The sequence below is a fragment of the Phalacrocorax carbo genome, chromosome 30, assembly GCF_963921805.1.
Source record: "Phalacrocorax carbo chromosome 30, bPhaCar2.1, whole genome shotgun sequence".
NCBI classification, from domain to species: Eukaryota; Metazoa; Chordata; class Aves; order Suliformes; family Phalacrocoracidae; genus Phalacrocorax; species Phalacrocorax carbo.
Window position 1 is genome coordinate 862386 of NC_087542.1, and position 126577 is coordinate 988962.

Below are 126577 nucleotides of genomic sequence, written 5' to 3' on the forward strand. Positions count from 1 at the left end.
TATGAAGTTTGGGCACCCTCCTAAGCTGCTACTTTAAAATTATAGCACTGTAGGCAGACCCAGAGTTGCCTAAAAATGGAAGTTAAAAAAGGAGAAAAACTCAAATTTCAAGCCTGTATTTAAATGCTTCTCTGCAGGCACAGCACTGACCGCACTAGTCACCGTTCTTCACCTCTCTGAGCATTTTACAGCCCAGCAGTATGACGTGCATATAGGATTTATGTCCCTTTGCAGCTGCATTTCAGCTGGAAGCATCTCCCACGCTCCTGATTGCCGCCGACCCAACACTCGCATCTTTGCCTCACAGGCAAGGGTAATTTAACATTCAGTGTTGCAGTTTTAGTGCTGTTTAAAACAACAACATCAATTCTGCAAATATGAAATACTGCCGTTCATCCTCCAAAGCGGGCGTAGGACATTGATCTTCCGCTTCAGAACACAAAATCCGGGTTCGATCCCTCCCTGAGCCGCCCAGTGGCCGGGTCTCGGTGTCAGGCAGGCACGCCGCCTTCTCCGGCTGCTCAGCACAACCTTTGTAAAGACAACATTCCCTCCTAGACAACATGATGGATGATGAAAGTGCTGCAGACTGACCCGGAGCTTCCCCTGCGGGGATGTTCCCAGTGGAGCCGCGGATGGGCAATCGCTCGGCTGAAGTCGCTCCGCTCTGACAAAGTGAAAACACCTTTTCTGCTCCTCTGTGGCGAGCACGCTGACGGTCTTGTGGGAAAAAAATGTTTACTAAAAACAGCAATTACAGTAACGTACAGGGTCCTTATGACTCCGGAGGGCAGCAGGGCCCCTCAGGGGTCCCGGTGAAGCCCCCTCTCCAAATACAAATCAGGGGAAGCTTCTTCTCCGCCCGTGTAACTTATTCCCTCCCCCATAACCCCATGTACCTCCTAAACCCACTGACATTTTTAGGCACCTCTGCAACCGTAATCAGTGCGGAGTCATGGTCAGAAGTCTTGGCATACCGCTATTCCTTGGGGGGGTAACTGTTGTATTTAGACAGAAGAAGACAAAAATCTGTTATTTTAGAAAATTCCAAGAAACTGCTGGTATCAATAAACACAAACATGTAAGTTCTGAGTTCCCAGAACTCTGCTCGCCTCCATCCAGATAACAAAATCTTGTTTCCAGGCAGAGCATTACCGTTCTCTTAGTATTGGTGCATTTATTGATTGAACTGACTGAAGCTTTAAATCAGGGGGGAAACAATAACCACAGTAACGCTCTTGATCGACCTGATCTTGGTATATTTACCCTTTTTTTTTTGTAAAAAAATCATTGGGCAGTGGTTGGACAGAAGCAGCATTAATACCCAGAAACAGAACAGCTTCTTACTGCTTTATTTTTGTGTATACATATGTGTGTGTGTGTATGCATATATATATAGTCCCCTGTTGAATTTCATTAGGTCATTGTGTGAGGTTTAACAAGGCCAAGGGCCGGGTCCTGCCCTTGGGTCACCCCAACCCCAGGCAGCGCCCCAGGCCTGGGGCAGAGGGGCTGGGAAGTGCCCGGCGGAGAAGGCCCTGGGGGGGCTGGCTGACAGCCGGCTGGGCATGAGCCAGCAGTGCCCGGGTGGCCAAGGAGGCCACCAGCCCCCGGGCTTGTGTCAGCACTGGGGTGGCCAGCAGGAGCCGGGCAGGGATGGGGCCCCTGTGCTCGGCCCTGGGGAGGCCCCACCTCGAATGCTGGGCTCAGGTTTGGGCCCCTCGGGACAAGAAGGGCCTTGAGGGGCTGGAGCGTGTCCAGAGAAGGGCAGCGGGGCCGGGGCAGGGTCTGGAGCACAAGTGTGCTGGGGGGCGGCTGGGGGGGCTGGGGGGGTTTAGCCTGGAGAAGAGGGGGCTGAGGGGAGCCCTTCTCGCTCTCTGCAGCTGCCTGAGAGGGGCTGGAGTGAGGGGGGGTCGGTCTTTGCTCCCAAGGAACGAGCGATGGGACGAGAGGAACCGGCCTCGAGCTGCGTCAGGGCAGGTTTAGGTTGGGTGTGAGGGGAAATGTCTCCCCTGCCAGAGCGGTCAGGGAGTGGCACAGGCTGCCCCGAGAGGTGGGGGAGTCGCTGTCCCTGGGGGGGTCAGACACCGCGCAGACGTGGCCCTTGGGGACGTGGTTTTGGGGGGGTGGGGGTGGGGGGGTTGGGTTGGACTTGATGACCCTCAAGGTCTTTTCCAACCTTTATGGTTCTACGATAGCTGTGTGGCCAAGCAGCACTTCTACTCATGCTAATACTTTCCACCATTATTAGCACATCAAGGGATTGGCAGCAAACTACAGGTTATTTGTTAAAATTTCCAGATGTGAGCAATTAAAATAGAGCTCCAACGTTTATATATACAGAAAACCGAGTTCTAGTCTGGTTCCTGACCTCGAGAAAGGCACCAGAGCAGAACTGGGGTGGGGATGATACAGGAGAGACGGAGCAAGGCAGGGAAGAGGGTGACCCTGACAGAGAAAACAGATAAACACCACGAATCCCTGGGTTGTGACTCGGCTCAGAACACTCAACGCCTCCTGTGTTATCCCAGCTCACCCGTATTTATCCTGCAGCTTTAGATAGATTGTAGCACAGCCCTTCTTAGTGGAGAAGTTCTGCGGCATCTAGTGATCTTCCATTTATTCCAACATAACGCCACAGATTCAGGACCTTGATTTAGGCTTGGCTTTACAAGCCAGAAATCCCTACTCAGCTCAGTAAGACAGTGACACACACATACGTGTCATGGCATTGAGAACACACAAACTTTTTTTCAGGCTTTATTTTAAGCAGGTTCTTGGATAAAACTCTGAATTGGATTTGGCCCCAGTGTAACACCCATCAAGACCCCAAAGGTGGCAAAACCCGGCTCCCCCCATCCACACTTGTCCGGTTTTCACAGCGAGGGAACTAATTTTCCCATATTCTGGGGCTGAACACTTATGACCCCATGGCTCCGAGTGCTCTGGCACTGCCGACCGATCAGAGACAGAGCAGGCGCCACAGAAAAAAAAAAAACCCAAAACCCACTGTATTTCTCAGCCTTTTGCTAAAATGATTAATAAACCATCTTTTCTCATTCACAGGCTTGCTATAGGGGGAAAGGGAGCTGGATTAAAAGATGACAAGAAATTAAATTGTCTTGTGAAAGTTCTTGCTGATGCAGCCAAGGGAACGGGGAGAGCTGTCTCCAGCTCCCTGATAAATCGCCCTGTGCATTTCGATTGGAAATAGACTGGGGTATAATTAGCAAGCGAATTCTCTCCTGTCAGCACAAAAACAAGAGAGGTGGGTGAGGGGAAAGAGTCCGTTTTAAAACTAAAGCCAGGACTTCAGATGCCAACTGGCAAGTCATAAACCGAGCCTGAAGCCCACAGAGCATCGGTTCGCAGGGAGATACACCCCCACGGCAGTCTCTGCCTTATCCTGGGCATCTCCACAGCAAGAGCTACAGCTCAAGTAAGCAGTTGTGTTGGGATGGGATTAAATCAGCTGCTAGACCCGTGATCACGGCTTTTGCAACGGGAGGCAGCAGCACACAGAAACGTAGATCCCCCCAGCAAGCAGCTTGCGTGCTCCCCAGCTGTATTTCAGTTAGTCTGGACAAACAGACTTATTTTAAATGCCTCTACCTGTAAGATACGTAAATTATATGTACGTGTGTGAGATACTTGCCCGCTACACCTGCGCGCTGTTTGTGTGGCCTTGCTCTCGCATCTGTGTCCGTCACTTGCTGTCGGCGTCCTGTCCATTGGAGCTTAAGGTTTCACGGATCAGTCGGAGGCTTTTGCTCAGCCCCCAGATTATCAGGAAAAGTTGTAGGAAAATGGGCTCCGCTGCCACGACTAACGTCGCCCAACTCCTAGACCCGCATACCGGCAACAGCACGGGTGGCACAGCCCCTCCATGGAGCGCTGAGAAGTGCCAGTAGGCCGGCGGGAGGCCACGCATCCCCCTTCGCAGGGGAGAAAGGGACGTGAAGCAGCAGCGTCAGGCAGAGAACAGGAAAACACATGGCGAAAGAAAAGCTTGGCTTGCATTGCCTCCCGGCGGAGGAAGGCTACAGCACGCCACACAACAGCCACCCTCACCCCCGCAGCAGCTGCCAAGGTTTTCCTGCCAGTAAGGGGACTCGTGAGCTACTTCAGGGAGAATCATACACTCACCATTTCAAAACACCGCTTGTAGAGGTCTCCGTGGGCTCTGGGGAGCTGCGTCCCGTCACGTGCACAGTCACACTGCTCCCGACTTCTGCTCGTGGTTATCCACGCACGTGTCCTGCAGCTTCAACCTCAAGCTGCTGACGTGTCCCTTGGCTACCGCCGCAGCAGCCTCGGGAGCATCGAGCGCCGTTAGAGCGGGTGAAGACGACTTGCGCAGTCCATGCCTCGGCCCGTACGTGACACCGGTGACACAGGTCACACCATTGACACCCCAAGGACTCCCTGTCCATGTTACGCTGGGATTCTCGGGCACTGGCCTTCGTATTTGTGAAATACCTCCCGGTCTCGCTGTGATCTGCCAGCGTTTCCAAACACTGATGGGTTTTACTTTGATTTGGGCTGTGCATTAAGTTGCTTCTTACGCAATAGTGAAATAAAACTGACCTACACTCGCAGCAGCCCACGCCAGAAAACATCAAGATATGAGGATGCATCTTTGATCTCCCACTTGTTGTCATCAAAAGTGCAATTTCCCCGAAAGCCAAAGAGAAAAATAACAGCAAGCACCGCTTGTGAAGGTCCCCAAGGCACAGGGAGAGCAAGGAAAAGAGAAAAGCAGCAGTGCCGAAAGGATTTCTGTTTCTCTGTCGCTACAGAGCACGGCAGCCAATTAGCCATCGGTATCCCCAGATCCCCCTGCCCTACCAGGCTGCGTTACTCCTACCACGGCAAAAGTGGGTGGTAAGTGCTAAAAACCAGAGGTGGGTATCGCCAAGTCAATCGTTTTGTGAAACATTACTACACCAGAGCAAAATCCGGCCTGCAAGCTCCTCTTCCTGGCTGGTGGCGCCAAGGTCTGGATGAGCCCACGATTATGAAAATTAGGAGGAAGATATCCTCCCGCTGCCTTTGGATGTTCTTCCCGTGTAGGGCTGGGGACATCAAGGGGGTGATGGGGACGCTTTGGGGCATCAGAGACACCTACAGGCAGGTTTAGTATCAGGCGAGGAAAATCTGAGGAATCCTAGGCATGTTTTTTTCCCAGTTTGTACTCTTTGCTTTCAGCGAGCAGAGAAAAACCTAGAGATGAGACAGGTTCTACCATGAAAAGGGGCAACACGAGTCAGCCAAATGCTCCTCTCCAGATGCAAGCCAAGCAGAAGTCAGCCGAACGCTCTGTCACCGTTAGAGGAAACTGAGGCGAGGTTTCTTAGGAAATGGATGTGAACAACTGAAAGACAACTTTATTTTCCCTGCTGGGAAATGCAGGCAAATCAGAGCCCCTCCTTACCTCTTCCCTCTGGTCCTTGCCGTATTCTCCGACAGGCACAGCGTGAGGACAGAACACCCTCAAGACCACACATTACAACAGAAGCATCTCCCAGAAACCCCATCTGAAGCCGGACTCCGGGCCAGAACAGGTTTCAGATGAGACACAGGTTCTTCTCACTTTTGCTCCCAGAAGTTACACTCACACATTGTGTGGGAGCGTGGACTCGTGCAACCCAACCGCTGCTGCTAAACACTGTGCTTTTTTTATAGAAAACTTTTCACAGAAATACTGCAGGAAGTAATTATTACACCATCAGCGTGACCTTTCCTAAATTATCTTGGCCACACGCGTGGGAGATATCAGGCTTCACTTCACAACGGCGTTAATAAATGGGCGTCCCAAGCCAAGAAGAACTCACCCCGTAAAAGCTTTAGGTGCCCACCGTCTCCTCGCTGGCCTTCGGCAGGAGGAGCACAACACAAACGTATCGGCAGGCTCCAAAACTACCTAGAGCCACTACACAGACCAGGGCCCAAGCTGTCACACCCGTCATCCTTGCACATTCAACGTAAAACTCTCAGCCCTGATATTCCAGTATTGTCCAAGAGAGTCAGAAAAGCACAACAGACTCCAAGTAACTTTTGCACTGGTTACGCTTACAGTCTAGCGGGGACTTTGATGTTAATTTTCCACGTCTCTGGAGGTCGGAGAGATGATGAACTGAAGTTTAAAAACAAAGAAAAACCCACCATCACCAGCTTCCCCTTATTAATCTCACTTTCCCCCTTACTCTGTCTTTCCCTTTTTTTTTGGTCACATTGTTTCTTCAATAAAATAAACCTTCGGAGTCCACCAGTCCCTACAGTATCCATCCCCAGTGCTACCCTCCCCAAAAAAACCACACCAAAATCCATATTACTTTTGGCAGCAGCTTGCTTCAGGAATTCCAACCAGTCAGCAAGGCACGACCTCTCATTCCTGGAACCATACGCCCTATCTTTGATCAAGTTGTGTGTTCTCACTTGTCCCACATTTGATCCCTTTAAAATAGCTCCTAGGTATCTCTTCCTTCCTCCCACCCAACACATAATAAGTCTAGAACAAGTCTCACACGCCTCAAAAAAAAAAAAAGGATTAAAACCCCACAAAAACCCACCCTAATTTCAGGGAGATTTCCTCTAAAAAAAACCCCAAACACTTGATGAAACAAGCGATGAACCTTCAAAGGCAGTTTCACACTGTGATTAAAAAAAAGCAGGGGGTCTTCTCAAAGTGAAGAGGGATATTGCCACATTTAAGCTAGAAACACCATAGCTTGTGGATTGTGAAGTAAAAAACGAGTTATCCCATAAAGCTGGCAGCATCCAGCTCTGCGTCCAATGGTAAAATTATACTTACAGTCTTCTAAGCAGCTTTGGGAAATGAACATGTAATCGGATAACACCACACCCTTCGCTGCAGCATCTTGTTTGGGACAAAAAACAGCGAGTGGAAAACACAGTGCAACGTGGTTCCTGCCCCCGAGTAGTTAGACGAGGCTTTGTGTTTCTAAATAAAACTAGAAAGTCAAGTCACATGGGACACTGAGCAGCCTAAAACCTGCTTTTTTTGTGATGCGTGTTCGTCTATGTCCCTCCCGTCCCCATCTTCATTGCTGGGAGGGCTGTTAAAATCCTCCTCCTAGCTCTTCTGCCTCATTGATTCACCATTTCTTTTCAAATCTCACTGAAAACACCACTTGCCAGGCTAGTTTCTATGACTCCTAATTTCCTGCTCTCTCATCTCTTACAGCCAGCTGAAAACAACTAGAAATCCATGGGTCCCAAGTCACTCAGGAAGAGGAACCTTGCGGAAGAATTCCCGGCAACCCACCTCCGTTCCCGACGGGTGCCAGCCAGAGACGAGCCCCATGAAAGGTCTGGGGCTTTTTTTCCCCCCTCCTCCTCACACTAATCAGTTGCTGTTTACCTTTGTGAAATCATGCATCAAGCTGCATTTGTACATTCGGTTACCATTATTCAGCAAAGTCCATTTTTATACAGAAAATATTGACGTCCTCCACGTAGTCAGGATATTCCGCTTGGTACCAACTAGTCAGATCCTTGGTATACCTTCCATCAGCGCTACGTACGGCAGCTCTTCAGTATTTATACTGGTTTGGCAGTTAGGCTAAGTTTAAATAAGCCATTTAAAATCGGGGGGGGGGGGAAAGCCCCTCGGAGCTGACCTTCTCTATTTGGTGATCGTAAAGCATCAAGAGCACATTCTCAGTGACTTCAAGTCTGCCTGTGCTGCGGGTACTTACACGCAAGCGCTTGCCAGAGCGGGATCGCGTTGCTGACACGCAGCTCGCCGAGCAGCCAGCAGAAGGCTGAGGTCAGGCTTGTTACCGGATCCCTCAGGGAAGAACATGTACAGCTTATTAAAGGCCCAATTGGGCATACAAGCCCACTGCAGTTCTTTTAGGAGCCAAGCGGCATCTCACCCGCTCATTCAAAGACTCATTCACGCCCAAACGCAGCCCAGGCAATTCTTTACACACCCCCCAATTAAATCAGACTTGTGCTAATCCCGCACCTAGGCAAAATGAACTTCCCTATTTCCTCCTTCCCCCTTTGTTAAGAACAGAAAAGCTGAGCTTGGCCTGTGTTTCACTGTAAAATTAGCTTTGCATTAAGTAGGACTCGTGCGCTCCCTGCTTTGGGCACTTTCAGGAAAGCAGGAAGAAAAGGCCCAAGTTTGTTCTGCCCCAGCTCCGTCGCTCCCAGGAACAGCTTTCCAGGTGTTCACTATTAGTCTTCCTCCCCCGGCTACTGGTAATTCACCATCTGCTGCCACCGCAGCGTGTACCTGTATCCCGATATTTTCCAGGGAAAGCAAAAGTAATTACAAGTTGTCTTTGGCAGTAAAAACAGAATTACGCCTCCTCTCAGCCCTGCCACCTGGTGTGCTTTACCAGCGTGCGACTTCCCCAAACCAGCCAAGTCACACCTTTGCGAGCGACGGCCCAAGGCTGTAGTCTTACCCCCTGCTCTGGCTGCTGGTGGCCGGCTGAAAAATCACTCCCTCCGGTTCTCTCCACGGTCTTTCAGGAGGTTGTAACCCCCTCCGGACCCGCACGCGCCATCCTGCGAGCCACCCTCACGACCCACCAGGAGGCAGATCAGCAGCAGGGCCGGCGCACAGCAAGTCACAGTGGATGCAAGCCCGACAAGCCAGCACCCCTCCCGGCACCCCAACACGCGACTGGAGCTTCAGTCCAGGGCTGGAGCCCTCCTGACCAGGGCTTCCGAGTGGGGAGAGAGGGGAAAAATTCCAAGTCGTGTCTTTTCTAAAACCCAGGACAAAATATTTATTCAAAAAGTCTCTGGGACACAGAGATGGGAACCGTATTCCAAGACTGGCTTAGTCAGTCCAGGGGACTGTCACCTTAACACTGTCATTCCCTGACCATGTTCTGCGATAAAAAGTCCGTACGCACACATTTGGGTAACGATGGCTCCAGTAAGTTGTCTTCTCTGCAAAGCCAGCTGAGGGTGATCAGTCAGGGAGCTGATCGTCTGGCAGAACAGAGCTGTTCTATTAAAAAAAACACCCACATGAAATTATAAATTTAGACAATATTCCAAAGCCTGCCTCTGTTAGCCTCTCTCTGCTCTCACAGAAGCCCATGGTAAAAAAAAAAAATGACTCTGGATTTTGGACCGTCACAGGCACATTCACACGGTTAGACTTTAACTTTAAAGTGAAGGAAGCCTGGAGAAATATTTATGGCTTCTCGGCCACGAATATTCTTCCGCCAGCAGAGCCTCTGCCCTCCAGCCGTGGCCTCGAGAGCAACGATTGCATGTCAGATGCAGCAAAAACGGGCTTACTCAGAAAACTAGACCCTACGTGCAGAAATAGTAATTAATTATCGCTAATTTCTTATGGTGCTTTGCCGAAAGGCTCCATTTGAACAGACTGTTAACGCGTTATTTGAGCAGTTGAGTATTAGAGGTACAAACTGCACATTAAAGCCTAAGGCAAAACACTGATTGCCTTGGAATCTAACCTAAACCTGTCCCAGAGGGGTTTCAGCGAGTAGAAAGATGGTTTAATGGGAACATGACTCACTCCACATTTATGAATAGGCAATGAACTTGTGAATGCCACATGGTATCACTTAGCAGAACACAAACACAACTGCAGTTAGTTACGGCACCACTCTCCATTTTAGGAAGGAATTAGGTGCTCCTAAGACATCCTCCAAAAGCCCAGAATACTTTGAAATTCAGTAAGAGACACTTAGGAAAAGCAGGAATCTGCTTCTCAGGAAGCAATTCAAACAGATTCCTCTCAGAAGAGGCCTTAAGAGGATGATTTCTGAAGTGGGTGGAACACAACCTGAATAAGACTCTCTGGGGAAACACTAAGCAGCTCTGTTTAGGAAGCAACGCGTAAAAGCTGAAGAGCTTTGGCTCTTTGGAGCACGCTGCCGCTGGAACGACTATTTCTGAAGGCAGTAATACTGAAGTACCAAGAAAATTCTTTGCTCCTTGAGAGATCACGGGAGATTCCTGTTGCACATAGCATACTTCTAGATGCTGCTAAATTAAATCAACTTCGCGTTAGAAACAGCAGTCTTTAATAAGAACGCTACTCAAAGTATGTTCGTCCTAAGTAACGCACCATCCAGCGGTTCCTTAAAAGCAGCTTGTCCTTTATCGACGACAAGTATTCTATAGAAAGATTTATGCTTGAGCACATAAAAGAAGTCTCTGCTGCTTTAGAAGCAGGTGGCTCTCAGCCTCCGCTCCTCTGCTCGGCAAGCGGCCGCTGTTGGGCGCCGCGCTGCTCTCGCCGATCGAGGGCTAAATCGAGGAATCCACAGTGAAGTGCCCATTCTGGGAGGGTGTTCCGCGGTCCGTGGTGTTTAACTTCACCACCGTGGGGGTGTATTTGGAATTCCTGTAACAGACAAAGCAGAGGATCCTCCGGAAGGTGCTACGCATCTCGTTGTCCCTGTAAGAGTAGACAATAGCGTTTATCAACGAGTTGATCTCTGCCAGCAAGAGGACGTATTTCTCCACCGCTAGAACATTGCAGCTCTTGCAGCCCAAGCCGTCGAGGAGGAGCACAACTTGTCCTGGGGTCCAGCAGATGACAAAAGCACCTGGGGAGAGAAGAACCCCTGTTAGAGGGGAGAAAAACCCACCAGGTTCCTGGCCCTGCCCAGTCACTCACCCTAAAGATGCTCAATGGAATCACCGGTGGTTTATCTTGTGGAAAAAGGTTGGAGGGGGGAACTAGTTTCACCGTTTTTGCTTTGGAGGGAGACCAAGGATTCAACCAACCAATACTAAAAATGGAGGCATTGGGGTTTCCCCCCCTTTCCCCACCCCACTCATGCGGAACAAGACTTCCAAGTACTTTCACTTACCTCCCCTCGTCCCCATCGTCACATTTACAGACCAAGTCTCTGTATTCCCCATTTATGTGCCACTCCCTCCGAGAAGGGGAGCAGGCCGTAAAACGAGGGGAGAGCCAGAGTAACACATCATGAATGAAATAACCTCCACTGTCCACACAATTAACGGGAGCTTAATTAACAGCGTGAGCGTAGAAGGGTCCTGGCCAACACTTGGGGCAGCCCCGTGAAGTCTCACACGCCGAGTAGAAAATAGCCAAGCCGTGGGCTGGCCAGCACCGGGGCTGAGCTGGACAGGCTCCACCACTGATTCACTCGGGCTGATACCATGTTCTTGCCACCACCTGCAAAGCTCTTTGGCAAAAGGATAATTGCTGTTTGCCTGACGGAGTGGGAGGTGCCTGCGGCTCCTGAAAGCCCTTTTTACAGTCACGATTTTAAGGCTGATTTAAAGGGAGCCCTCGCCTATCAGTGCTCCTAGAGGTCGTGCATAAGGTTGTACCTTAAAGCACGGGAGCGGCACCCTGCTGTGTGCCTTCTGGGAAAGGGTGGAAGAGAACAAGACTTGCTGGAAACTTTGCAACTACACCCTTTACTGAAAAACATCTGTCAGCAAAGAACAACAGCTAGAGGAGCCGCACCAAAACCAAGAGGCTGAATTTCAAGCTGCCCAAGTAAAACTTGCACCAGTCAAAAGTCAAAGGACCACATGGGAGGGATCTCCTGGGTTTCTGGGAGTGTTCCCTGCTGATTTCAGGCCACTGCATCATGTAAGCCTTTTTATTTAAGTGAATCATGCTCCCAGAAGGTCAGCACAGCAGCCACCCCATCTGGGCCAGGCAGCCTTCCCTGCACTTTCAGACATGACTTTGCCCCCTTTAAATTTAGCAAATATATAAGAGAGGTTCCTGGCTGCCAGGAAGGTCGGTCCAATATTTCTGTCTTGAGTGAGCCTGCAGGAAAGGGACCTCCTTGTTTACTGATGTAATTTTTTTTAGGCCGGGTTTTCAGCATCCACAAGGCAAGCCAGATTCCCTAGAGACCGGCTCCCAGCAGCCAAAGTAAAGCCAGAGGAATATTAAAGATGAGAGGGGGGAAAGACTAAAAGCGGTACCTAAAAAGTCTTGGGCCTTTGCCTGCAAATCCGGATGATTTCCTTGCTCCTTAATGGAAGCTAAAGTGTTCAGAAAGAAGCCTGAACTCAGTAATCTAACACAGCATGGTCACCGACGACTCTGCCCTGTGGTTTGGTCATCCTGACATCCCGTGTCACTCAGCTGGCCTGTGGGGAAAATTTACTACTGGTTTCCAGACGTGCCTTGGACCTATTATTATTGGTTTCCAGGTCAGCTCCTAGACCTGTTCTTCATGCCCAGGACCTGCAGGATTATCAGCCACAGCTACCTTGCCTTGCAGTGAAGTGGCACATAGACAGCTCCTACCGCACCCTCGACTTCCTCGCACACTCACCACTGGCTACACCCTCTGATGCATAAGGCGCAAAATATTCCTCTGTGCAAAGTCCAAGTTTGCAGAAGGTGCGAGAACAAGGGTGGAAAAGGAATTACACCAGGGCTTTCACAGGGAGGGGAAAAAAAACCCCTCTGCAGTCTCAGCTTTCTGTAAACTGAGTCCAAACAGTAAGGTATTTTCCCCCGAGTTGAGCAATTCCCTCCCTGGTTCCCTCCCGTGCAAGGGACCTGTACAGAACTGGCTGCGGCTTCTCTGCGACACTGTCCCGCAGAAGAAGGGGGAAAAAAAGAGGGTTACAAAAGTCCCAAAGACCTGATGAACTCCTGAGCCTCCCTCAACTTCCCACATTAGGTTCCTCCCCGCTCTGCATCCACACAGTCCCAATTCCCTGGGAAACCACAGCAGCTCTTCTGAGCCTCCTCTGACCCAAGATTTTTTCCTCACTCAAGGCAGAAGACAAAAGGCAGGTCTGGCCAAGCCAGGAGGGGCGACACCAAGAGGAACGGGATCTCCCAAAACAAGGCGATGCACCAAGCGTGAACTGTATTTTCCTTCCTAGCCAGTGTCCCCATCCCACCGACCCTCTTCCAGTTGATGTTGTGAAGTCCCTTAAAATTAAGGAGCCCTGCTGACACCACAGGGTGACCCTCTGATGCTGTTTTGGAAGGAAAGGGGGAACAAAACAGCTTTTTCTCTCCACTGCAGACTGTGCAAAATACATGAAGTAAATTATTCTTCAGCCCCGCTGACCCTCTGTGCTGCATCTGATCAGCTCCAAGGCAGTAATGAACTCGCAGCTGCGCACAAGAGATGAAGAGATTGCGAGGCAGGAAAAAAAAAGCAAACAACAGACCTCACAGGAAAGGCAAGAACAGGCTGAAAACTCCAGTTTCAATGCTCACAAGTTGCAACAGGACCCTGCAAGGCAGCATGCCCCGGAGCAGGGACACACCAAGCAGCCTGAGAGCCCCCTCTCCCCGCTCCCCTCCCCTGCAGAGGAGCCCGCTCCGCCAGCGGGAGTTTGCAAGGGAGTAGTCTTTGTTTGCAGCTACAGGGTTTCCCTGACAGAACAAATTCTGCGCTTATCAGGAAAGATTTGCAAGGAAGGGGTTGTGACCAGACGCCCGGAGTGGAGCGGGGCTGCAGAAGGTCTGAGCGCATCCGTTTACCTCACTTTAAAGAAAGGTTGTTAGGCTATTAAACCGCGAGACAAAAGCAGATTAAAGAAACCACGGAGTGTCAGGCGGTTGAAAGCACGACGCACGCACCAGCTCCGCTGTCGGATGCGCAGCACTGGGCATAACGGTGTCTGAATGAAGTTAAACACCCGGGAGAGGCAGAGCCTCAGTGCCAACCACTTCCAGTCACTGGTCTGCACCTATTTGCGCTACAGACTGCAGATGCGGACAGACTGACAGGCAGTTAGCACTCTGCTGGAGATCCCGTGCTCATGGAGAGCAGCTCCAACTAAGAGCGGAGAGTTCAGGGATATATTTACCCGCGCAGATCGACACCTGGTACTGAGCTGCTCAAAAGAGTCTGAACAGAGTTCAGTGCTTTCTTCCAGTGAACAGCAAGGAATTCGGGTGCAATTACATTGTTCTTTCCCCATCACCTTGTAAAGTCTGTCCCAAACCTCTCTCCATCCTTTAATAAAGGATGCACTGAGTGCTGCTTCTTGATTAAGGCCTGATTATCGCTCCTCATTCCATGCTACCCTTCTACAGAGGAAGCAGACTAGAGTTGAGCACATAAAAAAGCCTCTTTGCCCAAAGCACCTGCACTTAGAGCAGCCAGGTATTACCAAGTCACATTAGTAAAGGTCCTTCTTGTCCCTGCTAACCAGAGGAGCAGCCACGTCAGAGGGGAAGAGGTTCAGGAGCTTGCCCTCCCCCCTGCCTGCCAGGTTGCTCCCGTTACAGCTCACACAACTCACGCAGAGTCTTGAAACCGTCAAGTTCCTCAGCAGCCACCCCAAACCATCACCTTTGGAGACCAGGGAAGCAGACACTCACTTCCCAACACTCCCCGCTGGCCCGAGCACGTTCACCTCTCCAGCCCCGCACAACCCACGACGGAGGACCAAAGCATCGCTTCGACTGACTTACTTAGGATAATAGTGACCGTCTTGACAAGGCTGATCATGGTCTCCTTGTAGCGGGGGTGGAAGCTAGTGTGCTTGGACATCCGCGTCATCTTCCTTTTGACATAGATGAAGATGTGCGTGTAGACAACCACCATGATGAGGAAGATGACCAGGTTGGAGATGGCCCAGAAGGTCAGGTAGCTCCTGCTGTAGAGCGGAGCCATGCTGGAGCACTTCTCCAGGTCACAGAGGCAGTGCCAGCCATAGGATGGGATGAGCCCCAGGAGCAAGGCCGTGACCCAAATACAGAAGATTAGGATCATCACACGCTGGTTGGACATTTTGCTGTGTAACTGCATAGTGAAAACAGTCTGGTGCCTTTCGACAGCGATTGCGAGCAGGTTCACCACAGAGGCGGTCAAGCTGGTGTCCAGGAGGCTCTGGCGGATGAACCAGGTCTTCACGGAGAGCTCTGCTGTCCTGGGCCCCGTGTGGAACATGAGAAACATGTACGCGATGCCAGCAAAGAGGTCGGCGGCTGCCAAGTTCCCCAGCAGGTAGTAGATGGGGTAGTGGAAACGCCGGTTGATGATGATAGCGGTGATGACCAGCAGGTTGGTCAGGAGCACAATGACACTCACTGTCAGGCCCAGGGCAACCACCAGGACATCCTTCGTCCTCCAGTGCTTGGTCAGCTCTTTGCGGCTGTTGTTGTAGAAGAACTCCACAGACTCATTGTAAAAACAGGGCTTCATCGCTGCTGTCCTAGAGAGGGATGAGAGCATCTTTAGCTTGTTGTGCCCAGACACACACGCACACAACTGTGGCAAGCTTGTGAGATGCTGAGCGTTTTAATAGCTTTACCACAGACAGAGGTGAGGAGGAGCTTGAAACACACAGAAACAACCACACGAGCAACTGGAAACTGCTTCTGTGTTCATCACAGAGCTACACATCTCGCAGGCTGAGCCCTCATCTGTCCTCAAGGCCATACTGAGGGAGCAGCAGAAACTTGACCGTTCAAGGGAGGAGATAAGGTTTGCCAGATCTGATAAGAGGTTCTCCCTGTCTGGCCCACGCAGCTTCGTGGGGACGACAGACAAAACTATTTGTGTTATCCCAGATGGCCTCCTTCACAAATGTAAAAACAAAGCAGCAGCAAAGGAGGTTTATCGGTCAATCTCTAAACAGCACAGATGAAGGCGATGAGCCTCTGCAGCTGTTGCAGTCCCCAGGACTGCCGCTTCTGGTTCAGCGAGAACAGAGATCTCATCTTTCCTGGGTAGATTTATCGCTTAAAGGCTAATGTAACGCACAGCGCTTGCCAATCCTTCCAAAACAGGTGAGTACTTCCCGAACCTTGCCAAGAGGCAAAGAGCACAGAGAGCTGGGCAGAAACAAACTCCTCGGCCCAGAAAAAGCAAACAGTAGCAAGAAGCCAGCACGCACAACCACGGGGCCGGGTTTCTGGAAGAGCTGGATCCTCTGCAACCCCTGCCGCGCTTCTAGGCTGCACAGCAGCGTGTGGGTCGGCACCCAGAGCACCAACTGGTAAGTCACCTGTGCAGAAAGCAGCTCCCTTCTTCCCTTCCAGCTCTGGAACAAGGCTGCAATTCAGAACTCATTAAATTCAGTGGAAAAAAAACTCGATAGGAAAAAAGACGTTTAAGTCTCAAGAAGGACTTTTCACATTTCTTTGATGGCCTGGGCACTGCTGGGGGCAAGACCAGACAAGTCTGGATGATAACATTAAGTCTTAATTTTGAAAGCTTTTCTGGTAATTAACTTCCTCTCCTGCGGAGAGCCAAGCGTGAAGCAGCAGGTTAAGTTAAAGGATGTTTTACCTTACAGAGTCAGGATTTAAAACCGGTAATTGATGCTTGTGTTACTCGTCCAGGAAAAAAAAAAAAAAAAAAGAACAAGAAACCATACAGCACCATGAACAAACCGAAGGGAGGCGAAGCAGCCCTATCATTATACCCTGCAGCAGATGTTCATGTTCCTTTCCTGACCAAGAGCTTGGAAATCTCAAGTCAGGGCTGGCTGCAGTCCCTGCCGGGATGGGCAAACCCAGTTTGGAGCCTCCTTCCTTGCGGCACGGAGGCGCTGAAAAATGACACACTTTTTCCCCTTACCCTGGTGTGTTCTGCACATGAAGTCACCGGTTCTCCCTGTCCTCACATGAGCTCAACCATCACCCTCATTTCAGAGAAAGCTTAACTCAGACCACGCGGCGAGAGCGCCGTCCTCTCCCGACGCCGAGAAAACCCAAAGCTCCCGACTCACAATTCACTTTAATCACCCCGAAACCAACGCACGGCTCAGGGGCCCTAATGAGTCGCACCTTCCTCCGCTCTCCAGGCGGCGACGGCTCCGTTTCCCAGGACGCCTCAGCGCGGCTGCCGTAGGAACGCGGAGGCGAGGTTATTGTGGGCAGGCCAGTGATTATCACCTGCGCCGCACCCGCGCCGAGTCGCGCAAACAAGATGGCTGAGCTGGGCAACCCTATCTTACCTGCAGCTGAACTTCTCATCTTTGCTGTCAAATGGGCTCTGTATCAGCCCGCTTCAGCATCTGGCTTTCTCGCCTCGTGGTAAAGACAGCTATACAACTGACCTTTCAAACCTGCTGAATAGGGAAATATTATTTTTTACAAATATTGGTTGGGGGGGGAAAAAAGGAAAAGGAGGCAAAGGAGGACTCAACCTGCCCCAGGGGATGGAGTCACGGGCTAGTACGATAAAACAAGTCCATCTTTCCTCTCTTTTTAGGTCACGGGATGTTTGTAGATCTCAAGCCGTAGTAGAGCCGTTCAGGAGAGTCGTGTGTCCAAACACAGGCGATGAAAGCAGCCGAGTGGGTTCTGCAGAGGTACCGTGTGGTGACCCGGCAGGTAACTGGGGAGCATTTTTGGCTTGAACAGCAGAAAGCGATGGAAGGAGGAGGAAGGGAGGAGAGCCTAGGAACAGGACGAACACAACCGCTGTGAATCACAGGTGGGTAGCCGAGCACCTGCGTAGGGTGTATCTGGGGAGGCACCAAACCCAAGGCTAAGCCGTTCTTATGCAAAACACTTTCCTCTAAACATTTTTTGAAAGCTTTAATCCCAAATCAAAAAGGAAATTGCTGCCGAAGCTAGATAACTCACTTCACCTTTTTCAGGTTATGCATGTGGATGCCCAGAAACTTGCCTGCGCACAGAGACAGCCCACACTACGCTCTAATTTTTAAAAGCCATTAAAATACTACAGTGAAATAACGTGTTGATGGATCGAGGTCTTATTCTCAGTAATTTTTTGAGCTGACACCAAGACAAATTAAATCTGGGTAAGGCTAGCTTCCAAATTGCCAGTAAATTATGGAGACCGGTCTTTTTTTCTTGCGAACATTAAAGGTTCCACAGCTACGACTGGCCCCATAAACTTCCCCGGTAAGGCTGCACGCTCACAAGCAAACTGTCAACTTTTCCCAAAGCATTATACAAGCGCTGGGTCAACGGCGTCTTTACTGGGGGAGGGGATCAGAGCTGCGGAAACCCACAAAGGAGCAGTGTTCTGCACGTATAATACTCAAATCTCAAGAAACCGTCCCTCAGCGTTAATCCTAATGACAACATCCGAAATGCTGCTTTAGGCAAGACCCAGTTTGAGCACTGGGAAAAGTTTGAGAGTTGCAAATCCCTCTGAAACGCGCCGAGGTTACAAAGAAATCTGTGCAATACCGGGAGCTGGGTGGGGGCCGGGAGGGACTGACAGGTTAATGCTTGTGGCTGGTCCCGGCAGCTCCTGTGCCGCTTCCCTGCTACACTGCAATTAGCAAACTGACCTTGGAGCTTGGCATCAAGGGCAGACACCCCCACAAATCACAATTTAACAGGCAGAAACACCCTGCCCGCGGCAGCGAGCAGACGGAAAGTCAGGCTGGTGCCATGATGCACAAAGGAGCTGGATGAGTCTATTGTTCAGTGTCCGAGCAACCCCCTTCCATGGCCTTACACTCCTCAGCAGGATCTTACAAGATTTTTTTTTTTCCCCCTCTCACCAGCATTGTTTACTCTGCAAAACAAGACTCTGGTTACATGCTGCAACGATTCAGCGGCCCCTCTCCTTGAGCAATAGGCAAACACAGACTCTTCTCTAATCACGCTACCTCCAGCTCCGCTCAAGCCTCTCCCCCTTGAAATCAAGCGCAGCTTTTGCAGTTTGGTAAGAATCACCGCATAAAATGAGGGCAGAACACATCTTTCCTCCTCGCCAGCGTTATCCCTAGGCATATGCTGTCTCCCTTCTTCCTCAGTTAATTAATGCCTGAGGTTCACCGTAAGTTCAGAATCCTTTTACGCAGAAAGCAGAGGTGTAAGCATCCTCCCTCCTCCAATTCCTCTTGCTTGCAAAAGTGGAAAACGCTAGTCAGCTCTTTGAGCTCTGGGAAGACATGCAACACTTGTGAGCAAACCGACGGCCGGCGTCGCGTGGAAGTGCACGGGGATGAACGGCTGAATTTGTGCTCCCACTAATGACCACGATCAGCGTCGACCAAGACAGAACAATGGATCTATAAATGCTCAAATCTGACCTGTTTCACCACGTCCGCTGCACACGGATTTCTGTGACCGAACATTCAAGCCACTGCTATATTTTCTAAGCCAGAAACAGTACAAGCCTTTACTCCAAAGAATAACGTGCTTACCTGAAAGCACAACCACCGCATCCAGACTTGACGTTTAGCATTGGTCTCCCCACCACAGGAAACCAGGGCAGCTATCCAGCAAGGAGATCCCCATCGCTGGAGGGCAGAGGTGCTTTCCAAGCAAGAAGGAAAAAAAAAAAAAACCAAAACAAGGCAAGTACCTTACAGGAAAGTTTCAGGCAAGCGTTACAGCCCCAGAGCCCATCACAGACCTCTGTGAAACACTGGCTCCTGGGAGGCAAGTTTGCAAAAGCTCCGATGAGCCCATCCCTCCTTGGGTCCTCCCCTAGGCGGGTCCTTCCAGGAGCTGTAACCCGAGTCCTTACCGCCTCCATGGTGGCCAAAGCCACTTTCCAAGCATCTCCGGTTCTGGCTGGAACGAGTTAGCTCCGATCCGCCAGCATCGCCCTCGTGGACCGCTCCTGCCGGCAAGGTGTTGCCCTGTGGGAACCGGCACCCTCCGCTCCCAACAACGCACCCGCTCTCCCCGTGGCGAGGGCTCTAGCTCTGCTGCCCCAGAGCTTTGTCCCACCCCAGGAGGGGAGCGGATCTTCTGAACGACCAGGTGTGGTCTGGTGGTGGAGGAGGTGCCTTGCCCTGGCACCAGAAGGCTCTTTTTCTTAGCCTACAAACTACAGCGCCCGCATCTCAGGCGGTCAGGATGCGGCCCCGCGCATCCAGTGCGACACAAAAAAAAAAAGTCTTGAAATGGGTAAGAATCAGGGAGAAGGAGATGTCGTGAGACACAAGGGAAACTGAGGCACGCCAGGGAAACCCTTTCTAGTCAGTAACTTGGTAGAAGCGTGTGTCACTGCTAGAAAGAGCTCTCGCTTCTGGTATATCAGTCTAGCTAGTCCTTGGCACATCTGACATTATCTTACCTGCTCAGTGCTGCACAAACACCAACAGCGCACTCGGTGCTAACAAGCAAAAGCTGTGTAAATTATGAAGGAAAAAAAAAAACAACCCCAACCACAGAGTTTGCAACATCCATTCATTTTGATTTATGCCCGCTGCTCTTGCAAAGGCCCCAGCAATTTCCATTCGACTCCAATTTCCTATTCTCCCACCCTCCTCCAACCATCATCTGTTCCCCCAGGAACAATGTTATCACCAAGCTCAACCCTAATCTGCTGCCAGTCAGATACACGGTAGAGCTTGGCAGAGCCAAGTAATGTTCCGTAAAATAGGCAGGAGACTTACAAAGAGAGCCCAGCACAAAGGGGAAAGAGATAGGGCCGGCGATCCAAGGACACATTAACAGAGCAGGGCAGCGATAAATGGAAGCAGAGCAGGAGTGACGCTGGCAGAAGAAGAGGTGGAGGAATAGGACAGGCTCAGAGGGGCAACTACCGAGTCCTGAAAGAACTGAAAACTGCGCCAGGCTCCCCAAACTCAGCCCCTACATCCCGCAGCCTCCAAAGGCCAAGATCACGCCAGAAGCTCACGAGGGGGAAAACAACAACTCAGGAAGAGCCCATCCTTGCCACCGCTTCCAAATTCTGCGCCTTCAGACCGACGCAGCCACCCACGAGACGGTACCAGGCACAGGGGCCTTTCGCGAGGTTTCCGTGGGCATTTTTAGAAGGAAAAAGTTGTATCAACAGGTATCCCAGAGTCCTCGGAAATTAAAAAAAACCCAATAAATCTATAGTTTAACAAGCTCGTCTTCTCATAGCAGAGAGCCACCAGGTTACCAAGAAGTCCGCTCCTAACGCGGAGAGCCCCAAGTCCTTACCGCAGCTGGGCGGATTTACACCAATATTAGTTATGCAAAGCCACTTCAGATTTGAAGCGCCTTACTCAAGTGCCACAGAGCGTATCCTTCACTTCCCACGAGGCATTTATTAGCCTTTTGGTGACATTATTAGCTTACGACCGAAGAGACCCAAGTCCAAGCTGCAACAAGACCCCGACCACCCCCCTTAATCCGCTCCAGCACTTGTGCTGCCAGCGATAGGCTTCCGTCGCAGACCCAACTCCTCACGCCGGTGGACAAGAAGCAGAACCCAGGTCAGGGCAAGCATTTGGCAGCAACGCTGGCTTCGATAGGCTCCGGGCAGTTACCAAGCCACACGTGCTCTGCAGCTGTGCAGTTTGGGGTGGCAGCAGTCTAAAAATACTTTTAATTTACTCATTCCTTTAAGGTTTCAAACTGGCGCTCAGCGAGTGCTTTGGAGGCGATGTTTTCATAAAGAAACACCCAGAACAATCAGGAAAACAGCCCAGCATAACTGGTTTCAACTCAAGTGTCAACAGCCCATCACAATAGCTCAGCACGTCAGACAGAGCCAGCGAGTTGGGAGCACCCGGCGTGGACAAAGGGTCAGAAGCGCTTTTGCAACTCAGTCCCCAGACACAGGGACAAAGGGGGATAGGAGAAGCGTCAGACCGGCTCAGGCCAGGGCTTGCGTAAGCCTGTCACAGACGGCACCTCCTTGCCTATGGAGGTGAGGGAATATTTCAGGTTTCAAAGTCCTGACCTTAATAACAGCAATTTTTCTAGTCCCTTTGTCTAGGAAAAAACCTCCTAACTTTACTTCTCTTCATAACAAAAGTTTGGGAGCCTGGTTCTTTTCAGGTCTGGGGAGTGTTAGAAGGAACCAAACCCATTTAGTTTGTGACCCTAACGCCGAAACACAAGTTTGGGCCCTGCACTGCCTCGCCCTGTCAGGGTGCTACCTGCCAAAACCGAGTCTCGTTGCACCCAGAAACCTCACCTCCGCTTCTGCAGCCAATGCAAATGATTTCTTAAAGACTCGGCTCAGGTGTCGTTCAACAGCGATGCTTCTGGGAGTCAGTACGGGACGCTGAAGGCAGCCAAGATCAAGGAGACCAGATACCCATCGTGTCCAGCCCCTCCGCTTCCCCCGCTTCCCCTCCAACCGCTCCATGGGTTTTCCTGTCTCCACCGGCTCAGAAGGGGCTCGGAGGGTGTTGTGCAGCGTCGCTCCCCCCCAGGCAGAGAGGCTGCTCAAGCAGAGTCGCTGCGTAACCCGATCTCGACGCAGCCGGCAGATCTGATCGCATTCTGGTGCCCAGCAGAGAAGTGGTAGAGAAACCTTTCCAAAGACAACAGATGTTTGCCTCCCCTTTATTACACTTCTGTTTTTTTCAAAGCAAAGTTAATTGTTTTAGTAGATTTTGCATTTTCAAACGAGCCTAAAGCCAATATTTTTCTTTAAGCCTCATAGCTGTGACTGTTCCCAGGGATGACAACCCGAAGGGCTTTTTTTTTTTATGCTGAGACCCCTCTCCTGGAATCCCAGGAATGCTAAAAACCTTCTGGAAGGAGGCATGTCACCGTCTCCCCCCCCCAGCAGATCTCTGCAGAGAACCAGTTGCTCAAATTAATACCTCCCAAGTCCCAACTGGCCCCGAGATTCCCAGACCCTCAGCGAGGAGCACTCCCTCGAGCGCAACGAAACGCCAACACGGTTCTTACAGCTTCAGCTAACGGCCAAATCTTTCGATGGAAAGCGGCATCTACATCAGCATTAAAAATGCAGGAATTTCATAACACCCACTGCCGCTGACACGCAGCCAACTCCGAGGTGGAGCGGAGCTGTTGTTCGCAAGCCTACAGCATCAAAGAACACTTCAACAAAGAGGTGGGGAAGAAATCCGTGCCCACTGCAGCCTTGCCTACAGCAGGAATTTTCTTTCCCTCCAGCAAGTTCGCAACCATTTACAATCAATTGCTCCAGCACAAATCACAAAGAACCTGGAAAATTCCTCTCCCCCTTTCACCTTCCCGAGGTTTGCTCTGGCTGCGTTTGGACACTTAGAATCAAGGCATTTCCCTGTTGCTGACACCACCATAAATTGAAGCGGGGAGACCACTGAGGCAAAACACAGCCTTGGATCTTGTCACCTTTGCCTTGTTAGACAGGGAAAAAAAAGCCAGCCGAGAAAGAATGGCCGGGATATTCCCTCCAATGCCTCCGGGTCGTGGCAAAACACCACTCTTACCTTCCCCAGGTAACTAGCCTGGAAACGGGTTTTGGTGGGCTAACTTCCTTCTGCACAGTCACTGGCTACTCCAGCACTCTCCAAGATGAAAACATTTGTTCTGCAGCAGTGGAGGGAAAACAGGGTAGGGGAGGGAAGAGAGGGTTATTTGCAGTGGTGTTTTGTTTGGAGTCGGGATGGTCTAGGGGCCCCTCTGCTGCTGCTGCTCCTCCTAATTCACACAGGAAGAAGGAGATTATCCGACACAGAGACAAGCAATACCGAAGGCAGAAGCGGCAGTTCAGCTTGGCCTCTGAACGACGTCCCGTTATTAGAAGCCACAGCGAGGTTAAAATCAAGTCGGGATGCTGTGTTTGGGAAGCTGGACTCAGCCGCATCTTCACCCAAAGAGAATTCCATCTGGCGCTTTGCGCTCTTGTCAATAAAAACAAAGCCGGGTGGAAATTCCCTTCCTGCGAACCCCACGCAGGCAGCCCTCGGCTCCGTCTCCCTTTGCAAGAGGGCTGCACGCCGCCTTGCTCTGAACTCCTCCGATCTTGGCTGGCACCCAGCAAGATGAAGTCTCCTGGTTTAGCTGGCGCTCGCTGGAAAGGCAGGGAACTTCACAGGCGCTCAAGCTCCACGTGCCTCAGCCTTTGCTTTTATAGGGATTATTTCTGAAAAACCCACTTCCCCCCGTGTCTCCATTTGGTTTCATGGCAGATGCCTGCAGCTTATGGCTGGAGAGTCATAAAAAGCATTTAACATGCCTTTCTGCTTAAGTCTAGAAAGAAAAAAAACAAAACCAATTCAGAAAAGCCTCCAGCTACAGAATAAGCAGATGCAGCACAACTGCAGCTTTATCTTGAAACGGAGCATCGGGGACTGACACATAGCTGCTCTCCCGAGCAAGAAACGGGAGTATCTGTCCCTTCGAAGGAACGCGACTTCCTCTGGAGAGGTCACCTTTGGGGCCGTCTTGGTCAAGCAAAACTCTCAGCAATGTGGCTTTTTTCCCCCCCATTTGGTGAAGATTTCAGCTCACTCTGGGGATGTGAAATTAAGGCCACAACTGCTTCATCAATGGGCTGAATCACGTTAGCAAGTCTTGCATTTTTTTCCTCAAGAATCAGCTCCCACAAGAGTGAGGTCACAGGGAGGGGGAAAAGTGACAACACCCCCACCTTAAACAAGCAGCAGGCATGTTCAGCACAGCCCTTCCCTTCGAAGCCTTTCCCCCACCAAGTCCCTTGAACACGGTCGGGCGACAGCTAACAAACCTTGCTTGTTCTGCCTTAGTCCTGGCCTAACACAAGGCCTTGCCTAGGCAGGCTGGCGAGCAGCCAAAGCCATTCAGTTTTCATTGCCTCCCCCACCAGAGCCTGGATCCTCTTTGCCCTTTGCGTATCGGTAAGCGCGGGGTAACGGGAACGATTGAGGCCACGGTCCGGCCCGTTACGTTCAAGGTTTCCGTTACAAAGGAAACGGCCTTTTCTACTTTTGGTTGCTTTAATTCCTGAACTTCTGCTCATTTTTGGTGATGCTTTACTAACTTTCTTGAGCTTTTGGCACATTTCTAGTGGAAAAAATATCACTTTGGAGGCCGTTGCAAAGCAACAAGAAAGCTTTCGCTTCTTCTAAGAGAAGTATTCCCTTAACTAAGTCATTCTTGTAAAGGGCATAGGAAGTCTACGCGTTCATTTATTAAACAGATTTACACTGAAAAATACGACTCCCTTGAAGCCTGCTTATGAGATCCCTACAAAACTGACCGTCTCCCAGGCCCTGGAAGCCAAGTAGCTGAAACTCGCTGCCTAAGCAAAGCTTGAATTACAGCTCTACACAGCTTTTTTTAAAATAAATGATAGAGGAGAGCAGCCAGTGCCCTGAAAGGATTCCAGCCACAAGCTATGGGCCCGCATGGCTAGACATGCGTATTTGGTGTAGTTCGTTCCAGACTTCCCTTCGCAAGTGCTTTTCGCGGGCGCCCCGAGGTGCGCGACGCCTGCGGGCGCGCCTGCGCTGCCCTACTGATGGCGGGCTGGAAGCACAGCATAACTCGGCGTCTTACGCAAAAATTCCCCGAGCAAAGCGTTTTCCGACTGTCAGATGCGGGAGTTTTGGCTGAGCAGAAGCTCATAGGCCTGGTTTCCTTCCTCTCCCATCTTCCATATGCTTCGAGGTACCGTGACTCCGTACGTCCACAAAGCCAAGAATATTACAAAACATACCGGGGCAGGGGGGAGAGGGAAGAAGAAAACAAAAGCTGTTTGTCTGCAGCAGCGTGAACTCTCAGCAAGACATGCAGACGAGCTCGCTTTTCACATCTGCCCAGCGCTCGGCCTCATCTGAGCTGCTCGGCGGCTGTTGGAAGACAGCTTTCAAAGTAAAATAAAACAAGAACGCAATAATACTGCTCTATCTTATACCCTGCAGTATTCCACGTGTGTTAAAGTTAACACCCAAGGTGTGGGTGGGAATCATTTCACTTGACTCTAAACAGCAACGTACACAGCCGCTCCTGCTCCTAAACCCCCCCGCTCTAGCGCGAGGCAACAAAACAGCTCGGAAGGAGGAATAAAAGTACGCTTGGTACCTACTGGTACCTGCTAGAACAGAAAAGCAGAACGTAAGGGCCCAGGCTGGTCTTCAGCAACAGCCGAGCGAGGAAGGAGCTGCCCAAGGGTAACGCGCCTCCTGCTCGCTTGTAAGGAACGAAACCTCCCACCCAAGCACAAGCCTGAGCTGTGCCTAAGCCGGGCTCAGGAAGGTAGGCGTTGCCACTTTATAAGCAGCATCTTCTCCTGGCCCCTTCTTGACTCGGGGAAAGGCCTTTCCTATCTGCTCGCATGCAGCAAGAGCTTATCTCCCTGCAAGCATCCACCCAAGGCATCCCGAGGGAGGATGCGCACGCAGGCGGCGCGGAGGCAGGCTCGCTGCGAGCGCCTGCGTCCCAGGGACGCCTCCCAAAGCGGGCGGCACGTGCCCTGCGGGGGGGCCCCAGTCCATAAACCAGTTTCTCCGCATGCTGCCTGGTGCTTGGATAGGTTTCAAGAAATAACAGAGACTTTATAACATTTCACATTTTGAGAGGCGCAGCCTGATAACCAAATACTTCTTACCCTTAGAGGATGGATTCTGCAAAGCATAAAAGCTCCTGGAAAAAGGCTGCTCCAGGGAAACCAGTCGTAAACCCCACTGAACTCCCACATTCCTCCATCGCAGCCTCAGGATCTAAGCAAGCCACTCAGCCCTGCCTTTATATCCTAGGGATGCTGCTTCAAAGGCAGCCCATGAAGAAGCGCTAATGGCTCAAAAGGAAGCACCCGTGAATGAAACCTGCTGCCAGCTAATAAAAGGCCCAAACTGCCTTTTTTTTGTTTGTCAGACTCCCCTGGGGGTGATTTTAAGTAATATCTGACAGGTGACTTGTAATCCCCGTTTAGCTTCTCCGATGAGATAATAAGAAACAACAGCACAAAACTTGATGTGAGGAAGAAAAATAAAAGCAAAAAGAGAAGGATGGGATCCAGAATTGGACCAAAGCCTTGAGCTCCCTACAAAAATGTGACACCTTTTGTCTTGCTCTACCTTGCTTTGTTAGAGGACTGTGAAAGTGTAAAGGCGATCCCTCAGCAGTCTCTGCTGGAAAAACCTGGCAAGTGTTGCCCTCGAGAGGCCCAATAACCTGCAGGTCCTTTTGCTTTGATTTTATTTTTTTTTAGAAAGATAAAGGTAAACTAAAGCACTCCTTTTTTTTTTTTTAAGGGCAGGAAATTCGGGGCAGAATTTGTCACTAACCTGCTCACAATTAAACACCCGGTGATTAACAAAAGACCACGTCCGACTGGCTCCTCCAAGAAAAAGGAATGTCTTGGTCCCTGCTTAAAATTACCAGGTGCCTGAATTTTCCTAATTCCGTTCAGAGCCCAGCTGAGATCCTCGTTTGGGAAGACCTGGGGCCTTTAATTTCCTTAACGAGGAGCAATTGATGCTCGAAGTGCCCTGACTGACTGAGGTATGCTCTGAATTCACAGTGGCTGGCTTAAAAAAAAAAACCAAACCAACAAAACCTTGTAGTAAGAAATTGGTTTATTGGTTGTTTGGCTGATAAAAGGGGGTTTTTTAGCAGGTTTGTTGTGGCTTTGTATATCAGTTCTACAGCCAATGCTGTCCTCCTCTGTGGTGTAGCTCAGAGGTGGAGGGCCAGCCCCCTATGTAAGGTGCTGCTGTGAAAACAGGGTATTTGTAAGACCTTCTCTGCTCCTACGTTGAATTGGGAAACGAGGTTGTTTCTTATTAGCGCTTCCCAGGACCGGTGCCTGTCCCGTGGTGTACATAAATACAGCCGAGGCCGTTCCCTTGGAGCGAAGATGCAGCCTCGAGGAGGTGGAAGGAAAGGATGCTTCTCTCCCTGCCAAGGTTCCTCTTAAAATCAGCATCTCCGTTTCCAAACCCCCGTTAGCTGTGGCTGGATGACAGAAAATCCCCATCCCAGGCAGGAGAAGAGCCGTGTCGGACCCTGCACACAGGCTCTCCCCACGCCAGCGGGACCTGGCAGCCGCCCAGCTCTGGCTGGAAGCGGTGCTTTGGCAGCTCCTGCCCTCCGCAGATTCCCAGCTCTGCGGAAAGCGGTGAGGAACGAGGAGTTACGCGGTAAGAGCGAGCGGGTTTTTCTCTAACAGTGTTTCTGTGCGTATCGGGCTGCTGGAAGGAAAAGTGGAGGGCAGCGGTGGATGGCAGGAGTATTGTACGAGCCCCTAATGCTTCTCCTGCGTAGGATGAAGCTCCTTCTTAACTCTTTAAAGGTGCAGCAAGCAAAGGAAACCAGGGTATTTACCAGGGATGTTCTAGCTCTGCTGGTTCCTCAAAGTCTAAATTCTTGTGGGCAAGAGCTACCTTTGTTTTGAAGAGACGTGTGTGTGCTCGGCACTTTCAATAATAGCCCAGCAAGCATCCACTTAAGGCTTCCTTATTCCCCCTTAACGGATATATAATAAAACACCCAGTAACTTCTTACAGCGGTTTTCCAGTACAAGATAATTTAATATTTAAGAATTCAAAGCACTGTATTAACAAATATACACTGTTCCAGAGATGCGAACTCTCCTTGGCCTGAACTGTACAAATGCTAACAGACCCTCAGCGTTTCTTTTACAACTTCAGGTTTTGGTCCTGTATTTTAACAGTCTTTTAATGAGACAAAAGAAACTTGTAAAGGGGATTGTTTAACCTCTTGAGCTCTTTGGGGAAAGCGTAATGTTTTCCTTTCGCATTTAGCTCCGGCGTCGTCATATGTCTCCGAACGTCTTTGTTGCCGATGGTAACGACGGAAATGTGCCCTAGTGCGGAAGTTTTTATGTTTTCGTCTGAATTTTCGTGCTGCGTCCGCAGCCAAACACCAAGGAAATCTGTAATGCTGCCCGTGCGGTAATGCAAAGCCATCCTGTGAACGAGCAGCGCAGGAAGCCTGCCTTCCCCGTGCACGCGTCACGAGATGGCACTATGGGACAGAGTCCTCCCTGTCCGCAGGTTAGAACCTGGCGGAGAGAAAATCCACTGCAGGGAGGCAGGAAGGAGCATCGGGGTGACCCACGTGTAGGTGAGCTGGAGACCCAGCAAGCCCGAGCAACCTCATCTTAGACCCAAGAGATCATCTTGGAGGTTGGGGGTTTGCTGCCTTCACGACAGCAGCGGCTTCACGTGGAATTATTGCAGAAGCTCAGCGTGCTTTGAGGGGAATGGAATTCCTGTGCTGGAGAAATGGGGTCCGGCTCGGAGTACGGCAGTGTCTTTTCCCTTTACAGCATGGCTTTGCGCTGACTAGCAAGTCGAAGCTCCGGCAACGGAAGCTGAAGGATCCGGAGTACGTGAGCTTTGCCCGTGTACCCTGTTCTATTACACTCAAAAAGTGAATTACGCTCAAAAACGCTGTGAAATAAAAACAGGAAAAATCAGTGCTTGTTGCAGCTGCCAGAAAATGACCGTTTGGGCACGTTTTCTGTCTGACGTCCTACATATCAGTTGCCTCCTTCCTGGCTGCATCTTTCTAGCCCGGCAATCTGTGTTCCCTCTACTACTTGCATTGTCCTTCGCGCTAAGCAGGGCGTGTTCCAGGGAGAGAGAGAGCGCGAGCCACTGGCCTTGCTGCTTCTCGCTCATTTGGGTTTGCTAACAAATAAAAAGCAAATCCTGGGTGAGCCGAAAGCCTGCCAGGTAGTTCACAGCATGTGCCTTTTCTCCAGCCTGATAACAGGGTGTTATTCTCACCCCATCGCTATTCCTTTGTTCGGCAGGTGTGGGATTTCACTCCTCCCTCCCTTTCCGTTGCTATTATCTGTTACCCTTAGGGGTTCTTTTTCTATAGGTATGTCCCTGGGTTGGGGTCCTCTGCTTTCTCAGGAGATCCCACGCCCTCCAGGGAAGGCTCAGGGGACACAGAAGTGTCATCGACTTTGAACTTTGAGACAATCCTGGCTGTTTCCTGCGTGATCTCAAAATGCCTGAGCTGCTGTCTCCCTCCTGAGCGCTGCTTGAGCGTGCCTGTGTCGGCCGAGGTGTTCCTGCCCCTAGCGCTCTCCTCCGGGCCGTCCTTTGTCGTGGAGCTGCTGTCGGGAGGGTTACCTTCTGCACCAGACTCTGTTGCCACGTTGGCTAATGTGCTAGTCCTCAAGGGCAAGCTGGAAGGCTTGGGAATGACTGGCTTTGTTTTTGCCTGCGTTCGAATATATTTTACGGGCTGTCGGCTGAAATGGCATCTGGGTTGGGTCCCTACGACCGCGTCCGAATCACTGTCCGTCTTTTCCTGCACAGAGTCCTCCAGGTCCTCCAGCTCAGAGCCGATACTTGTATTCGTCTCTGAACAAAAAATTAGACAGTTATCTTAGAACAGTGAGATAAGGTTACTACGACAAACAATTTTGGCTGATGACTTCTTTTTCCGGTTAGAAAGGACACGGAAATCCCTCCTGCGTGAAACAGGCTAACACGCCTCCCTCCAACAGCTCCGTTAATCAGGAGCAATCGCAAGGTATGCATTTGAGAGAGGTCTAAGATATGAATCGGGGGCGTATTCTCAAAGCTGTCCTCGAGGCGTGAAAGCCGGGGGAGCTGGCAGAGGCGACTGCGGGCTCGAGAGCTGAGGCAGCAGCAGGGGAAAGCCCCTCCTGAGAAGAGCAGAAAGACGTAGCTCGCGTGGGATCACAAGCACGTGGCGGTTGCTCTGCAAGACGTTAGCTGCACAAAGACTGAGCAGCGATGCCGGCGAGGGCCCAGCTAACGCTTCCTCTGCTGTGTCACGTAGAGGCAGGCAGGAGGTGTGAAAACCAGCAAACGTGGTACAAGACAACCCATAACAGCCTCACGATCGCCGCTTTATTTACCTAGGGCATCCACGCTTAACCGACTGTGGGCTCCCTCCAGAGTCAGCTCATTGGTGGCTTCCCTGGAAGACGAGTTATCAGAGACACAGTCCACATTTAAACCATGCTTGGAGGAGAAATTCTGTTGGAAAAAGCCACGAGTGTTTATACAGGCCTCTTATTTGTCATGAAAATACTATCGACTCCCACTTCACCCCAAATGCTGTTAGAGGATGCAACCACTTGAGCTGAAAACGCCTTGATTTCTCCCAGGTAAGCGCTTGGGGAAATAGGGAGGGAGCTGGCAGAAGGTCACAGCGCAGGGCCATGAGAGAAAAATATGGTTCGAGACCTGCCAAATCCAGCATTTGTACCACAAAACTCACCCCAGGAAGCAGCCGCTGCTTTCCGCCGAGCAGCAGCCTGCTGAGAGCGGTTCCCGCGTCCCACGGGACGCTGAAGTGGCCCATTTCAGAACAAAAAGGGGAAACATCAGAAACCAAGCCCTTAACGGTAGCGCAAGTAACTGCGGTCAAATGCAAACGGGGGAGGGGGCGAGCGGAGGACACGGGAGTGCCTGGGAATCGTAGGTGGTGTGGAGCCAGTGTGGGTTTGCACAAGGAGCCCGTGGCCTAGGCCGCGGCTCCAGACGCTGGTTTTATTAATGGCAAAACGAGAGTGCCCTTAGCCACCCCGCTTATTTTTTAAAGGTCTGTGCAATTCTGCCGTGCTGCAGAAGCGGGTAAAACCAGCTTTGAAAATAGCCAAAAGCAATTGTCGTGTGTATCTTCAAAGTGCTTTCTGTGAAGGTTTATTAATCCTGTAGGATTTCTGCGTGCAAGAAGTGAATTGTGTCTACCCTGGTGATTTTATTTCAGCTGTAATCATAGTTATCCTAATTTCTGCTTCCTCAGTGAGCTGAACCTGTAGAGAAAGCGGCGTTACTGCCCGTCAGACATGGATATGGTCACTGCAGACACACAATCTTGCACGTAAGCCCCTGTGACTCAAAAGCGGGAGGCCGAGAGTCCCCAAACCCAGATCTTACTCCCTTTGGCTTAACTTTAGGACAGTCACTTCCCCCTTCTTGCTCATCAAACCAGCTGTGAAAAGGAATAAAGACCCCCACAGTGTCCCAGCTCACGTTATGCCCATTTATGTTTTTAAAGTGCTGGGAAATAGGATGTGAAATATTGCGAGGAAAGAGCCGTGGAGCTTGGGAAGAGCGCAGAACACTCGGTAGCAGAGGGGGAAAGCGGGGTCCGCGGCCGCTGCTCAGGGGTGCCGCAGAGCCCTGTAGGGCTGTACCGGGGAACGCGCTGGGTCTTGAGCGCACGTAGCTTAAGATGTGCTTAAGATTATTAAGATAGGCCTCTTCCAAAGTTGTAGAGCTGTTGACAGAGAGAAACAGCAGTGTCCTAAGCAATTCAGTATGGAGAACCCCACCGTTTTTCAGAATGGCTGGGATCTAAAACAGGGAGCAAACCCACCATCCAGAGTGGTCTAAGAAGCTGCTGAGTGATCTGTAGCTTACAATTTTTTTTCCCGGTTCTCTCACCCCACGCGCAACAGCCTCTCTGCTCCTTCCTCTCAGAATAACCCTCTGATAGCAAATGGTTTTGTTATCGTGAAAAGAAGTTCTCTTTAATTGCTAGTCCACTTTCCTCTCCCTACAGCAGGGTCAGTAAGCCCAGCTCAGTGTCTGGGAGCTCTACCTCTAGAGTTATATTCTGGATTGTGTCTGGGCTCTGAGGTCCCTCATCCTTTTCTGTCGATGCTTCTTGCGAAGGATTTTCACATCCAAGGGATAAGGATGGCGGCAGGTCATCCATCCCAAACACGCTTTCGTAGTTCTGAATGAGAAACTCCACAATCTGGGCTTGATACCCAGAGTCAACGAGGCACGACATCGAGACGTCGCTCCCTGAGCCGGGCCGGATCAGAGTTGGCCCAAATACTATGCCCAGGTTGTTTGGGGACATCTTGTTCTCTTCGTATTTCTCTGCCACCCTGGGGAAGGGAAACAGGACTGTTAGGGGCTTCGCAGCTCTCAACCAGAATGCACCAACACCCCCATTTCCTAGTAGAGAGAGAAACCGGGTCCTTTACGGGGAACAGAGCTCTGGGTCTGTTTGGGGAGACTCCGGGGAAAAACCTGAGGAGTTGCCTGGACCTGCCTGGATGGTGCTGCCCTAATGAGAGCGGCTGTTGCTTGTGGCCCGCGTTCAGAGGGCTTGATTCATGTTATTCCTTGACCTCTTGCTCCGCGCTTTATAAAGCGTTATCAGGAAGGACCTTCTGGTCCTTCTCGGTCATTAAGACTTTCTCCTAATTGCTGCAAGATGGTCCTCTCTACGAATGAACGTTTTACCCCCCTTGGCTCTAGATCAGCCCCTCTCCCAGGTCGAGGAAGCCCAGCCCTCCTCGTAGGCGTGCGGTGCTGAGCCAGCCGCTCCTCGGGCAGCGAGGTCTCGGCAGGGATCTCCTGCGGCCGGACCTGACGCCAACCAGCGTGGCAGCCAGCGCTCCTCACCTGTACAAGTGTGCAATCAGGTGCCGCAGGGTGTTGTAGTTGCTTCCAGGCAATTTGCTCAGCAAGTACTTCATGCTCTGGATGGGGTCCGAAGGGAAGCCGGCGCAGTCCGACTTTTCCTCCCCAGGTTTTTGCAGGTCTTTGGCAAGCGCAATGAGATCGTTGTAGAGCTGGGACAGCAGCACCGGTGCCGAAAGCTGCAGCGAGAGGGGAAGAAAACAGCAGGTTACTTCATCCTGCCGGTCTGACCCCGATGAAGGCGCTCGGCTGAGGGATTTGGTACCCACTTCCTTCAGGAAATGCTTCAGGACCCCGGTGATGTCGTGGGGGGAGTGCTCAGAAAGCTCTACCAGGCTCCGTCCGTTCTCAAATGCCTGGCACAGCTTTTCCACCCGGGCTTTGGATCCGCTTATCCGATAGATCCCCTGCGTGGTTCAGAGGCGGAGAGGTCAGGAGTTTTGCATACAGGGAAGACCAAAGCAAAATGACTGACTACTCACCTGCACCCCGAGGGCGCGGGCTTCGATTTCCGAGGTGCATTTCACCACTATGAAGGGAACTTCCTCTGGGAAGTCTCGAGGAACCTGTGTGAAGTCAATGCCGAAAAGAGGTACTCGGTTGGGCAGTTTCTTGTGGCCACAGGTGATGAGGAGATTCTCGAGGCACTTCTTGTGGCAGGCCAGGCAGCACTGAAACGGCAGAACCGCCCCGAGTTATGGTCTGGTTGTGGTCCAGCACTGCAGCAGTGGCTGAACAGGGAGGAATTCTCCCTTTCCCTCAAAGATCAAAGTCCCATCAAGCCCAAGAGGGTTGTTTCAGGCAAGTGGCAGCTGGTGGCTTACTCAAGGACAGAAAAACAGAGGGAAGGGAACAGAAAAAGGGAGGCGGGAGGAAGAAGCAGCACAGAACTTTGCAGAGAGGCCCCTGACTCCCACAGCCCTTCATTGAGACGACGGTCGCCCCGGGCTCCCGCGTGCATCCCAGGTCACCCCACGCTCCCAGGCATCTTCAGTGACATCCTCCAGCCCTCACCTCCTCGCACTCGAAGCCGCTGACCATGAAGGTGTCGCATTCCCTGCACTTGGATGGTCCCCGCAGCTTCCGGAGCCGGTGGGTCTGCGCTGCGCTGGAGAGGAGGACGTTCTTAAACTGATGTTGGGATGTACCGTTTTCTGCAGAAACAGCATCCAAGTGTGAAGAGGAACCGACGCCTAAGCACGGTTTCCACCTCGTTGGTCAAATACGTGTGTTCCTCACCGTTTTCCAAAGTTTGCAAGGAATCTCTCTCTTCAAAATCATCTGAGGAGGACATGGTGCCGGTGGATGGAGCTTTCAACAATTTCCTATTAGAGTTTCCTTGAGAAGAGGGAAAATATAAACGCCCGGTTTTGTCCCCATGATGCACAGTGGGTCAGAGTAGGCTTTCATCCCGTTGTACGCTTCTGGGCAATATTAGGCAAGAATTTCTGCGGCTCTCACCTGGGCTAGAATTGGGAGAGTCCAGGGATCGGGATTCACAGCTCCCACCGAGGCTTTCTGTGTCGCTGCAGAGGGATTTGTTCGCGCCTGCAGAGGGTGGATGCAGTGACAGACCATCCTGTGAGAGCTCTTGGGGTGCTTCAACACGGGGCTGAAGTCCAAACCAAGCTCCCAAGAAAATCCGTAAGTACTTGGCAATATTTTCTCCCAGTCTGAGCAAAGCCTTAAGAATTTGAGAGCCTCTCCCGCCTCTTTGGCTACTAATCTAAATTAAACTACAGTGGCTCGAGGGGAAAATTGGGTCATCTTTATTGAATTCAACCTACTCTGTTCACCGTTTGTGGAGAACTGCTTCCTGGATGTGTCTTCTGGAGCGCTCGCATCCTTTGCTGTGGAAGAGGGGCCGGTGTAATGCAATGCCGTCTTCTTTTTGCTGCTGGGAGGGGACCTGAGAAGGGGTTGCAAATAATTTTCCAGCAGTGAAGAATAACGGACAATATTGCATCACCGAGGTGCCTTAAGGGTACCTGAGACAAGGCGTCTGTTTCAGGCAGCTCACAGGTGTAAGCTGAGTTTAAGGCGACTATAATGAGCACTTGTACAAAACCAGGAAGACAAATTTGTTCAATATAATTTCACTTTTTCTATCCGCAGGGGGAAAAAAGAGATTAGAAATCAAACGGCACCCCCGTGAGAAAAGAGTGATCCGAATCTTTGGCAAATGGTAGAAATAACCGAAGGGCCGTGGTACAAAGCTGCCGCCCTGCTGTGGCCGACGTCGGTCCTCTGCTCGGCAGAAGGAACCGAGCGCGTCTTTAGGGATCTACGGAGCTACGCAGAGAGAAGATCCAAACGCCTGGGGCTGAGGGCTTTTCTGTAAGTCGCACTCTCATCGCTGCCGCGTCGCTAGTGACTTCATAAATGTGTGTGAAACTACTTCTGTTGTTCTGTGCGCTATATATTTCTGATCTTTCGGCTAGGATGTAAGTTTTCCGCGTGGGTTTTTCTTTTTTTACCTCTGCCCTCCAGCAGTGAGTGGCTCGAATTCAAACGCTTCCACGTGAATGTCTTTCTTCTGCAGAGCCTGAATGAACCCCAGGTATTTCTCACCCGCTTTGTATGGCTTGCAGAGCTCGGTCAGGACCTGGTATTCCACTGGAATCGGTTCTGACTGAGTCTGCCGCTGCTTGAACATCCTTAGAGTGACCTTACGGGGGAAAGAAAACAAAAAATCCCTATAATTGCTAGTCAAGGCCCAAGTGAGGCCCTTGGATCTCACAGGCATTCACCAGTCACCAGCCTTTCGTTGCCCAAACTGTTACCTGCACTTCTGCTTATTGATGGTCCTACTTAACAGGTCAGATCCAAATTATTTGTCACTGTTTCTTGTTCTAGGAATTTTTTTTTCCCCTGCCTAGACCTTTTCTGTGGGTATCTGTGTCCTCAGAGCAGTAGGAATTGAAAACGTGATGGTATATCTGAGATTTTTGCTGGTAGCAAAGCAAGGCCCAGAGCACTCCCCTAATTTCAACTGCTGGAGAGTGGTCAGTTACAGAGCGGTTCAACAGTGAAACGGTGGAGAGCCTAGAGGTCTTATCCCAAACAGCAATTTCCCTGAAACGAGGATTAGAGGAGAAATTAGAAGAAAACACGTACCCACATCAGCACCTCATCGCCCTGGTAAATGAGCTTCCGAATATGGGAGACGATCCGCGCTCGTACTTTCTCCAGTTCTTGCTGTCGAAAGTTGGCGTCGTTGATGCACGTCTTGTACAAAGCTTCCGTTTCCTGAACCTGTGCGCGATGAGAAACGGAGCGAAGGAGGACAAAGTCACCGGGAGACGCCGTCGCGCGGCGCCGCGGGACGGCTGGGAACAGCAGCGACCCGATCTGAGCTCGTCACCTTGGCTTGTGCCTCCTCGCAAGAACGACGCCGCTTCTCCAGCAGCTTGCTGGCGCTGCCGGGGTTGGTGATGGCTGTGCTCTGGTATTCGTCCTCCGCCTTGGCGCTCAGGTGCTTTGCTTTCTCCAGCTCCTCGCAGCGCTGTATGTACTGCAGGCGGGACTTGCGCAGGGACGACAAGGATTCGTTCTTGAATAGGAAAAGGAGCAGTTTAGGAAGCTCGGCGAGGCAGCGGGAGGAACAAGTCACAGCAGGTCTCTGCTTATATGGAAGGCGCCCGTCTCTTGGTTCAAATGGATGTTATCACTCAAATAGGCATCGCTCTTCTCCCTCCCCCTCCTCCCAAAGTTCAGGAGCTCTAAGGGAGCCCCTGGGTTTCCTCTACAGCTGAGCAGAGACCCAGCCGTCCTGGATCATGCTCTGCAAGGTGCCCAGGAGCATCGTCCTCCCTCCCCTCCTCTTTCCCTGGCGAAAAGGGCTGATGGTGAAGTGCTAGCAGGGTGTGTGAGCTGGGTTTTGGGGCGCGGGGTCGCAGGCGCAGAGCCTGCCTTTGCAGGGGATCCCTCTCGGCTGAAGACAGCCCCGTGCCGGCACGCGCGAACCCAAAGCATCCTCGCTCTGCCGGCCTCTGCGGTCGGCAGGAGGCGGTGGGATCTAGCAGGCAGGATGGCACAGGAATGCTGCGAGCACTCCCCCCGCCTTGTGCTCTTCAAAACCATCCTTTCATTCAATAGCAGGACGCATATCATGTTATTTAGTTACTCCTTATTCATAAACATTTGGGTTTGGCGTTTTGAGCCGTGAGTGGCGTAAAGGTCAGGCTGTCGATCGGCCTCTTACCATTCTCTTTTGCTCCTTTGTCCACTGATCTTTGAATTCTTTCCTCCATTTCTCAATTTCATTCTTCTTGGCTGACAGAGGCTGCAGAGGAATAATAGTTAGGACGGCAACGGTTCCTCATGAGGCAGGAAGAAGTATCTGACGGACGAGGGCATGATATTAGAAAGCAAGCCTTGCGAGATGCCTTTTTCCCTTGAACTTGGTGTGCGTTTCCTTCTTTCATCCCTCCACCCCCATGGGCCAGAATAAATCACTTCTGTTAGGTCTCTGTGCTGCTCCCGTCTAATCTTTCAGCAGAGACGCCTAGTCCGCGCAGAAATACAGCACCTGGTAGAATTCCTTCTGCTGGAGCAAGCCTGCAGTCTCACTAGCTGAACTCCCAACCTTTATGTCATGTTCCAGGACCATCGTATAGAGCATCCGAAGAGGCATGTTGTGCTGCAGAAACAACAAAAAAGCAGATATAAACCGATGGATAATTAGCGCAACTTCCCTAAACCAGGTTTGTGGTAGCCGTGACCGGGGCCTGTTACAGAAAGGTGAGCGTGTCTGCGGTGGTTAAATGAGGGGGGTTATTTCAGCCAACGCAGCAGGATGCTGGAAGCAGGAGAGCTTTTATGCTGGGCAGAGCTGTGCTGACGCCTCACCAGTTCATCCTTCTAGCTCGTTTTCCTAATAATCGCTCTGTTACGAGCCCATAGAACAAAATAAAAGGAACCGTTCCAACACTGGGAGTTTTAGGCAGGTCTTTGGAGGCGGGTTTGCTTAAGCTGGACTCAACAAGCAGCTCGCCTGCGCCGCCAGCCTCACGTTTGCTCCCGCTCCGAAGGGAACCCCGTGCCCTGAAGCTGGAACGTGTCGCGAGGAGCCGTACCTGTTGGAAGATGGCGTTTCGTCCCGATTCCGCTATCTTCACTATCCCCTTGGCAAACTCTGTCTCTGTAAAAGGGCAGAGCGGGTTAGAGGCCAGAGCGAGGCTCGCGGAGGTGGCGTTGTCAAAGCCAGACGTCGTTCCAGTCAATTAGGGTCATTCAGGGAAGGAGAAATTCTGACTCTCTGTCTTTATCTTCAAAGAAAAGCAGCTAAAAGGGCTGGTGTTTGGCCAGTTTCTCACTGGTGTGCTTTTGCTTGCGACTGTCTGGTTTTGGCTATGATTTAAAAACAAAAAGCTACTGAAAAGTGCACGGACTCTCAGCTGGTTCCGCGCACAGACTCACCGTAGCTCAGGCGTTTTTCAATCCAGCTGAGAAGCTCTTTGACGTATTTACACCACATTTTGGCATATTCGAGGGCTGCGTCGATGCCGCCTTCACATTTTATCAGCATTTCGTCTGCCTCCTGAACTGCAACGGAATAAATCCAGGTTCGGAACAGCCCTGGCTGGTGGGCAGAGGCTTCCCCCAAGGCAAAGTTGGAGTCTCAAGAGTTGCTGCTGCAAAATACTTGGATAACAGCTGTAAACAAGGTCTTTCACTGAAAAATGTCATTCTGAACCGCTTCCCAGCGACACCGCACTGTCCTCCCCGTGGAACCACGCGTGTTCCAGGCAAATGACAGGTATATTCCTCTGCCCCCCGCTTCTAATTAAATATTTAGATTTGATTTGTTTGGAAAACCGAAAGTGAAGGACTTAACGGGTTCCTGGGGAGTTGAGGGAAGGATTCTCGTTCCTTGGTGGAACCTAAGGCAGAACTGTCACGCTGCGGGGAGCAAATCGAAGCACATTTCAAGCTGAAATCTGTGAGAAAGCAGCTTAGAATTTTTTTTTTTTTCTTCATTAGGGACTTTATATGAAGAAAAACCAATTTTATGTTGCATTTTATGACACCAGCAACAAGTACAGAGCTGGTGAGAATCCTCCCAGCAGGCAACAAAAGTGCTTCAGGGTATCCCAAGTGTCACCGGGTTGAATTTTCCTGTGCTTAAAACAGACCTTTGGGAATGGATGTCTCGGTATTTAGCAATCAAGACCTCGTGAGCAGCTCCTTAATGAGACGTTAATGGATGAGCAAGGGAAGATCCGCGCGCTGGAGGAAGCAGCGGGACTTCTGAGCTCAAACAGGCCTCCGTGTCCTTGCTGCCCCTCAGCCCGAGCTCAGCCCGAGCCTGATGCCAGCAGAGACGCCGGCGTTATTTATCCGCGTCGTTAGGAGGCTGCCGGGACCGACGCCGGGCGATCGACTCGGCGTTCTCATGTCACCCCGTTGATATTTAATGAGCAATGTTACCTGTCATGTCTGCCTGCGCTGGCTTCTCTGAACTGGTTTTGCTCTTGCAGAAACTCTCATTCAACTGTGGGGCGGGGGGAAAAAGAAAATGGTGAAGGAAAAAAAAAAAAGTATTCAGAAATTTGGAGGATTTTTTCGTAAGGCCAGCTGGAGTGCTGATCTTAATGAGCTACGCTCTTAATGAGTGTTAAATAGTAGCCTGGGATTCGACAGAGGGAAGGTAGCGCGGTACAAAACCCTGCCACAGACAGACACGGAGGGAACGCGTCACGAGGGCAGAGAGATCGAGGCTGGGAAAGGGCTGCAAGACTGAATGCTGGCAGCGCTTATTTTACTATAAATCACAAGATATTTGATTTTCATTAAGTTTAGCTCATGGGATGATATGATGACGTGAGAACAGAGAAAAATTAACTTCCTAGCCCCTGTGTTTATACAGAAAAGCATGAAATGCGGCTGATTATCCCCAGAAGTCCCATAGTGCCCAAAGCAAGCAAAAACCCCCTACGTTCTATTTTGACAGGTTTTATCTTTCTTAAGGCCAAAATTTTAGAGGTTTTGGATGTATGACTGCAACGTATCTTGGGTTTGCTGGCTTGTCTGAGCTTTTTCGCAGCACGCAGGACTTAAACCAGCGATTTCCACCTCTTGTTTTTCAGAATATAAATCCAAACAGTAAATGCCCCAATGTTTCCACTAAACATTATCAGCTCTGCTGCCACCTCCATCACTTACAAGTGTTGCACCGTTCTTTTCCCTCTGTTCGAGTAAGAGCTGCAGCTATGTTTTTCTTTCAGATGGCCACCCAAAAACCCATTTCAAGAACATAGAATTTAGTGACATCAAAGCGTGCACTTTGGCACCGGCCGTCGATAATGTCTTTAATAAAATGGATCTCTTTGCCTACCGGAACGGCCTCTCTTTCCGCCGCCTGGTCTGCGTCGTCGGTGCCGTCAGCATCGCCGATGAACATGTCAATGGTCCTGTATAACGAAAAAGAACCCAATTAAATAAATGGAGGTTGCAAAAACCCTGAAAGCTCCGTTCAGCCCCGTTTCCCTACGTACGCATTTCCAATTGAGATTTCTATGGCATCCAGGCCCCGGAATATCTCACTGTACCGCTTCCTACTTTCAGGGGTCCTCTCTTGATTGTCGAGACCTGGAATTGGAGAAGAAGTGGTTTTGCTGACGCGCCTGACCCAAAGCTCCCTGAGGTCGAGAGGACGGTTTCCAGAGACGCCTGCGAGCGTGGCTGAGCCCCGTTATCCCGCGCGGATCCACAGGGAAGCGACAAGCTGCGATGCTCTGGCAAAGCACAGCGAGGTGAGATGGGATTCAGGAGAAAACTTGGGTAACGATAAATTCACCGAGGTTCTTCGGGCAGAACCCCCAGAAAACGAGTCTGCGGATGCCCAGGGGAGACATCTAAGCTGATTTTAGGGCCTGTGGCCGCTCTGAGCTGGAGTCACGCCGCCGTCCTTAGCTTGGCGCTGGCGAGACCCGGCGGGGGGACCCGAGGACGCAGCGGCACGGCCCGCGCCCTCCATCGAGCCCGCCGCGCAGCGTGCGCCGGCAGAGCCACGCGCGTAGGAAGCGGGCAGGCCTTGCAGAAGCCGCCCGTTCCTTGCGACACAGGCGACGTGCAAGGTTTTACGTGCAGGGGCCGTTTCTCAATATTACACGTGCTTATTTATTAATCTACGTTACAAAATCCTGCACCTCATTTGGTCCCCAGCGGGTCCAAATTATTGGGCATAAAACCCACAAAATTGTCCCCGCTTGCGTGGCAGGGGCGCGTCGCCCCTCGCCTCTGTAGGGTTTGAGCACGTTCTGCCCACGGTCGCACGTGGAGCAGGGTGGCGGCGAGCACGTGCACTTTACACGGGGTGAGCGATGCTGTTAATCTCGCTTTCCACTCTGTCGTGCGCTTGTCACCGAGGGCTGAAACAAAAATTGACTCAGGCTGAGAATAGCTGAAAAAAAAAAAAAGGGGGGAAGTTTTAAAATACGAAACTGGGCACAATTGGTAAAAACAAAAGAAAACTTCGCTCTCTGTCCTTTTGACATTCCAGGAAACAGGATGTGGTTGACCTAAATCTAGACTTGCTTCACTGATAGTTGAGTTTTTCACAGTAGGAACAAGTACTTGCAAATGTTGCTCAATGATGCTGGGTAGAAAAGTCAGTTTGCGTCTCATTTACTCAGAGCTACTCCCGGGCCTTGGGGCAGTCCTAAGAAATCCAGGCTTTTTCAGGCCAGGTTTTGCTTAGGAGCTGCCTGCCATTAAGCGAGGTGCCAGGCTACGTGAACGGCGTCGCACCGTGGCTGACCCCAGACTTGCAGAGCCACGTCGCCTCCCGGAGAGGCCGATGACTCCGGGGAGCTCCCAGCACGTAGGGGAAGAGCCAGTGCGATCCTGCTCCTCTTCCAGCCAAGACGGTGCAGGAGAGCACAAGACTGGCTCGCCTCTACTGGTAATAAGGGAGACCGTGAGCACGCACGTGTATCGCGTATCTTGTTTTACTCTATAAAGACATGAGACAATGCAAAGAAAGGATCTGAAGAGAGAAGGTACAATTAACAGAAAGACAGGGACGTATTAGGGATTTTGTTCCACAAAGCCCCTCGCCTGGTGTCAGAGAGCGCTCTCTGACTATCGTACAGCCACAGCACCCAAGCTGTGAACATCAACCCATCATCCTCTTAAAAATAGAAGTGGCTGTGAAGAAGGCTGGGTGGGACACCAAATCACGCTTCTGCTCGCCATCGGCTTCGAGCAGCGTGGCCAGGGCGCCGCGTTCCCTTCTGCACCAAGAAATCAGCTGGGAGCGCTCCCAGCGTACTTGCCTTAGCTGAGCAATTAAGATTTATGCTGCCCTTGTTCTTTAAAAGCTTTCTGCGCGTTTTATTGCAAAGTGGACCGAGACGCTGAAAACGTGTGAAGACGCGCGCGGCGTTTTCCCCGTAAACCCGCGAGGTCTGAAGGAGCTGCGAGGAACCGCTCAGCCGGCCTGCCACGCTTGGGGGACCCGGGGACGGGATTTAAAAGCACCACCGGTGCTGACAGACAGCTGCAAACTGTACCCAGCACCCTTCCCGCCCCGTAAATCAGCGTTTTGTGCTCGGTGCGTGACCTGAGACCGGCAGTTTACCAAACATCTCATTCTGTTTTTTCTGGGAGAGACGCAAATTGTTTGCGATCCAAGGCATAACGACTCCAAGGCACGCTAATTTAATTTGAGTCCTAACTCCTCTTGTGACTTCAAGCGGACGAGCATCTTTAACTTCTCTTGTTTACCACTAGCAGAGGATTGTACAACAGGAAGGAGTGACTCAACTCGAGCAGCGCCGGTGATGGGCAAAGTGAAACGTTCTGCTTTTGAAAGCAGCTATTGCAAGACGCTGTAAGACAAGCAAGAACCTCAGGTTCTCACAAGTTTCACCTCGCTAGGATATTATATGTAATACTATAAAAGTAGGGAGGTGGAAAAATGGGACATAAAACATTTTCCCAGCCTTGCTGCAGCTGATGTTAGTAGCCTCATTCTCTCGAGTTTAAACATGTGCTTCCCTACGCGCAGCCCCTTTGTCATTCCGGAGCAGCACCGATTTGTCCCATCTACCTGAAATCTTTCGAGCGGCTTTTTGGCACGTGCAGGTCTGGGCCGAAGGCTTCATCTGCCTCGTGTCTCTCATCAAGGAAATGAATTGCCTTGAATGTATTGCTCTTCGTTGCCACAGCTGTCATCAGTCAGCCGTCCGTTGGACACCTTCAAGATGCTCCTTCCTGATGAACTGTGTGCTCCTGATTGCCCTCTTGCTAAATATGTAAACATCTGTATACATTTTCCTCTATGGGAAGGAAAATGGAGCCCCGGCACCTGGGAGACTTGCAGAGTCTCCCATAAATATCCATAAACTAATTCAACTTTCAAATCCTGATGAGCAGAGTCTGGCTGGAGGCCCCTCACTAGCGGTGCCCCCCAGGGGTCTGCGCTGGCTCCAGCCCCGGTCAACGCATCCATCGGTGCCCTGGACGAAGGGGCGGAGCGTCCCCTCATCATCCTCGCTGGCGGTCCCAAGCCGGGAGGGGCGGCTGATGCGGCGGGGGGCTGTGCCGGCCCCCAGCGAGAGCGGGACAGGCTGGAGAGCTGGGCCCGGGGGAGCCTCAGGGACCGCAGCGAGAGCAAGCGTGGGGTCCTGCCCTGGGGAGGGGCGACCCCCCGCACCGGCACAGGCTGGGGGGACCTGCTGGAGAGCGGCTCTGCTGGGAAGGGCTGGGGGTGCTGGGGGGCAGCGAGGTGACCCCGAGCCAGCACTGGGCCCGTGGGGCCGAGGAGGCCAGCGGTACCTGGGGGGCACGGAAAGGCGTGTGGGCGGCAGGGCGAGGGAGGTTCTCCTTCCCCTCTGCTCTGCCCCGCTGAGGCCACATCTGGGGGGCTGCGCCCAGCTCTGGGCCCCCCAGGTCAAGGAGGAGAGGGAGCTGCTGGGGAGAGGCCAGCGGAGAGCTACGGAGATGGTCAGGGGCTGGAGCATCTCCCGTGGGAGGAAAGGCTGAGAGACCTGGGCTTGTTCAGCCTGGAGAAGAGAAGGCTGAGGGGGGCCTCATCAGTGCTTATCAATATCTGAAGGGTGGGTGTCGGGGGATGGGGCCGGGCTCTTTCCAGCGGTGCCCAACGCCAGGCCAAGGGGCCACGGGCACAAGCTGGAACACGGGAAGCTCCCCCTGAACATGAGGACAAACCCCTTCCCTGTGCGGGTGCCAGAGCAGGGGCACAGGCTGCCCAGAGAGGCTGTGGGGTCCCTTCCCTGGGGACATTCACCCCCCGCCTGGACGTGGCCCTGTGCCCCCTGCTCTGGGGGTGCCTGCTCCAGCAGGGGGTGGGATGGGATGACCCCCAGACATCCCTTCCAACCCCCACCACTCTGGGATTCTGTGGAAGCCCTTTGCCCTAACCTGTGAGGATTAGGTAGCAGAGCATTTGCTGGGATGTAGGACCACTGGCCTGGAAGAGACTCCAGCTCAGTCCTTGTCCATCCACTACGACTCCACAACCTTATTTACAAATGGATTCTTCAATTTAAAACCAGTTATCTTACAGGACAGCACAATGACAACTGGAATGCTGATCTAGAAACTAACTCTTCTGGAGTTTCAAACCCATCTCTGTTTCTTGACGGACAGCATAACCTCCTTCTTCTTATCTTAGACAATTCCATAGAATCAGAGAACATAGAATGTCCTGGGTGCGAAGGGACCCACAGGGACCACCGACCCCAGCTCCCGGCCCTGCCCAGGACACCCCAAATTCACACCGTGTCTCTGAGGGCCGTGTCCAAGTGCTCCTTGAATATCGCCGGGCTGGTGCCGTGATGCCTCCCTGGGGAGCCTGTTCCAGGGCTCCACCACCCTCTGGGGGAAGGACCTTCTCCTAAACCCAGCCTAACCCTCCCCTGGCACATCTCCCTGCCATTCCCTCAGGTCCTAATTCCAGCAGAAACCTCTTCTAGCATCAGCACTAGACCTGCATCCTAAAGGAGAGCGTCTCCGCACGGCCAGCGCTCGCACCAGAGCGGGCCTGCTGCCGTGTGAAAGCTCTGCCCCATCCTTGGACGGACAAGACTCATCTCATCCGCACCACCTACCTTCTGGAAAGCTCACCGCCCTCTCTGCCTTTTGCCGCGGTTACGGGGAGAGCAAGCTCCCACAGTGGTGGGTGTGCAGAGTGTCGAGGATATTTTTAGCAGGAGAAGCTCTTGTTCTGCCGTTCAGCAGAAGCATCACTTCCCTTTCAGCCGCATTTACCGTGAAATGAGGTAAATGTCTAAAACATTCGGCGTGGCACCGTTGCCAAACCTCGGTACCACAAGCCTGTTCCCGGTAGCACCTTCCTCTTCTCTCTGCTCAAGCCTTGCACTTTGCAACACATCACCTGAATTTTTCCACTGGGGCAAATCTCCTGTTTCTGCATAAAAGGACTCATGTGTCTCAGCAGCGTCTGTGTAAAATCCCCTGCTTGCTAAGCCACGACACGGTTTGAACCAAATTAGGCCAAATAAGAATCCAAGAATCCCAGAATGCCAGGCTGGGAGGGACCTCAGGGATCATCTAGTCCCACCTCTCGAGGAAGAGCCCAGCCTAGACAAGCTGGCCCCACTCCCCGTCCAGCCGACTCTTGAAGGTGCCCAACGTGGCCGAGTCAACCCCTTCCCTGGGGAGATTATTCCAATTATTCCAATTATTTCAATATTATTATTCCAATATTCCCATGGTGACTGTTCTCACCGTGAGAAATTCCCCCTCGTGCCCAACCGGAATCTCCCCGAGAGCAACTTGTGTCCACCCCCCTTGTCCTCTCCATGGGGCTCCGTGTAAAAAGGGAGTCTCCGTCTCCTTTGTAGCTGCCCCCTAAGTCCTGGTCCCCGGGGACGGATCCCCTCTGAGCCTCCTTTTCTCAGGGCTGAACAAAGCCAGCTCTCCCAGCCCGGCCTCGTACGGCAGCTTCCCAGCCCTCGGCTCGCCCCGGTGGCCCCTCTCTGGGCCCCCCCAGTCTCTCCCACCCCGTTTGTACAGCGGGGACCAGAGCCGGACGCGGCGCTCCGGGGGCGGCCTGGCAGGCGCTGAGCAGAGCGGGACGACGACGTCTCTGTCCCTCCTGGCGATGCCCCTGTTGATGCAGCCCAGCGTCCCGCTGCCCCTCTTGGCCGCGGCGGCCACCCCTGGCTCACGCTGAGCTTCCCCCCACCGGGACCCCCCCGGTCCCTTCCCACAGAGCCGCCCCCCAGCCGGGCGGATCCCAGGCTGCGCTGCGCTCCCGGATTATGTTTTCCCGGGTGCAAGACCTGACGCTTGTCCTTGTTGAACTTCAATAAGTCTGAAAACTCTCAAATTGTCTGCCCCTCCAGCGTGAAACCTTCCCACTTTCACCAAGCCAACCCTCAGTGAGACTCTGGTTATGGCTAGCGGCAAATCACGCTGCCCCGATCAGCATCTGTGTCCATCCGAGGAGTAACAGTGTTGGAACAAAACAATCCAAGTTCCTTGAGAACCGTTTTGCAAAACCAAGACCACTTCCCATCTGTCCCTCTGGTTTCTCATCTTCTCCTGCTTCAGTGGAACAAAGGCCCTGGCGAAAACTGAATTTACAGATCAGCGAATTTTTGAGGGGGTTGGAACCGCTACCAACCAGTGCGATCACCCGCAACCGACAGGAAACACTGACGTCTTAAATAGCAGCATGCGTTAGCGAGAGGATTAATGAAACATGTCGGAGAGGGGGAAAGGAGAATTTCCACTTAACACATCAATTCATTGAAAAAGAAGGCGAATGTTTCTGAGGTGTCCGACGGCAGAAACTGAGCGCGGGCGCGTCAGTTTGCAAAATAAAAATGAGGCCGTTGCCCGCTTTAGAGGAAAATATTGTCAAACAGCCTCGTCTTGACAGACCGCAGCCCCCAGCAGTACTTAATTACTAATAATCCCTGCTTTTTAAGTAGGAAAAGTACAACTACATTGAACTTCTGGCTGCTTGTTTCTTAAATATTACGACGTAAGAAGAATTTGGACTGGCAATGAAGCTCAGAAGACACTTCCAGTACCAGAAAGCAGTAAAAGGACCTCCCAATTAGCAACAGAAGGATGAATCTGGGACACTTAGTGGCTAAAAAATAAGACCAAACAAAATCATTTATACCAGTCGTTTTGGTTTCGCAAAAAGAGCCTGTCAAATAAACCTCCTTAACGGATGAGGTTTTGTTGATAACAGGCGCTCGGTGGATACGGCACGCTTGGATTTCTCAAGGGCGTTTGACTTCTACAGTCATGTCACGCTCTGGGTGGCGTTCTCGGCCCCCCGGTAGAAAACTGTTTCACTGCCAAACCTAAAAATACATCTTTAATCAACTTACGGGGTTGTTTCTGGAGGAATCTCAGAAAGAGAGTTCTGCTTTTTGGTGGGCTTATTAAACGCTCGGTCCTTGGATCAGCACCTCTCCCGGCAAAGCGCTCGATGAGACCAAGAGCGTGGGCCGGGCGGTAAGGTGGGTGTTTGTTACAGGGTCTTTAAGTGGCCTCAGAAACGGTTATGCTTCCGCTGCAGCCTACGGCTGGACAGGCACAAACCAGGCGCAGGGGTGGGAGCGGCAGGCTGGGAGCCTCCGCCCCGAAAAGCAGAGATGGGCGCAACGGGGGGTTGCTTAACACGAGCCTCGCGTGCAACGCCGCGGAAAGAGGATCTCTGCAAGCGCTGGGTGCCTACGAAAGGGGAACGTGGAGCGGAAACGGGCTCTGGTCGCGCCGCTGGGCGATAAGCACGTTAGGTGTTAGTGCTGGTTGTGACAAGGGGTTGTGCAGGCGTCGCTGGAGACACAGAAGCGCTCTGTAGGGGAAGGGAGGGGGGCAGAAAACTAGTCCCACAGTACAATTTCCAAACAAGCTCAGCTTATTCAGTTCATCAAAGACACTGAGGCATCCTTTAACTATCCCCATGTATGATCGTGAGCTATAGAAATCCTGCTGATGGTATTTTGATTATCGTGACAAAGGCATGACAAAGTCCAGCTACCGGAAGGCAAAAGAGTTTTCTAGCTACGAGGATAATGATGCATTTGAATGTGACAGCAGGGAAAGCACTAACGTTGCTTGCTGCATTCCTTTGATTACAGAGACAGCGAGGGGTTTCTTTTTCACATCTCTGAAGCGCCAGGGACTGGCTCCTGCTCTGGCAGGAGGGATTTGTGCTCTCAGGAGGCACAGAGACCCCTCGGATGCTCGATCGGTAAGTGTTGCTCCAATTCAAACAGAATATTGCTCATAATTAAGGTTGTCGCCTTTGAGAACAACGACTTAGAGCAAACCCTGGTTAGAGGGACTTGATGATATGCAAGTACCAGCGCTATGAGCTTCCAACCCCTTAAGAGACAACGCTGCACCTTCTGCCTCCTGAAAAAGGGGGTTGCACCCTTTCCTCTTACGTAAGGCAAAGTCCAGGACAAATGCATCAAATAATTTCATCTGCCAGAGGAAGAGAACTGAACAGCCAGGCTCTTCATGGAAACCCCACTTAGAGGAACTTACAGCTGTTTTCTGGCACCCATGTTTCCTCGGTGGCTCACGGGCTGAGCTGCGTCATATGTCATATCATGCCCCAAAAGCTTACATTACAAACAGCACAAAAGGTTGTTTCAAATGCCATCACATACCGTTTGGTTCTGGGTCTCCCATGGCTGAATCTTCAGTGTTTTGGTCTGAAAGCAGCAGAACCCCAAATTACCCAGCTTAGAGTCACGGCTGAATTAAGTAAAACACAAATTCTCGGTCAGATCAGATGGGAAGAAATTCTCCAGAGGCCCATGATGGCTGCAGGTGAAGACGTCCCCGAAATAACCGGCAGAAGTGCCCGTCGCAGCGGCGAGCGCGGCTGCTGTAGCCAAATCTGCTTCCTGCAGACACGCTTCCGTGTAAGGCAACAGCGTGCAGCGTACATTTGTTTGATCATGCAATTTGCATATCTCAGATGTGTCTTGGTAAATAGCAAAGAAGGGCCCGTTTCTGAGTCCTCCTGGCGTCAGGGCTTGCAGGTGTCGCAGCAGCCCCCATCCTTCTACCCGCAGCGCTTCCCAAGGAACTCCTGTGCTTCCAAATATACCGAAGAAACCACTGCGAATCTGCCGGTGGTGAGGGGAAAGGGCTGTTAGGTTAAAAAAAAGGGACAGAAGAAGGGAAAGGATGAGCGCCTCACGCAGGCACGGGCCAGCAGTTGGTCCTTGCCCGAGCCTCCGTTCCTCCGCTCTCTTCGCCGGTGCATGGGAGATCTCGGAGATCGTGGCCTTTCTCGACTTCTGCTCAGCAAAACCGAAATCTAAACTCCTGAGGGTTTGTTTATTCAATAAAAACATGTCTTGTTTTTTTTGGTTTTTGTTTTTTTTTTTTGGTAGGTTGTCAATGAGCTACGGCAAAAATCTATCGCTTGCGGCAGGATGGTTTTCAGCCTGGGAGCCTTCTCCGGGTGGTGGACTGGGATGTGAACCTTTAAATCTGACTCCCCCTTGAGCTGGACCGTCCGCTCCAGCTCACGAGCGATTGATTTACTGGCTGCAAGGACAAAGCCGGCATCGCCGTCCCTAAAACTGGTGAATTTTGCCTTCGGTTTAGGAATACTGGTGGCGATTTAATGAAGAAACTGTGCTACGGGAAATAGGAAAGGTTTATTCCAAGATTATAGAGGGAAGTGAGCGGAAACTAAGTGGACTTTTTTCTCCTGCAAATATTAGAGAAACTGGCAGCACAAATGTGATTCACCAACCAAACTTGCGCTCAGCAGCGAAGCCATTAATTTTTAATAAAAAGCCATGAATAATTAAAAACCCCCTATGTTTTCTTACGCAACCTAAAAGCATGCCTGGGGCTCCGCGCTCCCAAAAGGCAGTTCCCTGTTACTCGGTGTCCGCTGAAGACTCAAGTAACGCTGCTAAATTGCTTCTGCGAGATGCCTCCCCGCAGTTGTGCCACCAGGCAGATCTACAGGCTCTTGTGGCGCCCCGACTACAGCCAGGCACAAGTCGGAGCTAAGGTCTTTCTATCATTGACACTTCTTTCACTTAAAAGAAATCCCAGAGCCTCAGAGTTCCTGCTGCGGGGGTGAATGTTTTAGGCTCGTGTGAACTCGGGCGGTTCCTGCTCAGGCTCTGGAGGTAACGGCTGAATTTTTTTAAAAGAGAACAAGAAAATCGGGATGCGGAACGATGGCAAAGTGCTGCTGGGGCCAGCAGGATGAGCTTCTCCCACCAAACCTTCCCTGGCCCTTCGGGGTTCCTTCCCAAAGAGGCCTTTTGCCCTTCCCCGTATCTCAGCTTTGCATGTTCAATCGCTATAATGACAGGTTTGTTTAGTATAATTATCAGAGCCTGTTTGCAAAGTGCTTTATTTACAGATAAGCGCCATAAAAAGTGGGGTTTTTACCTGGTAGAAGGGCATTTATAGCCAAAAGGATTGCAGCATACTACAGCAACACCCCTCCGATTAATTATATTTAAATAAAAAGCTAATAAAAGCAAAGCAAGGGGTGTGGCTCCTTATTTACCCGAAACATAACTCAGGTCCCGATTCCCAGTCTCCTAGACGTTCTTGCTGACGGAGTATGTCCTTTTTTGGCTGGGTTTTTTGTTCAGGGGGGAGGGGGGTAAAAGGGGAGGCGATAAACCCCTGAACTTTCTTTTGCAGATCAGGGGCTCACAAAAGGGAAGCACGGCACTTCTTGAGAAACGGCCCGTCTCCCGCTCCCGAGGTAACACCGTACCCAGCGCCCTAACGCCGTCCTCGGACCGGAGGGAAGCTGTAGCGGCCGACTCGCCGCTTGCCGGAGCAGCAGAAAGGGCACCGAGCCCCTCCAGCGCAGCCTGCAAACTCCTCCTGCGTTTCCAACAGCTGAGTCTTTTTTTCGTTGCTGTTCTAGACCGAGCACAATGGCAAGTTACTGCAGACAATACGCAGCAGCCGCCCCGTGAGGTCTCGCTGAACTTCCCTTTACGTCACCACTGCTGTTTTATAAGGCAAATATATTTTCATGTCGGCAAACCTTTTGAAGGCAGGGGAGGAAAGGAACCGGGAGTGAAAGTGGCGGTGTGGTTACCGCACCTTCCGTCCCCGCCAGCTCCCCGCTGAGAGCCTCGTGCCAGCCCTGGCTCCGCTCGCACACAGGATATTGCGACGGGGCATCCAGTGCTTCCTCTCGAAGCTCATCTGTCCCCCAAAACAAAGGCCAGGAACCACCACGCTTTTCTTCTGCAGGGGCCGAGACTAGTTCTCAAGTGAGGATTTTCCACTAGATTTAAGTATATCTGAGCTCCCGAGACAGTAACGTGCGAAACAGGGATACAAAGACCATTAAGGATTCATATTCCAACAATCAAACGAGAAGGCCAGCGTGGCGTAGGACCCTACCCTTACCTCCTAGAGGCTGTTAACAGCTTCTTAATTAGCTTCTTAATAAGCACGTGGTGCCTGCAGACCTCCAAGGGCCGCGGAAACGAACTATCGCAACCGTTCTGTGGGTCGGTTCTGCCTGCGCTGGCGTGCGCACACCTGAAAACACCTTGCGTGGGGTTATGCAGGACTCCAGCACTGAGAGGGGTCCCGGCACACGCCTGCTCGCTCCGACAGAGGTAACCGAGCCCAGAAAACCTGCGTTTCCGTTCCTCGGTGTCACCATCCGAACGCAACCTGACTTTATTAGTGGAAAACAGACAGAAAGGGGCCGTTTGCCAGCACAATCGCCGGCCTAAATAGAAAGGCTCTCCCGCCTAAGCCTTTATCTTGCTTTCACGCGCTGTAAAAGCACTGCCTTCCCTAACGATGGCATCTGGACGCGAATAAGCCTCGATCTCTGACTTCTGCTCGGCTTCGGCAGTGACGTGTGCTTTCCACGGACGCCCGTGCGCGTCTGTGCCGGGCCCGGTGCGGAAGCTTGCCGTCACCGCTGAGCAGAGGGCGATAACTACAGCGCTCGTGAGGTCCGCTAACGTTACGGATTTACCGTTGATGTTGGCGATAAGGGTTGCGACGGCAGGCTGGATGGCGTCCCCGGTCAAAGCAGGGTACGTCTTCAGGAAGGAGGAGACGGCTTGCAGTAAATCTGCCAGTTTGGCTTCAGCAGAAGCTGAAATAACTTCTCCTAAAATTAAGAAAGGGGAAAAATTACAATTTATTTGCATGCGTAAATGCTCATCCCCACCTCTCCCAGGGTAAGCACAATGGTACGGGTTCCTAAAAACTCAAGTTCTGTGCAAAACAGCAAATAACAAACTCAGAAGACCAAAGCAAGCAAAAAACCCACATGCAGCGACGGGGTGGATGTGGAAATTACCCAGTCCTTAGTCACCAGGGCCAGGACCTTCGATGAGGCTCCGGCTGCCTTTCCTCTGGGTTCTGCTCCACGAGCCCAAGCCATGGACGTCCCCGCTTCCTGCTGCAGGAGCGTGGCGTATCTTCGTGTCTTTACCCCCAGAGGCCGGCCTCCAAGAGGGAAAACGCAGTCCCAAGCTGAGCGCTCGGAAAGATGCTCGGCCAGAGGACCGGCCCAGGCAGGTCTGATCCCCATACGCAGCCAGCGTCGGTTGGGGGCCGTCGGAAGCAAACGTCTTGCAGAGCTAAAAGCACCACCGCAGTTACGAGTTTGCACAAGAAGCGCGGCCGACCCGACTTGTTCGGCGTGTCTGGGGTAAGGCAGTCACCGTGACCTCGAGCTACAGCTTGCGGCCGTGGGTGGGGAGACGAGGATCCCAGGGAACTTCGGATGCCTCGGTGAGAGGGTGGCACTTCTCCCGGAGGTTTCTTGTTCCTGCGAGTGGTTGAAGGGGTTTTGTTGACGCTGCCGTGCCGTACAAGGCTTCTAGGGCAGCGCCGAGCCTGTGATAGCTGTTTTATTAATTCTTAATTTAGGTCTATTTACTCGGGCTCTAGTCTGGAGAGTGTCCTGCAAGTAGAGAGGCTATCCTGGGACAAAGGAGGGGAGACAGCGTGCCGGACGGGAAGGAATGGCGCTTCCAGGCTGTGACACTCGCTTGGGCTCCCACGGCCACCCAGGGCACCGCCAGCTTCGACTCAGGACGTTTGGGCTCCTTCCCGGCGCTGAATCCCGGTTCTCTCAAGAGGGTCACTGCAGGCGCCCGTTCCTCCAGCCAGTTTAACTCCCTGGTGAGTAACTGCAGGTGCCGATAGCACTTACTGTGGTTTTGCATCGCTTTTGGAGGAAACCCGCGCACTTAGATGGTTAAGTGCTCTGAAATTTTATCTATTGATGCAATTCATTCTAGGAAAAGATGTTTGCATAATTAAGTACCCGCGCCACGAGAAGCCACTCTAAATCGTCTGAGAGCTGTCTAAATTTGTTCTTTTAAATAAATAACGCAGCAAGAATGAGACAGGATCGCTTTTGCCAAATGTAATCTGCTTGGTTTATAAGCAAATAAGTGGATCGAAAAGTATTTACCTTTTCGGAAGAGCTCGCGGAAGTTCTGCAGTCTCCTATCGATGTTCCTCAGGTGCTGGGTGATGCGGAGCACCTCGCCGGCCGTGAGATCCACGCAGCCGGCACCATCGCCGGAGGCAGGGCTCCGGATCGAAGCCCACGAAGCCAAGCACCCGGCACGGGGGTCGTGGCCGAGCGGAAGGCGTCTGCCTGGCGATCCGCCGGCGATCCGAGCACGGCCGGCGCTGCCCGGGGCTCCCGGCCCGTTCATGGCGAGGTGCGGCTTTCCCGAGCCCGGCGGGTGGGCCCTTTTCCCGGGCTACGTTTGTGGGCGCGCGCCGCCGCGGCGCCGCGGGCCGTGGGCACGGCTCCCCCTCGTTGGAAGGGGGAGAAGCAACATTCTGCAAAAGCAAGCGGAGGCACAGGACAAAACGCTTGAGGGAGACAAAAATGGAAGATCTGGGGTGAGTTCTTGCGCTCTCAGCATTTATTCATTTTCTAATTCCGTAGCGGTGGAGCCAGTGTTTTCTGAGAAATGACTGCGGCAAGTTTTAATTATCGAGTTTCTTCACACCCTTTCCAGCAAATGCAAACCCAAGTTTAGGGAATTTTTCCTTAGCAAGGCTTGGATTTCAAAACCAAGCCCCGAACCTCCATACGCGATAGCGCTGCATTTCCACGTCGGTCTCTCTTATTTACCATAACAGTCTCTGCAAGTAAAAACGTTGGTTTAGGCGAGCTGTAGAGCATGTCCTCCGTCTCTTCCATTGTCCTTCCTCGGCTAAAACGCGGACGAGGAAAAAGCCATCGCCTCTCGTGAGAAGCCTCTCGCTTTATCCCAAGTACACCTTGGCGTTGGCTGGTGAAGCCAGGAAGCCGCGCCGGCGCCGGTGCCGCGGTGCAGCCGGGCTCCCGGAGCTCCACCGGGCTGCCCCGTGCCTCTGCTGCGGGAGGCGGCGCTGGGCGCAGCCTGCGTGGGATGAGTCTGCAACCCCAGACAGGTGTCAGGCTGTGTGGATTTTCCACATTCCTCTTGGGAGTTGTGAAATTACTCACTTCCCAGGCTATCTGCTGCATCAGACCCGTCCTCCTACCCGGCTTTCGTTAACCCTCTGCTGGCTGAAACTCGCGAAGCATCTTCGTGATTCCCCGTGCATCGGTATGTGTTATTTTTGCGGAACGGCGAGGCTCCCTGGGAGGAGATTGCGTGGCGTAGGGAAAAGGTAAAGCAAGATTTACGCAGACCAACTGTAAGGTAGCGTGTTTAAAAAAATAAATCTACCAGAAAGGGATTATTTTGCACTTAGATACTGCCCTAAGCATTCACATGCCCTTTGTTCTGTGTTCTATACATGTAAATCATAAGCCCCACACATGAAAGCAGAGCTAAACGTCCGACCTGCAGCGCATCCATCCATCGGGAGGGATTTCATCTCCGACGGAACTCGAGACGGGGAAATAAAAGCGTGTGGCTGTCGGGTTGTAGGGTTTTTCCCCTCCTCGCAGCCGGCGTGAGGTGCAATGCTGCGTTCGCTCGCCAGGTCGAGCATCTGCCTCCCCTCGTTCTCAGACCTGCAGAGCGGCTCCTGCCCGCGCGCAGCTTGGAGATTTCGCTTCTTGGCTTCCCCGCCTATCGCCGAGCTTTGTGAGTTACAAGAAAAGAGCGGCTCCGCCTCATGCTGGTGCCTAAAGTACGCCCATAAGCATTACGGCTTCTTCTACTGGGGGAAAAACTAATCCAGAAAAGCAAGAAGAGGAACTAAAGCACTTGTTTCTCCGTACGGGGATGATGGTGATGAAGGCACGGCCGCACTGTCCCGTGCTGGCAGATTTGCTATTGCTCAGCAACCCTCCCTTGGCCTGTTGTTCTTCCCCACAACAAGGGAGAAAAGGGCAAATTGAGGTCTTGAACAGAAAATTCGGTGGTTAAAAAAAAGAAATGGGTAGGGCTGGTAAAAGGCAACGTTTAATATTTCTGAGTTTTCATAAATTTAGGTGAGGAGTGCCCTTTTGTTGATGTGGGGAGGAGAAGCAGCACCCGTCTGCCCGTTAATAACAGGTGGAAATGGTGCCCTTTGCCTCCCTCCCATTGCTCCGCGTTCCCGATTTGTGATTTATAAAAACTTCTTATTTCAATACAGGCGCACCCACTGCCGGACACCGCCCGAGGCCAGCGGGATATCGTTCCACTAGTGACCGCCAGCCGGCACAGCCTCACTCCCGCAGCGGGTATGTCACCCGCCAGCGCTTTTGGGTTTGCTTTGCGCCTTTTCCCGCGGTGCCGCTGCGCCGCAGGGCATCCTGCAGGGAATGCCCTTCTTGTTCCACCTAACACCGGGTCCCTCCCGCAGGGCTTCTCCTCCTCCCTTCCCTCCTCTACCTGTCAGACCTGCTGGGTGAAGAGAGGGAGGATGAACTGAGACAACAAGTTGAACAAGCCGGCCTCGCACAGCCTCTGTCTTCGCTTTCCTTCCCAGATCCTTCATGGGTCCAGCAAAGCTTTTGGAAATCCTCCGCTCGCCTCCCGGCGATACAGCAGAGAACAGAAAGGAGCAAGCGAACGGTGCCTTTCCCCCTTCTCCCGCTTCTCAGACCCCCTGATTACGGAAAGCGGGGGATGCGCGCAGACGCGCGCTCCGTAAATCGAATTTTTGGCTACGGAGCGCGGCGCCTCTCGGCCGTTCAGAGTCTCGCCTCCCTGCCAGTCTTGAATTCGAAAGGACGGAGCGGAGGGATGTTTATTAAAGACGCGTGCTGGCGGTTTACCCGTCCGCTGCTTGCCGCGGTAGGTCAGGACAGGCAGATCTTCCACCCGGGATGGGACACGGCTTCCCGGCGGATTGCTGCTGCCTCCAGCGCCGGGCACTCCGCGGCAGCAGATGGCAACCGCGATTAGCAGATAAAGAGAGGCGGCTCGCGCTCGGAGAGGCAGGTCACCGGGGCAGCTGCTGCACGTTGTCATTCCGGTCACGGAACAACCTGCTCCTGGGCAGGATTTGTCCGAAACGTCGATTTTTAGCGGTGTAAGGTGAGCAGCGACGTGGGAGATCTCTTGGGACTTGCTCACGTAGTGTGTGGGTGTCTGTCTCCTGAAAAAAGAAACCTGTATTGGCTTTTCATAGGGATTCTGTTCGTGTTGTCGTTTGCCACGGCTTCTCTGTACCTCCACGGCAGCGCTGGGGCACGCTGCGGGGGTTTTTAAAAGCAGTTCTCATTTTTAAAACTGTTTAGTGAGTCGTTTGCTGAGTGCCCATCTCTACCAGGTACTTCTTATTTTTTTTGGTAAATACATAACAAAGACATGACCGTGAGATTTTTCACTATGCCGGGTCCTAGGGCGATAAAAAGGAAACGTAATTCGGTCAGGGGCGGAATATCCTGCCTACGCTACCCGATTTTCCAGACATGAAAAGCTGTGCATGGGAGGAGAGCGCGTTTGCCTTAAAATACTTCACCTTTTGGACAACTAACGTGGTTTTAGCGGACTTCTACAATACAGAGAGACGTTGCTGCCGGGGAGTCGTCGGGTAGGGACAGCGACCTGAGGGACGTCCCCGGCCAAGCCAGCCCGCGCAGCCGCAACCTCCTGAGCCCCTAAGACGACTCTTCGCCTTCCTCTTTCCCTTCCTTGTTCTTCGCCTCCGTCGTCTTCTTGTCCAGCTTGTACTTGAGGCGGCGGATGGGGTCGGTGATGCTTCTCCTGGCCCAGTCATCAAAATCCTCTGCCAAGAGAAAATTTCTGTCTACCAGCTCAGCAGCCTCTTGCCAGTTTCGGAAGCAAGCGGGGCCCAGGCGCTGGATCTGTTCCACGGCGTTGCCGACGATCACCTCCCCGTTCGGCTTCAGCACCACCACGGCGGGCACCTCGGACACGGCAAAGCGCACCTCCAGCTCCCTGCAAGGCAAAAGGGGGAAGAAACCTCAAATCACGAAGGGTGTAGCCATCCTCGCCGCTCATCGTCCTCACCCCTCCTCATCCTCAGCACCCGGTAGGGCTCCCGCGGCTGTCCCAGTGCGGACAAGGCTACGCAGAGCCTGTTTGCTGAACATAACCCGCTCGTTTGTCCGCCGCTGGTAATTAGAGCCCGATGCCGGTGAAAGGGGAAGAGGATTTGGGGTACAGGAGATGCGGGACGGCTGCTGGGACGTCTTTTACATGAACAGCGGGATGCTTGAAATTCTAACATGCTCCAGTTTGCCCTCAAAAGGAGCCGGGAATAATTCTCGGTATTAATTGCATCTCGTTCTGTCGCTAATGAGGTTACGGTAAACATGTGAGCGCTTCCAATCCGCCTGGCTGCCTCCATCTTTCGCGCTACGTCTTCCGCCTGGAGGGTCGGCTGACGCGTCTTTTAGAGTTATAAATAGCGTGTTATAAAATCAGAATGCAAAAATACGTGGGCAACAAGCGAGATGGAAGGAAGAGGAAATATTTTTGCTTTAGAAATAAGTGCAGCCGAATGGCATTACCACTTTTTTCCATTACCGCACCGCACTGACCGCTCCAGCGGGGACTATGAGGGAAAACATCTGGAAAAGACTCTAAATATCTGAAAATGCAGCCGGGGGATGGTTGGAGGGGCCGTTTGCAGGGCTCAGGGTCTTCCTCGCTACTTCATCCGGGGAATACCTTTTGAGGGCGTCCCCGAAAGGTACGGCCAGCCAGCGTTTCGGCATGGTCCTCAGGAAAGCGCTCTGCTGCTCCTCCGTCTCGTCCCAGGACACGTACACCAGGACCAGCTGCGAAGCTCGTGCCACGTAAAACTCGTCGGTCAGCCGCAGGAAGAAATCCTTGAGGAGCGGGGAGAACTGCCGGCACCGCGGGCACTGCCCGGATCCGAAGTAGAGCAGCAGCACCTTGTTCTCCAGCGCCAAGCCCAGCTCCCGCTCCGTCTCCACCTCATCCCGCTCCCGGTTGGCCATCAGGACCTTCCCGGTGAAGAGGGCGGCCATGGGTGGACGAGGCCGATCGATCTGGTGGGATGGACCGACCGACGGCAAGTGCCCGGTGGTGGGAAGGGGCGTGGAGCCCCCCCCAGATTGCCCCCAGCTCCCCAGCCCCGCACTGGCTGCCTCCGCTGCCAGCTATTAATGATCGTGGATTCTCCGGAGCCTCAGGTAATCGGCTTAAACGGGGAGGTCAGTGCCTGGGCCCTGGCACTGGTCCTGGGTGGGCGTGTTCCAGGTCATGGGAATGCGGACAGTGCTGGTCCCGGGGCCATGGTGCCGGTCCCAGGTGTGTGGGACCGTGGGGTCCCGGATTGTGCTGGGCCCGGGTCCGTGGGGTCACTGGTGCTGCTGGTCCTGGGTGTGTGGGGATGTGGGGTCCCAGGTGGTGACAGTCCCAGGTGTGTGGGGCTGTGGGGTCCCGGGTTGTGCTGGTCCCAGGGCTGTGGGGTCCCAGGAGCTGCCAGTCCCAGGTGTGTGGGGCTGTGGCATCCCAGGTTGTGCTGGTCCCAGGGCTGTGGGGTCCCAGGAGCTGCCAGTCCCAGGTGTGTGGGGCTGTGGCATCCCAGGTTGTGCTGGTCCCAGGGCTGTGGGGTCCCAGGAGCTGCCGGTCCTGGGTGTGTGGGGCCATGGCGTCCCAGGTTGTGCTGGTCCCAGGGCTGTGGGGTCCCAGGAGCTGCCAGTCCCAGGTGTGTGGGGCCGTGGCGTCCCAGGTTGTGCTGGTCCCAGGGCTGTGGGGTCCCAGGTGGTGCTGGTCCTGACTGTGTGGAGGCCATGGGGTCCCAGGTGGTGTCGGTCCCGGGTGTGTGGGTGCCGTGGGGTCCCACGTGCCAGTCTGGGTGTTTGGGTGCCGTGGGGTCTGGGTGGTGCTTGTCCCGGGTGTGTGGGGGCCATGGGGGTTCTGGGAGGTGCCAGTCTCGGATGTGTGGGAGCTGTGGAGTCCCAGGAGGTGCCAGTCCTGGGAGGTGCTGGTCCCAGGGTTGTGGGGTCTCAGGCAGTGCCAGTCCCGGGTGTGCGGTGGCAGTGAGGTCCCCATCCCAGGTGTGCGGGGTTGTGAGGTCCCAGTTCTGGAAGTTCAGGGGCTGTGGGGTCCTGGGATGTGCTGGTCCCCGGGTCTGGGGTCCCTGGTGGTGCCAGTCCTGGGGCCGTGGGGTTCTGGGAGGTGCCAGGCCTGGTCCTGGGGGGGCCGTGGGGTCCCGGGTGGTGCCAAACCCAGGTGTTCGGGGGCCGCGGTGTCCCAGGAGGTGTTGGTCCCGGGCATGCGGGGCCCGTGGGGTCCGGGGTGTGCCGGTCCCAGGTGTGCGGGCCCGTGGGGTCCTGGGAGGTGCCAGTTCTGGGGCCATGGCTGCTGGGAGGCACCGGTCCGGGGTGTGCGGGGGCCGTGGGGTCCCGGGAGGTGCCAGTTCTGGGGCCATGGGTGCTGGGAGGCACCGGTCCTGGGTGTGCGGGGGCCGTGGGGTCCCGGGAGGTGCCGGTCCCAGGGCGTGGGGTCCCGGGCACTGCTGTTCCATGGCCCCGAAGCCGTGGGTGTGCGGGTCCCGGGCCGTGGGTGCGTGTACCCGGCTCTTGCCGGTGCCGGCCCGTGGAAACGTGCTTAGTGGCGGTCCGGAGCGCGCATCCCCCGGCCGTGCGTGTCGCGGGCCGTGGGACCCCGGGCCCACGCGGTGCCGGCGCGGCCGCGAACCGCCCGTGATCCCCGGCCGGTCAGTCCCGGGGAGGCACCGGGAGGGAGCCACGCCCCTCCGCCTCGCCCAATCCCAGGCCAGGCAGCGGCGCCTCGGCCAATAGAATCTCGCGCTCCCCGGCGTCCCGCCCAATAGGGACGGGAGGGCGGTGGCATCCGGGGCGGGGCTAAAGCTGAGGCGGTGGCGGCTGAGGCGGGAGCTGTTGCTGGAGCTGCCGCCGCCGCTGCTGAGGTAACGGGGCCGGGGGCGGCGGGGGCGGCCCCGACCGGAGCCCCGACCCCCGCACCATGCACCCGGCGGGGGTCTGCGCCGCCTCCCTGGGCTCCCTGGGCTTGCTGCGGTTCCTCGGCGCTCCCTGGCCGTGGAGCCTGGCCGCGTCGCTGAGCCTTTGCCTGGGGAGCGGGGGATGGCGGCTGCTGCGGCTGCTCTTCAGGACGGCTCGGCGGGACCTCTTGTAAGTGCTGACCCGCTCCCCCGGCCTGCGGCTCGCCCCACGCCTGAAGGGGCCTGGGCCGGCCTCAGGTGGGCTCGCTGCCTTTAAACCACGTCGGGTTTAAACGTTAGGCAGAGCCTGCCGCCCTGCCTTGAGCTTAGGCGCGGTTGGAAAGGCTCAGCCTCAAAGGGAGATGGTGAAGGGATGCGGGACGCACTCTGCTGTTCACGCGTGGCCGGAGCCACGGGGTGTCACACCATGACACCCCTTGAGCTTAAAGACAGGGTAGGTCGGGCTTAAAACAGGAGCGTGAGGAGCAGTGAGTCTCCAGCGTTTCCCCATCTCCCGGGAGTCCGTTGTCGATGCGTTTAGCGACGCGGATTTTAGGCCTCCGCGAGGATGTGCCTTTATTCCGAAGGATTTAGGGCTCCTGCGATTGCCAGCTTCGCTGTGGCTGTCACTGCGGTTTGAAGAGCTGTTTCCTCCCGATTGCCCGGCAAGCTGGGAATAATGACAGAAAATAAACCGGGCAGAATAAAGCCCTTTAAGGAGCTGGAAAGCGCAGCTCAGCGGTGAAAAGGCTCCTCTGTTCTGTATTTGGCAGAGCGCGGCATAAGGTCGCCGTGAAAGCCTGGCTCGGCCGGACCGTTGCCAACGGCTCGTTTCTGAAACGCACCCTTCCCCCTTCTGCCGAGCGAGGCTCCCGCTCTGGACCCTCAGCCGCGAGAGCTGCGGGTGTTTTTGAGTGCTAATATTAAATGACCTTTCCAAGTTTCTGGGGGTTCTTCCAAACCCTTGCTGCCCAACAATTTCCTATTTTGACAGTGGAAAAAAATACCGCCTCCATCTTCCTACCTCCAGGAAGGAAACGGGATCCGTTACGTTCACCCAGACCTGCTGTCCTAGTTTTGGCGGCGGTGTTACCGTAGCATGCTCTAATTTATTTTTGTATGAGTTATAACTGATAGCCGAAGCAAGAGAGCCAACGCGCCTCTAAAGATAGCAACCTCCGGGGCAACATGAGGCAGTTAAAAGTTCAGACAACAACTTTCGCTGCCATCAAACTTGAACGGCGTCGAGGTTTAACTTGCAGCTGCTGCCTCCGAGACTTAAAATAATTATGTAAATTATGGAAGACAGAAAAAAAAAAAAAAGCCTGGTCTGGTTTGCTCAACAAATTGGAGCGGTTTGGTTTGTTCTTTTATCAAGAAGTTGCTCTTCCTGGTATCAAATATCCCCAGAGGCAGCAATTCTTTGCTTGATAAGGCACCACCATCTTTAAGGGAGGTTGCCATCCAGGAATTATTAATTATTATTAAAATCTACACCTTCTGCCTGCTAGCGTATAGGTAGCCTGGCTTCCCTTCGTCCCGGGGCTCGCAGGAAAACGCAGGTGACGCGCCGGCAGTTCCCTCCTCCTGTGGGTGAAAGGGGAAGCCTTTGGCTGTGTTTTCCTGAAGCCGAGGCTGGGGGTGGTTACCCAAGGGCTGGGCTGCCCGTGTCGTTTAAATGCGTCTGGATCCTGAGGGGCACAAGCGTATGAAAGAGCGCAAAGATGCTGCGAAACGCCCTGGTGAGAAAGGCGCTTCCCACGTGAGGTGCGCTCACTAGGGGAGAGTGAGGGCTGCAAAGTCTTCCTTTTTAGGATGGCGTCGGTAAAAGGTATAATTTACCCTCTTTAATATTTCCTGTGGGCTTGTTCAACCTGGTGTCAACGTGAACATCAATTCCCCATGTTTTATAGCGTGGAGAGCACCGGACCAGTTGCCGTATACTTTATTAACTCCAACTCTAATTTTATTTACCATAATGTTAAAATAGCTGTCCTTTGCAGCCGAGTGGCAGCGATTCCCAGTTCTGCTTTCAGGGTAACCCTTCAGCTGCCCAAGGGCGGGGGGATGCCAGAGGGACGCTCGCGTGGAGCACGTGCATCCTGCCCGCGTCCCTTCTAATTCAGAAATTGTGCTGAAAATTAAGCCGTCGCACTCTCTCTCTTTCCCGCAGCGGCCTCTCGGTGCTGTTACGAGTCAAGTACAAGTTGCGAAGGCATCAAAGAGCCAAGAGCACCATCCCCAAGATGTTCCAGGATGTTGTCCGCAGGCACCCCGACAAAGTGGCTCTGATTTACGAGGCCACCGGTGAGCAGTGGACCTTCAGGAGGTTGGACGAGTACACCAATGCCGTGGCTAACTACTTCTACCAGCAAGGCTTCCGGCTGGGGGACGTCATTGCCATCTTCATGGAGAGCCGCCCCGAGTTCGTCGGCCTCTGGTTAGGGATGGCAAAAATCGGCATCGAAGCCGCTCTGATCAACTTCAATTTGCGTTTGGATTCTCTGGTTTACTGCGTGACGACTTCGGGGGCAAAAGCCGTCATCTTCGGGGGGGAGCTCTCTTTGGGTGAGTCACTTGGGGCGCTCGTACGCCCGACCAGCAACTTGTTCGCGTGGTCCTGGGTGAGGCAGAGATCGAGGAAACGAAAGCCAAAAAGGCAGCTGCCTGTATTAAAAGCTAGGGAAGGTGGTAAATCTCCTGACTACACGAGGCCGAAGCGTTCGGTTAGTGTCCGAGGCTAAAAGAGGAGCGGTGTTTGGAGTGGAGCCATCAGGAGCTCGGTTTCGTCTTCCTGATTTCGCGGTGCCTGAACTGAGCTCACCGATTTGCTCTGCTTCCTCTCTGGATCTGGAAGCGCTGCATCAGGAGGCTTGCGCTTCATCAGGCCGCGGCGATACGTGCCGCGGGGCGCGTTTTTCTGCCGCGGGGTGGGTTTTTCCTCTTCTCTGTGTTAATACCCTTCCCTTTCTGCCGCAGGAGAGGCTTGTCAGTGGACGCTGGTTTTAAATCCATCCCTGCTTCTCTAACGAACCCTGTTCCCTTGGCATTGTTAGATCTGATGGTTTATTATTCTGAATCATCTCCTTGAAACCGTTGTGGATCGTTTGACAATCACGAGGAGATGGCGACATCACGGGGAGAGGCAATTTTGTATGTTGTTTTTTTTGTTAGGGTTTTTACTGGCCCCAGGTCAGTCTGACCGCCCTGGTGCGGGTATTATCTGGACGGGGGCGATGTCGGTATTTTAAAGGAGTCCCTGGTTCTTCAGGTCCCCCTGTGGTTTTGAGGCACAACAGGAGATAAGACAGATTACTTTTGTCACTGCCTAGAGCGTGGCGTTTGTCGCAAAAGCGACTTGCTTTGTCTTGCAGCGATATCTGAAGTGAACGGGATGTTGGGGAAGAACATGGCAAAGTTCTGCTCCGGTGAGTACAACCCGGACGTCGTTCCTGTGGAGACCAGGCATCTCGATCCTCTTCTGAGCACCGCGTCGAAATCGCCCCCGACTCAGATTCCAGTCAAAGGCTTAGATGGTAATTTTATCAATGGTTTTTATTTCGCAGCATGGTGCGTGTGAGAGCTGGGCTGGGTGATGGCAAAATGAGGAAAACAAGGCAAGGTGGGGGGATTAAATCAACACAGTTTGGGCTGATGAGTAGAACAACAAAGAAAAAAAGAGGAATAACCAAAGCAGAGCCTGGTGCCGGGGTGCTCTGCGTTAAGTTTCTCATTGTCTGAGGCTCCCGAGCTTTACGTAACTAACGTATTTAGTACCTGAAGGAGGGAGAGCGGCGCCTTCCCAAAGGCAACAACCCTGTTACGGGAGAAGAGCAGCCGGAGCGTGCGTGGGGTGAAGCAGCCGGCCTGCCAGGGCTCGCCCTGCGCTCTGCTAGCTCCCCGAGCCCGTGCGATTCGTCCGGAGCATTTAACGGCCCGTGCTGCCTTCCCCCGCAGCTGGCTCGCGCGCCGCTAAAACCTTTCCTTGCCTGTGGCGAGGACGAGGATCGGCGGGTTTGGGATTCGGGAGAGGGAGAGGAAGAAGGCGCCAACTGGCCTCCAGTCTGTATTTTGCACTTGAAGATAATTGAGCGTATCCGAGACCCCTGAGGCAGGAGGTTCTGTTTCGGAACGTTGTTAACAGCGGGAGGAATTGCGCTGCTGAGAGGCTTTCCCTTTAGATTCTTAGATTATAAATTCTATAGAAATAGAGTTAGATTTATTTTTTTTTAGCCATAGAATTAGATCCCCACCCTACCCTCAGATGCAGGTTGAGACCTTTTTTCTCAGTCCGTTTGGAATGAACATCTGGCCTGGAGAGCTAATCTAGTCCCAGAACAACTTAGAATCATGGAATCACTAAGTCTGGAAAAGACCTCAAGGACCATCGAGTCCAACCCCAACCCAACCTCCCCCTCCTCCCCAAACCACGTCCCCAAGGGCCACGTCTGCGCGGTGTCTGACCCCCCCAGGGACGGCGACTCCCCCACCTCTCGGGGCAGCCTGTGCCACTCCCTGACCGCTCTGGCAGGGAAGGCATTTCCCCTCACACCCAACCTAAACCTGCCCTGACGCAGCTCGAGGCCGTTCCCTCTCGTCCCATCGCTCGTTCCTTGGGAGCAGAGACCGACCCCCCCTCACTCCAGCCCCTCTCAGGGGGCTGCAGAGAGCGAGAAGGGCTCCCCTCAGCCCCCTCTTCTCCAGGCTAAACCCCCCCAGCCCCCCCAGCCGCCCCCCAGCACACTTGTGCTCCAGCCCCTGCCCCAGCCCCGCTGCCCTTCTCTGGACACGCTCCAGCCCCTCAAGGCCCTTCTTGTCCCGAGGGACCCAAACCTGAGCCCAGCATTCGAGGTGGGGCCTCCCCAGTGCCGAGCACAGGGGCCCCATCCCTGCCCGGCTCCTGCTGGCCACACCAGTGCTGACACAAGCCCGGGGGCTGGTGGCCTCCTTGGCCACCTGGGCACGCTGCTGGCTCGTTTGTGTAAAGGTGTACAGGGCTCCTCAGAGCTCTGCAAGCTCTCCGTTGCACGTTTCCTGTATTTCCCGTTACGGACGACGTGCGGATTCTCCACAGCTCCGCGTTGGTGTCGGCCTTGGCAGCTCGCTGTCCCCTGTGTGTTGCTCAGCCGTTCCTCAGCTGCTGGGGACAAAGCCTAAACCACAAAACAACCCCCGTGGGGGATTTCCTCAGGCAGCCAAGAACAAACTGACGCTTGTTTTCCGTTCTTCTAGATCGGCTTTTCTACATCTACACTTCGGGAACAACTGGGATGCCCAAAGCGGCCATCGTGGTGCACAGCAGGTGAGGACCCGAGGAGGCTTTTCCCTCTCGAGGTGCGTTTCGCATCACAAAACCCCACGCTTTACCCGCCTCGCTCGCTCAGCACGCGCTACGCTCTTGCAGGTACTACCGTATCGCTGCCTTCGGTTACTACGCCTACAAAATGCACCCGGGGGACGTCCTCTACAACTGCCTGCCGCTCTACCACTCCGCAGGTAAGCGCAGCCTCCCCCTCGGAGGCGGAGGCGAGGCCTTGGCCTCCCCCCTGCCCGCTCCTCCACGCATCCTTGTGAGCGAACAGACCCGGGATGGCCGGAGCTAGCCCCGTGATCCTTATTTTCCAGGTAACATCATGGGAGTTGGCCAGTGTCTAATCCACGGCCTCACCGTGGTGATCAGGAAGAAATTCTCAGCCAGCCGCTTCTGGGACGACTGCACGAAATACAGATGCACGGTGAGGGCTCTGCTGGCGCTCGACTCGAGAGCGTCGCGTTCGCTGCGTAATCGATGGTCTCCACATAATTCCCCGTCCCGTGTCAGATGTCGAGGCACCTGTGCTGTGGTGTCTTTATTGCCGGCACCGCTTTAGGCGTGCAGGGCTTTAGAAAAGGTCTGTCGCCCGTTTTTCTCCTTGTAAAGTTGTCACAACCAGCTTTTTGCATCCCTGACCCTCGCAGGAGAGCTCTGCCGGAAACTACCCGTGTTAGGAATCTCTGCAGGGGGCCTATCTTGGCAGTTTGTAGCCAATAAACATCTATTTGTGTTTATGTCCACGTGACCTTTTAATTTAAGCAGCCCTTTCTCCTCCCTGGTGTCTCTCTTTCCCTTTCCCCTCCGGCGGTATCTATAGCTGGCACTTGGATCCCGGCTCTGACTGCCTTTTGCTGGGTTGAGCTGTTGGCGTGTGACTGACCCCTCGTTCCCCTCATCTTTTTAGAGGTTTTTAAGTCACCTTTTGAAGCACGAGCGTTTTTCTTTATAGAAGCATCTTTATTCACACTGTGGGGTCCTTCCTATGCCCTTTCTGGTCCTAACGCGCAGGTTCCGGAGGGCAATATCTGTTTTACCTGGTTTTGGGTTGGTTTTTTTTTGTGGTAAAAAATCCCAACTTAAATTTGCAAAAGCTTCAGAATTTACTAAAATGCCCGACGTGTCTCGTCCCACGAGGTACGCTGACGCTCGCGGCCTCGTGGTCGGCTTTTTCCAGGGCGTCGTAAGGGTCGCCTGAAGCCTGAGCGATGTTTTTGTGTTTACTGCTTCAGATTATTCAGTATATCGGGGAAATCTGCAGGTATCTTCTGAATCAGCCCGTCCGAGAGTCAGAAACCCAACACTGCGTGCGGCTGGCGGTGGGCAATGGTTTGAGACCCACCATATGGGAGGACTTCACAAAACGCTTCCGAATTAAGCAGATCGGAGAGTTCTACGGAGCCACGGAGTGCAACTGCAGCATCGCCAACCTGGACGGAAAGGTGAGGAGGCAGAGGGTGCCGCGGCGCCTGGGAGGAGCGTGGGGGAAGGGGAGGAGGCTCTGCTGGCTTCTCCGACTCCCCCTTGTCCTCTCGCAAGGGCTGGCGGGGGCAGCTAGGTCGGGAATTGGGGGGAGCGGCGGGGGCAGCTAGGTCGGGAATTGGGGGGAGCGGCGGGGGCAGCTAGGTCGGGAACTGGGGGGGAGCGGCGGGGGCAACTAGGTCGGGAACTGGGGGGGGCGGCGGGGGCAGCTAGGTCGGGAACTGGGGGGGAGCGGCGGGGGCAGCTAGGTCGGGAACTGGGGGGGGCGGCGGGGGCAGCTAGGTCGGGAACTGGGGGGGAGCGGCGGGGGCAGCTAGGTCGGGAACTGGGGGGGAGCGGCGGGGGCAGCTAGGTCGGGAACTGGGGGGGAGCGGCGGGGGCAGCTAGGTCGGGAATTGGGGGAGCGGCGGGGGCAGCTAGGTCGGGAACTGGTGGGGGCGGCGGGGGCAGCTAGGTCGGGAACTGGGGGGGAGCGGCGGGGGCAACTAGGTCGGGAACTGGGGGGGGCGGCGGGGGCAGCTAGGTCGGGAACTGGGGGGGAGCGGCGGGGGCAGCTAGGTCGGGAACTGGTGGGGGCGGCGGGGGCAGCTAGGTCGGGAACTGGGGGGGAGCGGCGGGGGCAGCTAGGTCGGGAACTGGGGGGGAGCGGCGGGGGCAGCTAGGTCGGGAACTGGGGGGGAGCGGCGGGGGCAGCTAGGTCGGGAATTGGGGGAGCGGCGGGGGCAGCTAGGTCGGGAACTGGTGGGGGCGGCGGGGGCAGCTAGGTCGGGAACTGGTGGGGGCGGCGGGGGCAGCTAGGTCGGGAACTGGGGGGGGCGGCGGGGGCAGCTAGGTCAGGAACTGGGGGGGAGCGGCGGGGGCAGCTAGGTCGGGAATTGGGGGGGGCGGCGGGGGCAGCTAGGTCGGGAACTGGGGGGGAGCGGCGGGGGCAGCTAGGTCGGGAACTGGGGGGGAGCGGCGGGGGCAGCTAGGTCGGGAACTGGGGGGGAGCGGCGGGGGCAGCTAGGTCGGGAACTGGGGGGGAGCGGCGGGGGCAGCTAGGTCGGGAATTGGGGGGGCGGCGGGGGCAGCTAGGTCGGGAACTGGGGGGGGCGGCGGGGGCAGCTAGGTCGGGAACTGGGGGGGGCGGCGGGGGCAGCTAGGTCGGGAATTGGGGGGGAGCGGCGGGGGCAGCTAGGTCGGGAACTGGGGGGGAGCGGCGGGGGCAGCTAGGTCGGGAATTGGGGGGGGCGGCGGGGGCAGCTAGGTCAGGAATGGGAGGGGTCGTGCACAAAACCCTGGGGGGAAAAATCTTAGATTCTGGGTGAATTTCGCGTTAAATGGAAGGGGAGGAAGGATTAGAGAACTCCCAGAGAGCAGTAATGCAAGAACGAAGCCGTTCCTTCAGCATTTAGGGTTTGTTCGGTGTTTTTTTTCCTGTCGTTGGGAAGGTCGGTGCCTGTGGTTTCAACAGTCGGATTTTGCCCAACATTTATCCCATTCGCCTGGTGAAGGTAAACGAGGACACGATGGAGCTGATCCGGGATTCCGGCGGGCTGTGTATCCCCTGTCGCCCAGGTGAGCCCATCCCGCACGAATCGATCGCAGCATTTTGGTCTAAAAATTAAAAAATAAAGCTCTGGCTGGATTCAGCAGTTTCTAGTGCGACGTACAGGCTTTCACCTCCAGTTCTTCCCTCCAAAGATGGATCAGTTCAGCAGCTGAACGCCTTTTGGTGCGCACAAAGGCTCTGGCTCGTCCCGGGATGTCGGTGTGATCCTGTGTTGATCCCGTTTTCCTGCAGGAGAGCCGGGATTGCTCGTCGGTCAGATAAATCAACAGGACCCCCTGCGTCGGTTCGACGGTTACGTCAACGAGAGCGCCACCAACAAGAAGATCGCTTACAACGTGCTTCGGAAAGGGGACCAGGCGTACCTTTCAGGTGGGGACTGCGGGCGTTCCTCGTGCAAAGGTGGTCTCGAGAGACCTAAATCGGGGTTTTTTGGGGAGGAATCGATGCTCTCAAAGGCCTTTTCCAACCTAAAGGATTCTCTGAACGGATGTGGTGGTGTTTTTGAGTTGCCAGCTGTTGAGCTGTTCTGGATTTAATATAAAAAAAAAAATCAACATTTCAAAGAGGGAGAGATATTTCCTCCCCCAGTCCTTTTCCTGCCGCCCGTCTCCCGTAAGGAGGAGACGCCGCGCGCGGCGGTGGGGACTCACCGGGGTAGTTCCGCGCCTCCCTGGGAAGCGACGCTGAGCAGAGGGCGCTGAGGCGGCCCTGAGCCACCTAAGGAAATGCAACGAAGGGAGCGAACTTGCCTCCTGAGGTGGTTTTGTTTTGGTGTCTTCCCCCCTCCCAGGAGACGTGTTGGTGATGGACGAACTGGGTTACATGTACTTCAAAGATCGCAGCGGGGACACCTTCCGATGGCGAGGAGAGAACGTCTCTACCACGGAGGTGGAAGGAACGTTGAGTCACATCCTCAACCAGACGGACGTTGCCGTGTATGGCGTGGAAGTGCCAGGTAAAAACGTCGAGTAGGAGCGCGCGGGATTTGGGGAAAAAGGCAAATATTGGGCAAACGTACCAGATCTGCGTCGGAGCAGGTAGGAATGGGTCGCCTCTATGTAACCAGGCACCCAAAAATGAAGATAGAACAAGGGTGGAAGAGCGGAGTCCGGCGTGCTTACCCTGAGAGGTAGAAATAACAAGATCCAGTAGTGGAATCTTTATTTGTCTCTTAAAAAGGAAGGTTTTTTTTACATCGTGAGCTTTGCAGAAGCTCTTGGTGCGCAAAGACCCTTCCGTGGGTGCGCCGGCCTTGGAGCTTCGAGCGATCCGGGAACGGGGGGTTGAGGAGGGCACGAGGACGGGAACCGAGGGGTAGAGCGCATGGCTGGAGAGATGCCCGGCGTAGCACTGCTGCTCTTTATTTTATCACGACGTACGCGAGAGGAACCCGATAAAAACGAGAATTGTATTTGCTTTCAGGGGCGGCTGCGATAAGGGGTGAGGGGACGCATTGGCGGCAGCCTCGGAGCCTCTGGGGTTGAACTGGGGTTTCCTCAGCACGTCCCCGCTTTGCTTGGAAGAGGCTCGGGGAGGGAAATGCTCATGCCTGCTGAGCGTTTCGTGCTCCAGCTATGCTCTCCTCTTTCAGGGGTGGAGGGCAAGGCTGGGATGGCAGCGATCGCAGATCCCAAAGCTAAAGTCAACCCCAACGTCCTGTACCAGGAGCTGCAGAAGGTGTTGCCTCCCTACGCCCGGCCCGTCTTCCTCCGGCTCCTACCCCAGGTCGACACCACAGGTATCGGTGAGGCGGCGGCTCTCTGGGGAGGTTCAGATCCCAAAAGGAGCTTTTTGGAAGCGTTTCCACCTGCTTCAGGGTGAAATAATGTCCCAGTTTGGAGCGTGGCAGGTGCAGAAATACCCCTAGGAAAAAAGAAACGATTGTAGTTAAGTCTTAAACAAGAAATTGGCCAGTTCTGGGTCCTTATAGAAAAGAGCTGCGTATATAAAGGGGAGCGCGTACCCCCTCGTACGCCGTCCGCTCCCTTTCCCGGGGCTTTATTCCAGCAGGACCAACGGCTGAGCCAGCTGCTCTTTGGCTGCCGCCTTTCCTGTTTTCAGCTTCCCAAAAATGTCACGGGATCCTTTTACCAGCCCGTGCGGGAGAAGTAAACACTGCGCGAGGGTTTACGTACCGTCGGGGCGCTCACCGAGCTCCGAGTTGCTAAAAGTCTCAGGCAAAAGTGTGAAGTAGGAGCGAAACGCCGCCCGTGACGTTTCCTGCTTGAGCAGCTTTTTGAGGCAAAGTGGTTTTAGGTTGGGCTTTTTTTTCTCTGTTTTTCAAAGGTACATTTAAGATTCAGAAAACCCGCTTACAGAGGGAAGGATTCAACCCCCACCAAACCTCAGATCGGTTGTATTTTCTGGATCTAAAGTTGGGAAAATACGTTCCTCTGGATGAATGCCTTTACGAAAGGATTTGTTCCGGAAAAGCCGCTTTATGATCTAGTCGGATTCAACCTTTTCAAGGGGGGAAAAAAAAAAAACAACCCGATGACTAATCGGAGGGCCGACGCTGGTGGGAGGCGACGGATTCCTGCGAGGGCCTGAGGCCTCGCCCGGCGGCTCCTTCCCCTAAAGCACATTAACCCTCCCTGAGCGCCGACGTCCCATTAACCCGCCCTCACGCCTCTAGAGAGAGTATTTTTGTAACCACTACCCGCTTAGGGAGGAGCTCGATGGCCATATTTATTGACGGAGATACCCGCGCGCCGCTGGGGCTTCTCTCTGCTCCGTCTCCGAACTTTACTCACTGACTTAGATGATTTTTAACCTCATTTGTGTCACGTTTTAACTGCCCACACCTTTAGGGCTGGGGCTGTGAGGACATTAAAAGAGAGAGAAAAACAAAAATAAGCTTTTTCTGGGTGCTGGGTGGGGGGAGGGGAGCGGCCCCGACCCCAGGCCGCGGTGGCGGGGTTCTCCCAAAAAGTGGATTTGTTTGCCTGGGGTGTAAAAAAACTCCACATGTTTAATTTCTGCACGAAGATGGGCTCTGGGTGGTAACCACGGCACCAGCACCCCGCACCGAGACACTACAAGGTATTTGTACAGCTCGATGTGTCACTCACAGATATTTGCTTATTCCAGCTAATAATTGGGTAGTTTCTTTCTCATTTCACTTTAAAGGTACAGCTACCTTTCAATTTACCACGTAAGTGAGGGGCTTATTTGAGTAAGGGGTTTTCTGGCCTGTGGGTGTGATTTTTAGTATTATAATGACGACAGGTCACCCAAAGGACACTTAGCTTGAGTTCTTATTGACATCCCAATTAGTTTTTCTTCTTAAAATCATACAAACACAGACTGGTTTGGGCAGGAAGGGACCTTTAGAGGTCTCTAGTCCAACCCCCTGCAGTGAGCAGGGACATCTTCACCCAGATCAGGCCCCTCACAGCCCCGTCCAACCTGGCCTTGAGTGTTCCCAGGGATGGGGCATCGACCACCTCTCGGGGCAACCCCTTCCAGCGCTTCACCACCCCCAGCGTAAACAATTTCCCCTTTAGAGCCAGTGTAAATCCACCCTCCTTTAGTTTAAAACCATTCCCCCTTGTCCTGGCACGTTGGGCCTTGCTAAAGAGGTCGCCCCCACCCTTCCCACAGCCCCCCTTTAAGCACTGAGAGGCTGCAATAAGGTCTCCCCGCAGCCTCCCCTTCTCCAGCTGCACACCCCCAGCTCTCCCAGCCCGGCCTCGCAGCAGAGGGGCTCCAGCCCTCGGAGCATTTCTGTGCCCCCTCTGTCCCCGCTCCACCAGCCCCGTGTCTGTCCCGTGCTGGGGACCCCAGAGCTGGCTGCGGCGCTGCAGGGGGGTCTCACAGAGCGGGGCAGAGGGGCAGGACCCCCTCCCTCACCCGGCTGCCCGCACTGCTGGGGATGCAGCCCAGGGCACGGCTGGGGGTCTGGGCTGTGAGCGCACATGGCCGGCTCGTGCCCAGCTTTTCATCCCCCAGCACCCCGAGTCCTCCGCAGGGCTGCTCCCATCCCCCCACCCCCAGCCTGTGCGGGTACCGGGGCTGCTCCGACCCAGGGGCAGGACCGTGCACTTGGCCTTGCTGGACCTCAGGAGGCTCTCCCAGGCTCCCCTCTCCAGCTTGGCCAGCTTTTCCTTGCCTATACACATTCTATACATAGAACAGAGATAGAAATATGTATATGTACAGATATATAGACACTATCACCCAGCTTTGGATGATATCTGAGCTGGATGTTCCCTTCTATCAGTCTCTCAGTTCTTCAAGGATACAGATGTAAAACAAACGCTTCCCTGTCTCTCAGCTCCCTCCTCAGGCCACCAGGCTCTGCTGTGCCGGGCTCGTGTGCTTCCTTGTTATTACTGAGCAGAAAATTCCATTTTTTTTCAGGATGTCAGGCCTGCTCGCGGGAAGGCCGGTGCTGAGGCTGTATGGACCCCGGCTGAGGGAGGAGGGGCAGTAGGAAGGGGTTTGTGCTTGGGTGGTGGATGAGAAATAACAGAGTAAAGCTCAGCCCACCACCACCTGCTGCCCTCTGCCAGCAGAGGGATGTGGGGTTGTAGAGTCAATCATAGAAAGTCCTGACTGCGAAGGGACCCGCAGGGACCATCGAGCCTGGCTCACGGCCCTGCACAGGACACCCCAAATTCACACCGTGTCTCTGAGGGCCGTGTCCAAGTGCTCCTTGAATATCGCCGGGCTGGTGCTGCGATGCCTCCCTGGGGAGCCTGTGCCAGGGCTCCACCACCCTCTGGGGGAAGACCGGTCTCCTAAACCCAGCCTAACCCTCCCCTGGCACATCTCCCTGCCATTCCCTCGGGTCCTGGTGTTGGTCACCAGAGAGAAGAGACCAGCCCTGCCCCTCCTCCTGCCCTCGGGAGGGAGCTGCAGAGCGCCATGAGGCTGCCCTCGGCCTCCTCTGTTCCAGCTGAACAAACCCAGGGATGAGAGAGAAACAAGAAATGAGAAGAAGCTCCGTTGCTGTGCGGGTGCCAGAGCAGGGGCACAGGCTGCCCAGGGAGGCTGTGGGGTCCCTTCCCTGGAGACATTCACCCCCCGCCTGGACGCGGCCCTGTGCCCCTGCTCTGGGGGTGCCTGCTCCAGCAGGGGGTGGGACAGGGTCATCTCCAGGGGTCCCTTCCGACCCCCACCACTCTGGGATTCTGTGGCTTCAGCCACTCCTTGTACGGTTTCCCCTCTAAACCCTTCCCCAACCCCGTGGCCCTTCTCCGGACACTCTCCAGCAGCTTTATACCCTTTATATTCTCTATATCCTTTATATCATGGATATCCTACACCCTGTGGCGCCCAAACCTGCCCGCAGCACTTGAGGCGAGGCCGCCCCGGCGCGGAGCAGAGCGGGACAATCCCCCCCCCCCCTCGCCCGGCTGCAAAGCAGGGCTCGATGCCCCCCAGGGCACGCTGGTGGCTTGTGTTCAACTTCATCGACCAGAACCCCCCGGTCCCTCCCTGCAGAGCTGCTCCCCAGCCCCTCGCTCCCCAGTCTGTCTGTACAGCCAGGGCTGCCGTGCCCCAGGGGCAAAACCCAGCTCTTGGCCTTGGTAAACTCTGCATGGCTGGTGGTTACCCTGCAGGGCCTCTCTGCCTTCGAGGGTGTCAACAGTGCTAAGTCACTAAGCTGGGGTTGCTAGGCTAGGGTCACTAGGCTAGGCCTGCTAGGCCACGGGCTTGCTAGGCTAGGGTCAAAGGTTGTGGGGTCGCTAGGCTGGGGTCACTAGGTGAGGGCCAAAGGCTGCGGGGTCGCTAGGCTGCAGGGTCAAAGGCTGTGGGGTCACTAGGCCAGGGTCGCTAGGCCACAGGGTCGCTAGGCCGGGATCAAAGGACGCAGGGTCACTAGGTCAGGGTCGAAAGCCCTGGGGTTGCTAGGCTGGGGTCGCTGGGCTGGGGTCAAAGGCCGCGGGGTTGCTAGGCCGGGGTTGCTAGGCCAGGGTCGCTAGGCGACGGTCACTAGGCCGCGGAGTTGCTAGGCAACCGCGCGGCGCCCAGCGCGTCACTTCCTGCGCGCCGCCCCGCCGCCATGGCCGCCCCGCCGCCGCGCCGCAGCCCCGCCGTGTTCCCGTCGCCGCGGGAGCTGGGCCCGGCCCTGGCGCGGCTGGTGACCGAGCGGGCGGCCGAGGCGGGCGGCGGGCGCTTCGCGCTGGGCCTCTCGGGAGGGAGCCTGGTGGAGCTCCTGGCCCGGGACCTGCCCCCCGCCGTCGCCGCCGGCCCCGCCGCCGCGGGCCCGTGGCTGGTGGCCTTCTGCGACGAGCGGCTGGTGCCGCCCGGGCACCCGGAGAGCACGGCCGGCGCCTACCAGGTGAGCGGGGCCGGGCGGGCGAGCCCTGCCGAGCTCTGCAGGCTGCGAAACCGCCGCCCGGGCGGAGCTTCACAGGGCCGAGGGCCGGGTTTTGCACCTGGGGCGCGGCGACCCGGGGGCGGTGGAGGGCGGCTCCGCGGGGAGGGACCCGGGGGGGCCGCGTCTGTGGCGAGTTCAGCGTGGGCCAAGAGGGGCAGCCGAGTCCTGGGGGGCAGCGGGCGGCTGGGGCTGTTCGGTGTGGAGAGGAGGGGGCTGAGGGGAGCCCTTCTCGCTCTCTGCAGCCCCCTGAGAGGGGCTGGAGTGAGGGGGGGTCGGTCTCTGCTCCCAAGGAACGAGCGATGGGACGAGAGGGAACGGCCTCGAGCTGCGTCAGGGCAGGTTTAGGTTGGGTGTGAGGGGAAATGTCTCCCCTGCCAGAGCGGTCAGGGAGTGGCACAGGCTGCCCCGAGAGGTGGGGGAGTCGCCGTCCCTGGGGGGGTCAGACACCGCGCAGACGCGGCCCTTGGGGACGTGGTTTGGGGAGGAGGGGCGGGGTTGGGTTGGGGTTGGACTTGATGGTGCTCGAGGTCTTTTCCAACGTTAACGATCCTATGCTAAGCCCTGCTTTGCAGCCGGGCGAGGGGGGGGGGAGATTGTCCCGCTCTGCTCCGCGCCGGGGCGGCCTCGCCTCAAGTGCTGCGGGCAGGTTTGGGCGCCACAGGGTGTAGGATATCCATGATATAAAGGATATAGAGAATATAAAGGGTATAAAGCTGCTGGAGAGTGTCCGGAGAAGGGCCATGGGGTTGGGGAAGGGTTTAGAGGGGAAACCGTACGAGGGGCGGCTGGAGTCCCTGGGTTTGTTCAGCTGGAGCAGAGGGGGCCGAGGGCAGCCTCATGGCGCTCTGCAGCTCCCTCCCGAGGGCAGGAGGAGGGGCAGGGCTGGTCTCTGCTCTCTGGTGACCAACGCCAGGCCCCGAGGGAACGGCAGGGAGATGTGCCAGGGGAGGGTTAGGCTGGGTTTAGGAGAAGGTCCTTCCCCCAGAGGGTGGTGGAGCCCTGGAACAGGCTCCCCAGGGAGGCATCGCAGCACCAGCCCAGCGACATTCAAGGAGCACTTGGACACGGCCCTCAGAGACACGGTGTGAATTTGGGGTGTCCTGGGCAGGGATGGGGGCTGGGCTCGATGGTCCCTGCGGGTCCCTTCGCGCCCAGGACGCTCCCTGATTCCCTCCGCAGGCCCGGCTGCTGCCGCAGCTGCCGGCCCCGGGACCGCGCGTGCTGACCCTCACCCCCGGGCTCCCTCCCGCCGCCGCCGCCGATGACTACGCCGCGCAGCTCCGCCAGGTACCGGCCGGGGGGGCATCGGTTGGCGGGAGAAGGTGTTCCCGCCCCGGCTCCATCTCCCTTCCTCTCCGCAGGCTTTCCCGGGCGAGGATGTCCCCGTCTTCGACTTGCTGGTGCTGGGGGTCGGGCCGGATGGACACACGTGCTCCCTCTTCCCCGGCCACCCCCTGCTCCAGGTGAGCGCAGCCGCTGGCCCTCGGCTCCCACCAGCGCCCGCGGGGGGGCCCGCGCCCCCACCTTGTCCCCGGTAACTCGCGGCCGGCGAGTTCCTCACTTGGGGCTGTTGCCGGCTGAAAAATGAAGAGGAAGGGGGAAAAAAAAAAAGCTGTTGCAGGGAGAAAAAGGCTGTTGATGTTGACTTATCCCCATGCTTGGGGTTTGTTTTTTTTTAATTTCTCCTGGTTTTGGTGGAGGGAAACAAAAAAAGTAGGTGTTGGGTGGAGGCGTGGAAGGGCCGAGGACCCGCGGCTGCTCTCAGCGCCCGTCACTCCGCCCGCTCGTAGTCGATCCCCTCCTCCGAGGGGGTTTTTCCCCCTCTTTTCATCATTTTTTTTTCACTCCAATAGGAGAAAGAGAAAATAGTTGCCGCTATCACGGACTCCCCGAAGCCGCCGCCGGAGCGAATAACGTTAACCCTGCCCGTGCTGAACGCCGCGCGGATGGTCGTCTTCGTGGCTACGGGGGAAGGCAAAGCTGCCGTTTTAAAGGTTCGGACCCAAACCGTTCATCATCTTCGCAAAAACCCAAAGCGTCCGGGGGCGGAACGAGCGATCGGGAGGCTCCCGGCAGCCGCCGAAGCGCTCCGGGGGCGGTTCGCCGTCCCCTTTTGCCGACCGCTCGGCTGAGACGCCGTCCCCTCTCTCCCGACAGCGCATTTTGGAAGGCGACGAGGAAAACCCGCTTCCCGCCGCTCGCGTCCGGCCTCGCTCCGGGCAGCTGCGCTGGTTTCTGGACGAGGCGGCAGCCAAGGAGCTGAGCATCCCCGTCGAGAAACACCCCGTCTTGTAGAGCCGGCCAGGCTCGGGCGATGCGTTTGATCGTGGCGCTCGGTTGTGGCCCCGAACGGGCTTGTTTTTCCTCCCCTCCCCCACCTCTTTTTGGAACAAACGGTCCTTTGCCGAGCAGGAATTTCCCCGTAACGATCCCTTCGGTTCGGCGGGCGCCGGCTTGGAGTCACGCGCGGAGCGTTTCGGGCGCGACAGGGCAGCGCGATATTAAACGAGACGGATTTCAGCTCTTCTGCTCCCGGTTCTCCTTCCACCCGGCCGCGCTCTTCCGTAAGCGAGGGGCTCGAGGAGCAGGCGGGGGGTCCGCAGTGCCAGCAACACGAGGACGGACGGACGGACGCTTGTCAGAAAAGGCAGATGACTTCCACGCGCGGTGTTTCCGTGCCGGATCAGGGTAAAACAACCAAGAACTGAGGTTCTCAGGCTGGATGGGGATTTTTACGGATACATTGCGCAGAAGCCGGGTGGGGTTTGGAGCGTAAAAGCCCTGAACCGGCAGCACCGGGGCGCAGCCGCCCCTCTCGACGGCATCTTTCGGAGCCGCGGAGGCCAGGGCTGCCGGAGCACGAGCGGTTCAGCCTTCGTCGCCGAAGTCCGCGGGGTTCTGGTTTGTCCCGGCTGCCCGGGGTGTGTGGGTGGGTCCCGGTGGGAGCAGCGGAGGCGGCCTCGGTTAGCGGCTGGTCTCGGTACCCCTGAAATCGCCTTTAAGGAGACCCAGGCAGAAAGCGTCGGGATTTGCGAGTTCGGCGTGAACGCGGCCGCGACCTCGTTTGCATCCGCCCGACGGCCGAGCTCCGCGCCTCGAAAACGCCGAGTAAACCGGCCAAGCGGCCGCACGGGGACGAGACTCGGGAACCGGGAGCCTAAAGCGAGTTGAAAACGACGATTAAAATACCGTGAGTCCCGTCCCGCTGCCCCGCTCGGAGCTGACGAACAACGTGGGTCGGAACGAGACGGTTTTGGCGAAGGTGAGCCCGAAAACCCGCGGTGGGAACGTTCCACGCGCCCGGTCGGGGGCGCCGCGTCTAGAAACCGGCTTCTCACGCGCGGCGGCGCCGCGTTATCCCTCCGGTGATTCCAAAACCTTTTTCCATCCCCCTTTATAGCTTTTCTGTACCATCCCCCCGTCTCGATTTCTTTGGGGCTTTGGCCTTTTTGACCAGCTCGTGGGGGGGATGACGCAAGCGCCGGGTCCTTCCGCGCAGGGTTTCCTGTTCCTGCGCGTCCCGGGGAGGGGCGTGAAGGGTGTCAAAACCCGCCGGTTGCGTAAGGGTAAAAATGGCCAATTTTTGTTCGGCTCGATTAGGGAAGCGAGAGCGGGCGCGGAGCGGGGCCGTTCCCGTCCTACGCTCTCAAATTTGGAAATAAATGAGAAAAATCCCGCTCCAGGGTCGCGCTCGGCCCCGAATTCCTCGCCCGCTCCGTCGTGGGGTGGCGGAGAGGGGACGAGGCGGGCGGAACCGAGAGCAAATTTGGATAAATCCGGTGGCGCTTTCCATAGCGCCGTGTCAATTTACAGCCCGAACCGCTTCAGCATCCCCAAATCTAAACTCCAGACGCGGCGTTTCAGCCTCGTCTCGAACGGTTCTGTGTTAATTAACGGTAGCCAACAATTATTCCTCGGGTGGAAATAGGCGTGGGCGAGCGAAGGGCCTGGGCTAGCGCCGTCCCGCCGCAGCGCGCGATCCCGCCGGGAGAATTTCTGCCCTTCCTCTACCGCCCTTTCCCGGAGGCGTTTCTGCGTCTGCGCGGGCTCGGCGGGATTGCGGCGCCGGGGAGGCCTCGGCAGCTCCGCGGGGAGCGGGCGGCGCGGCTCGGGTCTCGCTACGGCTCTACCCGGCGGCGCGAGGGAGGTTCCGCAGCCTTTAGCCTCGCTGGGAATGGTTTGTAGGCGCCGTGCTGCCGCGGTTTGGCGGGAATCGCCTCCCCGGCACGCCGCCGGCCGCTCCCGAGCGTCGGAGCGGGAGGAAAGGGGGCGGCGGCGGCATCGCTCGTGCCCCGAAGGCAGCCCCCGCGCCGGGGCGGCGCTGGGAGGGAGGGAAAGGAGGTTTTGGATGGAAAAAAAGTGCATTTTGAAGGTCAAAATATGTGAAAGTGTGAAATTTTGAGAGTAAAAAATGAATTTTGAAGGTAAAAAGGCTTGAAAGGGTGAAATTCTGAAGGTAAAAGTAATTTGGAAGGTAAAACTGCGTGAAGTTTTGACGGCAAAATACGCAAACGCAACATCGAGGAGGTAAAACACGAGACTTTTAAGGCAAAACACTTGAAAGTGACATTTTATTGGGAAAACATTGGCATTTTTTAAGGGAAAATAGTGGAAAGTTTGAAAGTCTGAAGGTTGGGGGGGCGGGGGGGGGCCGCGGGACCCCTCCCCCCACGGGTGTGACCCTCCCCCACCCCCCCACCCCCCCCCGCGGGGGGCGGCGATAGAGCGATGGGAAATGGCGACACGCGTGGGCGGGGCGTGTCGGGGGGGGGGAGGGGGCAGATCCGGGGTGGGGGCATACAGAGCCATGGGGGGGAGGGGAGAGATGGGGGGGTGGGGGGGGAGGGGAGGGGACAGAGCCATGGGGGGGAGGGGAGAGATGGGGGGGTGGGGGGGGAGGGGAGGGGACAGAGCCATGGGGGGGAGGGGAGAGATGGGGGGGTGGGGAGAGATGGGGGGGTGGGGGGGAGGGGACAGAGCCATGGGGGGGAGGGGAGAGGTGGGGGGGTGGGGGGGGAGGGGAGGGGACAGAGCCATGGGGGGGGGAGGGGACAGAGCCATGGGGGGGAGGGGAGAGATGGGGGGGGAGAGATGGGGGGGTGGGGAGGGGAGGGGACAGAGCCATGGGGGGAGGGGAGAGATGGGGGGGTGGGGGGGGAGGGGAGGGGACAGAGCCATGGGGGGGAGCGGGAGGGGGGCGGGGCGAGGCCGGAATGGCGGGGTGGGGGGGGAGCGGGAAGCGGAGGGTGGGCGTGGCCAGAGCGGGAGGCGTGGCCACGGCGCGGAGGCGCGGGCCGCGGCGGGTCCCGGCCGGCGGGGCGCGGGGCGGGGCCGGGGCGGGCGCGCGGCGGGGGGCGGGCCCAGGGGCGGGGCGGGGCCGGGGCGGGCGCGCGGCGGGGGGCGGGCCCAGGGGCGGGGCGGGGCCGGGCGGCGCAGGATGGCGGCGGCGCGGCCGTGGCCGCTGCTGCTGCTGGCGCTGGCGGCGGGGCCGGGCCCGGCGGGCGGGTACTTCCCCGAGGAGCGCTGGAGCCCCGAGTCGCCGCTGCGGCCGCCGCGCGTGGCCGTGGCGCTGCTGGCGCGGAACGCGGCCCACGCGCTGCCCGCCACGCTCGGGGCGCTCGAGCGGCTGCGGCACCCCAAGGAGCGCACGGCGCTCTGGTGGGCGGGGCGCGGGGGGGGGGGCGCGGGGGGGGGGAAGGGGAGGGACACGCGTGGGGGGGGAAGGGGCGCGGGGGGACACGCGTGGGGGGGGAAGGGGCGCGGGGGACACGCGTGGGGGGGGAAGGGGCGCGGGGGACACGCGTGGGGAGAAGGGGCGGGGGAAGGGGCGCGGGGGACACGCGTGGGGAGAAGGGGCGGGGGAAGGGGCGCGGGGGACACGCGTGGGGAGAAGGGGCGGGGGAAGGGGCGCGGGGGACACGCGTGGTGCGGGGAAGGGGTGGGGGGACACGCGTGGGGAGAAGGGGCGGGGGAAGGGGCGCGGGGGACACGCGTGGGGAGAAGGGGCGGGGGAAGGGGCGCGGGGGACACGCGTGGGGCGAAGGGGCGGGGGAAGGGGCGCGGGGGACACGCGTGGGGCGAAGGGGCGGGGGAAGGGGCGCGGGGGACACGCGTGGGGAGAAGGGGCGCGGGGGACACTCGTGGGGCGAAGGGGGGGGAAGGGGCGCGGGGGACACGCGTGGGGCGAAGGGGCGGGGGAAGGGGCGCGGGGGACACGCGTGGTGCAGGGAAGGGGCGCGGGGGGACGCGTGGTGCAGGGAAGGGGCGCGGGGGGACGCGTGGGGAGAAGGGGCGGGGGAAGGGGCGCGGGGGACACGCGTGGGGAGAAGGGGCGGGGGAAGGGGCGGGGGGACACGCGTGGGGCAAAGGGGGGGGAAGGGGCGCGGGGGACACTCGTGGGGCGAAGGGGGGGGAAGGGGCGCGGGGACACGCGTGGGGCGAAGGGGGGGAAGGGGCGCGGGGACACGCGTGGGGCGAAGGGGGGGGAAGGGGCGCAGGGGACACGCGTGGGGCGAAGGGGGGGGAAGGGGCGCGGGGACACGCGTGGGGCGAAGGGGGGGAAGGGGCGCGGGGACACGCGTGGGGCGAAGGGGGGGAAGGGGCGCGGGGGACACGCGTGGTGCAGGGAAGGGGCGCGGGGGGACACGCGTGGGGAGAAGGGGCGGGGGAAGGGGCGCGGGGGGGACACGGGGCGGGGGGGCATGAGTGGAGGGGGACGCATGGAGGGGGTCGCGGGGCTGGGGAGCCTGTGCGGGGGGGGACGCTCGAGGAGGACGCGTGGGGAGGGGGCGCGGGGCGGGGGGGGGACACACGCGTGTTTTTGGGGTGCCCCCCCAGGGTGGCCGTGGATCACAGCGTGGACAACACGACGGCGCTGCTGCGGGAGTGGCTGGGGCGGGTGCGGGGGCTCTACCACCGCGTGGAGTGGCGGCCCCTCGAGGAGCCGCGGTGAGGGGGGGCACGCGTGGGGGGGGGCACGCGTGGGGGGGCACGCGTGGGGGGGCACGCCAGTGGGGAGCACCCGGGGAGGGGGGGCGGGGGGAGGCCGGCCAGGGAGGGGGGGCTCAGGCGCTGCTTGGGAGGGGGGTGGGGGTGCCCCGTTGGGGGCGGGGGGGGCGTCTCCCGTGGGCTGTGGGTGCCTGGTTGGGGGGGGGCGAGGGGGGGGGGATATGGGCTGCGGGTCCTTAGGCTAAAGGGGGTCCCTGTGGGCTGGGGGTGCCCAAGTTTGGGGGTTCCCAGGGCTGTGGGTGCTCAGATTTGGGAGGGTCACTGTGGGTGCCATGTCCTGGGGGGGGCTTGCTGTGGGTGCTGTGTCTCAGGCTGTGGGTGCCCCATCCCGGGGCGGGGGTCCCTGGGCTGTGGGTGCTGTGTCTCAGGCTGTGGGTGCCCCACCCTGGGGCAGGGGTCCCTGTGGGCTGTGGGTGCTGTGTCTCAGGCTGTGGGTGCCCCATCCCAGGGCGGGGGTCCCTGGGCCGTGGGTGCTGTGTCTCAGGCTGTGGGTGCCCCACCCCAGGGTGGGGGTCCCTGGGCCGTGGGTGCTGTGTCTCAGGCTGTGGGTGCCCCACCCCGGGGCGGGGGTCCCTGGGGCGTGGGTGCTGTGTCTCAGGCTGTGGGTGCCCCGTCCCGGGGGGGTCCCTGCGGGGCGGGTGGGCGCGTTCATCCCCCACCCCCCCCCACCCCCAGGTCCTACCCCGACGAGGAGGGTCCCAAGCACTGGCCCCCGTCCCGCTACGAGCACGTGATGAAGCTGCGGCAGGCGGCGCTGGACTCCGCCCGCGCCATCTGGGCCGACTACCTGCTGGTAAGGGGGCGCGGGGCCCCCCGGGCGGGGGGCGCAGCCCGCGGCGGCCCTGCGGGGGCTGACGGCGCCTCGCGGTGCCGCTGGGCAGTTCCTGGACGCCGACAACGTCCTGACCAACCCCGACACCCTGGGGCTGCTGATGGCCGAGAACAAGACGGTGGTGGCGCCCATGCTCGACTCGCGCGCCGCCTACTCCAACTTCTGGTGCGGGATGACGGCGCAGGTGGGGGCCGGTCCCTGGGGTGCTGGGTCCCATGGGTGCCACGTTCTCCACATCCTTTGGGTGCTGGGTCCCCTGGGTGCCACGTTCTCCACGTCCTCGGGGTGCTGGGTCCCCTGGGTGCCGTGTTCTCCACGTCCTCGGGGTGCTGGGTCCCCTGGGTGCCGTGTTCTCCATGTTCTCGGGGTGCTGGGTCCCCTGGGTGCCACGTTCTCCACGTCCTCGGGGTGCTGGGTCCCCTGGGTGCCGTGTTCTCCATGTCCTCGGGGTGCTGGGTCCCCCGGGTGCCACGTTCTCCACGTCCTCGGGGTGCCGGGTCCCCTGGGTGCCGTGTTCTCCAGATCCTCTGGGTGCTGGGTTTTCTGGGTTCTCTGGGTGCTGGATCCTTGGGGTCCCCTAGGTGCCAGGTCCCCTGGGTGCTTCATCCCCGGGGCACTGAGGGTGCCAAGTCCCCTGGGTGCCAGATCCCCTGAGTGCTGGGTCCTTTGGATCTCCTGGGTGCCATGTGCTTTGGGTGCTGGATCCTCGGGGTCCCCTGGGTGCTGGATCCTGTGGATGCTGGATCCTCTGGGTCCCCTGGGCACTGGATCCTCGGGGTCCCCTGGGTGCCATGTCCCCTGGGTGCTGGGTCCTCCGGGTCCCCTGGGTGCCGGATCCTCGGGGTCCCCTGGATCCTCGGGGTGCCCTGGGTCCTCGGGGTCCCCTGGGTGCTGGGTCCTCAGGGTCCCCTGGGTGCTGGATCCCCTGGGTGCCGGATCCTCTGGGCACTGGATCCTTGGGGTCCCCTGGGTGCCAGATCCCCTGGGTGCTGGATCCTCGTGGTTCCCTGGGTGCCAGGTCTTCCGGGCACTGGATCCTTGGGCTCCCCTAGGTGCCGGATCCTTGGGCTCCCCTGGGTGCTGGATCCTCGGGCTCCCCTGGGTGCCGGGTCCCCTGGGTGCCAGATCCTTGGGCTCCCCTGGGTGCTGGGTCCCCTGGGTGCCGGCTCCCCTGGGTGCTGGATCCTCGGGCTCCCCTGGGTGCTGGGTCCCCTGGGTGCCGGGTCCCCTGGGTGCCGGATCCTCGGGCTCCCCTGGGTGCCGGGTCCCCTGGGTGCCGGGTCCCCTGGGTGCCGGGTCCCCTGGGTGCCGGATCCTGGGGCTCCCCTGGGTGCCGGGTCCCCTGGGTGCCGGGTCCCCTGGGTGCCGGATCCTGGGGCTCCCCTGGGTGCCGGCTCCCCTGGGTGCCGGATCCTCGGGCTCCCCTGGGTGCTGGGTCCCCTGGGTGCTGGATCCTCGGGCTCCCCTGGGTGCCGGATCCTCGGGCTCCCCTGGGTGCCGGGTCCCCTGGGTGCCGGATCCTCTGGGCACTGGATCCTTGGGCTCCCCTAGGTGCCGGATCCTTGGGCTCCCCTGGGTGCCGGGTCCCCTGGGTGCTGGATCCTCGGGCTCCCCTGGGTGCCGGGTCCCCTGGGTGCCAGATCCTCGGGCTCCCCTGGGTGCCGGGTCCCCTGGGTGCCAGATCCTTGGGCTCCCCTGGGTGCTGGGTCCCCTGGGTGCCGGGTCCCCTGGGTGCCGGATCCTCGGGCTCCCCTGGGTGCCGGATCCTGGGGCTCCCCTGGGTGCCGGGTCCCCTGGGTGCCGGATCCTCGGGCTCCCCTGGGTGCCGGATCCTCGGGCTCCCCTGGGTGCCGGATCCTTGGGCTCCCCTGGGTGCCGGGTCCCCTGGGTGCCGGATCCTCGGGCTCCCCTGGGTGCCAGATCCTTGGGCTCCCCTGGGTGCCGGGTCCCCTGGGTGCTGGATCCTCGGGCTCCCCTGGGTGCCGGATCCTGGGGCTCCCCTGGGTGCCGGCTCCCCTGGGTGCCGCGTCGCCGGTCCCGCGCCAGGCAGCCGCGGCCTCTCGCAGGGTTACTACCGGCGGACGCCGGCCTACCTGCCGATCCGGAAGCGGGAGCGCCGGGGCTGCTTCGCCGTGCCCATGGTGCACTCCACCTTCCGCAAGGAGGCGTCGCGGGCGCTCGCCTTCTACCCGCCCCGCCCCGACTACACCTGGGCCTTCGACGACATCATCGTCTTCGCCTTCTCCTGCCGGCAGGCGGGTGAGCGCCGGGGCGCCGGCGTCGCCTTTGGGCGCTGTCAGCTTTGCCTTTGGGCCGGCGGCGGTCTTAGGTCAGGGCCAGTGTCAGCTTTGCCTTTGGGCCGGCGTCGGTCTTAGGTCAGGGCCAGTGTCAGCTTTGCCTTTGGGCCGGCGTCAGTCTTAGGTCAGGGCCGCCGGTGGCTTTGCCTTTGGGCCGGCATCAGTCTTAGGTCAGGGCCACTGTCAGCTTTGCCTTTGGGCCGGCTTTAGCTCTGGGCTGGCTTTGGGCCGTGTCGGCTTTGCCTTTGGGCCGGCTTCGGTCTTAGGTCAGGGCCGCCGGCGGCTTTGCCTTTGGGCCGGCGTCGGTCCTAGGTCAGGGCCGCCGCCGGCTTTGCCTTTGGGCCGGCGTCGGTCCTAGGTCAGGGCCAGTGTCAGCTTCGGCTTTGGGCCGGCTTTAGCTCTGGGCTGGCTTTGGGCCGTGTCGGCTTTGCCTTTGGGCTGGTGTTGGTTTTAGTTTAGAGCTGGCGGCAGCTTTGCCTTTGGGCCGGCTTTGCTTTTGGGCCGGTATCAGTTTTAGTTTTGGGCCAGTGTTGGTTTTAGTTTTGGGCTGGCAGCGGCTTTGGACCAGCTTTGGCGTTGGGCTGGTGTCGGCTTTAGTTATGGGCCGGTGTCAGTTTTAGCTCTGGGCCAGCTTTAGCTTTAGGCTAGCTTTGGCTTTGGGCCAGCGTTGATTTTATTTTTAGGCTGGCGTCAGCTTTGCCTTTGGGCCGGTGTCAGTTTTAGCTTTGGGCTGGCGTCAGCTTCAGCTGTGGGCCGACTTCAGCTTTGGGCCGGCGTTGGTTTTAGTTCTGGGCTGGCGTCAGCTTTGCCTTTGGGCCAGCATCTGTTGTAGCTTTGGGTCGGTGTCAGTTTTAGCTTTGGGCCAGCTCCAGCTTTGGGTCGGTTTTAGCTTTGGGCAAGTGTTGTCTTTGGGCTGGCATCAGCTTTAGCCTTGGGCTAGTGTTGGTTTTAGCTTTTATGGTGTTTAGTTGGTATTGGCTTTGGCTTTGGGCTGACGTTAACATTAGCTGTAACCTCGCTTAACTTCAACTTCAGCCTAGTGTTAGTTTCAGGCTGGCTTAACTTCAGGCTCACTTAACTTCAGCTTCAACCTAGCATTAACTTTTCCACTGCTTAACTTTAACTTCAGCCTGGTGTTAATTTCAGCGCCGCTTAGCTTCACCTTCAGCCGGGCGTAACTTTGACTCCAGCCCGGCTTAACTCCAGCCCGGCTTAACTCCAGCCCGGCTTAACTCCAGCCCGGCTTACCCTGCAGACGTGCAGATGTTCGTGTGTAACCGGGAGGTGTTCGGGTTCCTGCCGGTGCCGCTGCGCTCCCACAGCACCCTGCGGGACGAGGCCGAGAGCTTCCTGCACGTCCAGCTCGAGATCATGGGTGAGGGCGGACGGACGGACGGACGGACGGACACGCCCGCTGCGGTTTCACCCCCCTCCCCCGCCCGGCGCCCGCCCGGCGCACAGGGGAGCTTTGTGCTGTGCCGGGGCACAAAGGCCCTTTGAGGGGCTGGGGTGGAGCTGGGGGGGTGGGGTGGAACTGGGGGGGCTGGGGTGGAGCTGGGGGGGCTGGGGTGGAGCTGGGGGGGTGGGGTGGAACTGGAGGGGCTGGGGTGGAACTGGGGGGGGCTGGGGTGGAGCTGGGGGGGTGGGGTGGAACTGGGGGGGCTGGGGTGGAACAGGGGGGGCTGTGATGGAACGGGGGGGGCTGGGGTGGAACGGGGGGGCTGGGGTGGAGCTGGGGGGGCTGGGGTGGAACTGGGGGGGCTGGGATGGAACAGGGGGGGCTGGGGTGGAACTGGGGGGGCTGGGGTGGAGCTGGGGGGGCTGGGATGGAGCTGGGGGGGCTGGGATGGAACGGGGGGGCTGGGGTGGAACTGGGGGGGCTGGGGTGGAGCTGGGGGGGCTGGGATGGAACTGGGGGGGCTGGGGTGGAACGGGGGGGGCTGGGATGGAATGGGTGGGGTGGGATGGCTGGGATGGAATGGGTGGGGTGGGATTTATTACCGCTCGCTCTGGCTCTGCCCCCCCCGTCCCAAGGCTCCGGTCCCAGGGGGGGTCCGGGGGGGGCTTCACCAACTGAGTCCCTCCCCCCCTTCCCCCCCCAGTGAAGCACCCCCCAGCGGAGCCCTCCCCCCACGTCTGGGTGCCCCCCAAGGTCCCCGACAAGATGGGCTTCGACGAGGTGAGGCGGGGGGGGCTTTTCTGTAGGACTTGGGGTGTTCCCCCCTTTCTTATCAATTTTTGGGGTGGTTTTTCCCTTTTCTTCTGAATTTGGGGGTTCGGGTACCCCCCCCCCCCCCCCCCCCCCCCGATTTTGGTGTGTTTTTCTCCATTCTTGATTTTGGGGCGTTTCCCTTCCTTTCGTCTCATTTTTGGGGTTGGTTTTTCCCTTTTCTTCTGGATTTTGGGGGTGTTTTTCTCCCTTTCTTCTAAATGTTGGCGGTGTTTTTTCCCTTTTTTCCTGGATTTCGGGGTTCGTTACCTCTCTCTCCTCAATTTTGGGGTGTTTTCTCCCTTTTTTTCTGGTTTTGGGGTTGTTTATTCCCCTTTTTCTTCTGAATTCTTTTCAAATTTGGGGGTTTCTTTTCCTCGCTTCTGAAATTTGGGGGTCTTTTTTTATCCTCTCCTGGATTTGGGGTCTCCCCTCCCCCCCCCATGTTCTGGATTTTGGGGTGTTTTTTCCCCTCTCTTCTGAATTTTTGGGGGTTTATTTTTAATCCCTCCTGGATTTGGGGTTTCCCACCCCCATATTCTGGATTTCGGAGGATGTTTTTTCCTCTCTCCTGGATTTTGGGAGTTTATTGACCCTCTCTCCTGCCTTTGGGGGTTCCCCGCACCCCATACGCTGGATTTCGGGGTGGGGGTTCCCCCCCCTCTGAAGTTTGGGCCCCCCCTTTCCCAGGTGTTCATGATTAACCTGCAGCGACGGGCCGACCGGCGGGAGCGGATGCTGCGGACGCTGCACGAGCAGGAGATCGCCTGCAAGCTGGTGGAGGCTGTGGACGGCAAGTGGGTCTGGGGGGGGGTCCCAAGGGGGTCCCGTGGGGGTCCCGGGGGTCCGGGGGCGTCCCAGGGGGGTCCCTGGGGAAGGGTCGCAGGGTCGCGGGTGCGTTGCAGGGCCATGAACAGCAGCGAGGTGGAGGCGCTGGGCATCCGGATGCTGCCGGGGTACAAGGACCCCTACCACGGGCGGCCCCTCACCAAGGGGGAGCTGGGCTGCTTCCTCAGCCACTACCGCGTCTGGCAGGAGGTGAGGGGGGCACTGGGAGAGGGCTGGGGGGGGCACCGGGTCAGGGCTGGGGGGCACTGGGAGAGGGCTGGGGGGGGCACCGGGTCAGGGCTGGGGGGGGCACCGGGTCAGGGCTGGGGGGCACCGGGAGAGGGCTGGGGGGGCACCGGGTCAGGGCTGGGGGGGCACCGGGTCAGGGCTGGGGGGCACCGGGAGAGGGCTGGGGGAGGCACCGGGTCAGGGCTGGGGGGCACCGGGAGAGGGCTGGGGGGGCACCGGGACAGGGCTGGGGGTGGGGTCAGGGCTGGGGGGCACTGGGACAGGGCTGGGGCTGGGGGAGCACTGGGGGGGATGACACTGGGACGCTGCCAGGGGGACACTGGGATGCTGCTGGCGGGGGGGGGGAAGGGATGGGGGGCCCTAATCCCGATGGGAAGGAAGGGGAAGAGCCCCCCTGTGCTGTCAGCAAGGGCGGGATGAACCCCGACGGGAGGGAGGGGACAAGGGGAAGGGGTCGCGTCCCCAGTCCCGGCAGTGAGGAAGGGGTCGCGTCCCTGATCCCGAGGGAAGGGAGGGACGAGTCCCTGATCCCGACGAGTCCCTGATCCCAAGGGAAGGGCAGGGACGAGTCCCTGATCCCAAGGGAAGGGAGGGACGAGTCCCTGATCCCGACGAGTCCCTGATCCCAAGGGAAGGGCAGGGACGAGTCCCTGATCCCGACGAGTCCCTGATCCCAAGGGAAGGGAGGGACGAGTCCCTGATCCCGACGAGTCCCTGATCCCAAGGGAAGGGAGGGACGAGTCCCTGATCCCGACGAGTCCCTGATCCCAAGGGAAGGGCAGGGACGAGTCCCTGATCCCGACGAGTCCCTGATCCCAAGGGAAGGGAGGGACGAGTCCCTGATCCCGACGAGTCCCTGATCCCAAGGGAAGGGAGGGACGAGTCCCTGATCCCGACGAGTCCCTGATCCCAAGGGAAGGGCAGGGACGAGTCCCTGATCCCGACGAGTCCCTGATCCCAAGGGAAGGGAGGGACGAGTCCCTCATCCCGACGAGTCCCTGATCCCAAGGGAAGGGAGGGACGAGTCCCTGATCCCGACGAGTCCCTGATCCCAAGGGAAGGGCAGGGACGAGTCCCTGATCCCAAGGGAAGGGCAGGGACGAGTCCCTGATCCCGACGAGTCCCTGATCCCAAGGGAAGGGCAGGGACGAGTCCCTGATCCCGACGAGTCCCTGATCCCAAGGGAAGGGAGGGACGAGTCCCTGATCCCAAGGGAAGGGAGGGACGAGTCCCTGATCCCAAGGGAAGGACAGGGACGAGTCCCTGATCCCGACGAGTCCCTGATCCCAAGGGAAGGGCAGGGACGAGTCCCTGATCCCAAGGGAAGGGAGGGACGAGTCCCTGATCCCAAGGGAAGGGAGGGACGAGTCCCTGATCCCGACGAGTCCCTGATCCCAAGGGAAGGGCAGGGACGAGTCCCTGATCCCAAGGGAAGGGAGGGACAAGTCCCTGATCCCGACGAGTCCCTGATCCCAAGGGAAGGACAGGGACGAGTCCCTGATCCCGACGAGTCCCTGATCCCAAGGGAAGGGCAGGGACGAGTCCCTGATCCCAAGGGAAGGACAGGGACGAGTCCCTGATCCCGACGAGTCCCTGATCCCAAGGGAAGGGAGGGACGAGTCCCTGATCCCGACGAGTCCCTGATCCCGAGGGAAGGGCAGGGACGAGTCCCTGATCCCGACGAGTCCCTGATCCCGAGGGAAGGGAGGGACGAGTCCCTGATCCCGACGAGTCCCTGATCCCAAGGGAAGGGCAGGGACGAGTCCCTGATCCCAAGGGAAGGGAGGGACGAGTCCCTGATCCCGACGAGTCCCTGATCCCAAGGGAAGGGCAGGGACGAGTCCCTGATCCCGACGAGTCCCTGATCCCAAGGGAAGGGAGGGACGAGTCCCTCATCCCGACGAGTCCCTGATCCCAAGGGAAGGGAGGGACGAGTCCCTGATCCCGACGAGTCCCTGATCCCAAGGGAAGGGCAGGGACGCGTCCCTGATCCCGACGAGTCCCTGATCCCAAGGGAAGGGAGGGACGAGTCCCTGATCCCAAGGGAAGGGAGGGACGAGTCCCTGATCCCAAGGGAAGGGAGGGACGCGTCCCTGATCCCGACGAGTCCCTGATCCCAAGGGAAGGGCAGGGACGCGTCCCTCATGCCAAGGGCCAGGCGAGGCGGGTCCCAGGCCCTGCGGGCACCGCCTGGCTCCCGGCCGGGTGTGGGCAGTGTCGGGGACGGGGACGGGTGGGGGGTCGCTGGGGCCCCCCCCAGGCCTCGCAGGCGAACCGGGCACCTTCCCCTTTCCCCTACAACCCGGCGTCCCCCCCCCCGCGCAGATCGTGGCGCGGGGGCTGCAGAAGTCGGTGGTGTTCGAGGACGACCTGCGCTTCGAGATCTTCTTCAAGCGGCGCCTGATGAACCTGATGCACGACCTGGAGGCGGCGGGGCTGGCCTGGGACCTCATGTCAGTCCCTCCGCGACCCCCCACCACCTCCCCCCCCCACCCCACGCCCCCCCGACCGCGGTAACGCCGGCATCCACTCACCGGCGCCGCTTTCGGGCTCTCCCTCGGCCCCACAGCTACATCGGGAGGAAGAGGATGCAGGTGGAGCGGCCGGAGAAGGCGGTGCCGCGGGTGAGGAACCTGGTGGAAGCCGATTATTCCTACTGGACGCTGGGATACGTCCTCTCGCTGCGGGGCGCCCGCAAGCTGCTGGCGGCCGAGCCCCTGGCCAAGATGCTGCCCGTCGACGAGTTCCTGCCCGTCATGTTCAATAAACACCCGCTGTGAGTCGTCGGGGGGGTGGTCCTGGGCTGGGCGTGGGGGGCGGCTGCTGCTTCTGGGGGTGCAGAGGGTTCCCCGAGGCCCGCGGGAGCTTGGGGCGCTCGTGGCCGTGGCTGCGATGCCTTTCTGATACGGGGGTCGCGGCTCGGCTTGGGCCTTCGGCGCTGCTTGACCTCGGCGGCGGCGCCTTGGAGCTGGGTTTTGTGTCCCCCCGGATCCATTTTCCCCTCAGAGACCATTTCTTGGCCCTTTGGAGCTGGGTTTTGTGTCCCCCGGATCCATTTTCCCCTCAGAGACCATTTCTTGGCCCTTTGGAGCTGTTTTTTGTGTCCCCCGGATCCATTTTCCCCTCAGAGACCATTTCTTGGCCCTTTGGAGCTGGTTTTTGTGTCCCCCGGATCCATTTTCCCCTCCAAGACCATTTCTTGGCCCTTTGGAGCTGGTTTTTGTGTCCCCCTGGATCCATTTTCCCCTCCAAGACCATTTCTTGGCCCTTTGGAGCTGGTTTTTGTGTCCCCCGGATCCATTTTCCCCTCAGAGACCATTTCTTGGCCCTTTGGAGCTGGTTTTTGTGTCCCCCGGATCCATTTTCCCCTCCAAGACCATTTCTTGGCCCTTTGGAGCTGGTTTTTGCGTTCCCTGGATCCGTTTTCCCCTCAGAGACCATTTCTTCGCCCTTTGGAGCTGGTTTTTGTGTCCCCCTGGATCCATTTTCCCCTCAGAGACCATTTCTTGGCCCTTTGGAGCTGGTTTTTGTGTCCCCCTGGATCCATTTTCCCCTCAGAGACCATTTCTTCGCCCTTTGGAGCTAGTTTTTGCGTCCCCCCGGATCCATTTTCCCCTCAGAGCCCATTTCTTGGCCCTTTGGAGCTGGTTTTTGTGTCCCTTTGGCTCCATTTTCCCCTCAGAGACCATTTCTTGGCCCTTTGGAGCTGGTTTTTGTGTCCCTTTGGCTCCATTTTCCCCTCAGAGACCATTTCTTGGCCCTTTGGAGCAGGTTTTTGTGTCCCCTGGATCCATTTTTCCCTCGGAACTGGCTTTTCTTGTCCCTTTGGCTCCGTTTTCCCTCAGAGCTAGTTCCTTGTCCCTCTGGAGCTGGGTTTTTGCATCCCCTTGGCTGCATTTTCCCCTCCGAGCTGGTTCTTGCATCCCTTCGGATCCATTTTCCCTCGGAGCCGGGTCTCCTGTCCCTTGGGAGCTGGTTCTCTCACGCCTCCGGCTCCGTTTTCCCCTTGGAGCTGGTTCCTCACCCCTTTTCATCCGCTTCCCTCGGAGCATTTTCTCCTCCGGCGTCCTGGCAGCCCTCCGAGCTCCCCAGGACCTCCTACCCCAAAATCGCTCCTATTCCGGTGGGGAAAAAGCCCTTTTCCCGGCTCCCCTAACGCATCTCTCCCTCGCCAGCGCCGACTACACCAAGCACTTTCCCCGGCGGGATGTGGTGGCGTTCTCGGCCGAGCCGCTGCTGGTGTTCCCCACGCACTACACGGGGGAGGAGGGGTACGTCAGCGACACCGAGACCTCGGTGGTGTGGGACGACGAAGCCACCGCCACCGACTGGGACCGCGCCAAGTCCCAGAAGATGAAGGAGCAGCAGGAGCTGAGGCGGGAGGCCCAGAACTCCGACGTGCTCCAGTCGCCCCTCGACAGCGCCGCGCGGGACGAGCTATGACCCGCCGGGGGGCTTCGGGGGGGGGGTTTCGGGGGGTGGGGGGCACACGCCGCTTGAAAAGTCTATTTTTATTTTTATTTCTTGGTTTGGAGAGTGATGGAACTGTCTGACGCCACCCCCCCCGCCCCCCCATCACTACCTCCCCACACACCCCCCGCCCCACACCCCCCATGGGGACCCCCGGGCGGGGGGAGGATTCGGGTTTTATCGCCCGTGGACCCCCCCCCCCCGCCCCGGCTCAGTCGCAGTGTCCTGTGTGGGGTGTGTGACCCCCCCAAATCCCCCCCGCCCGAGGGGTCCTGGGCAGGGGGGGCGGGGGGCGCAGTTTCTTGAGGTCCTGGTAGCTCCCGCCGGGCTGTGGGAGAGGGAAAGTGAGGCAGGGACCGTGGTGTCACCCCCTCACCCAGGGAGAAGAGCACCCCGAGGGGCACCCAGGAGGGTGTGGGCGGGCAAGGGGGGGGGGTCCCTGTGGGGGGGGGAGTCGGTGGTACCCCAGGTCAGAGCTCGTCGTGGTCCTCGTGCGAGGGAGGCGTGTGACACGCCGCCGGCGTCACCAGCTCCATCAGGTACTCGCAGCGGCTGGGCTCCGTCGTGGCCGTCACCGCCGTCTCCGTCCCACAGGAGAGCTTCACCTGCGGGTGGGGGGGGGTCAGTGGGGGTCCGGGGCACCCCAAGGGGGCAGGGGACACCCTGAGGGCAAGGGGACCCACCCCCAGGGGCTGGGGGAGCTGAGGCACCCAGGGACAGGGACACCCCAGGGGACAGGGATGTGGGTCACACAGGAGGGGGCTGGGGACCCCCTCAGGTTGATGGGGCACCCCATGGGACACGGGGAGACCCCCAGAGGGGCTCCCCAGGGGATGTGGGTCACACAGGAGGCGGTGGGGACACCCTGGGTTGATGGGGCACCCCAGGGGGACACAAGGACACCCCAGGGGACACCCTGGGTTGATGGGGCACCCCAGGGGGACATGGGACCACCCCAGAGGGCTCAGGGTACACCCTGGGGGACACCCCAGATTGATGGGGCACCCCAAGGGGACACCCCGGTTTGATAGGGCACCCCAGGACACCCCACATTGATGGGGCAACACGGTGACACCACAGGGGACATAGAGGCATCCCAGCGGACACCCTGGGGGGACACCCCCGGGGACACCCTGGGTTGATGGGGTGCCCCCAGGGAGACACCCCAGGGGACACCCCGGAGAACCCCCTCACCGTGGTGGCCCGGTTGGGGCCCTGCCAACAGCCCGTCCCGTGCTCGTACTTCATGGCGCTGAAGCGATCGTGCTCGGGGCCGGCCCAGGCGCCCCACGTCCTGCGGGAGGGGGATGACACACACACACGTGAGGGGTGGGGGGACAGGGGACACGGGGGGGACAGTGACAGTGTCCCCAGGGGGGGTCTGGGGTCCCCTCACCCCAGGTTGGTCTCGGCGCCGCCGTGTTTGGGTTTCTGGGAGACGCGTTTGAAGGGGCAGAGGCGGTAGATGTACCTGGGTGGGGGGGGGGAAGCACGTGGTGTTGGGGGGGGAAGCACGTGGTGTTGGGGGGGGGTCACACGGGGGGGTCCACAGGGGGACCTCAACTCCCCCCGTGTCCCCCAGAACTGCCCTCACGTCCCCTGGCTCTGTCCCCAGTGTCCCCTGCTGTCAGCCCCCCCTGCAGAGCCCCCCAATGTCCCCACACCTGCTCCCCCAGCCCCCCCAATGACCCCCCCCCAGCCCCCCATGACACCCCCCCCAGTGTTCCCAGTGTCCCCACACCCGCTCCCCAGCACCCCCGAGCTGTGTGTCCCCCCCATGGTCTCTATAATCCCCCAGCCCCCCAATATCCCCCTTACCAGCCCCCAGTGACCCCCCCCCAGCATTCCCAGTGTGCCCACCCCTACTCCCCAGCACCCCCGCCTCTGTCCCCCCCAGCCCCCCAATATCCCCATTACCAGCCCCCAGTGACCCCCCCCAGTGTCCCTATACCCACTCCCCAACACCCCCAAACTGTGTGTGTCCCCCATATCCCCGTAACCCCCCCCATCCCCTCCTCGGTCCCCCAAAGTCCCCTGATGTCCCCTATACTTGGCCCCCCAAGATCTCCACCATGGCCCACCCCAACCCCCCGCTGTCCCCCGGCCCCCCCCACATGCTCTGCCCCCCCGAAGTTCCCCCAGTGCCCCCCCTCACTCGCTGGTGCTCAGCTCGTAGCACTGGCTGTACAGGTACGAGAACTCGCCCTGGGGGCCGAAGTCGAAGGCCAGCTCCTGCTCCAGGGCCCTGCCGGGATGGGGGGGGGGTCACAGTGGGGGGTCAGGGGCACCCCCAGACCACCCCAGAACCCCAGACCCCCCCCCCCCGCACTCTCACCCCAGGGGAAACTGAGGCACACAGTGCAAAGCTGACACAGGCTTTACGCATGTGGGGGGGTTTGGGGTGTCGTTCCCCCCCCCCCCCGGGGAGTTTTGGGGTGTCCCCCTGCACAATGGGAGGGGACAGAGGGTTCCAGGGTGCTCCCACCCTCCCCAAAAAGGGGGTCTCGGGGGTGCCAGGCCCCCGCCCCACCTGATGGACTCCTCGGCCTCCTTGAGGGCTCGCTCGGCCTCCTCCAGCTCCTCGCGGGCCTGCTGGGCAGCTGGGGGGGGTCGTGGGGCTGAGGGGGGGCCCCAAACTGGGAGCGGCCCCAGATCCCCACTGGGGAGGGGCGGGCAGGGGTCACCCCCCCACACGTCCTCCCAGCATTCATAAACCCACAGCCCCCCGAATCCCGTCCCAGCCCCCCCTTTCCTCCTAGACACCCCCCCAGACACTGCAGCCCCCCCCTTGATACACCCCAAGGCCCCCCTAAACAGCCCCGGGACACCCCAAAACCTCCCCTTGATGCCCCAACACCCACCCCAACACCCCCCCATGACACCCCCCTCCCCAAAATGCCCCAGAGACCCCCAAAGACCCCCTGGGACACCCCAAAACCTCCCCTTGATGCCCCAACACCCACCCCAACACCCCCCTCCCCAAAATCCCCCCGGGACCCCCCCCCAGTACCATCAATCAGGGCCTGAGTGGCAGCGTCGAAGGGGGGGGCCGGGGGGGTCTCCTCAGGACCCTTCTCCTCAGGGTGCTCCGGGGGGGGCACCTGGGGGGGGCAGCAGGCTCAGGAGGGGGGTCCCCAGGGCCCCCCAAAGCAGGGCGTAGGGTGGGGGTGCCCCCAGCTATGCTGCACCCCCTCCCCATGCACACCTTCAGCTCTTCCTCAGGGCCTTCGCTGTCCTCATCTTCCTCTTCAGCCTCTTCCTCTTCCTCCTCCTCCTCTTCCTCAGGGGGAGTCTCCTCCAGGGGGGTCTCGGGGGGGGGGTGGGGGGGGCTCGGCTTGGCCCTGAGCATTGGGGGGAGGGGGTCAGGCCCCCCAGACCCCTTACCCCCCACCTCAGTTTCCCCATAGGAACTTAAGGTAGGACCTACACAAATTCGGGAGGCAGCAACACCTCCTGCACCCCCAAAGCCCAGAGAATCCCCCCCAAAAGCCCAGAGGACCCCTGCCCAAGTTTTGGGGACCCCCCCAAGCTTTGGGGACCCCCCCAAGACCCACCTGGGGCCGGTAGCGTTGTTTGATGGTGGCCCAGAGGCGGTCGCGGAAGGTGGCGGCGTCCACTGGCGCCGGGTCCCCCAGCAATGCCTGGGTGGGGGGGGATATTTGGTGGGGTGGGGGGGCGTCATTTGAGGGGGGGTGTCCCCCTTACGGGCGCCTGGGTCCCCCCGGGGTCTGGGGAGGGGTCTGGGGGGTTGGGGGTGGGGCCGGGGGTCCCACCTGGGCCTCTTCCTCCGAGACGGCGCCGTCCCCGTCGGTGTCCAGCTCAGGGCGGGCGCGCAGCTCTGCCGCCGTCACCCTGGGGAGGGGGCGCGGGGTGAAGGGGGGTCCTGGGGGGGGTCCACGCCACCCCCAGACACACACTGGGGACCCCCCCGTGCCCCCCCCACAGCTCACCACCCGTCCCCGTCGGTGTCCAGCTCGGCGAAGGCCTCGTCCGCCCGCGCCGCCTCCTCCGCTGCCGCCGCTGCCGCGCGCTGCTCTGCTGGGGGGAGCCCGTGGGGGGTCCGGCCTCCGGGAGACCCCCACCCCCACCCATGGGACCAGGCCCCCAGGCCCCCCCACCACCCACCTACAGACACCCACGTGTCCAGGAGACACCCCTCCCACCCCCCCAGGGGACCCCCACGTCCAGGAGACTCCAACCCCCACCCATGGATCATCCAGGTACCCCCCACCCAAGGGATCCAGACATTGGGGTGCCCCCCACCCACGGGGACCCAAGTGTCCCCCACCCACAGGGAACTGGGCACCCCCACCCATGGGGACCCAGGGGTCCGGGAGCCCCTCACCCCGGGGTGGGGGCTCCGCAGATGTTGCAGGGTCCCCAGCTGTGTGTGTGTGGGGGTCCCCACGTTCAGGGTGGGGGCTCAAGTACTGGGGGTCCCCAGGTGTGTGCGTGGGATCCTCAGGTGCTGGGGAGGGTCCCCCAGGAACAAGGGGGTCCCCCAGGTGTTGGGGGGGTCCCCACATGCGCGGGGGGGGGGCCCAGGTGTGTGTGCGGGGGATCCCCAGGTGTTGGGGGGGGTCCCCAGGTGCCGGGGGGGTCCCGTACCCTCCCAGCGGCGCCGATGCTCCTCCTTGGCCGCCCGCTCGGGCCCCTCGGCCGCCTCCTTGGCTGCCCGCAGGGTCCCCACGCGCTGCTCCAGCCCCCGCCGCGCCTCCTGCAGCTCCGCCAGGCGCCCCTGTGGGGGGGTCAGCACCCCGAGACCCCCACGGCACCCCCAGAGCGCCCCCCGGCACCCCTGGAGCCCCACAGCATCCCAAGAAATCCCCAGCACCCCCAGGACCCTCCCTATCCCCCTGGGACCTCTGTGCACCCCAGGGGCCCCCCTACACCCCGGGGGTCCCCCCAATATCCACAAGGGGACCCCTGATACCCCTAAACCCCCCAGGACCCCCTCCATGCCTCAGGGGACCCCCGCATCCCCTTCCACACCCCCCAAGACCTCTGTGTTACTCCTACAGACCCCGGGAGTCCCCCCAGTATCCACAATGGACCCCCCAAAAGCTCCCCAAAACCTCAGTGTGTCCCCCCTTCCCCCCCAGGACCCCCTCCATCCCTTGGGGCACCCCCACATCCCCCTGGGACTCTTGCATGACTCCTATGCACCCCAAGGGCTCCTCTAGACTCCAGGGGTCCCCCCAATATCCACAAGAGGACCCCCAAGACCCCTACAAACCCCCCCGGACCTCTGCGTGACTCCTACGGACCCCAGGGGCTCCCCTCCACCCCCCCACACCCTGCAGGTCCCCCCAGTATCCGCCCCCCCAGACCCCCTCCATGCCTCAAGGGACCCCCACATCCCCCTCCACACCCCCCAAGAGCCTCTGTGTGACTCCTACACACGCCCAGGGGCCCACCCAGCCCCCCGGGGCCCCGCCCCCCCCGCCCCCCCGGGGCCCCGCCCCCCCCGCCCCCCCGCCCCCCCGGGCCCCGCCCCCCCCGGGGCCCCGCCCCCCCGGGGCCCCGCCCCCCCACCGGGCCCCGCCCCCCCACCGGGCCCCGCCCCCCCACCGGGCCCCGCCCCCCCACCGGGCCCCGCCCCCCCACCGGGCCCCGCCCCCCCACCGGGCCCCGCCCCCCCACCGGGCCCCGCCCCCGGCACCTGCTGCTGCTGGCGCGCGGCCGCCGCCTCCTGCGCCAGGCGCTGTTTGATGCGGGCGCCCTCGCGCGCGACCTCGGCCCGGCGCTGCAGCGCCTCGCGCTCCCGGCGGCCCAGCTCCCTGTGCCCAGCGACCCCCCAGTGACCCCCCAGTGCGCCCAGTGACCCCCCCGCGACCCCCCAGTGCGCCCAGCGACCCCCCAGTGACCCCCCAAGCCCAGCTCCCTGCGCCCAGCGACCCCCCAGTGACCCCCCAGTGCGCCCAGTGACCCCCCAGCGACCCCCCAGTGCGCCCAGCGACCCCCCAGTGACCCCCCAAGCCCAGCTCCCTGCGCCCAGCGACCCCCCAGTGACCCCCCAGTGCGCCCAGTGACCCCCCCGCGACCCCCCAGTGCGCCCAGTGACCCCCCAGCGACCCCCCAGTGCGCCCAGTGACCCCCCCGCGACCCCCCAGTGCGCCCAGTGACCCCCCAGCGACCCCCCAAGCCCAGCTCCCTGCGCCCAGCTCCCTGTGCCCAGTGACCCCCCAGTGCGCCCAGTGACCCCCCAAGCCCAGCTCCCTGCGCCCAGCGACCCCCCAGTGACCCCCCAGTGCGCCCAGTGACCCCCCAGCGACCCCCCAAGCCCAGCTCCCTGCGCCCAGCGACCCCCCAGTGACCCCCCAGTGCGCCCAGTGACCCCCCCGCGACCCCCCAGCGACCCCCCAAGCCCAGCTCCCTGCGCCCAGCGACCCCCCAGTGACCCCCCAGTGCGCCCAGTGACCCCCCAGCGACCCCCCAAGCCCAGCTCCCTGCGCCCAGCGACCCCCCAGTGACCCCCCAGTGCGCCCAGTGACCCCCCCGCGACCCCCCAGTGCGCCCAGTGACCCCCCCGCGACCCCCCAAGCCCAGCTCCCTGCGCCCAGCGACCCCCCAGTGACCCCCCAGTGCGCCCAGTGACCCCCCAGCGACCCCCCAGTGCGCCCAGTGACCCCCCCGCGACCCCCCAAGCCCAGCTCCCTGCGCCCAGCGACCCCCCAGTGACCCCCCAGTGCGCCCAGTGACCCCCCAGCGACCCCCCAGTGCGCCCAGTGACCCCCCCGCGACCCCCCAAGCCCAGCTCCCTGCGCCCAGCGACCCCCCAGTGACCCCCCAGTGCGCCCAGTGACCCCCCAGCGACCCCCCAGTGCGCCCAGTGACCCCCCCGCGACCCCCCAAGCCCAGCTCCCTGCGCCCAGCGACCCCCCAGTGACCCCCCAGTGCGCCCAGTGACCCCCCAGCGACCCCCCAGTGCGCCCAGTGACCCCCCAGCGACCCCCCAGTGCGCCCAGTGACCCCCCCGCGACCCCCCAAGCCCAGCTCCCTGCGCCCAGCGACCCCCCAGTGACCCCCCAGTGCGCCCAGTGACCCCCCAGCGACCCCCCAGTGCGCCCAGTGACCCCCCAGCGACCCCCCAGTGCGCCCAGTGACCCCCCCGCGACCCCCCAAGCCCAGCTCCCTGCGCCCAGCGACCCCCCAGTGACCCCCCAGTGCGCCCAGTGACCCCCCAGCGACCCCCCAGTGCGCCCAGTGACCCCCCAGCGACCCCCCAGTGCGCCCAGTGACCCCCCCGCGACCCCCCAAGCCCAGCTCCCTGCGCCCAGCGACCCCCCAGTGACCCCCCAGTGCGCCCAGTGACCCCCCCGCGACCCCCCAGTGCGCCCAGTGACCCCCCCGCGACCCCCCAAGCCCAGCTCCCTGCGCCCAGCGACCCCCCAGTGACCCCCCAGTGCGCCCAGTGACCCCCCACGACCCCCCAGCGACCCCCCAAGCCCAGCTCCCTGCGCCCAGCGACCCCCCAGCGACCCCCCAGCGCGCCCAGTGACCCCCCCGCGACCCCCCAAGCCCAGCTCCCTGCGCCCAGCGACCCCCCAGTGACCCCCCAGTGACCCCCCAGTGCGCCCAGTGACCCCCCACGACCCCCCAGCGACCCCCCAGCGCGCCCAGTGACCCCCCCGCGACCCCCCAGCGACCCCCCAGCGCGCCCAGTGACCCCCCCGCGACCCCCCAAGCCCAGCTCCCTGTGCCCAGCGACCCCCCAGTGACCCCCCAGTGCGCCCAGTGACCCCCCAGCGACCCCCCAGCGCGCCCAGTGACCCCCAGTGCACCCAGTGACACCCCAGCGTGCCCAGCGACCCCCAGCGACCCCCCAAGCCCAGCTCCCTGTGCCCAGTGACCCCCCTGTGCGCTCAGAGACCCCCCAGTGCGCCCCCAAGCCCAGCTCCCTGTGCCCAGTGACCTCCCAGTGCCGCCCAGTGACCCCCCAGTGACCCCCCCCAGAGCCAAGCTCCCCGCGCCCAGTGACCTCCCAGTGACCTCCAGTGCCAAGCTCCCTGCGGCACCAGCACCCAGTTCCTCCCAGTCCCTCCCAGAGACCCCTCCCAGTGCCCCCCAGTCCCCCCCAGAGACCCCTCCCAGTGCCCCCCAGTCCCTCCCAGGCTCACTTGCAGGTGTTCTCACAGGCAGCCCCACTGTCATACTCGTCGGTGGCATCGCAGCAATCTGGGGGGGCGGGGGGTGTTCAGCACCCCGGGGACCCCAAACCCCCCCCAAGACCTCCCGCAACAGCACAGACCCCCTTGGGGGACCCCCATCAGCACCCCCAGACACCAATACCCTCCTGGGTACCCCCCAAAACTTCCCACAGACCCCCACCTACTCTTTAGGACCCCCAAAACCTCCCCAGGGACCCCGACACCTCTCAGGGACCCCCAAGAGCCCCCCCAGGGATGCCCACCCACCACCTGGGACCCCCAAAACCTTCCCAGGGACCCCCAAAACTTGCCATGGACCTGAGGGATCCCCAAAAGCCACCCACAGACCCCCACTCACTGCCTGGGACCCCCCAGAAGCCCCCCCGGGACCCTTACCCACCCCCTGGGACCCCCCAAAGCCCACCCAGGGACCCCAATATCTCTCAGGGACACCAAAGAGCCCCCCTGGGAGCCCAACCCACCCATTGGTTCACCCAGAAACCTCCCCAGGGCCCCCCATACCTCCCACAGACCCCAAGAGCCCCCCCCACAGGGACCTCCCAAAACCTCCTGGGGGATGCCAAAATCCCCCTAGGGACCCTGACCCACTCTCTGGGACACCCAGAAACCTCCCCAGGGACCCAGAACCCCCCCCAGGGACCCCCCTAAACCCCCCCAGGGACCCCCGACCCACCGCAGACGCCGTCATTGACGTGGGCTGAGGGGATGTTCTGGGGCCGGTACCCGGCGTTGGTGCAGTGGAAGCGGCCGTTGGGACACGCCGCCGTCCCTGCGGGGGGACACAGGACACAGGGTGTGGGGGTGGGGTGTCAGGAACACCTGGGTGCCCACCTAAGGGTCCTCTGTGGCCGGGGGGGGCTCACCAGGCTCATCGGAGCCGTCACGACAGTCGCAATAGTCGTCGTTGACCCAGGCGAAGGCAATGGTGGCGGAGCCGTCCAGGCACGTAAAGGGCTTCGATGCCTCGTAGAAGTGGTGGTCTGGGGAGGGGGGGCGGGATGCGGGTGGGGAGAGGGCTCAGGGGTGTGGGGGCCCAGGGTTTGGGGGGGCCCCCGCCGCATCCCCCTGCCCCGGCACTCACTGGAGAGGGAGACGCCGCGGGGCCGCATCACCTCCACGGCACCCAGCAGCGCCGGCGGCACCAGCAGCAGCATCAGCAGCAGCGGCAGCAGCATGGTGGGGCGGGGGGCTGGGGGCTGCCGTCAGCCCTCTGCCCCCCACAGACCCCCTATAGGGGCTGCCACGCCCCCTTAGGTATCTCCCCACCCCACAGCCCCCACAGTGGCCCTATACACCCCCTACAGACCCCCTATAGGGGCTGCCACGCCCCCTTAGACGTCTGCCCATCCCACGGTCCCCCAAGGAACCCTACGGCCCCCTCAGTGCCCCTGTAGAGCCCCAGACCCCTACAGCCCGCCCCGGGCTCTACAGGCCCCCCCGACCCCTATAGGCCCCGCTGGACTCCCCATAGCCCCCCCGGGGCCCCTATAGAGCCCCCAGACCCCTACAGCCCCCCCCGCCTCTACAGGCCCCCCTGAACTCCCCACAGCACCCCCCCCACACACAGGACCCCTACAGACCCCCCCAGCAGCACACCCAGGTCCCCTGGAGACGCTTCGCACCCCCAACCCCCGGTCCCATATAGACACCCCCGGACCCCCCAGCGATGCCCTCAGGCCTCCCACCATTCCATATACAGCCCCCAGATCCCTCTATAGACCCATCGCGTCCCCTATAGGCCGCCAGGGTCCCCGCTAGGGCCTCCTATAGACCCCTCAGACCCCCTATATATTGCCCAAGACCCGCTGACGCCCGCCAGGCCCCCTATAGGCCCGTTATAGGTTCCCCCGGCCCCCCACAGGCCCCCCGGACCCCCCCAAGACACCGCCGGTACCGCGGGGGGGAGGTCCGCGCGCGGCCGGAAGCGGGCGCACACGGCGGAAGCGGAAGCGGCCCAGTGGGAACTTCCTGCCGGGCCGCGAGGGGAGAACCAGCGCGTCCGGCCGCCGCCGCCATCTTGGGTGTGGCGGCCCCGCCGGCCCGCCCGTCCCTCCCGGGGGCCGCCATCTTGGGAGCGGCGGGGCGGCCAATGGGCGGCCGAGCGTCCGGGCGCCATGGCGACGGGTGGGCGGGACCAAGGAGGCGTCCGGAGCCGGGGTGGCACGTGCGTGCGGGGTGGGGGGGGTTTGGGGGGTCCTGGGAGGGGGGGATGGGTGCCAAAGGCCCCCGAGGGGTTCGGGGCGGGGGAACTGAGGGACGGGGGGTGGGGGCTGTTCGAGGGGGCCGGGGGCCGCTGACACCGCCCCCGCACCCCCGTGACCCCCCCCCGCACCCTCCCATGACCCTGTGACCCCCGGTGACCCCCCGACCCCTGCGACCTCCCATCCCCTGCCGTGTGACTCCCCACGACCCCCCCATCACCCTGTCGTGTCCCATCCCCCCCCCACGTGACCCCACTGGGACCCTCCCATGACCTCATAACTGGTGCCATGACCCTGTGACCCCCCCGTGACCCCCCGTGACCCCCCGTGACCCCCCGTGACCCCCCGTGACCCCGCAGGCTGAGGTGACGCGGCTGGATCTGCTGTGCCTGGGGGGGGGGCAGTGGGGTCAGGGGTCACGGGGGGTCATGAGAGATCCTGGGTGGGGGGGGGATGCGGTCAGGGGTCACAGGGTCGGGTAGGAGGGTCATGGGGGTCACAGGAGGTCACGGGGGTCGGGGGGCTTGGGGTGCACGTGCCCACCTGACCCCTCCCCCCAGCGGGTGCAGCGGCGACGCTCGGACACCCTGAGCCCCGCCTGTGCCCTGGGGGGGCCCGCCCCCCCAACCGCTGGGGCAGGGGTGACCCCCCCGAGGGTGGGACCCCCCCCGCCCCCGGGGGTCCCCGGCCCCCCCAGCAGGTGGGCGGTGGGTGCCCGGTGCCCCAGGGGAGGGGGGGAGGGTCAGCCTGGCGGGTCCCCACGGTGGGTGGCTCAGCAGGTCCCACCCCCACGGCCCGAGGCTCCGGGGTGTCCCTGTGTCCCCACACCCCGTGTCCTCGTGTCCTCACGTCCCCGTGTCCCCACAGCGGGTGGCCCAACTGATTCCCATCCCCCCGTCCCCCCGTCCCCCCGTCCCCCCGTCCCCCCGTCCCGCCGTCCCCCCGTCCCCGTCCCCCCGTCCCCCCGTCCCCCCGTCCCGCCGTCCCCCCGTCCCCGTCCCCCCGTCCCCCCGTCCCCCTGTCCCCCCGTCCCCCTGTCCCGCCGTCCCCCCGTCCCCCCGTCCCCCTGTCCCCCCGTCCCGCCGTCCCCCCGTCCCCCCGTCCCGCCGTCCCCCCGTCCCCCGTCCCCCCGTCCCCCTGTCCCCCCGTCCCGCCGTCCCCCCGTCCCCCCGTCCCCCCGTCCCCCCGTCCCCCCGTCCCGCCGTCCCCCCATCCCCCCGTCCCCCTGTCCCGCCGTCCCCCCGTCCCCCCGTCCCGCCGTCCCCCCATCCCCCCGTCCCCCTGTCCCGCCGTCCCCCCGTCCCCCCGTCCCGCCGTCCCCCCATCCCCCCGTCCCCCTGTCCCCCCGTCCCGCCGTCCCCCCGTCCCCCCGTCCCCCGTCCCCCCGTCCCCCCGTCCCGCCGTCCCCCGTCCCCCCGTCCCCCCGTCCCCCTGTCCCCCCGTCCCGCCGTCCCCCCGTCCCCCCGTCCCCCCGTCCCGCCGTCCCCCCGTCCCCCCGTCCCCCTGTCCCGCCGTCCCCCCGTCCCCCCGTCCCGCCGTCCCCCCATCCCCCCGTCCCCCTGTCCCGCCGTCCCCCCGTCCCCCCGTCCCGCCGTCCCCCCGTCCCCCCGTCCCCCCGTCCCCCCGTCCCCCCGTCCCCCGTCCCCCCGTCCCCCCGTCCCGCCGTCCCGCCGTCCCGCCGTCCCGCCGTCCCCCGTCCCCCCGTCCCCCCGTCCCCCCGTTCCCCCGTCCCGCCGTCCCCCCGTCCCCCGTCCCCCCGTCCCGCCGTCCCCCCGTCCCCCCGTCCCCCCGTCCCCCCGTCCCGCCGTCCCCCGTCCCCCCGTCCCCCCGTCCCCCCGTCCCCCTGTCCCCCCGTCCCGCCGTCCCCCGTCCCCCCGTCCCCCCGTCCCGCCGTCCCCCCGTCCCCCCGTCCCCCCGTCCCCCCGTCCCCCTGTCCCGCCGTCCCCCCGTCCCCCCGTCCCCCGTCCCGCCGTCCCCCCGTCCCCCCGTCCCCCCGTCCCCCCGTCCCGCCGTCCCCCCGTCCCGCCGTCCCCGTCCCCCCGTCCCCCCGTCCCCCCGTCCCGCCGTCCCCCCGTCCCCCCGTCCCCCCGTCCCCCCGTCCCGCCGTCCCCCCGTCCCCCCGTCCCCCCGTCCCCCCGTCCCGCCGTCCCCCCCGTCCCCCCGTCCCGCCGTCCCCCCGTCCCCCCGTCCCGCCGTCCCGCCGTCCCCCCGTCCCCCCGTCCCCCCGTCCCCCCGTCCCGCCGTCCCCCCGTCCCCCCGTCCCGCCATCCCCCTGTCCCCCTGTCCCGCCGTCCCCCCGTCCCCCCGTCCCCCCGTCCCGCCGTCCCCCCGTCCCCCCGTCCCCCCGTCCCGCCGTCCCCCCGTCCCCCGTCCCCCCGTCCCCCCGTCCCCCCGTCCCCCGTCCCCCTGTCCCCCTGTCCCCCCGTCCCCCCGTCCCCCCGTCCCCCCGTCCCGCCGTCCCCCCGTCCCCCCGTCCCCCCGTCCCCCTGTCCCCCCGTCCCCCGTCCCCCCGTCCCCCCGTCCCCCCGTCCCGCCGTCCCCCCGTCCCCCCGTCCCCCCGTCCCCCCGTCCCCACACCAGTGTCCCCGTGGCAGCGGGTGGCCCGGCAGGTCCCTGTGCCCAAGCCCTGTGTCCCCACGGGGGTGGCCTGGTGGCTCCCCGTGTCCCCATGGGTGTCCCCATGTCCCTCTGTCCCATCCCCACAGTGTCCCCATGCCCCTTGCTGTCCCCATGGTGTCCCCGTGCTGTCCCCACACTGTCCCCACACCCCCTGCTCTCCCCACAGTCTCCCCACGTCCCACGCCCCACGCTGTCCCCACAGGGCCCCCACACTGTCCCTGTGCTGGCCCCACAGTGTCCCCACGCTGTCCCCGCACCATCCCCACGCTGTCCCCACACTGTCCCCACGCTGTCCCTGTGCTGTCCCCACAGTGTCCCTGTGCTGTCCCCACAGTGTCCCCACAGTGTCCCTGTGCTGTCCCCACGCTGTCCCCAGTGTCCCCACGCTGTCCCTGTGCTGTCCCCACAGTGTCCCCACAGTGTCCCTGTGCTGTCCCCACGCTGTCCCCAGTGTCCCCACGCTGTCCCTGTGCTGTCCCCACGCTGTCCCCACAGTGTCCCTGTGCTGTCCCCACGCTGTCCCCAGTGTCCCCACACTGTCCCTGTGCTGTCCCCACACCGTCCCCACAGTGTCCCTGTGCTGTCCCCACGCTGTCCCCAGTGTCCCCACACTGTCCCTGTGCTGTCCCCACACCGTCCCCACAGTGTCCCTGTGCTGTCCCCACGCTGTCCCCAGTGTCCCCACACTGTCCCTGTGCTGTCCCCACACTGTCCCCAGTGTCCCCACGCTGTCCCTGTGCTGTCCCCACACTGTCCCCAGTGTCCCCACACTGTCCCTGTGCTGTCCCCACACTGTCCCCAGTGTCCCCACGCTGTCCCTGTGCTGTCCCCACGCTGTCCCCACACTGTCCCTGTGCTGTCCCCACGCTGTCCCCACAGTGTCCCTGTGCTGTCCCCACGCTGTCCCCAGTGTCCCCACGCTGTCCCTGTGCTGTCCCCACGCTGTCCCCACAGTGTCCCTGTGCTGTCCCCACACTGTCCCCACACTGTCCCTGTGCTGTCCCCACGCTGTCCCCAGTGTCCCCACGCTGTCCCTGTGCTGTCCCCACACTGTCCCTGTGCTGTCCCCACGCTGTCCCCAGTGTCCCCACGCTGTCCCTGTGCTGTCCCCATGCTGTCCCCACAGTGTCCCTGTGCTGTCCCCACGCTGTCCCCAGTGTCCCCACGCTGTCCCTGTGCTGTCCCCACGCTGTCCCCACAGTGTCCCTGTGCTGTCCCCACGCTGTCCCCAGTGTCCCCACGCTGTCCCTGTGCTGTCCCCACACTGTCCCCACAGTGTCCCTGTGCTGTCCCCACACCCCACGCTGTCCCCACGGGGAGATGGTGGCCCCGGTGGCGGTGGCCCGCCGGGAGGTGGCGGCACTGTGGGAGCGGCTGCACCTCGGCCCGGGGGGGCCACGGGTGGGGTGAGCTGGGGGGGGCGCCTGGGAGGGGGCACCCCTGGGTGGGGGCGCTCTGGGGGGCCATGGGGGTTGTGAGGGGGCGGGGGGGGGTCATGGGGGACCTTGGGGAGGGGTTGAGGGCCTGGCGGTGTCTGAGGGCCACAGGGCAGTGGGGCAGCTGTGGGGTAGCCATTGGGCGGCCATGGGGCAGGTGTGGGACGGCTGTGGGGCGGCCGTGGGGCTGATGGTGGGTCCTGCGGAGGAAGGGGCCGCCCCCCCCGCCGGGGCCCCCCTGTTCTGCGCCACCATCAAGCACCAATCGCGGCTGATCCTGGAGGGGCGGGGCAGGGCCCCCCAGTATCCCCCAGTGCCCCCCCAGTGCCTCCCAGTATCCCCCAGTGCCTCCCAGTATCCTCCAGTGCCTCCCAGTACCCCCAGTATCTCCCAGTGCCTCCCAGTATCCCCCAGTATCCTCCAGTGCCTCCCAGTACCCCCAGTATCTCCCAGTGCCTCCCAGTATCCCCCACTGCCCCCCCAGTGCCTCCCAGTATCCTCCAGTGCCTCCCAGTACCCCCAGTATCTCCCAGTGCCTCCCAGTATCCCCCAGTGCCCCCCCAGTGCCTCCCAGTATCCTCCAGTACCTCCCAGTGCCTCCCAGTATCCCCCAGTGCCCCCCCAGTGCCTCCCAGTATCCCCCAGTGCTACCCCAGCACCACCCCAGTGCCACCCCCAGCTTCTCCCATATCCCCCAGTGACCCCCCCAGGAGCTCCCAGTATCCTCCAGTGCTCCCCCAGCCCCTCCCAGTACCCACCACTGCTTTCCCAGTTATTCCCAGTATCCCCTAGTGCTCTCCCAGTGTCCCCCCAGTAGCTCCCAGTATCCTCCAGTGCCTCCCAGCGCCTCCCAGTATCCCCCAGTAGCTCCCAGTATCCCCCAGTAGCTCCCAGTATCCTCCAGTGCTTCCCAGCGCCTCCCAGTATCCCCCCAGTAGCTCCCAGTATCCCCGAGTAGCTCCCAGTATCCCCCCAGTAGCTCCCAGTATCCTCCAGTGCTTCCCAGTGCCTCCCAGTATCCCCCAGTAGCTCCCAGTATCCCCCAGTAGCTCCCAGTATCCTCCAGTGCTTCCCAGCGCCTCCCAGTATCCCCCCAGTAGCTCCCAGTATCCCCGAGTAGCTCCCAGTATCCCCCCAGTAGCTCCCAGTATCCTCCAGTGCCCTCTCCAGTGCCTCCCAGTATCCCCCAGTAGCTCCCAGTATCCTCCAGTGCTTCCCAGCGCCTCCCAGTATCCCCCAGTAGCTCCCAGTATCCTCCAGTGCTTCCCAGCGCCTCCCAGTATCCCCCAGTAGCTTCCAGTATCCCCCAGTAGCTCCCAGTATCCTCCAGTGCTTCCCAGCGCCTCCCAGTATCCCCCAGTAGCTCCCAGTATCCCTCAGTGCCCTCTCCAGTAGCTCCCAGTGCCGCGCGTATCCCATCAAAGCCCCCCCTCCCCCCCCCCGGCTCTGCCTCATCTCTGGGGGTCGCAGAGGGGGACGGGGGGGGGGGGTTCCTGTGAGGACCCAGGCGTCCGGCCCGCCCCTCCCCCCATCCCATCACCGCCCCTCCCCCATCCCATAACCACCCCACCCCTCCCCCCCCCGGCCCTTATCTGCCCCTCGCAGCCCCGGGGGGGGGTGGGGGGTGGGGGAGGGGGGCTGGCGCCGCGCCAGGGCCCCGCCCGGACGCCTGGGTGCCCCCCCCCGGGGGGGGAGGGGCGGGGCGAGCCTTATCGGGGGGGTGGGGGCGGGGGGGCAGCAGCACCCAGAGCGGCACCCACCCGCCATGGCGGGCCCCGGGGTGCTGCTGGCGCTGGGGGTGCTCCTGGCGCGCGCCCGGGGGGGGTCGGGGGGCGCCCCCCCTCCCCCCGGCGACTTCGAGGTGGAAGGTAAGGGGAGGGGGCGCGGGGGGGGCGTGAGACGGGGGAGGGGCGCTTGTGCGGGGGGAGGGGCTGGGGGGGTTTGTGTGAGCCCGTGGGCGATCCCTGTGTGCGACCCCTCCGTGTGAACCCCTCGTGCAAACCCCTCGTGCAAAACCCCTCGGGCAACATCGCCGTGCAAACTGCGTGTGCAACCCCCGCATGCAAACCCTGTACGACGTCCCCCCTCGTGCAAAGTCCCCCTCGTGCAAAACCCCTCGTGCAACATCGCCGTGCAAACTGCTTGTGCAACCCCCTTGTGCAAACCTTGTACAATGTCCCCCCTCGTGCAAAGTCCCCCTCGTGCAAAACCCCCTTGTGCAACCCCGTGCCACCCCTTCACGCAACGTCTCCTGTTGTGAACCCCTCGTGCAAACGCCCTGTACAATGTCCCCCCTCATGCAAATCCCTTGTGCAACGTCGCTATGCAAACTGCTTGTGCAACCCCCCCCCGTGCAAACCCCCTGTGCTGCCCCCCCGTGCAATGTCCCCCTCACGCAAATCCCTCGTGCAGAGCCCCAACGCAACCCCCTCGTGCAACCCCCTTGTGCGACGTCACCGTGTGAACCGCTCATGCAACCCCCCCTGTGCGACCCCCTTGTGCAACCCCCCCCCCGTGCGACCCCCTTGTGCAACCCCCCCTGTGCAACCCCCTTGTGCAACCCCCCCCGTGCGACCCCCTTGTGCAACCCCCCCCTGTGTGACCCCCTTCTGCAACCCCCCCTGTGTGACCCCCTTCTGCAACCCCCCCCGTGCGACCCCCTTGTGCAACCCCCCCCTGTGCGACCCCCTTGTGCAACCCCCCCGTGCGACCCCCTTGTGCAACCCCCCCGTGCAACCCCCTTGTGCAACCCCCCCCGTGCGACCCCCTTGTGCAACCCCCCCTGTGTGACCCCCTTCTGCAACCCCCCCCTGTGCGACCCCCTTGTGCAACCCCCCTGTGCGACCCCCTTCTGCAACCCCCCCCGTGCGACCCCCTTGTGCAACCCCCCCGTGCGACCCCCTTGTGCAACCCCCCCGTGCAACCCCCTTGTGCAACCCCCCCGTGCGACCCCCTTGTGCAACCCCCCCCGTGCGACCCCCTTCTGCAACCCCCCCCTGTGCGACCCCCTTCTGCAACCCCCCCGTGCGACCCCCTTGTGCAACCCCCCTGTGCAACCCCCCCGTGCGACCCCCTTGTGCAACCCCCCCCTGTGCGACCCCCTTCTGCAACCCCCCCCTGTGCGACCCCCTTCTGCAACCCCCCCGTGCGACCCCCTTGTGCAACCCCCCTGTGCAACCCCCCCGTGCGACCCCCTTGTGCAACCCCCTCCGTGCGACCCCCTTGTGCAACCCCCCCCTGTGCGACCCCCTTGTGCAACCCCCCCCTGTGCGACCCCCTTGTGCAACCCCCTCCGTGCGACCCCCTTGTGCAACCCCCCCGTGCGACCCCCTTGTGCAACCCCCCCCGTGTGACCCCCTTGTGCAACCCCCTCCGTGCGACCCCCTTGTGCAACCCCCCCCGCGACCCCCTTGTGCAACCCCCCCCGTGCGACCCCCTTGTGCAACCCCCTCCGTGCGACCCCCTTGTGCAACCCCCCCCGCGACCCCCTTGTGCAACCCCCCCGTGCGACCCCCTTGTGCAACCCCCCCCGTGCGACCCCCTTGTGCAACCCCCCCGTGCGACCCCCTTGTGCAACCCCCCCCGTGCGACCCCCCCGTGCGACCCCCCGGTGACCCCGTGACCCACAGCGGGGGTGCTGCTGGCGGAGGAGCCGCTGGACCCCAAGTGCTTCTCGCGGCGGCTGCACGACCTGACGTGCTTCTGGGAGAGCGACGCCCCCCCGGAGCCCGGCGCCTTCCGCCTCCAGTACCGCTTCGAGTGCGTGACCTCTGACCCCTGACCCCTGACCCCGTACTGTTTCGAGTGCGTGACCTCTGACCCCTGACCCCGTATCGCTTTGAGTGCCTGACCCCTGACCCCAGTACCACCTCAAGTGCATGACCCCTGACCCCTCACCCCTGACCCCAGTACTCCCTCGAGTGCGTGACCCTTCGCCCCAACCTCTGACCTCTCACCTCTGACCCCTCACCCCCTGGTACCACCTCAAGTGACCCCTGACCCCCAGCTCCCACCCTGACCCCAACCCCCACCCGACAGGACCCCAACCCCTGCCGTGACCCCTGACCCCTGCGCCCTCTGACCCCTGTGCCCCCCGACCTTGGCACCCCCAGTGCCCAATCCCTGCCCTTTGACCCCACTGACCCCTGACCCCACCGCCCGGTGACCCCTGCCCCTGGTGACCTCTGACCCTTGCCCTTTACCCCCAGTGCCCCCCAACCCCGACACCCCCACCTTTTGCCCCCACTGATCCCCACCTGCAATGTCACCTGACCCCTGACCCCTGACCCCAGGCAGGAGCCCTGGCCGGACTGTGCCCGCGCCCCCTGACCCCTGACCCCTGACCCCAGACAGGAGCCCTGGCAGGACTGTGCCCGCGCCCCCTGACCCCTGACCCCTGACCCCTGACCCCAGGCAGGAGCCCTGGCCGGACTGTGCCCGCGCCCCCTGACCCCTGACCCCTGACCCCAGGCAGGAGCCCTGGCAGGACTGTGCCCGCGCCCCCTGACCCCTGACCCCTGACCCCAGACAGGAGCCCTGGCAGGACTGTGCCCGCGCCCCCTGACCCCTGACCCCTGACCCCTGACCCCAGGCAGGAGCCCTGGCCGGACTGTGCCCGCGCCCCCTGACCCCTGACCCCTGACCCCAGGCAGGAGCCCTGGCAGGACTGTGGGCTGGCGGCCGCCCGCACGCGCCGCAACCGCTCGCGCTTCTGGTGCTTCCTCCCCCCGCCGCCACCGTCCTCTTCGTCCCGCTGGAGCTGCGGGTGCTGCCGCCCCCCCCCGCCCCCCCCCTGCACCAGCGCACCCTCTTCATCGACCAAGTCGGTACGGGGGGGGCCGGGGGGGGGCGGGGGTTTGGGGGGCCAGGGGCAGCCATGCCTTGGGGGTCCAGAGGGACCGAGGCCATCGGGGGGGACACACACACGCTTTGGGGGTGCTCAGGGGGACTTGGGGGGCCCCTGGGGACTGGGGGTCCCCAAGGGATGGGGGGGGACGCAGATGGTTTGGGGGGGGGGCACGGGGGTTGGGGGGCCTTGGAGGACCCAGCCACTGGGGGGACAGGGGATGCCAGGGGGGTTTGGGGGGGACGCCGGGAGACACTGGGGGGGCCTGCGGGCACCTGGGGCCCCCCCTCACTCCCTGCTCCCCCCCCAGTGCTGCTGGGCCCCCCCGAGAACGTGTCAGTGGGGCCGGGGGGGGCGCGGGGGCAGCTCTGCGTGCGCTGGCAGCCCCCCCCCAACCGCTACCTGGAGTCCAGCCTGGCCTACGAGCTGGCCCTGCAGGCGCCGGGGCTGCCCCCCCGCACGGTGGGGATCGGGGGGATCCGGGGATCGGGGGGGGGATCTGGGGGGTCGGAGGGTCCCAGCACATGGGGATGGGGGAGCCCCCTGTGGGCGCCGGGGTGATGCAGCCCTGGGGATCCAGCGGGTCCTGGGGTCCCGGGGGGATCTGGTGCCTCTCAGGAGGGATTGGGGGACCCAGTGGGAGGGGGGTGGGATCAGGTGGGTCCCGGGGGGAGGGATATCCAGTGGGTCCAGAGTGGAGATCCAGTGGTCCAGGAGGGAGGGGGATGGGATCTGGTGGGTCCTGGGGGCTGGAGTCCCAGCAGCCGCGGAGGGGATCTGGCAGGTCCCAGGGGGTGGGGGTGGGGCATCCGGCAGGTCCCAGGGCAGGGGTCCCAGGGGAGGGGGGCTGGGGGATCCAGTGGGTCCCAGGGAGGGGGCTGGAGGGAATCCAGCGGGGGCTGGGGGGTGATCTGGTGGGTCCCAGGGGGTGGGGGGCTGGGGGATCCAGTGGGTCCCAGGGGAGGGGGCTGGGGGGAATCCAGCGGGGGCTGGGGGTGATCTGGTGGGTCCCAGGGGGTGGGGGTGGGGATCTGGTGGGTCCCAGGGGGTGGGGGTGGGGATCCGGCGGGTCCCAGGGCAGGGGTCCCAGGGGCTGGGGGGGATCCGGCGGGTCCCAGGGCAGGGGTCCCGTCCCAGCGCTGACCCCCCCAGGTGGGGGGTGGCGGCGGGGCGGCGGGAGCAGCGGGTGGGGGCCCTGCGGGGCAGCACCCCCTACAGCGTCCGCCTGCGCGCCCGCCCCGACGGCCTCAGCTACGGCGGCTTCTGGAGCCCCTGGTCCCCCCCCGCCACCGCCGTCACCCCCCCGGTGAGCGGGGCACGGAGGGGGACAGGGGGATATGGGGGGACAGGGGGAATTGGGGGCACGGGGGTGGGGGGCCAACACCCCCTGTGTGAGGACGGGGAGGATGTGGGGGGGACCTGGGGGGACAGGGCAGATGTGGGGGGGGACAGGGGGGATGTGGAGGGGGGACAGGGGGGAGGTGTGGGGAACGTGGGGGATCTGGGGGGACAGGGAGGACATGGGGGACTGGGAGGGATATGGGGGGATGTGGGGGAGATGTGGGGGGGACAAGGGGGGGACGGGGGGTCGTGGGGGGGGACAGGGGACACAGGGATGGGATCCATGACCCCCTGAGTGGGGACACAGGGGCACATGGGGGGACTTAGGGGGGACCCGGGGGCACATGGGACTGTGGGGGGCCACACCACAGCCCTCAGCCCCGCGGGGGGGGGGTCGGGGGGGGTCCAGGGGACTGACCCCGTCCCACCCCCCCCGGCCCCCCAGACATGGACCCGGTGACGCTGGGGCTGTCCTGCCTGCTGGCCCTGCTGCTCCTGGGCCTGGGGCTGCTCGGCCTCCTGGGCCACCGCAGGTATGGGGGCGCGGGGGGGCACTGGGAGGTGCAGGGGGGGCAGCGGGGGGCGCTGGGGGTGTTGGGGGGCCGGGGGGGCCGTGGCGGTGTGTGGCAGGCCGCTGTCCCGCAGGCTGCTGCAGGAGAAGCTGTGGCCGCCGGTGCCGGGCCCCGAGCGGGAGTTCGAGGGGCTCTTCAGCGCCTACGGTGGAATTTCCAGGTGGGGGGGCCGGGGGGAACCGGGGGGGCTGGGGGCACGGGGGGTCGGGGGGGGCATGGGGGGCATGGGATCCTGGGGGGGTCATAGTCACTGGGAGGGTAACGGGGGGCTATTGTAGGTTCTACCCCAATGGGGGGTGTTGAGGGGAACTTTGGGGGGGGTCACCGCAAAGGGTGGGTGTTTGGGGGGTCTCATCCCAAGGAGAGGTGTCTCGGGGGGGGTTACCCCAAAGCGAGGGGTGCTTGGGTGGGCCCTACCCCAAAGGCAGGGGGTGTTTGGGGGGTCCTACCCCAATGCAGGGGTGTCTGGGGGGGGTTACCCCAAAGGGGGGATGCTTGGGGGAGGTCCTACCCTAAAAAGGTGTGTTTGGGGGGGCACTGGGGGGGGTCACCTCCCCCCCGGAGGTGCCTGACCCTGTGCCCCCCCAGCTGTGGCTGTGCCAGGGGGTGGGGGCTCCCTGGGCCCCCCCCGGCGGAGCCCCCGAGGCCGAGGAGCTGCCCAGTGCCGTGGAGGAGGTGGGGCCCCCCCTGGGCAAGGGTCCCCCCACGGAGGGGTCCCACCCCACCGCCACCCCGCCCCCCGGCCCCTCGCCCGCCTCCAGCTTCGAGTACACCCTCTTCGACCCTGGCTCGGCCCTGCTCTGCCCCCGCGGGGCCCCCCCGGCAGCCCCCTGCCCCGGGGGCCCCCCCCGGCAGCCCCCCGCCCCGCGGGCCCTATGCCAACCTGGCCCCCCACAAAGGGCCCCCCCCCGACGGGACCAGCAGCGATGGGGACCCCCTCGCGCTGGGCCCCCCCACCCCGGCCCCCCCCACCCCGGCCCCCCCCTACGTGCTCTGCTCCTAACGGGGGGGAGGGGCTGGGGGCACCCCCGCAGCGGGGGCGGGGGGACGCAGGAAGGGGCCGCGTCACTTTGATGTCACGCACGGAGACGCCGCGACGGGGGCGATGCATCACGGGGAACGTGTCACCCTGATGTCACGCGGAGAGGCCGTGACGTCACGACAGCGGGGGCATGTCATACTGCGATACCGAGACATCGTGGCGGAGGGGACGTGTCATACTGATGTCACGTGGAGGCACCATGACATCATGGCAGAGGGGACGTGTCACAGAGATGCCATGACAGCATGACAGAGGAGATACGTCACAGCAATGTCATATGGAGATGCCGTGACGTCACGACAGAGGGAACATGTCATACTAATGTCACGTGAAGGCGCCATGACATCATGGTGGAGGGGACTTGTCTCATGGAGATGCCGTGACATCACGACAGAGGGGATGCATCACAGCGATGTCGTATGGAGATGCCATGACATCACGACAAAGGGGATATGTCATACTGATGTCATGTGGAGGCACCCTGACATCGTGGTGGAGGGGACATGTCACATGGAGACACCGTGACACCACGACGGACGGGATGCGTCAGAGTGATGTCACACAGAGGCTCTGTGACGTCACGACAGAGGGAACGCATCGCAGCAATGTCGCACAGAGGCACCGTGACACCACGACACGGGGGAGGTGTCACAGTGATGTCACGCGGAGATGCTATGACATCATGACAGAGGGGACGCGTCACGGCAACGTCAGACAGACACGCCGCAGCACGAGGGCACGCGTCGCCTCGTGGCACAGCAAGACGGAGCGGCCATGACACACGGACACATTGCGACACCCCGACGGAGGGGACGCGTCACACTCGACGTCACACGGAGACACCGTGACTTCCCGCCAGCGGGGACGCATCACACGGGGATGCCGTCACACCGCGGCAGAGAGGCTGCGTCACAGTGACGTCACATGGAGGCGCGGCGACGTCACGGCAGAGGGGCCGCGACGCGGGGAGACGGCGCAGAGGGAACACGTCCCACCGGGACCCCGGTGACACGGGGGGGGGCCCCCCTCGCACGGGGACCGTCCCCGTGGTTGTGCGTCCCCGGAGGTGGGAGGACACGGGGGTCACCCCCTCCCCCACGGGGGCACCCAATTGTGTGTGTTTTGGGGTTTTGTTTTGGTTTTAATTCCTTGGGTTGTTTTTTTTTTTTTACAATAAAGCAGCACTGGGCCCCACCGGACACCTCGGTCCCTCTGGGCGGGGTGCGGGGTGCTCCGCCGGACGCCTGGGTCCCCTCCCACCCCGGGGGGGCTGATAAGGCTTATCAGTGCTCCCCAGGTGCCAGGCAGGGCTCTGGGGGGGCCCATGGTGGGGGGCACCTGACGCCCGGGGCCCCTTTCACTGTCCGTGGCCCCAAGGTCCAGGAGCGGCGTCACCCTTGGGTGGTGGCCAGGATCCCCCCGGCGTCCGCGTCACCCTGACGTCCACCGTGGGGGCTCTGGGTCACCCCCTTTTGGGGGGGCTGGTGGTGGCGTCCAGGCTCAGCCCCAAGCTTCGTCACTGTCCTCGTCCCCATCGGGATGGGCGTCCTCGTCCCCCTCGCTGTCCCCGGCGTCGGCGGGGGCCACGCGGAGCTGCCCGTGGGGGCTGAAGTGGAGGTGCCAGCAGCGAGGGGGGGCCCCAGGGCAGGCGAGGCGGGCACAGAGGTGAAGTGGGACCCCGGGCACGGGGCGCAGGCGACACTCGGCGGGGAAGTAGCGCCGCAGGGCCGGCAGGACGTGGGGGCCGGGAGGGGGCAGGCATAGGGAGGCCAGGACCTGGGCGGGGGGCCGGGGGGGCCCGGGGGAGCGGGCAGCCTCCAGCAGCAGGGCAGCCAGGCGGGCGAGTGCCCCCGGGGCCCCCCCCAAGTACCGCTCCAGCCCGTCCAGCAGCAGCAGCCCGGGGGGCCGGGGCCAGGCCCCCACTGCCCCCAGCTCCCGCCCCAGCGCCCCCAGGGATGGGGGGTACCGCAGCTCCAGCCGCTGGGGGGGCGGGGGGGCGTCAGGCCACGCCCCTCAGCGCCAGACCACGCCCCCTCACCTACACCACCACCCCTCCATGCGCGCGCACACACAGAACCCCCCTCCCCAGGGCAGCATGGCTGGGGGTCAGCCAGAGCCCCGCCCGCTGCTTAAGGCCCCTCCCACATGCGGCAAGCCCCGCCCCCTGCGCCTCATGCCCCCATCAGACAGCTCAGCCAGAAGCCCCGCCCCCGACAGGCCCCGCCCCACACGCACTACACCCCGCCCACCACCCCACCCTTGCAAACTGCCCACATTCAGAGTCACGCCCCCGCCTCAGGCCACGCCCACACACAACACCCCGCCCCATGGTGGTCACCGAGAGACCTGCTGCCGCCATAGACCCCGCCCCCACGCACTACGCCCCGCCCCCGACACAATTCCCAGCAAGCCCCGCCCCCACACGCCCCATCCCGCCCTCCAGCAAGCCCCGCCCCCCATGCCCCGCCCCCGGCAGTTCTCATCCAGAAGCCCCGCCCACAGCAGCGGCAGTCCCAGCCAGCCCCGCCCACACACGTCCCGCCCCTCCAGCAAACACCGCCCACATGCAGAGCCCCGCACAGACGCACGCCCCCCGCCCCCTCGCAGGAAACCACGCCCCCACGCAGAGCACCGCCCCCTTCACGGCACCCCGCCCCCGCCGCCGCCGGCGCCCCCTCACCTGCAGCGCCCGCCGGTCGTTGCCGTCGCCGCCGCCTGGAAGCCGCGGGAGCGCGCTGGGCGCCAAGAAGAGAACGCGGGGCCCGTCGCCGCCCCCCGCCAGTGCCGCCCGCAGCAGCAGCGCCGTCCGGCCCGAGCCCGCCGGGCCCAGCACCAGCGCCGGCACCGGCTCCGCCGCCGGCACCGCCGGCACCGAGCCCAGCGCCCGCTCCAGCGCCGCCGCCATCGCGCCCCCGGCCCGAACCGCGGAACCCGCTCCCCGGATGGCGGCCAATCGAGTGAGCGTCCGCCGCCCACCGCGGCCCAGCCAATCGGGAGGGAGCTTCCCTCAGCGCCTCTCCCGCCCACCGCGGCCGGCGAGCATCTCAGCCAACCAGAAGGCAGTTTACCTCAGCGCAGCTCCCGCCCACGGCGGCCGGCACGCGCGTCGCAGCCAATCGGGAGGGAGCTTCCCTCAGCGCCGCTCCCGCCCGTCGCGGCCGGCTCGCGCGCGCCTCAGCCCACCGGGGGCGTGGCGCAACAACCCGCCCTCCCCCGCTCCCTATTGGCCGCTCGGGCCGCCAATCCACCGCCGTCCCGTCTCCTAATGAGATTCAGCTCTCCGCCCCTTTACGCGCCGCCAGGCCAATGGAGAGGCTGTGGCCGGCCGGGGGGCGAGGCCAGGCGGGGCAGGGGTGAGTGGCGGCCGGAGCTGTCAGTCACCCTCGCGCTGCCCCGGCAACGCGTTGCCTGGCGACGGGGGGCGGGGCGGAGGGGGGGGGAGCGTGAGGGGCGGTGAATCGCACACGCGTGTGCAAAGGCTCGTGCGCCGCCCCCTGCGCGTGCAAGGGCGCCGCCCGGTGCACGCGCCGACCCCCCCCCCACGTGCAAAGGTCGTGTTTCCCCCCCCCCCCGGCCGTGCACGCGCTGACCGTGCTCACGTGCGCATGCAGTCGTGCAACGGCCACGTGTAAAGGCCTCGTGCAAAGGCCTCGCGCACGGCGCGGTGCACGCGGGGAGCTGTGCACGCACCCCCCCCCCGTGCTCTCTTGCACACACGCACCCACGTGTGCGCACCCACGTGATCTGGGCTCGCCCGCCGCCCTGGGGATGGCAGGGGTGCACGAGGGTCTCACGAGGCCGTATGAGGATGCACGAGGGGTTGCACAAGGGTCATACAAGGGTGCACAAGGGTTGCATGAGGCTGCACGAAGAAGTATGAGGATGCACGAGGGTTGCACCAGGATGCACGAGGGTCATGTGAGGGTGCAGGAGGGCCAAATGAGGGTGCATGAGGCCGCACGAGGATGCACGAGGGTCGCACGCGGGTCATACAAGGGTGCACAAGGGTGGCACAGGGGTCACAGGAGGCCTCCCCGGGCTGCACGAGGCCGTGGGGCCAGGATGCACGAGGGGTCATGGGGACTCGTGGCGGGGTCGCGGGGGGGGTGGCGGGGGCTCACGAGGGCCGTGGGCGGGGCGTCCCCTCGGCTACGCGTATTCTCAAGCAATAACAGCGCGTCCGTATTATCCGCCCGAGAATACCCGTCGCCGAAGGGAGCGGGGGGCCGGCGAGCGGAGAGGGGCGGGGGGGGGGCGGGGGGGACCCCGGCGGGGGGGTGGGGGGGGAGGGCGGCGGGGGCGGGGCTCGGGGGGGGACCCGGGGTTCGGGGGGAGGCGGGGGACACCCGGCGTGCGGGGCGGCCCCGCCCCTTTCAGCACCGCGGACAGCGGCCCCTCCCCGCCCGGCTCCGGGGGGGCTCCATAGGGGTCCTATAGGGGCTCCATAGGGGTCCTACAGGGTCTCCATGGGGGTCCTACAGGGTCTCCATAGGGGTTCTATAGGGTCTCCATAGGGCTGCCCGGGCCCGGAGCTCCGCTATAGGCTGGGGCGGCCCCGCACCGCCCGTTGCAGCCTCATGGCCTGGCCATAGGGGCCCCTCTTATAGACCCCGGCCATAGGGGGATCCTCTTATAGGCCCCGGCCATAGGGCCTTCTAACAGGCCTCAGCTATAGGGCCTTCCTGTAGGCCCTGGCTGCAGCCCCCCCGCCCATATGGCCCAGCCATAGGCTCCCCCATTATAGCCTCTGTAGACCCCTATACCCCCATAGCCCACCCATAACCTTTCCATAGCCCCCCCTATAACTCCCCTATAACCCCCAATAGCCCCTCTAACCCCCCTCCAGCCCCTCTATAGCCCCCATAACCCCTCTATAAACCCCCTATAGCCCCTCTAACCCTCCATAACCCCTCTATAAACCCCCCTATAGCCCCCCTATGCCCACATAACCCCTTTTAACCCCTCTATAAACCCCCTACAGCCCCCCCCAACACCCCATATAGCCCCTCTAACCCCCCCCATAGCCCCTCTATAAACCCCCCATAGCCCACCATGGCCGCCCACAGCCTCCCTAAAGCCCCTATAGCCCCCCCATAGCCCTCCCATGGCCGCCCACAGCCCCCCCTATAGTCCCTATAGCCCCCACAACCCCCCCCAGCCCCCGCACCCCCGCACTCACCGCCGCCGCCGCCGGGGCCGCCGCCCGCCCCGCCGCAGTCCGGGGGGGCGGGGCCAAAGGGGGCACGCCCCGCCCCCGGCCACGCCCCTCCGCCCAGCCCCGCCTCGCCGCAGTCCGAGGGGCGGGGAGCGAGGGGGCGGGGCAAGAATTGGCCACGCCCCAAGGACCCCCCCTTACCCCCACCCCCCCCCGGCACTCCCTATAGGCCCCCTAGGGACACCCTATAGGGCCCCGCAGGCACGTGGGCCGCGGCCACACCCCCCCATAGGCTGACACCCCCAGCCCCTATAGGAACCCCACAGCCCCTATAGACAGCCCCCATCCCTATGGACACCCACACCCCCTATAGACACCCCCAGCCTTACAGATACGCCCCGCCCCCCTCCCAGCCCCTATAGGCACCCCCAGCCCTACAGACACCCCCCAGACCCTACTGACACCCTAAGAGCCCCTACACCCCCTCCCATGTTCCCCATAGCCCACCACAGCCCCTCGACCCATGTCCCCTATAGCCCCCCACACCCCCATGTCGCCTATAGCTCCCCAAACCATGTCCCCTATAGCCCCCCCCGCCCCCCATACCCCCATGTCGCCTATAGCTCCCCCAAACCATGTCCCCTATAGGCCCCAGACCCCCATACCCCCTATAGCCTCCCCATGTCCCCTATAGCCCCCCCACAGCCCCCATACCCCCATGTCGCCTATAGCTCCCCCAAACCATGTCCCCTATAGGCCCCAGACCCCCATACCCCCTATAGCCTCCCCATGTCCCCTATAGCCCCCCCACAGCCCCCATACCCCCATGTCGCCTATAGCTCCCCCAAACCATGTCCCCTATAGGCCCCAGACCCCCATACCCCCTATAGCCTCCCCATGTCCCCTATAGCCCCCCCCACAGCCCCCATACCCCCATGTCGCCTATAGCTCCCCCAAACCATGTCCCCTATAGGCCCCCAGACCCCCATACCCACTACAGCCCTCCCCCGTCCCCTATAGCCCCCCCATACGGACACAAGGATGTCACACGCAGCCATTTTATTCCCCTGGGGACGCCCCCCCCCCCCGCCCCCCCGTGTCATGGCGTGTCCCCCCGCACACGCGTGTGCCCGCGTGCCCCCCCCCCCCCCCCCCCCCCCCCCCGCAGTGTTGGGGTCCCCGGGCCCCCCCGGGCGCTGTCGGGGTCCCTCAGGTGACGGCCGGGAAGTCGGCTCGGCGCGCCTGGGGGGGGGCACGGGGGGCTACGGGGGCTGCACCGCACCCCCAGAATACCGGGGTCCCCCCACAACCCCCCCAGACCCCCCCCACACCCCCAGAATACCGGGGTCCCCCCACAACCCCCCAGACCACCCCCACACCCCAGAATACCGGGGTCCCCCCACAACCCCCCCAGACCCCCCCCACACCCCCAGAATACCGGGGTCCCCCCCACACCCCCCCAGACCACCCCCACACCCCCAGAATACGGGGGTCCCCCCACAACCCCCCCAGACCCCCCCCACACCCCCAGAATACCGGGGTCCCCCCACAACCCCCCCCACACCCCCAGAATACTGGGTCCCCCCACAACCCCCCAGACACCCCATGGTGCTCAGGACCCCCCCCCCGGGTGTTGGGGGTATCCCCACGCCCCCCCCCAGTCAACCCCATGGGACTCTGGACCCCCCCGTGGCCCCCCTCCCAGTTTTGGGGTGACCCTACACCCCCCTCAGACACCCCCCCAGGGCTCAGGACCCCCCCCGTGCCCCCCATGAGGTTGGGGTCCCCCCTGACCCCCCCAAACACTCCCTTGGGCCTCAGGATGTCCCCAGGGTCCTCCCCCAGTTTTGGGGTGCCCCACATGCCCCCCAACACCCCTCCATGGGGCTCAGGACCCCCCCCGTGCCCCCCCATGGGTCAGGGTCCCCCCCGACCCCCCAAACCCCCCCATGAGGCTTAGGACCCCTGCTGGGGTTGGGGTGAACCCCCCCCGGTTTTGGGGTGCCCCCCCCACCTGGGTGACGCTGATCTCCTCCAGGGGGGGCTGGGGTGGGGCAGCTCCGGGGGGGCTCTTGGGGGGCCCCCCCCGCCCCCCCTCATCGCCCCCCCCCCGTGCTCTGGAAGTTCCGACCACACACGTCACCTGGGGGGGGGAGGGGGGGGAAGGATTTGGGGGGGGCCCTTGCGGTGATGGGGGGGAGCAGGGGGTTTGGGGGAGTTTTGGGGGTCTTGGGGGAGTTTAGGGGGGCCCTGGGGGGAGTATGGGGGGGCCTGGGTGGGTTTCAGGGGGTCCTGGGGTGTTTTGCGGGGTCCTGGAGATGTTTTAGGGGTCCCAGACAGGTTTTTGGGGGTCCTGGGGTGTTTTGAGGGGGTCCTGGAGAGATTTTGGGGGACCCCAAGTATGTATTGGGGGTTCCTAGAGATAATTTGAGGGTCACTGGAGATTTTGGGGGTCCCCGGGGAGATTTTGGGGGTCCCCAGAGCAGCTTGGGGGGGGGGGGGAGATCACGGGGGGGCCACAGAGAACATCTGGGGGGTCCTGGGGGGGGGGGGGGGGGGCGGGGGTCTGGGGGGGACCCCGAGGAGGTTTTAAGATCCAGGAGAGGTTTTGGGGGTCCCGGGAGAGGTTCGGGGGGGGGATATTGGGGGGAGGGGGGGGTGTCTGGGTGAAGTTGGGGGGGTCCCAGGAGAGGTTTAGGGGGGTGTGGGGGAGGTTTTTGGGGGGTCCCGGGAGAGGTTGGGGGGGGGGATATTGGGGGGGGGGTGTCTGGGTGAAGTTGGGGGGGGTCCCAGGAGAGGTTTAGGGGTGTGGGGGAGGTTTTGGGGGGGTCCCGGGAGAGGTTGGGGGGGGGATATTGGGGGGGGGGGGGGGGTCTGGGGTGAAGTTGGGGGGGGTCCCAGGAGAGGTTTAGGTGTGTGTGGGGAGGTTTTGGGGGGTCCCGGGAGAGGTTGGGGGGGGGATATTGGGGGGGGGGTGTCTGGGTGAAGTTGGGGGGGTCCCAGGAGAGGTTTAGGGGTGTGGGGGAGGTTTTGGGGGGTCCCGGGAGAGGTTTGGGTGGCTCCCAGGGGGCGGGGTTTAGGGGTTGGGGAGGTTTTGGGGGGGGCGCTGGGCGGTGCAGGGAGCCCTGGGGGGGGTGCAGGGGGCCACCGGGCGGGGGGGGTTTTGGGGGGACCCCCCGGGGTTTTGGGGGGCTCACCAGGAAGGCGGCGATGGCGGTGCCCGTCAGGAAGCCGGCCAGGACGTCCCCCCCAGTGGTTGCGGTGCTCGGCCACGCGCAGGGCCCCCAGCAGGAACGGGGGGGGCCGCGAACCCCAAAACCGCCGCCGGCTTGGCCAGCCGCGACCCCCCCCCCCCGCCAGGCCAGCGTCACGTACAGCTGCGGGCAAGGGGCGGGGCAGCGTCACCCCAAAACTCAGAGGTACCCCCCAAGACCCCCCCCCCAAGCACCCCCAACCCCCCCCGAGCACACCCCAAACCCCACCCAAACCCCACCGGGGTGACCCCAACCCCCCCAGCACCCCCAAACCCCCCCGAGCACCCCCAAAGCCCCCTCAAACACCCCCCAAGCTCCCCCAAAGCCCCCCAAACCCCACCGGGTGCTCCCCAAACCACCCCAAGCACACCCCCAAACTCTCCAAGGGCCTCCAAAACCCACCCGAGCACCCCCAAACCCCCCAGCACCCCCAAAAGCCCCCCCGAGCACCCCCCAAATCCCCCCAAACCCCTACCGTGTGACCCCAGCCCCCCCAGCCCCCCCAAACCCCCCCCCGAGCACCCCCAAACCCCCCCCAAAACCCCCCCGGGTGCTCCCAAACCCCCCCCGAGCACCCCCCAAACCCCCCAGCACCCCCAAAGCCCCCTCAAACCCACCCGAGCACCCCCCAAACTCTCCAAGGGCCCCCAACCCCCCCCCAACCCCAAAACACCCCCAGCCCGCCAACCCCCAGCCCCCCCGACCCCCAAACCCTTGCCAGCCCCCCAACCCACCCCAGCCGCCCCGACCCCCAACCCTCCCCGACTCCCAACCCCCCCCTCGACCCCTGGCCCCCCCCAGCCCTTCAACCCAGCCCCCCCAACCCCCCTCGACCCCCAAACCCTCACCAGCCCCCCGACCCACCCCAGCTCCCCGACCCAGCCCCCCCCGACCCCTCGCCAGCCCCCCGACCCCCAACCCTCCCTGACCCCCAACCCCCTTGACCCCTGACTCCCCCAGCCCCTCAACCCAGCCCCCCGACCCCCAACCCTCCCCAACCCCCAACCACCCCCTGACCCCCTTGCCCCCCCAAACCCCCCCAGCCCCCCGACCCAGCCCCCCCCGACCCCCTCGACCCCCAAACCCTTGCCAGCCCCCCAACCCACCCCAGCTCCCCGACCCAGCCCCCCGACCCCCCCGACCCCCAAACCCTCGCCAGCCCCCCGACACCCCCTTGCCCCCCCAAACTCCCCCAGCCCCCCGACCCAGCCCCCCCAACCCCCAACCCCCTCGACCCCTGACTCCCCCAGCCCCCCAACCCAGCCCCCCGACCCCCCCCGACCCCCAAACCCTCACCAGCCCCCCAACCCACCCCAGCTCCCCGACTCAGCCCCCTGACCCCCCGACCCCTGAATCCTCACCAGCCCCCCGACCCCCCAACCACCCCCCGACCCCCTTGCCCCCCCAAACCCCCCAGCCCCCTGACCCAGCCCCCCGACCCCCCTCGACCCCCAAACCCTCGCTAGCCCCCCGACCCAGCCCCCCGACCCCCTCGACCCCCAAACCCTCGCTAGCCCCCCGACCCAGCCCCCCCGACCCCCTCGACCCCCAAACCCTTGCCAGCCCCCCAACCCACCCCAGCTCCCCGACCCAGCCCCCCGACCCCCCCGACCCCCAAACCCTCGCCAGCCCCCCCCGACCCCCTTGCCCCCCCAAACTCCCCCAGCCCCCCGACCCAGCCCCCCCAACCCCCAACCCCCTCGACCCCTGACTCCCCCAGCCCCCCAACCCAGCCCCCCGACCCCCCCCGACCCCCAAACCCTCACCAGCCCCCCCAACCCACCCCAGCTCCCCGACTCAGCCCCCTGACCCCCCGACCCCTGAATCCTCACCAGCCCCCCGACCCCCAACCACCCCCCGACCCCCTTGCCCCCCCAAACCCCCCAGCCCCCTGACCCAGCCCCCCGACCCCCTCGACCCCCAAACCCTCGCTAGCCCCCCGACCCAGCCCCCCCAACCCCCTCGGCCCCCAAACCCTCGCCAGCCCCCCAACCCACCCCAGCTCCCCGACCCAGCCCCCCGACCACCCCGACCCCCAAACCCTCGCCAGCCCCCCCCGACCCCCAACCACCCCCGACCCCCTTGGCCCCCCAAACCCTCCCAGCCCCCTGACTCCCCCAGCCCCTCAACCCAGCCCCCCGACCCCCAAACCCTCACCAGCCCCCCGACCCCCTTGCCCCCCCAACCCCCCCAGCCCCCCGACCCCCACCCCCGGCGTAGGCCCCCGCGTAGGCCCCCAGCGCCGCCTCCTTGCAGGGAAAGGCTCGTCGGGCGGCCGCCACCGAGGGGGGGTCCCCGGCACACGGAGCCCCCCCGGGGGGCACGAAGCGGGGGGGCGCGGCGGGGGGGGCGCAGCCCAGGGCGCTGTAGTTGGGGGCGACACACGGCCAGAAAGTGGGGGGCCGGAGCCCCCGTCACCACCTGCCCCGCGTTGGCGAAGATGGCGGTGGCCAGCAGGCCGAAGGAGAACACCCCTGGGGGGGCAGGGGGGAATTGGGGGGCAGGGGGGGGTTGGGGGGGCAAGGGGGGAGTTGGGGAGCAGGGGGGGAGTGGGGGGGCCATGGGGGAGTGGGGGGTGGGGGGAATTGGGGGGAAAGGGGGGAATTGGGGGAAAGGGGGGAATTGGGGGGCAAGGGGGGAGTGGGGGGGAAAGGGGGGAATTGGGGGGCAGGGGGGAATTGGGGGGCGCAGGGGGGAGTGGGGGGAAAGGGGGAGCAGGGGGGAATTGGGAGGAGTGGGGGGGCAGGGGAGAATTGGGGGGCAAGGGCGGGTTGGGGAGCAGGGGGGAATTGGGGGGAAAGGGGGGGTTGGTTGGGGCAGGGGGGAGTTAGGGGGACGGGTGGGGTGGGGGCGTAAGGGGGAATTGGGGGGGCAAGGGGGAGTGGGGGGGCAGGGGAATTGGGGGGGTAAAGGGGGGAGTGGGGGGGTAAGGGGGAATTGGGAGGCCATGGGGGAGTGGGGGGGGCAATGGGGAATTGGGGAGGAAAGGGGGGAATTGGGGGGCAGGGGGGAAAGGGGGGGTTGGGGGGGGCAGGGGGAAATTGGGGGTCAAAGGGGGAGGGGGAAAATGGAGGGGCAGGGGGGGACAATTTGGGGGGTTGGGTGGGGCAAAGGATTTGCCCCCCCCACACCCCATTGCC

General features: G+C 60.6%; 10 protein-coding genes across 16 annotated transcripts; 4 read left to right on the forward strand and 6 right to left on the reverse strand.

Moving 5' to 3' along the window:
* Positions 1–8753: 8753 nt before the first annotated feature.
* On the reverse strand, positions 8754–26202 carry LPAR2 (lysophosphatidic acid receptor 2). 6 transcript variants are annotated; one of them, XM_064475634.1, is made up of 5 exons: positions 19075–19656; positions 17092–17344; positions 16900–17010; positions 14408–15150; positions 8754–10571 (listed from the first exon to the last, which is right to left on the reverse strand). In XM_064475634.1, the coding sequence occupies exons 4-5, from the start codon at positions 15138–15140 to the stop codon at positions 10270–10272; spliced, it is 1035 nt and encodes a 344-aa protein (XP_064331704.1). In that variant the 5' UTR covers positions 15141–15150; positions 16900–17010; positions 17092–17344; positions 19075–19656; the 3' UTR covers positions 8754–10269. The 6 variants fall into 6 exon arrangements, with proteins under 6 accessions (XP_064331704.1, XP_064293161.1, XP_064293163.1 ...); XM_064437091.1 differs by having other exon boundaries at positions 16900–17013; XM_064437093.1 differs by lacking the exons at positions 16900–17010; positions 17092–17344; positions 19075–19656 and adding an exon at positions 26148–26202.
* A 1845-nt stretch (positions 26203–28047) lies between these two features.
* On the reverse strand, positions 28048–54358 carry GMIP (GEM interacting protein). 2 transcript variants are annotated; one of them, XM_064475626.1, is made up of 22 exons: positions 53360–54358; positions 51905–52042; positions 40437–40530; positions 40277–40352; positions 39370–39433; positions 38359–38484; positions 38016–38080; positions 37469–37579; positions 37142–37222; positions 36302–36490; positions 36055–36192; positions 35415–35605; positions 34725–34846; positions 34399–34485; positions 34177–34275; positions 33952–34091; positions 33420–33608; positions 33207–33344; positions 32920–33116; positions 32102–32396; positions 30408–30528; positions 28048–29883 (listed from the first exon to the last, which is right to left on the reverse strand). In XM_064475626.1, the coding sequence occupies exons 1-22, from the start codon at positions 53607–53609 to the stop codon at positions 29387–29389; spliced, it is 3408 nt and encodes a 1135-aa protein (XP_064331696.1). In that variant the 5' UTR covers positions 53610–54358; the 3' UTR covers positions 28048–29386. The 2 variants fall into 2 exon arrangements, with proteins under 2 accessions (XP_064331696.1, XP_064331698.1); XM_064475628.1 differs by lacking the exons at positions 51905–52042; positions 53360–54358 and adding an exon at positions 48573–48820.
* Positions 54359–54543: 185 nt separating this feature from the next.
* Positions 54544–59994, reverse strand: NXNL1 (nucleoredoxin like 1). The gene is made up of 2 exons (XM_064437096.1): positions 57969–59994; positions 54544–57233 (listed from the first exon to the last, which is right to left on the reverse strand). The coding sequence occupies exons 1-2, from the start codon at positions 58289–58291 to the stop codon at positions 56933–56935; spliced, it is 624 nt and encodes a 207-aa protein (XP_064293166.1). The 5' UTR covers positions 58292–59994; the 3' UTR covers positions 54544–56932.
* A 141-nt stretch (positions 59995–60135) lies between these two features.
* On the forward strand, positions 60136–71435 carry SLC27A1 (solute carrier family 27 member 1). The gene is made up of 12 exons (XM_064437098.1): positions 60136–60424; positions 62408–62802; positions 63609–63770; positions 65467–65536; positions 65639–65730; positions 65860–65969; positions 66778–66987; positions 68458–68584; positions 68811–68948; positions 69370–69534; positions 70171–70317; positions 70866–71435. Exons 1-12 carry the CDS (start codon positions 60258–60260, stop codon positions 71021–71023), a joined length of 1941 nt encoding a protein of 646 aa, XP_064293168.1. The 5' UTR covers positions 60136–60257; the 3' UTR covers positions 71024–71435.
* A 3113-nt stretch (positions 71436–74548) lies between these two features.
* Positions 74549–77427, forward strand: PGLS (6-phosphogluconolactonase). Its single transcript, XM_064437100.1, has 5 exons — positions 74549–74868; positions 76087–76194; positions 76269–76370; positions 76761–76901; positions 77065–77427. The coding sequence occupies exons 1-5, from the start codon at positions 74590–74592 to the stop codon at positions 77200–77202; spliced, it is 768 nt and encodes a 255-aa protein (XP_064293170.1). The 5' UTR covers positions 74549–74589; the 3' UTR covers positions 77203–77427.
* A 2882-nt stretch (positions 77428–80309) lies between these two features.
* Positions 80310–92790, forward strand: COLGALT1 (collagen beta(1-O)galactosyltransferase 1). The gene is made up of 12 exons (XM_064437317.1): positions 80310–80565; positions 81745–81855; positions 82591–82708; positions 82797–82931; positions 84814–85006; positions 86300–86419; positions 87147–87223; positions 87944–88050; positions 88159–88291; positions 90656–90783; positions 90900–91106; positions 92506–92790. The coding sequence occupies exons 1-12, from the start codon at positions 80345–80347 to the stop codon at positions 92771–92773; spliced, it is 1818 nt and encodes a 605-aa protein (XP_064293387.1). The 5' UTR covers positions 80310–80344; the 3' UTR covers positions 92774–92790.
* A 124-nt stretch (positions 92791–92914) lies between these two features.
* On the reverse strand, positions 92915–103001 carry PRKCSH (PRKCSH beta subunit of glucosidase II). The gene is given in 19 exon segments (XM_064437319.1): positions 92915–93128; positions 93265–93405; positions 93995–94094; positions 94197–94271; positions 94956–95045; positions 95331–95400; positions 95811–95901; positions 96006–96083; positions 96085–96141; positions 96355–96441; positions 96574–96652; positions 96751–96838; positions 97409–97538; positions 98463–98580; positions 100921–100978; positions 101645–101740; positions 101835–101951; positions 102053–102160; positions 102866–103001. Coding segments are annotated over 17 exon segments (1563 nt in total). The 5' UTR covers positions 102147–102160; positions 102866–103001; the 3' UTR covers positions 92915–93128; positions 93265–93270.
* Positions 103002–108924: 5923 nt separating this feature from the next.
* LOC135310102 (basic proline-rich protein-like) lies at positions 108925–114989 on the forward strand. Its single transcript, XM_064437123.1, has 7 exons — positions 108925–109095; positions 110857–110986; positions 112384–112535; positions 113860–113947; positions 114060–114189; positions 114575–114753; positions 114842–114989. Exons 1-7 carry the CDS (start codon positions 108993–108995, stop codon positions 114987–114989), a joined length of 930 nt encoding a protein of 309 aa, XP_064293193.1. The 5' UTR covers positions 108925–108992.
* SWSAP1 (SWIM-type zinc finger 7 associated protein 1) lies at positions 114442–118533 on the reverse strand. Its single transcript, XM_064437318.1, has 2 exons — positions 117709–118533; positions 114442–117008 (listed from the first exon to the last, which is right to left on the reverse strand). The coding sequence occupies exons 1-2, from the start codon at positions 117931–117933 to the stop codon at positions 116529–116531; spliced, it is 705 nt and encodes a 234-aa protein (XP_064293388.1). The 5' UTR covers positions 117934–118533; the 3' UTR covers positions 114442–116528.
* A 2779-nt stretch (positions 118534–121312) lies between these two features.
* LOC135310103 (phospholipid phosphatase-related protein type 2-like) lies at positions 121313–125942 on the reverse strand (the record flags this gene model as incomplete). The annotated part of the gene is given in 5 exon segments (XM_064437124.1): positions 121313–121425; positions 122198–122326; positions 123381–123560; positions 125648–125812; positions 125814–125942. Coding segments are annotated over 5 exon segments (636 nt in total), but the record flags the coding sequence as incomplete, so codon positions are not given.
* Positions 125943–126577: the final 635 nt, after the last annotated feature.

Bases quoted from the DNA above. Each gene is read 5' to 3' on its own strand.
- NXNL1 (XM_064437096.1), bottom strand. From the start codon at position 58,291: ATGGCCGCCCTCTTCACCGGGAAGGTCCTGATGGCCAACCGGGAGCGG. The intron at 57,234-57,968 runs GTATTCCCCGGA...TTTGCCTTGCAG, and splicing joins TTCGGGGACGCCCTCAAAAG to GGAGCTGGAGGTGCGCTTTG.
- SLC27A1 (XM_064437098.1), top strand. From the start codon at position 60,258: ATGCACCCGGCGGGGGTCTGCGCCGCCTCCCTGGGCTCCCTGGGCTTG. The intron at 63,771-65,466 runs GTAATTTTATCA...CCGTTCTTCTAG, and splicing joins TCCAGTCAAAGGCTTAGATG to ATCGGCTTTTCTACATCTAC. The intron at 65,731-65,859 runs GTAAGCGCAGCC...CTTATTTTCCAG, and splicing joins GCCGCTCTACCACTCCGCAG to GTAACATCATGGGAGTTGGC.
- LOC135310102 (XM_064437123.1), top strand. From the start codon at position 108,993: ATGGCGGGCCCCGGGGTGCTGCTGGCGCTGGGGGTGCTCCTGGCGCGC. The intron at 109,096-110,856 runs GTAAGGGGAGGG...CGTGACCCACAG, and splicing joins CGGCGACTTCGAGGTGGAAG to CGGGGGTGCTGCTGGCGGAG. The intron at 114,190-114,574 runs GTCGGGGGGGGC...GTGCCCCCCCAG, and splicing joins GGGGGCTGGGGGCACGGGGG to CTGTGGCTGTGCCAGGGGGT.
- SWSAP1 (XM_064437318.1), bottom strand. From the start codon at position 117,933: ATGGCGGCGGCGCTGGAGCGGGCGCTGGGCTCGGTGCCGGCGGTGCCG. The intron at 117,009-117,708 runs GTGAGGGGGCGC...CCGCCCCCCCAG, and splicing joins ACGACCGGCGGGCGCTGCAG to CGGCTGGAGCTGCGGTACCC.
- PGLS (XM_064437100.1), top strand. From the start codon at position 74,590: ATGGCCGCCCCGCCGCCGCGCCGCAGCCCCGCCGTGTTCCCGTCGCCG. The intron at 76,371-76,760 runs GTGAGCGCAGCC...TCACTCCAATAG, and splicing joins CCGGCCACCCCCTGCTCCAG to GAGAAAGAGAAAATAGTTGC. The intron at 76,902-77,064 runs GTTCGGACCCAA...CTCTCCCGACAG, and splicing joins GCAAAGCTGCCGTTTTAAAG to CGCATTTTGGAAGGCGACGA.
- GMIP (XM_064475626.1), bottom strand. From the start codon at position 53,609: ATGAACGGGCCGGGAGCCCCGGGCAGCGCCGGCCGTGCTCGGATCGCC. The intron at 38,485-39,369 runs GTAACATTGCTC...ATTCCGTTGCAG, and splicing joins AGCGCAGGCAGACATGACAG to TTCAGGAGGCAGACGAAATG. The intron at 34,092-34,176 runs GTGAGGAACACA...CTGTTTCTGCAG, and splicing joins CTTGCAAACTTTGGAAAACG to AAAACGGTACATCCCAACAT.
- COLGALT1 (XM_064437317.1), top strand. From the start codon at position 80,345: ATGGCGGCGGCGCGGCCGTGGCCGCTGCTGCTGCTGGCGCTGGCGGCG. The intron at 82,709-82,796 runs GTAAGGGGGCGC...GCCGCTGGGCAG, and splicing joins TCTGGGCCGACTACCTGCTG to TTCCTGGACGCCGACAACGT. The intron at 86,420-87,146 runs GTGAGGGCGGAC...TTCCCCCCCCAG, and splicing joins CGTCCAGCTCGAGATCATGG to TGAAGCACCCCCCAGCGGAG.
- LPAR2 (XM_009506756.2), bottom strand. From the start codon at position 19,115: ATGCTAAACGTCAAGTCTGGATGCGGTGGTTGTGCTTTCAG. The intron at 15,151-19,074 runs GTAAGCACGTTA...ATCCCTCTCTAG, and splicing joins TGCGGTGGTTGTGCTTTCAG to GACAGCAGCGATGAAGCCCT. The intron at 10,572-14,407 runs GTAAGTCAGTCG...TTCTCTCCCCAG, and splicing joins GACGGTCACTATTATCCTAA to GTGCTTTTGTCATCTGCTGG.